General features: G+C 38.8%; 1 protein-coding gene across 1 annotated transcript; it reads left to right on the top strand.

Moving 5' to 3' along the window:
- Positions 1-3,282: 3,282 nt before the first annotated feature.
- LOC120225731 (nebulin) lies at positions 3,283-104,789 on the top strand (the record flags this gene model as incomplete). Its single annotated transcript, XM_039223898.1, has 67 exons — positions 3,283-3,318; positions 6,730-6,771; positions 8,657-8,869; positions 10,659-10,766; positions 11,242-11,346; positions 12,570-12,674; positions 13,349-13,453; positions 18,805-18,909; positions 26,252-26,356; positions 26,991-27,098; positions 29,580-29,696; positions 31,459-31,563; positions 31,658-31,765; positions 31,863-31,967; positions 32,362-32,460; positions 33,499-33,603; positions 34,576-34,683; positions 34,769-34,882; positions 36,062-36,163; positions 36,265-36,372; positions 36,462-36,566; positions 37,567-37,665; positions 38,727-38,831; positions 39,384-39,491; positions 39,577-39,690; positions 42,329-42,526; positions 44,343-44,450; positions 46,532-46,630; positions 47,398-47,502; positions 47,590-47,697; positions 49,817-50,128; positions 50,228-50,434; positions 52,726-52,830; positions 53,503-53,610; positions 55,411-55,722; positions 56,890-57,096; positions 58,889-58,993; positions 60,555-60,662; positions 61,776-62,087; positions 62,652-62,858; positions 63,320-63,424; positions 63,578-63,685; positions 64,328-64,639; positions 65,771-65,977; positions 67,538-67,642; positions 69,144-69,251; positions 70,763-71,074; positions 71,215-71,421; positions 72,103-72,207; positions 73,178-73,285; positions 82,915-83,226; positions 83,407-83,610; positions 87,069-87,173; positions 88,368-88,475; positions 88,759-89,070; positions 89,510-89,713; positions 90,265-90,369; positions 90,456-90,563; positions 92,029-92,340; positions 92,626-92,829; positions 93,286-93,390; positions 96,767-96,874; positions 98,473-98,784; positions 101,268-101,471; positions 101,787-101,891; positions 103,399-103,506; positions 104,697-104,789. Coding segments are annotated over exons 1-67 (9,921 nt in total), but the record flags the coding sequence as incomplete, so codon positions are not given.
- Positions 104,790-104,795: the final 6 nt, after the last annotated feature.

Raw genomic sequence — 104,795 nt, 5'->3', positions numbered from 1 at the left:
AAACTATTTGTAAAAAAAAAAAAAAAAAAAAAAAAAGGATAACAAAACTACATGATTCTGAAATGATGTGTAGATATAATTTGATTAAAATAATTAATAAAACAGAATAGACTGTAAAATCAAAAACTCTGTTGCAATGTCACGTCCTGCATCAAGTTTCTTCTGGTCCACAGTCATCATTCTTCTATACTCTGATATTTAGGAATGCATCGTCTGAAACTCTGCCCTTGGCATCTAACTGTACCATGCCTTTATTGCAGTCCATTATACAAGCTTATAGTCAAACTCCTATTAATTCATAAATTCTTAGACCAACTACTGTCTGATTTCAGAAGCATCACAATATTTCGGTCTAATACAGAGTAAAGTATGAAGACTCCAATAAAATGTTTAAAGTGCTAATAATAATTTAAAAATCGTAACAGTTAACATTCATGGAGCACTTCTGATATGCAAGGCATGATAAGAGCTGCTTACCAGTAAACCAGGGCATCAATTTATTCTTCTTCCACAGAGGAGGCCATAGATAGGGCAGAAAAAAATAGATAGGGCAGAAAAAATAGATAGGGCAGAAAAATAGGGCAGCTCTTTCATGCCTAGGGGACATAGTTCCAGGTTAGCATATTCTAATATTCATTCTAGTCTATGCTTATTTTTTTACTTATATGATTTAGTACCATGTGTTTTTAAAAAATGGGCCTGTATTATTTTTTAATTTAACACCATCCTTTAAAACACAAAATGAATAGTAAGTCAATTGTAGTTTACATCTGCCAGCAGAATGATCTCAGGTTACACGCATGTCCCTTGGTCATAGAACCTGTGAGAACATAGAAAACGAACAAGGTATAATTAGTTAAATGATAAAATGATGTCTCAATTTTATTTCCCACCATAGGAATCACAGAAGAGGGAGGGGAAAGGAACATATGTTTAAAATATGAGAATACTTTCTAACAGCTAAAAAAGAACTATTACAGTATGTTTAATCGCAAATCCACGTCAAGATCCACATCACCCTGAGAGACCCACAGGGTTTTTGCCTTAGTACAGAGGAGTAGAGTGAGTTTAAATCAGTGAAAATTGTCTTCAGATAGAAAATTGTTAGGTAATTTTTACAAACTCAATGTCATACATTCTGACTTACCTAATAAAGCAGCATTATCTTCTAGTAATTTAGTGATTATGATTTTACCTGCTATTGCTGTTGGGAAATTGAACCCTTTTGTGCTTGCATTCACACTTCGCCTCTAGAAGCTACCTGACAAAAGAGAAAATCAGAAACCCAGTTACATATGAGGATGCTCTTCATTCCAAACAGCTGGCCTTAGCTAAGAAGGGAGAAGAAAATGAATGTGGTCTTGGCATCCCCCTCTGGTTTAGTGATAGAAAAAGGATGGGGCCTATTCTCTCTAATACACCCTGTGGTTATCTAGGGTCACATCAAATATTTTCACCTATCATGTCATCACAGTTTTAAACATTGTTTTTGCCAACTTGGTGTTTCATGAATTTTATTTCTTTCTCATTGACTCCTGTAGCTTACCTGTAGCTTCACCTGGTTAGCTGCATCAGGGGATATGTTTACTTCAGTGAAGGCAGGACAAATGACATGAAGTAGGCAGCTACAGAAGGGCCACAGCTCCTCCAAGACATGCTTATTTTAGCCCAATTTTTTTTTCATAAATAGGGTATTAAATGAGGTTGCAGGAAATGAGAGATTAAACCTAAATTTGAACCCCATACGCTGGAAGTTAGGTAAAATTCCATTACATTTGAATAGTTCTAGGCAAGCAATTTGTTACCCTTTATCCTTTAGTGGAATTGATGAACAGGTGTTTTTCAGAAGATCACTCAGTATATTTAGCTTCTGAAATTCGAGCGACTCGGGATCTGATTGGCTGCGGTTGCCACGTGATAATTGGGAGCCCAGGCACCAAGCTCGCTCTTGCCTGGGGTTCTCAGGAGGGGAGAGTTGGGAGAGGCTTTGCTGCTGAGGAAATTGATTTGATAGATTAAAGGTAAGGCCAGTTTATGGCTTTTTCTGAAATATTCTTTCTGGAGATGTTCTGCAATTTCCCTTGAAGTCTTTTCCAAAGTTTGGGGTCATAAATGGGGAAGTTCGTGATGGAAGTGTGACTAGAAAAGCTTGTAACCCTATTGCCCTACCCAGGCCCTATTTAACATCTGCCATGTGGCGTGTGATTAGAGTCAAGTCTTCTACTAACCAACTTCTTGCTTGACTGAGTTGGTTTTCTCGTCTAAACAGACAAATTTTCAAAAAATGTTTTGCCTTTGATTTTTTTTCTAAATATATTAGGATGAAAAAAGATCTATGTTCTGCATTCCTATATTTATCCTGTTCTACTGGGCTTCATTTGCCTCAGAAGGAGTGGCAGTTTCGCTAGCTTAACAAAACCAGCCATGGCAGGGTATTGGTTTACATGGCAAATATGTTTAGGCCAAGGGACAGCTGCTCCAAGTCATCATCCACTTTTATCAAGAGAGTCCCGCTCTCTGGCGTCAAACTAAGAAGGCCTTGGGAGATCCTTTCGTTAGTTCCTGAACTAGAAGCTCAGGCCAGAGACCCACAATCTTACATATACTTCAATCAGTGCTTTAAACATTTCTTATTTTTCAGGTTTGAGGAAGAGCTACAGAAACAAGAGAAAAATTCATAGAAGCCAATGGTGTTCGGGGGGAAAATAACCCCATTGCCTTGAGGTTTCTATTTTTTCTTCTAAAATGATTGATTTATTTTTCTGTGTTCTAATTTCAAGTGTGGGCTGGAATGCTACCATGTATTAGAGCAGTGTGGGGACCGAAAGTATCCCTCTTAGAATTCTGGTGCTCGGGAAAAATTCTAACTTCTGGGAGCTGAGCTCACCTCCCTTTCACTAACGCTTTTGCTTGAAAATGTTTTCCCGCAAGTATTTAGAAATATAAATACGGTTTCTTTGGATCCAAACCCTCTCACTTTCTTACCTCAACTTCCTTTTACAAGTTTTACAAGTAACAAAATTGATCCTGTAGCTGGAAGAACCAATACTTACCACGTTCCTGAGGGAATCAAGAGAAAGTAATTTGAAACCTCAAGTGTTTAGACCTGTATTTAAATATTTTCTCTCGCTTAGCCTGCAAAAATAAATGGATATGTGGGATGGAGAAGTCTTAAATTCTGTTTTTATAATGTTACGATTTCAGTCCCAGGGATAGAATCTAATGTATTTTTATTTGTTGGAATATGCAAAGTTTGTAGGGTGCCACTACTACTCTGGGAAAATGGCCGATGACGAAGAATATGAGGAGGTGGTGGAGGTAAGATGAAAAGACTGACTCTGACAGCCAAGTGTTTTATGTAGAGACCGTCAAAGCCGTGTAGGTGAATTAATCATTTGAAAAATACATTGTCTATTATAACTTCACAAAGGCTCATTATTAAAGCACGAGAAAGGAATATTTTACGTTCAGTTTCACTATAATTATGTAGGATTTAGAATTGAAAAGAAATATCACTGTTTCCCACTTTTGCTTTTCTTTAAACTCCCGAAAAACGTGGTGTGGGGGAAAGGCGGGTTCTAATTTGTCTTCCAAAACTCCTTCTTTCCCACCTGCCAGCTCTCCTGATCAAAGGGACAGAGGAGATGAAGAGAAAGCTCTGAAAACTGAACTCTATTTTGTAGTTTCTGCAGAGCAGTAGGGAAAAGAGAGCTATTTGCTCTTGGCTTCAACCAGCTGATTCTCTATAGAGTGATATGGATTAAATGTTCAGAATCATACAGATCAGATTATGTGAGATTATATGTAAATGTGCACACGTACCTGTAAATGTAAACTTAACATACTCACAAGTGACATTTGGAACCATGCTTTCTGACCAATTCTATCATATTTACCTAAGGGAACAAGGCTAGCTTTTGCCATTAAATTTGGCCAGGGTGGGGGGGCGGGCGGGGAGGCAACGACCGAAGTGGACATCTTGAAAAACTTCTACTGGACATCTGACACATTTTATAAAGCTGTTACTGTTTTATAAAAAATTTTAAAATCATGTTCTAGTTTTTCTTCACCAGCTCTTGCCTTCAGCTTCACATTCTAGAAATTAAATCTAAAAGCTTAGGGGCGATAATCCGTATATATTGGCATTGAATCTGAAAGTGCTTAATAAATTACAATTAATGATGATCTAAACATATGAAAATCTCCAAGTGCCAATGATACTTGGAGATAGTTTTGAAAATCTGTCCTTTTTCACCAGAATGAAATTAAAGAGCTACCCAAAACAAAATTCCAAATTAAAGTGCCAAAATTTATCTTTGGAAGATTATTTTAGTGGCCAGTCTATATTTCGATGAAGAAAAATGTGTTATTTTACAAATAAATTTGCTTTTATTGTTGAAAGATCTGGGGGAGAAAACACAGAAAGAATGACTCTCGTACAGTAGAACATTTCACCTCTCTGGCTTAAATGCCAAAGGCTACATTCTCAGTGTTCAGTATTATCACTGGTGTGTGGATTTTACATATGCCCCTATGGATCAGAATAATGACTATTAAACATTAATCCAGTTATAAATTAAAATACCTTCCCTATGGTGGTAATACCAGTAATACTTTTTAGCCTCCAACTTAAAAAAAAAAAAAATCCCTTGTTTTTTCTTGAAATAATTGTATTCATTGGTCACTGGAAGTTATCCTCAATGCTAGACTTGATTGATTTAACTAGATGTCGTAAAAACGGAGGGGGCTATTTTTAGGCATCTCACCCTTGCCATTTTGTTCCTATTACTGCTTCTGGGTCTGACCAGCAGTTGCTAAATGGATAGACTTCCTGCCAGAGAGTGATCAACCGAGGGTTCTCTGACCTCAGAAAAGATGCCATGAAGAACAGGATGGTGGCAAATTTGAGAAGATGGTCAGGGAAGAGGTCAAAAACAGGAAGTAGCTTTAAAAATGTATCTTCTGGGGACCTTGGACATCTAAATAAAATTGTGCTATCCCTCTCTACTCAAACTTAAACTTGGATAGAAAGGACAAGAAGCAGGGATGTACTATCTAATTAGTGGCACAGCTCTAAAAAAAAAAAGTGAGATTTGGCATATATGTTAATGTCAACCATTTGGGTGATGTTACTTTTTTTATAAGCTTATTTCTGAGATACGTTTACCGATGGTGAGAGCCCCGCAAAGGTAAAGTTGCATAGCTCCCAAAAAGCTGCTCTTGCTTGGATGCTCAGAAAATCCAAAATAGTTGAGAATCATTCATTTTAGTTTAATATTTCTTCTTGAGTCACTGATGTTTTGTGTGGCCACAGACATGGCTCTGTGTGGATCAGCATTAAACAGTATTCCCTAAAATGTCCCAGTGATATTTCCCATGTGATGAAGGCACAAGCATATACAAGAGAAATTCTCCCTCCTGTAGAAGCTTGTGATTTCTGTTGCTCTGCGTAAGGACATACAAATAAAATTAGATTTTAAGTTAGAGAAATAGTACAGGAGCAAAGAAAGCCCAAGAGTGAAGGGCGTTAGGCAAATTTTCTACTAATCTTCCTGCAGATGAAATAGGCATCTGTGTCAATGTGGCCTATTGACACTGGTGAAATAACTTGATAAGAGTTCACGGAACCAAGGGACAAAAGAAGGGAGGCCAACTGAGGGAAATTAAGGAGTCCATGTTTTCCCCTCTCCCCAAGTATATGTTTTTGTGGCAGGGAAAAGAAAAACAAAGCATAAAATGTTAGACGTTTAGTTGACTAAGAAAATGAGCCAAATGTTTCAGTTTTATGCCTTGTGTGCCTGGGCCTGCAGCTTTGCTTCTACCAGCTTTGCTGGGTGAGGCTGGGGGCAGGATTCCACTCCCCTTACACATCTGAAACAAAATGTCAGCCAGTTCCCATCAGCATCTATTTATTGACAGTGATGTCAGAAGTAGAACAAAAGTAGGTTTGATTTCAGATCCAGGCTGCAGGCACCTCGCAACCATCAGCTACAAACTGCCGCCTAACTTTCCCACATCTTGTGCTGAGAGATCTTTGCATTTTTCCCCTCTCCCCTTGGCATTTGTAAATTTTCATCTTTGCATCCTTTCAGGGCCATCGTGATATGCAGTCAACTGCTCTACCCCTGAGCTATACCCCCTGGACCATCGTGCTATGAGGGGATTTACCTCCCACCCCCACTCTGGAAGAAACTCTCATTCCTTAGTAATTGGGATGGTATACGGATAACTGAGATTGTATATGCTTTTGGGTCTGTTATTTCCATGATACAATCCAGTTAAAAATTGTATTCACATCGAGGTTTCTGTTTAGTTTTATTGTTAATCACAAACAGTGAGTTATGGCAACTTGTTGTTGTTTTCTTTCTGCGCAACCCATATGCTCAGGATATTGTTAGTATATTTTCTCTGCAAATTCTGCCCTGGGTACTGTAAGAAAAAGTCTTATTTAACTTGTCTCAAGTAAAATAACTGCCCCTAATAAATAATCAGACACCTTTCTCATCACCCTTCATCTCCTTGCCTCCTCTGGTAGCATTCAGCTTAGTTTCCCCAACGTTTCAGAAAGCTAAATGGGTCCCACAATATGAAAAGGCTCCCTCATGTACCTGCTTCCCACAGGTAGCACATACCAGCGTAGCTAGTAAAATAACCCAGTGGTTCAGCTGAGGCAGAGGAGAGGGGATTTCTGCTTTGTTCTTATGATGATTCTTTGTGGTCTATTTATAGTATTACACAGAAGAGACAGTCTATGAAGAGGTGCCAGGAGAGGTAAGACCCGACCCGTGTCTGCATGAGCTGCATGCTGACTGAAGCAGGCAGAGCCTTCCCCTCTCACAGACTCTCTGGGCACAGAGCTGGCAAAGGGAGAATCTGAAAAGAATCCCTCACCTACGGGTGCCCAGCAGCACATGATACTAGACTGTTTGACAGAATACATCACTGTTCCTGCTATTCAGCACATCCAAAGTGATTGGGAGTCGTTTCCCCATTGTTCATGTGGTATTTTTGGTGTAAGTGGTACTCATTAAAATAATACCTATGGCCGTCACCACTCTGTGACTGCAGCAATCACATAGCCTTGGACATACGATTTGCATGGGAGCCAGCAGTTTTATTGGATAGAGTTGTAACTTGTGGGGCACCATCTCTGCCAACGGAGATGGCACCTCCAAGCCTTTGTCCCCGATGATGCAATGACATGATACTCTGATTTTAGCACATTAGGAACTCTAAGAAAGCCATTCCCATAAATAGTCCAAGGTGAAACTTTTTTCCAAGGTGAAATCCCTCACTCATGCTTTATTTTCTGAATAGAGTGATCTTCCTTGATCATGACAAAAAGGGATGGCTATCCCTGAAGCCTGCTCAAAGAGCCTGTAATTGCATGAAAGGTAACATTTGTAGACACTGTGAACTGGCTCATTTTTCACCATCAACCGTACATCAGTATTAATAGGCAGAAAGCCACCTATTAGAATGATCTGACAACACTAGGCGTTGACATAGATGTACAGTTTCCTTGTTACTTAAGTTTCTCTTCATCATTTGGTACAGATGATATTAGCTGTGAAGGAAATCATGCTATGAGATAAATTGAAGACCTGGCTGCTTACCTTTCCTTCCATAGAGGATTTATAACCTTGGACTAGACCCAAACTTTGGGCCTTAGTTTCTTCCACTATACAGCCTGTTGTAAGAAACAGTAATTTCCCGCCTACTGTATGCCTAGGATTTTTGTAAAGACTATTACCCCTTTATGTTGTCATCATTATCCTTGTCCACCTGAGCATTTATTCGTGTAAATGGCACTCCAGTTCAGATTAATTAACTGACTAAGCCAAAAGAATGGTAACCACTAGTAATATTGATGTGATTCATTCTTTTAGAGGTCATTATTCTTTGTGTTAGACTGCAGGGGAGAATGCCTAAAGACCTGTGAAACAAGCAACCAATTTTTTCTTAGACTCATTTCCAAGTTAATATAAAATCAAGAATTTGAGCTTTATTTGATCCTCTTTATCTTTTGTTTTCTGATTCCAAGTTTGCTTTTACTTTACCTAGAGAATTTAAGATGTTAATTTTTTTAAAATTTTTTAATTTTTTTTTTTTTTATGTATTTCTGAGAGAGAGAGAGCATGAGCAGGGGAGGGTCAGGGAGAGAGGGAGATACAGAATCTGAAGCAGGCTCCAGGCTCTGAGCTAGCCATCAGCACAGAGCCCAATGCAGGGCTCGAACCCACGAATCATGTGATCATGACCTGAACTGAAGGCTCAACTGATGCTTAACTGACTGAGCCACCCATGCGCCACAAGATTTTAAATGGTTAAGAATATTGTATTTCTGACTTTGATCCAACCTTAAGGTGTTTGGGTTCTTTTCTACAAATGGAAATTTAAGGCCCAATAGCAACCTACTAAGGAGTAACTTTTTGCTCCACATCATCTTGAACCATCAGCATCCAGATTTATGTAATACGATGTACCTTCATATGGACTGAGTATATGATTTCCTGATTTGGCCGGTTTTAAATATGTAGGAATAACACTAAGAATGTAAGTCTGACTCAGGGTCAGAATAATGCGTATATGCCAATATCCTGGTATCACGGTTTTTACTTACATAACAGTTTTGAACTGCATGTCACATTTTCAGACAATAACAGAAGTCCATGAAACTACGACAACAAGGACAACCACATCTGACTATGAGCAATCCAAACCAGCGCTGCCACAGCCAGTGTCGGCACAGCCAGTACCAGCCAAGCCCCTGGAGAGGAAGAAGGTTATCCGGAAGAAATTGGATTCTTCGAAGTTCATGACCCCCTACATTGCACACAGTCAGAAAATGCAGGATCTCTTTAGCCCTGTAAGTTTCAAACCATTTCTGCTAACCTGGTTTTACTATTGAGAAATTACTGATCTCTACCAACTCTGTGTTGGATGCTAGCTAGATTTTGCTTCTCAGCCTCGTATGAGACAACAACTTATTCTGCAGAAATAGAAAATTTTCTGACCCTTTAATTTTCCTTTCATGTAATTCGTTTGCACCATTGCAGTATCAGGGAAAGCATCTTTTCTGAAATTATTCCCACAAAATAAGCAGAAGGCCAATTATAAAGCATTTGTTGATATTTAATCACAATTTGTTAGCCAACCTAGAATAATGAAGTCATAAATATATTCAGTTGAAAGCAGTTCAGAGAAGCTAAATAATGTCTAATTAAACTGCCTGAGCAGGATGCCCCTAACGTAGACTAGTTAACAATATGTAAAAAGATCTTTAAGAGTTGTATAGTGAAGAAGAATGTGTAGTTTAGAAAACCAGGATCAGACTAAGAGCTCCTCTGAAATGAAGATTGGAATGTTCGACTGTACCCCAGAATAGTGGATTTTAACTGTGGCCACACATTGGAATCCTCTGGGAACTTTAAAATTACAGATACCCAGGCTGTTCTGGTTTAATTAGTGGTTGGGACATGTGCATGAAGATTTTTAAAAGCTGCTCAGGTGGCTCTCACGTGTAGTCTATGTCCAGAATCACTGCTGTTGAAGGTCCCTAGTCCTTAACTTTCCATGTACAGTTATACTGTAACAAGTTATACTGACTGGAAGCAGACTGAAACCCATCTGAATAGATCTCATTTGTTGATTGTCCATGTGGGCAAAGGTCTCACTCGGTGGCATAGCCTATGGTGGCTTAAAAAAAATGAAAAGCAGCTCAAGGGAACATTGGATTATACAGGACTAGATGCTTATGTCAAAAGCATCCTGTTGGATTGGTCAGTAAATATTTATGTATGGTTTAGTGTTAACTCCTGGGAACTATTTGGTAAATTTCTAGTTTAGATTCTTAAATGATCTAAAACCTAGTTTTCTAAGACTTTGATCTGTAAAAACAAGACTATTTCACCTCCTTTATCCTTGCAGTATTCGGCAAAAATAGACAAGTTTTTGTCAGTTTATTGCCATAAAATCTCCTAAATTCTGACACTAATATCCTAGAACCTCTGCTAGCCTGAAGAAAATGTTGTCAAAGGTTTATAGTATTTTTTAAATGGTTAGTGATAAAGAGTATAATTTAGATTGTTGACTACATTCAAGAGTACCATTGAAGCATTAATAATGATAAATTATGCATTGTTATTAAAGAAAGAACTCCTTGTATATTTAGCAGAAATAATAAAATCGCATTCCTTTTCAAAATACTCCATAATTCAGACTTTCCATTAATTCAGATGGTGTCTCAGCTGTCTAAACCACTGAGATTAAACTCCTGAATTGAATATTTTTGCATTGTATTAGCAATCAAATCTTTTCAGACGATTTCTACATTTGCTAAAATTATTGAGGTTCAGGCTTTTTATGTGTGCATTTAGACAATAAAAACATTGAGAGAATCATTTTAGGGCATTTCCAAGACAATAGTCTGTAATAAAATTTCTACTGTCTCAAGTATCCAACTGTGTTTAGGAAGAGCAATTAACAAATCTATTTTAGTTTTTGCTGAGAATCAGGGTAGGGGACAAAAAGCTGTTATAACTGATAATTGTTAGAATTTGCAGGATTTTTTTTTAATCAGTTGAGGATAAATACATTGCTTGAAATTTATGCTGCTGTCTTGTCAGGTTTTAGGCTAATATCTGATATTTTTTCAGAATAAATACAAGGAGAAATATGAGAAAGCTAAAGGACAGCCATACGCCATCACATCTGATACCCCAGAACTTCGCCGAATCAAGAAAGTACAAGATCAACTCAGTGAGGTGGGCTGCATTGCTAAAATAAAGGAGAGAGACATGTCAAAAACATGCCCATCATTGGGAATTGAGGACTGTAGTTGGTATAGAGAAAGTGAGGAGTCGAATTACTGTGAGCCAGTCCAGAAATCTAGAGGAAGTATTGGCTATAGATTATGGTGCTGTAGATGTGAACCCCAAGAGACGTCTAAAAGCTTGGCTCAGCAAGTTAGCTTAGGAGATATGAGATGGTAATTTCGAATTTACTGTGGCTTTCCATGTAGGGGTACAGGGAGACTGAAATTCAGCCAGGAAAGCAGATTTGCCATAAATGGAGGTACTCTGCAGATTTTTGGAGATTATCGTTTTCTACCTAAAATGCAGAAAGTCTGTTTTGTGGTGCAGATGTTGAGTCATTGGGTTAATGCTTTTTATTAGAAGATATCCTTTAATATAGTGACATGTGCATGCCTGTCATGAACTCTGTACATTATTTCTGCAGGTTAAGTATCGAATTGATGGCGATGTTGCTAAAACTATCTGTCACGTAGACGAAAAAGCAAAGGACATTGAACATGCAAAGAAAGTGTCGCAGCAAGTCAGTAAGGTGAGGTCACGTTATAGATGGCTGGGAGGCTAAGTAGCATGTAGATTACCTCTACCTGGCCTTACGGAGAAAACTGGCCAAGCTTGATCTTGCTCACCAGTCTCCCTTGACTCCAGGGGCTTTATGAGCTCTGGTACCCACACATGTCAGGAAGGCTGCACACGTGACTAAAGTGCCTATAGGACCTATGGTGGATTGGAGAGCATATGCCCTGCAACTCGGCTCAAGACAGCTGCTACATAGAGTGCAGTCTTGGTGTCCCCAAAGTCTCTGATTTATTTTTAAAGAAGTAAAGAAGTTAGGGAGCTTTATTTTTATTTTTAAATTTCTTTTAATGTTTTTTATTTCTGAGGTGGGGGGGAGAGAGAGAGAGAGGGAGGGAGGGAGGGAGGGAGGGAGGGAGACAGCATGAGCAGGGAAGGGTCAGAGAGAGGGAGATACAGAATCTGAAGCAGGCTCCAGGCTCTGAGCTAGCCGTCAGCACAGAGCCCGATGCGGGGCTTGAACCTATGAACCATGAGATCATGACCTGAGCCGAAGTCCTACACTTAACCTACTGAGCCACCCAAGTGCCCTGGGAGCTTTATTTTTATGAGAAATCCTCAAATTTCAAATGTAGGCAACTAATTAAAAACATTTTAAAAATAACACATAAGTCAAAAGAAACACGTTTACTATCTGAACTGAGCCAATGACCAATAAGGTTGTGGCCTTTATATTTTTTATTTTTTTATTTTTTAATGTTTGTTTATTTATGAGAGAAAGAGAGAGAGAGTGTGAACAGAGAAAGGCAGAGAGAGAGAAGGAGACACAGAATCCGAACGAGGCTCCAGGCTCCAAGCTATGAGCCCAGAGCCTGATGTAGGGCTCGAACTTACAAACTGTGAGATCATGATATGAGCCCAAGTCAACTGCTCAACCGACTGAGCCACCCAAGTGCCCCAGGTTGTGGCCTTTAAAAGGAATCTATAGAGAATCATAATCATGATTTAATTTTAAAAAATCAGTCTATTCAAATAAAGGTTACCAATGCAGGAAAAGTATTATGGGATGTTGACATGGTCAATGTTTTCACAGGTGATGCTAGTAAAACACAAAGGCACCAGGGCAGCCTCTTGTGTGAGGACATTTTGATAATGAGAGACTTTACAGCACTGTGTTATCTAAACCCTCATGCCCTTGGAGGAGACATCAACCACACGTCCTCTGCTCTTTCTGTCTAGGTTTTATACAAGCAGAACTGGGAAGACACCAAGGATAAGTACCTGCTTCCCCCTGATGCCCCTGAACTTGTCCAGGCAGTTAAGAACACAGCCATGTTCAGTAAGGTAAGGGCTCCTGCTCTGCTGTGACTTGTGTCTTCCTGTGTCCTTCCAGCGTGTAATTTAGAGGAATACCCAGTACTCTTGATACTCAGGAATGCAGTTCCTCTATCTTTTTGTGAGTATCCTCGAGCCATGCAGGTTGCAGGGATAGATGTTGGCGAGAAGGAAATGAGAAGAAAGCTGTTGAGTAGAGTGGAAGGGAGGGTCTGGCAGGAGCCTGAGCAACCCCAGGGAAGATCACGTGGGGAGAACAAAAATGCACTAGGGAACTGGCTCTGAGAGACCCATAAGTTATAGACCCTGGGCTACACTTTGGGTATTTCTGGCTATCAATCTTACTCAATGGTTTTCTGACTAAAACTATGCTAAGGGCCTCCCAGCTCCTTACACTTGCATTAGTACTTGTTGCGGGAAGCAGGTAAAGTCCCAGAGAAGAGATGAAGCCAAATCAGACACCTCTACCCTTCTGAAAATAAGATTTGTCAGGAGAAGCAAGACAAACATAATAAATATGACTCAGAGTGGGTGGAAAGGGGGAGGTTATCTGTGCATTCCATTTACCTTTGCTCTCACCTTGCCCTTGGCTCTTTTTGCTATTGATGGATGCATTCAAAATTGTGTATTTCTTGTAAGTGTGAGCTCAATTTCTCATAACTTTTCACTCTTTTCTGATTTAGAAACTGTACACTGAAGACTGGGAAGCTGACAAGAGCTTATTTTACCCATACAATGATAGTCCAGAGCTGAGGAGGGTTGCCCAAGCCCAGAAAGCCCTCAGTGATGTAAGTAAAATGCAGTCAACCTCATTGGGAGGGTGGAATTAGAACATCTCAGATTGTCTTCTGACTATCTGTCTTCTGTTCATTGCAATTCTTCTTTCAAAAAGACTACATGTCATCATTGCAGATGAATACATCTAGAATCGTTGTAATTTGTGATGTCTACTTAACTTGGATTTTATAATTAGATATAATTTAGTCCCATCTTGTTTTTTTGTAGGTGAAAACTTGAGTCTAAGACCACATAGGTCATTAGTGGGAAGGCCCAGATTAGAGGCCTGGTCTTATGACCCAAGACCAGTGTTCTTTATACTGTAGCATGTGCCCCTGTCCCCTTGGCTGGAATTGAAGTTTTTCTGTGACGTTACAGGGGCATTTTTAAAACCCTATTGAGATCATCATAGCCACGTTCCCAAATATGTTAAGTGAAAAGTGTTATTGAAGGATTTCAATGCTATGCTAATGATAAAGTCTGAATTGTGGTCTGTGCTCCTTTTTCTTTGTGGACTGACATACTTGTCCAAACATGTTTGTGTAGTTACTTCACAAAAAGCTCTTACCATTGGGTGTACATGGAGGATATTTCAGAGTTAGTAAAAAAAAAAAAAAAAATCAGCAGTCCCCACTGGCCAGAATTTTAGTGTCTTGGAACTTGAAAAGTCCAATAGTTTTTAGTCCTTAGGTTGAAAGCAAGAGCAGCAGCAGAGAGCCCCATTCAATTCTAGCACCTCCCCTTGTTTTGAGGTTCTTTATTTCTTGACCCCTGGATTTAGATGCCATATTGAAAATCCAAAGACTACTGCTCTAGTCTTCAGGAAAGCACTCTTTTATTATATAACAAGTTGTTTTTTATTCAGTTGTCAACTAGACCCTTGGAACCTCTTATAGTCAGTGTGAAAGTAACAAGTCAGTTGACGTCTTGAAAATTACTGTGATTTACTTCCAATGGATCTTAGGATCCTCTCTTGCCCTGTACTGGAATTATGCATATTCATTTGACAGCGTTTCCATCTTTTGAGATCTAATTTTTATTGCCTCTCTTTTAATATCATTTGCAAGTTTCGTGGGCATATTTCTATCCCAATTTGCATATAATTGGTTAAAATATAGCATAGGAATACTTCTATCTTTCCATAGAGTAAGTTAGAAACTAATGAAGCTGTAACAAAAATTTAAGGCCATTTAGTACACAGTACCCATTTTGATGTGCAGGGACCTCTTGCTTTTTTTTTTCCCTCTTCTGTTTATTTCTGAGAGACAGAGACAGACAGACAGACAGGCAGCATGAACACGGGAGGGTCAGAGAGAGAGGGAGATACAGAATCTGAAACAGGCTCCAGGCTCTGAGATAACTGTCGGCACAGAGCCTGACACGGGGTTCGAACCCACAAACTGTGAGATCATGACCTGGGTCAAAGTTGGACGCTTAACCAACTGAGCCACCCAGGTGCCTCCCCCCCTTTTTTTATGCACGTGCTTCTCTTTTAAGTTAGCTTTTTGGTTCTGTATCTCATAAATATATAATACTGTTGCATAACCTTTATCAAGTGATCAGTAGTTATTTGTTGAGAGTCCATTATGCATACATACCTATCAGAATAGAAAAGTATAAGAAGTTTTCATCTTTTCCCTTGAAATGTATAAACAGGCTGATAAGGTCAAAGTGTTATATATTAACATGAAAATTTTAATTTTTTTTATTTTAGAAAGCAAATGCTATAGTCTGATACTTGCTGAAAGACAGGGCATATGCAAACAAATAGCAAGGCCATGTGAAAGTGCTAATCCCAAGAGAGGGGCAATGTTGAATAGAAAAAGCTTTTCTTTTTTTTTTTTTTAATATTTTTATTTATTTCTAGGAGAGAGAGAGAGAGAGAGAGAGAGAGACAGCGTGAGCAGGGGAGGGTCAGAGAGAGAGGGAGTCACAGACTGAAACAGGCTCCAGGCTCTGAGCTGGCAGTCAGCACAGAGCCCGACGCGGGGCTTGAACCCACAAACCGCGAGATCATGACCTAAGTGAAAGTTGGACGCTTAACCGACTAAGCCACCCAGGCGCCCCGAAAAGGCTTTTCAAGTAGAGCGAGCACTTGAACAAAGGGACAGAAGTAAAATGAGTTTAGAGACGACAAAAAAAGTGAATGCTGTGTGTGCCTAGTTAGGGGGCCCTGTTTAAGAAACGGGCGGCAGGACCTTGAAAATCAGGCAAAATAGCTTTGACATGCTATGTATTCAGTAAGAGGTGTCCTATGATTTTGGAGGGGAAAACAGTATATTAAAAGTAGGATATGAAAAAATTTTGTGGACCGTACAAAAGATTGAGGCTATAAAAATTGTGATAATTTTAAGAAGGCTATTTTAAGTAATACAGAAGGATCAAAGAGATGACAGGGACAAAGGAGAGAAGAAAGGAATCTGAAGGTAGTAAGTATTGTGAAAGTGTTCAGGACTTTGGATATTGGAGATGAAAGAAAGGAGCCATAGAGGAGTTAATGTCAAAGACTGGTAGTCTGGGTATATAGGGGTACAGGTGGTAAAGATGCATTTGTGAAAAGAGGAATGGAGTTGAGATAATGAACACTCAGATCAAGGCATTTTATGGATAAATTAGAAATTTCATACTGCTGCATTAGGTATGAGAGCAAGAAAGAGATTACTATTTGAGAGTCATCAGAATAAAAGTGACAGCTGAAGGCATGACCATGTATGAGGGAGGCAGAACAGTGCGTGGCCAAGGGCAGAATTTTGGAGGACACCACACTTAGGACATCTGTGAAGGAGCCAGCAAAACGATGGAACAGAGAAGCTGAAGGACAACCAGGAAATGCCATGTCATGTAAGCCTAGGAAGAGGTTTCCAAGAGGACACTTAATCTCCAAACCCATAAAATGGAGAGATGAAGGGATACCTCCATGCCGCTCTAGTGCTATGGACTTTGAACAGTTAAAGTTGGCCACGTATTTTGAGATCTCTCAATAAAATACATAGTGGAGAATATATAATAATGAAATAAAATCCTCCCATCCTTAGAAAAACTTGGCAGTTAAGGTATGGCTTTTTATTTTTTGCAGATTAACTATGCACTGAGTATCAGATTACCACCATGCCTATTAATACTGTTGTCAGCAGCATAAACTTCTACAATTATTGGGCACAGAGCTCCAAGCAAGCTCTTGTTCACAGATCATACCACTGGATTGGCATGTAGATTTCAGACTGTGGCATTGGGTTCAGAGGCTTTCTCTCCCTCTCCTGTACCTTCTTCTGGTTTCTCGGAACCCTACTTACTATGTTTTTCTTGTTACCTAGGAGAGACCAAATACTTTGCAAACCCCAAGAGAGTACTTAAGCTGATCCAGAATGCAGGATTCTAACTAGACAGAATTCTGAATAAGGTTCCTAAGAAATTAGGACTCTAGATCTGATTTCTCTGAACGTTCTTGACAGAATGTCATAGTTAGTAAGCATTTTTCCTGACAGGATGCTGCATATTCTCTGAGGACTTAGTCAGCCAGGGAAAATACCAATTGCCCTATGCCTAAAATAAAGTCTTCACTTAAAAAAAAAGATTGAACAGTGGAATTAATATAAGTACATTTTAAAGTGAGTCTTTTGTATCCCCGTTGATTTAGTGTTCATAAAAGCTTTTGTTATAGGCAGTAGCTAGATATTATTAAGCCGAGACATAGATTTGGTTAAACCGTGAAGGAGATGACTGAGACCTGGGAACTATCCAACCTTTTTAGGTTGTAAATAAGAATATTGCCACCTAGAAGGAGAAATAATTTGTAGAAGTCTCACAAGTGAGTAGTAGAAGAGTTGGCACAATAAATCTCTTCTTGAGATTTCCCCCAAAGGTTGCAGTGTATAAACACAGGTTCAGAAATCAATCATTGAACCTTCGCTCTAGTCAGACTCTGTGTAAGCCACAAGGGTTCACAAATGAGCAGGTGTGTTTTCTATCATCCCAGAGCTCCTAGTCCAAGGAGGGACAGATGTATAAGCAACCAATCACAGTGTCATCCGATGATTCCTTTAAAGGAAGTAAGGGCCAAGTTGAGTGAGATCCTGAGAAAAGGTCCTTAGGTCAGGGACGGCTGGGTAGGGGAGACTATGACGTGGTGAATGAGCAGCAGTTTGCTGGCACCTGGGGAGAGCATGGAGGTGGGGCATTCCGGGGAAGAGGGAATAGCAGGTATGAGGTCCAGAGGCATAAGAGGTTTTTGTGGGCCTGGGGACCTACAAACAGTTCTGCATTGTTGGAGGCAGGGCTCAAGATTGGTGGAAGAAAAGGCCTGAGTAGTCAGTAGTCAAGGAAAAAAGGAGGGCAAGAGAGAAAGGGCTGCATGATTAATGAACATGATACTTATTTTAAGACAAGAGAGGCCTTTCACAGGCTGAGGGAAAGGAGCTAATAAAGAGGGTGTGGTTGAAGCTGTCAAAGAGAAAGGGTGATGGATGGAGCTAGGGCCAGAGGGCTACGGCGGGGTGGGGGTGGGGTCAGCAGTCTGAGTAAAGGACTCCTGCCCTACAAGAGTTGCTTCTGTGAGCCATGCAGCAGGTGGGAGGGAGGGGTGAGTACTGGGAAAGCTAAGTGTATATAGATAGCCTTCCTTTACTCTATAAAAGAGGAGGCTGAGAGTTGATTGGGGGCCTAAGGACAGTCTTGGGGTTTTACACTAACCACTGCAAGTAGAGACTGCATAATGGGGCTTTCAAGCTTCATTGAAGGCAAAGTGGCAATTGGATAGCATAAATTCAGAGTATTGGGTACAGAGCCCCAAGCAAGCTGTTGTTCACAGCATTTATCACTAGGTAGGCACCCAAACTTCAAGCTAAGGGTTTAGGTTCAAGAGGCTCCCTCTCCCATATCTGTACCTTCTTCCAGGGGCTCTTCTAATCATGCTTATCACATTATCATTATCCATACAATAGAGTTATGTGATTTTTTTTTTCAATAGCACTCATCATCCTGGATATAAGAACAGAGCAAGTGTGTAGTTGAGTTGATCCAGAGCTAAGGGTATGGTAGCTGATGTAAGGACAAGAGTTTGGGAGTCGAAATTGACAGAATAATTTCAATTGCAAATCATGACATGAAGACAAATGGAAGGAAACAGATCTAGGGTTAATAATCTTAAAGAAGTAACACTTAACAAAATAGAAATTCCTGCTAATACTGAGAGCAAGGGTGTGTAGCATCTGCAAGGACAAGTTACTGTTATGTGGTACACTAAAGTTTAAGACTTCAAATACAGGTCAAAATATAATCTCGTTCAAAAATACTAACAAATGGAACATGGGAAATAGAGTCATTTTCTATGGCTCATGAGCGTCCCTGTCTTTTATTTTGTCAGATTGCCTACAAAAAAGGTCTTGCTGAACAGCAATCTCAATTCACATCTCTGCCAGATCCTCCAGACATAGAGTTTGCTAAGAAAGTGACCAATCAAGTGAGCAAGGTAAGTAAATAGGATGAGTCTGCCTTGAAAACTCTGGCTTAATAATCTCAAACATCAGAGAAAGTAAGGGGAACCTAATGACACCAGTACTGAGAGTATTTTTGCAATATGACTCTGAAAAGTCGACAGCAAAAACATTGCATCCATTGACAGCGTGGAACCATAATACATTAATAAATGTTCAGCCAGCTTAATGACTCCATGGTCGGTAAATACGAAAGCTGCGTTTTGAAAACAGAACATGTGTCCTGATGTCATTTAACATTTTGACTTGCAGAAGTGATACCAACAAAGAACTGAGTCTCCACACATTTTCTTGGAGCATCTGATTGTTTTAATTCAGTGTGAAGACCTTGCACAGTTTTATGCTCTCGGTCAGACATGGAGAAAATAAAAATGCATGCGTGATTTCTCAGACATGGCTTAGTTTGACAGCCACAGGCAGTGTACCTCCTAACTTTTAAAGCGCAGGCAAATGGCTTAGTCTGTCTATATTTAGGTTGGTAAGCTAGCTCTGAGGAATGCAGGCCTGACAGAGACTGCAGAGAGACAGATGTTCAACTGGTGACCAGGCCCATGCCAAATTCCTATTTTAAATTGGTTCAAATCAGGCCACTTTCTCCCGGGATACGGCTGATTTTAAATACTTTTTTCTTTGCCCTCTGTGGAGTTGAATCCCAATTTGGTCTTCTGCTTGAATTTTGATGGAACCTAAAGGTTTCCATCTTGTTTAGGTATTTTGTGGGAAAGGACGTCTCTAGTAAAGAAGGAAGAAAAGTTATGGATGATGAAGTCTATTCAGTGATGTTTTTAGTGTCTGATAGGGCAGTCTACTAATTGTATAACTAAAGGCTATTTGGAGCATCTGCTAAGTACAGTAAATTTTCATTAATAGGAATGCCATGACCCTGAAATTTGCCCAGGACTAAGCAGAAATAAACTTTAGAACTGTCCGTAAAGAGCCAGCCTTCTAAAAGTGTTGATATTTAAGTAAGATTGGGAAACAAGGGCAATTGATCTTTTTGAAGAAAAAGAAAAAGCTCCTTTAAAGGGATCATTTATAAATAAAAATCTATTTTTAATTTTTAAAGCATATTTTAAAAGCTATCTTACTATTGTAACATGCTTTTTACCTTGAGTACGCAGTGTGAGTAATTGAATGTGATAAAAAATAAATCACTTTCACACTGCTCTATAATCAATCTGTCCACTAATTTAGACATGCCAGTCAGTCTAGAAGTGCACTCGTCAGGGTAGTAGCCATCATCCACGTGTGACTCTTGAGCATTTGAAATGTGATTGTATGAACTCGGGGTCTTCTATGTGTAAAATATACACTAGATCTTGAACACTTAGTATGACCAAAAGAATGTAAAATAGCTCATTCATTATTCTTACATTGATTACAAGTTGAAATAATATTTTTGGATGTATAGGGTTAAGTAAAAATGTTGTTAAGCTTAATTAATTCCCCACCTGTTCCTTTTTACATCTTAAAAGTTGGCTACTAGAAAATCTAAAATTACAGTGGCGGTTTGCATTGTATGCCTGTTGGGCTGCACCACTCTAGCCAGACACAGTGGCATCATTAGACCCTTGAAAACCTCACCAGCACTGGGTTTGCCCTTGTGGAATAACAATGTGAGCTGAGGATAAAGGTCACTGTATTTGGCTATTTATCCCAGTCTCCCCCAAATACCGAGTTCTTAATGGGTGCTGTGCATCCAAAATAACACTCACTTTAGGAGGAAATGCTTATGATCTGTAGTGGTCCATCTAACAACAAACCATCCAGTAAGAGAGGAGTAGAGCTGCAGGTGGAGGAGAAAGAGGTGATTTAGCTGTGGGAATTAAGTCTTTTCTTTTGAAGTATTCCCCATGGTCATGGGCTTTGACGTATGTTTCAGTATCATCATTTCCTTTCTTTCCAAAACATCAAATCTCCTTCATGTACTCACTCTTATGTATTTAAGTTCAGCATTTCCTTGTCTGTGTCTCCCAATATATCCCTTTGTCTTATAGCCTTTGTTTCATATGTTAATATAATGATCATGTACCTGTAATGATTTATATTTTTTTAAATAGTTTATTGTCAAGTTGGTTTCCATATAACACCCAGTGCTCATCCCCACAAGTGCCCTCCTCCATGCCCATCTCCCCCCTCCCCTCCACATCCATCAGTCCTCAGTTTGTTTCTCAGCATTCAAGAGTCTCTCATGGTTTGCCTCTCCCCCTTTCCCCCACTCTTTCCCCCCTTCTTCTCCCCCATGGTCCTCTGTTAAGTTCCTCCTAATCCTCCTATACGTGCAAACATATGATATTTGTCCTTCTCTGCCTGACTTATTTCGCTCAGCATAACACCCTCAAGGTCCATCCATGTGGCTACACATGGCCAGATTTCNTAGTATTCCATGGTATAGATAAACCACATCTTCTTGATCCATTCGTCCGTTGATGGACACTTAGGCTCTTTCCATGTTTTAGCTATTGTGGAGAGTGCTGCTATGAACATTGGGGTACATGTGCTCCTATGCCTCAGCATTTCTGTATCCCTTGGGTAAATTCCTAGCAGTGCTATTGCTGGGTCATAGGGGAGTTCTATCGCTAGTTTCCTGAGGAACCTCCACACTGTTTTCCAGAGGGGCTGTACCAGTTTACATTCCCACCAACAGTGTAGGAGGGTGCCCGTTGCTCCACATCCTCGCCAGCATCTCGAGTTCTCCGATTTGCTCATTTTAGCCACTCTGACTGGCGTGAGGTGGTATCTCAGTGTGGTTTTGATTTGTAGTTCCCTGATGAGGAGGGATCTGTAATGACTTATATTGCTTATATATTGACTATATTCTGTTTACCAGCTTTCCTTACTGTAGCTGTCAGAATCAGTTCTCTAACCTTGGTCTCCAATACCAACACTCATCCTAGCTCAGCTGCATTTTGGAGCTCTAACACAGATGGACAGTCAGGCAGGGTTGTTCATTAAGCAGGCCCTCCAGGTGAGGACACTAGGCACACTACAGCCAGCTGAAAGTGAGGTGCTGAATGCAACATTGGGAAGTCCCTTTAGTTGCTCTGTGCTTGCTTCTCTGCTTCCAGACTCATGATAGGAGAAATGTGAGATTTCAGGTTAGAATTTCTAATGATACCTAACAGGGATGTAGAATTGAAAGGAAAAGCTCTGTCTCCTCTACTCTGCGCACACTTCTGCCACCAAATGGGTTTTTTACCACACCGACCAAATTCTCTGACACCAGCTTGGTGTCCTATAATTCAGTTCAATTCTGACATTATCTTCTTGGAGTTAGCCTCGGATCTCACAGGTTAAGGGTCCAGACCCACAAGACTACCCCTACTTCAGACACTAGTCATCAGTCTGGACCTCCCATACTTCTGCCTATAATCCTGGGTTGCCATGACTCCTTCCTCAGGTTTAATAATTTACTAATAATTGGCTCACAGAGCTCAGAGAAACACGTTCTTAAATTTATTATAAAGGATACAGATGAACAACCAAGATAAAGAGGAACCTGGGGTGAGGTCCCAAAGGGTCCCACGTACGGGACCTTCTGCCCCTGTGGAGCTACTCTTCCAGCGTGTGGATGTGCTTGCCACACTGAAAGCTCTCTGAATTGTGTCCTTCAGGGATTTTTATGGAGGTTTCATCACATAGGCCTGACTGATTATTAATTCCATCTCTATTGCCTCTTCCCTCCTCAGAAAGTGAAGGGTGGGGTGGAAAGTTCCAAGCTTCTAATCATGGCTTGGTCTTTCTGGTGCCCAGCCCCCATCATAAAGCTATCCAGGAGTTGTGTCACTGAAACAAAAGACGACGCTATCACTCAGGAGATGACAAGGTTTAGGACTTCTGTGTTAGGAACTGGGGGGCAGAGACCAATATATATGTATTTATTACTATTTCACTGGGATTTTTTAAAAAAAATATCTTACAATGAGTATTGCCATACAGCATGAAGATGCCAAGCTCTAATCTTCTAAAACCATGGAAAGTCCTCTATCAAAAAGAATTAAGGAGATATTTCCATTGATGTCACCAGAAGAGATTTGGTTGGGTTAGGAAAGTAGCCCTGGGCCCACTGTGGGCAATGAAAATATCAGTTGGGACCCCCTCCACCCTTCTGAGAGGATAACTTGTCTATGAATGAAGCTGTCCGAAGTCCCAGTATTTACTCACAGAAAAAGTGAAGTGTGATTAACTAAACTGTCTTTATATCCTTCCATTTGATAACCACATCAAAACCACAGATGTAGATATGGAAAGTAGAAAATGAAGTCCTGTGTTTGGATGTTAGGGTGTCCAATTTGTGGCCCAATGAAAGCACTCTTAGTTCATTTCTGGGGAGGAGGGACTATGGTCTGGGGAAGCAGTTTTACTACATCTGTCGACATGCGGTTACTCTTGCCCACAGAAGGTGTTCCATAGCTTGTAATTGACTCCATGTACTCTCCTCTGTTAAGTGAACAAACACAGAATCTTTGAGAGCATTAAATCAATTCTTGCTGCCAGTTTTCCATTGATTGGCTTTACTTGACAGAGTTAGACAGAAGAGTTGGGGTGGGGTTGGGGGGAAAGTTGGGTGTTGGACCCCTGGTATGGCTAACAATCTTTATGTACCACATAAGCAGGCCTTGCTGTGAGACATGTAGAATAAGACCACTTGGTTGATAGAGGAGGCCCCAAGTGGACACATACCTCACTTTCCTTCTCATTCCTCAAGCTACAGGCCTTCAGTCTTTAACTCCTTTCCTACCTATAGATGAAGAGGAAGGCCACAACTTCAACAGTTAACAAGCTCCACCCTCTTTCCTTACTGTGAAAATCTTCCCAGACTTGGGAGTAGAGGTGGATTGTGAGAGATCCACCTCTATGGTGACTGGTTCATAAAGAGGAAGAAGTGAGGACGGACTTTGGGTGAGGGTGTTGGATGGTCTTGTACTCTTATTTTGCATCTTGTTTTAATATCTTCTGAAAAATCAGACATCCATTTCATAATGTAAGAATTTTTACTTAATTTTCCTTAACAAATCGACATATGTGATTCTAGTAATTTCTTCACAGTATCCCAACTTTTGGATCTCATTAAGAGTATTCACTACTTTCTCAATGTTAAATCCTTTTACAAAGTTGTGGGGATGTATCAGGACCACTTGCCCCTATTCCCTAATCATAGAGCTTTCTTCCTTTGCCAGCAAGCAGAGAAAGGGCAGTATTCCACCAAAAACTGTGGATTTTGAGATCTTAAGCTGGGGTGTGTATATGAAATTGTGTTTATGGGCATTTTATAGCTTTCTCAGGTTTCTGAAGAGGTCTATTCTCCAAAAAAGATTAGAAATACTTCTACAGGTAATCAGCAAATCAAAAAAATCCCTTTTGACCAATTGAATTCAGCCAGTTTTGACTGACTAAAGGGTTGACTTCAATTTTTTAAAGCTTCAAAAGAGGAGAGTAGGCAAATAATTTGGCACTTAAATATAAATTTATCTCAATAAAGATTTCCACCGAAGAATATGCGTGTGCACACACACAATTTTCTCGAGTTTCTTACTCTGTTACGCTAGCAATGTTGTTGTCATTATTGTTATAATTATCATATCCTACATTTGTTTAGCACTGAAGAGTTTGCAAAGGACCCTTGAGGGTATGGACTTATCTAAACTTTTCAGTAATCTTCTGTAGAAGGAATTATAATTATTGCCAGTGCTGTGGTTGAGAACACTGAACCCCGAAACTTGGAGAGGCTCAGCCACATCTTTGGTAATGGTGGAGTTCAGTCTTGGGCCCAGAGCTTCTGAACTCCAGCCCAGGAATCTAAAATTTATAGCTGTGAAAAACTTTTGGCTAGCACTTAGCACATTAGCCTCTTGAGAAGAAGGATAAAGACATTTTAGAGAGGGCTGAGCATCCTTTAACTCAAACTCACTGGCTTTGCACATCACTCATTCTTGGTACTGGTTCTGTTAAAGGTATACCAGAAAATCACTTTTTTTTTCTTAAAGAATGAAGTGGAGGTGTAGGCATGCAGGTACTTTGAGACTCACTGGTTGTATCTGTTAACACATTTCTGTGAGCCAAGAAGGGAGATTGCTTTAACCCATCCCTAGCTCATATGCCCAGGTTTGGGATTGACTAGCTTCATTTTATTTTAAACATACATTTTTAAAAATGTTTGCTTATTTTTGAGAGAGAGATTGAGAGATGGAGTGTGAGCAGGTAAGGGGCAGAGAGAAAGGGAGACAAAGAATCTGAAGCGGGCTCCAGGCTCTGAGCTGTCAGCACAGAGCCCAATGTAGAGCTCAAACTCTCAAACCATGAGATCATGACCTGAACCAAAGCCAGACACTTAACCAACTGAGCTACCCAGACACCCCTAATTTTATTTTATTTTATTTTATTTTATTTTATTTTTTTAAATATTTTTATTTATTTCTAGGAGAGAGAGAGACAGCGTGAGCAGGGGAGGGTCAGAGAGAGAGGGAGACACAGAATCTGAAACAGGCTCCAGGCTCTGAGCTGTCAGCACAGAGCCCGACGCGGGGCTCGAACCCACGAACCGCGAGATCATGACCTAAGCGAAAGTCGGATGCTCAACCGACTAAGCCACCCAGGCGTCCCACCCCTAATTTTATTTTAAGATCCCTCTAAGCCAAGGCAATTTGAAGCCACATATCACAGGCTCAATTCATTTTAGTTTTGTTGGACATGCATTTATGAGGTCAGTTTTGTGTGCTGCATTTTGTGTTAGATTCTGAGGATATGAACATTGAGAATGCATAATTCCTCTCTTGAGGATGCTTACAGCCTGGGGTTCAGGTGGGATGGTGTTTGGGAACAAGATGGGGCAAGTTTTGAACTACTTGCCAGTTCTCATAAAATTTCTGTAAGACTAAACTGGAAAGCGTTATTCATTAGTCTGCAATTTTGTGGTGGTATTGCTTCTGGATAATTAGAAGTTTTGGTAGCTCTCATAAATTTATGCCTAAGTTCATTTGGTATGGAAATCTGAGATTGAGTGGTTTTATTATAAGTGAAGGATGCTTCTGAGTCTTATCCCTCAAACATCAGGGAACATCCATAAGTTCCAAATGAACTAAGTCCCCAGACTCAACAAGAAAGTGGTGAATTATTACCTCTCCCCTCACACCCCACTTTTTTGTTGGGTAATTGATACTATCCTGGAAGATTTGAAGGCATCTCTTAAGAACTTAAGAAAAGCCATAGTCAAGATATTTTTTAAATTAAAACAAATTTTAAGCTGCCCATTACCACTTAGTTTCCTGTCTTGTCAATTTCTATATTTTCTATATTTTGTCTTTTTTTTCCTCCTAGCAAAAATACAAAGAAGACTATGAAAATAAAATCAAAGGCAAATGGAGTGAGACACCTTGCTTTGAAATTGCAAACGCCAGAATGAATGCTGATAACATCAGCACAGTAAGTAGGAAAGAATAGCCAGATGTTCTTAGGTGGAAAGGGTGACCCCTTTCTTTTATGACTTCAGACCCCCCAGCTGTGTGAAGTGCTACCAGAGCATTAGAGTCCAAGTAACTCATCTTGGGGGTAAGGTCTCTATAGAGTTTCTATCAGGAAAGAAATTCCCCTATCTTTCTTTACCTTTGAGAAATACTGCTTTGATCAGATTCCATTATTCATGCCTCAATTTTTATATGAACAGTACAGTTGCAAAGTGAGTACAGGTTAAAGGGGCCCTTTTAAATTTGTTCTTCGCCTGGGGAGCCCAAACAGTACATTTATGAAACTGATTAGTTTCTTCCCAGATTTTCTTCACTGAAAAACACTTTTTCTTTTCTCTTAAGTTCTCTGTCCGTGGCCTTTTAGAGCTCCTTCTTCCAGGCTGACTTTCAGCCTATTATAATTGCTCAAAATCTCTGTTAAGTTGCTAAATGTTTTTGTGATGGCACTGCATTCTCTCATTGTAACCTGACCTGGGTAAGCCAAGAGGAGCGAGGCTGTGTGTAATGTCTCCCACCAGCTCCTGTCTTCCCATGTGAAGCCTGTGCGCAGTCTGTACCCACAGCAGTTCTCCAGTATGTTTAATGTCTTACAGAGAAAATACCAGGAAGACTTCGAGAGTATGAAAGACCAGATCTACTTCATGCAGACCGAAACACCAGAGTACAAAGTGAATAAACAAGCTGGGGTGGCAGCTAGCAAGGTACGAGGGGATGCTCTCATTTGTCATGATGGTCTTAGTGTGGGTGAGTTTCCTGTAACTCTTGGTTTTATATAAAATGGGGACAAGGGAGCATTCTTGGGGAACAACAAAAGAAATCTTCTGGGGCTATAATAGGGCTACCAATTTTTGAAAAACTTGCTGTATATGACCATTAGCAATACTCAGTTACCATCTTTAATATTTCATAAAGGACCTTTTGATATCTGCAAGTAGAAAGGCTATATTCTCAGATAGGAGAATTCTCCCAAGAAAAGACAGCTGGCAACCTTATATGAGTATGGACACTCCCAAACTCACCATTACCATTCTTTTTCTTATTTTCCTACTAATTGGTGAAAATCCAGTCACAGGCAAGATACACAAATTCATGGATATGCATATACTCTATAGAGTAGACTTTGGTCAGTAGGGTCCTTGGCATTCTAAAGCACTAGAAAGAGCATAAACTTCAAAGCCAATCAGAATTGATTCAAACCCTGGCCTTGGCTCTCTGCTAGAGCAGTGAAAGCAGGAAGATGATATCACCTAGGAAGCTGTTTCAGGATTCAGGTGCAAAATAGTGATGTTTTGGATCAGGAGCGGGGTAAGGCAAGTGATGAGATGTACTTTGAAAGTAGAGCTGACCTAGTTTGCTGTTGGGTTGGATGTGGGCTATGAGAGGAAAGTTTGGGTCTAACAAACCAGACAGATGGGATTTCCCTTTATCAACATGAAGAGTGTGGAAAGAGTGAATGATTATTTCTGGAGGGGAGACATGAGCTCAGCTTTCAACATGTACGATTGGAGGTGCCTTTTAGATACCCAAGTGGAAATGTTCAGTGGGCTGTTGATTGTATGAGTGTGAGGTTCCTGGGGAGGTATCCAGAAGGATTATATAAATTTGGGAGTCATCAGTAGATGGATAGTATTTAATGTCATAAGACTGGAGGCCATCAAGGGAGCAACTGTAGACCAAAAGCTCTAAGAACTGAACTCTGGAGTATCTCCACGTGAACACATCATCGAGGTGAGGTAAGAATAGAATCAGGAGAAAGGGAAAAGTGAGTGAAGAGTGATCAGTTGTGTCCAATGTTTCTAAAGTGGATTTACCAATGGGTGGTCTCTGGTGAACTTTACAAGAGCAGTTTGCTTGAGTCTGCTTAGAGAGGGCTCATGAGTGGGTGAGAAGAGAGTGATAGAAGAGTGTAAGTATACTCAAGTTTTTAAAAGTATTTTCCTGAAAGGAAAAGAAGAAAATGGGGTAGTAGCTGATGAATATGTGGATGAAGAGGGGATTCTTTTAAGACCGGAGACCAAGATACCATGTTTCTATGCTGATGAAAAAAATCCAGGGTGGAGGGAAAATGTTGTGATGTCTGAGGAGGTAAGAGTGGCTGGGGTTAATGCCCTTGAGTAGGTGAAAGGGGAAGCATTCTGGTGTTTAACAGGAGGGGTAACTTTGCCACAGGTCTTGACAATTCATCCATAAACAGGAGGAGAAGAGGCCACATATCCCAGATGCAGGTGGGAAGATAGGAGGGTGTGTGGAACTCCTTTTCTAGTTGTTTCCATTTCTTAATGAAGCACATAATTCTATCATACAGAAAGGTCATGTCTTTCACTCCTGTCTGTATGGCCTGGCAGTCTTCTACGTGTGCTACAGGGGGTGGCGCACTGTGTTTCAGTTGTGTATCTCCTGCCTTTGGGTACTAAGCTGATTATGTGTGTTTTTTGAGGTTCTCAAATGTTAGTAGATTATCTAGGATTCTTTGACCGTTCCTATATTCTACAGTTCTATTGCTGGAATAAATGGCTGGCACTGGGGATCAAGAAGTAGGATGTGTTTCTTGTTCTTTCTTTGGACATGCTCCTGACAGGGACTTTTGGGCCCTTGTTTAAAGCTTCTGCTAAAGCTGGAATTAAAGGAGCAAAGAGGAAGGGGCAGAAAGAAAAGGGAAGGTTGTCATCCAGCATCCAGCCTCCAGCCCCTTCCTCCTCCTCCTGCATGTACATTAAATACACACATGCTCACATGCAGTCACTGATGAGACATTAAAGGGTAGATTGATGATGCTTGTGGCTTGCTTTCTTTAAAAATACATTGGCAGTTAGGCAGCTGGAAGCGAAGAGCTCAGTGAGGGTTGTTGAGCAGTAAGTGTCTGGGACATGATGCACTGTCATTATTTGTATGGCTATCTCTTTCTGTCTTTGAGGGCAGGGACAGTGTGTTATTCTTCTTTGGATCTGGCTCAGAGCCTATGGACGTTTTTGAATGAATACATGAACGAGAGGGAAGTTATCCTGGGAACTTATGCAGTTTCTGTGCTGCTGTTATGAGTTACTATGAGTATTTTGTTTGTGAAATGTCAAGCTGCCACTTTTCTAGAGAGAAAGCTGATGTGTGGAACTATGTCATAATATCCATAATAGAGACGAGCAAAAATAACTCAGTTACTTTATCACTTTATTTCACTCCTACAGGTAAAATACAAAGAAGACTATGAAAAGAATAAAGGAAAAGCAGATTATAATGTACTTCCTGCTTCAGAGAACCCACTGCTCAAACAGCTGAAGGCGGCAGGAGATGCCCTGAGTGATGTAAGTACATTCTTGTCAAAAAGTGTTTTTTAACCTTAGCTGCCAGGGAGGGGAAATTTCTCTCCTTCTGTAATGACTGAAATGAATATAACGTTGCAAAAACTTTAAGATTCTGGTGTACTGGTTTCCCAGGAACTGTTTAACCGGGAGAAGACATAAATGTCTCTGAGTATGGTGTATGTCCTTTGTAGGGGTCATGCGGATTTTGTTCAATGGCACAGGAATCTTCACTTGCCTATAGGCCCCGATACTTAGATCTGAACAAAGAGTAGGCCATACATGTTATTTTGACACAGACAGAAGGAGGCTTTGAAAGGGGAGGAGAGAGAGAGAGATGAGGTAGTGTGTGAACCCTGCCCTTGCTTCAAGCAGGCTGGGAGAAGACAGATGCCCCGTGTTTCACAGCTTTTTCCCTTCACTTCTACCATTTTCTGTGCAGATCTTGGCCCTAGAAACCATCATTTGCAGGCAACATGACTTAAAAGATGGCTTCCTAGGTCTTCACAGGAATTTCTACTTGTGGAAATAAAAGCCTAACCAATCCAATTACATTTAAGATAGATTGGTTAAGTGAGAACTGGAATTAAGAGACTAACAGCCCAAAACCACTTTGACTAAACAAAGAGACTGAACATGTGATCAGTTGAGTTTTTCTTAGGGTTACACTGTATTAAGCTTTCCCAATATTTGAGGATTAAACATGCTTCTCTTTGCAGCTTAGTTATCTTTTCTTTGTCCCTTAAATTATGTCAGCACTATAGAGATGCATACATGTGATTGAGGAATGGACTGAGGGGAGTGGCAGGTGAGAGGGTGTCAGTGGGTCTGTCCACATAGCTCTGTAGGGAAATTAATGCAAAGCCTGTCTCCTGGTTCCTAAATGAAGGTCATCGTTATCAAGCATATGAAAGCACAGGTCCAAATCTACTTTGTTGATAAAGAGAACAATATAAAAATAGAAAAACTGAATTGTACTATTTACAGTTTCAAACTCAGCATGAGAAAGTGACAATGGCCACTGTATCTGTGGCCTTTAAAATCCAACACTTGTGAGGCGCCTGTGTGGATCAGTCTGTTAAGCGTTTGACTTCAGCTCAGGTCATGATCTCTCAGTTCGTGGGTTCAAGTCCTGCATCGGGCTCTGTGCTGACAGCTCAGAGCCTGGAGCCTGTCTTCGGGTTCTGCGTCTCCCTCTCTCTATGTTCCTCCCCTGCTCACATTCAGTCTCTCTCAAAAATAAACAAACATTTAAAAAAATTAAAAAAACATATGTATATGTTAATATATACAGATAGTAATATATTATGTGTATAATAAGGAGGAAGAGTGTCTTTCTCAATGTATACTAAGCTTTTTCATGAAGATTTGTTAAAAAAAAATCAGTGCTGCTCAGAATATTCCTCTCTGTTGTGGCACCATCAGTGAGGGATACGTCTGTGAGTTGGGGAGAGAAGGAGGTAGCAGTTCCAAAATACACACAAACTCCACAGCTAAGGGCTTGGCCTGAGGCAGCATACTCCTTTCTTGATTTTTTTTTTTTTTTTTTTTTGGTGAATACTAAAAGCCCAAGCTTTACAGTAATTGCTAATAGAAGAAACTTACCATTCATGACACCCCAGTGTTTGATTATCAGTTTTTAAGACCGTTGACAGGCGATATTTTTTTTTCTGCTGCTTTTGTTTAGTGTTGGGAAATGCAAGTGGTATAATCAGTGTAGGAGTGACAGGAATCTATTTTAACTGATTTTTTTTTCCTTTGACAGAAACTATACAAGGAAAACTATGAAAAGACAAAGGCAAAGAGCATAAATTACTGCGAAACCCCCAAATTTCAACTTGATACAGTTCTGCAGAACTTCACTAGTGATGTAAGCAGTCGTGTGGTTACTTCCTGTGTCGAGAAAAGATCCATTATTCCCCCCCCACCCCCGATCAATACATGAAACATGTTTTGTCTTTCAGACCAAGTACAAAGATTCCTACCTAAAGAATGTTTTGGGACATTATGTAGGCAGCTCTGAGGATCCATATTATACACACTGCATGAAAGTCACAGCTGAAAACAGCGATGTAAGTTCTAAGATAATTGTTTAGCTTTCCAACAAACACATTTTGAGGGCATGCATATAATGGTTGCATCCTTATGTCTGATTTCTTTTCCTCATAGAAAAACTACAAAGCAGAATATGAAGAAGACAGAGGCAAATGCTTCTTCCCCCAGACCATAACTCAAGAATATGAAGCAATCAAGAAACTAGATCAGTGTAAAGATGTAAGTCTATAGTATGAACTTGGATCATCCTGACCCCCATAGCATCTAGTGGTCTAGAGATGTTTAAAATGTTAACACTTTTCAAATACATGCAGGCAAGGAAATTGTAAGAAACAATTTAATTTGTTTGGTAACTGTTTTCCCCTGTGGTTACCAATACATTTCAGGAGCTAATTCTAGTTCATTTCCCCAGAGAAGAATTATCAGAAATCTGAAGAATGAGTTTCTTGTATAGTGTGAAAGCAGCTCTCAAAGACACTGCAGTCTAATTAGAAAAGAGTCATGTGTCTTATTAACTACAAGTTTCTTTTGTTTGGGGCAGTGGGTTCTGCTTGCTTCAGCTATAGGCCAACTTGGATTTGACTGCTACAACAATTCCTTTTTTCCTCTGCAGCACACCTACAAAGTCCATCCAGATAAGACAAAATTCACTCAAGTCACTGACTCTCCTGTTCTGGTGCAAGCCCAAGTTAATTCCAAACAACTGAGTGATGTAAGTTCCTCTAAATATGCAGGAAATCCAATTATGAGGGATAACGTATCACAACTCCATATATAAAATCCAGTGATTTGTCACATTTCCAAAAAAAAAAAAAAAAACTATGTCAGTTTTAGCAAATTTAACTTGTGTATATTTGTAATCACCTAAAATATTTCCTTATTTAGTTGCCTTGCATCTTCTTGGGTAGATAACAATTACAGTGAAATGGTTCTATAAAGGAAACTAATGAAGCTTACCACACTAGAAAGACCATGAGTTTTAAGTCAGACAAAACTGGGTTCAAATCCCACCTCTGTCATTTATGACCTGGCATCACAAGAAAATTGTTTAACTTCTGTTTGGCTCCTATTTCCCTTTTATAATCTGTGGTTGTTTTGAAGAGTAAATGAAAGGAGATATGTGCATAGTAAATACCCTGGCCCAGAGCAGATACTCAATACAGGGGATTTCCCTCCCTCCAGTAAGTTTTTGGAAAATGGAGTCTTTGAGATAAGTTTTATCACATGTTTTAAGTATGAACCCCCAAGCTTGTGTTGAATTAAAACAAAACAGTAAAAGTAACCCCAGTAGATTTATGGCCAGAAATAGTCTTCACATAAGAGTATTAAACTATAATGGATGTGAGGGATGTAAATTCTCCAGAAAGTGAGCACTAACAATAAAAAGAAAGAAAGGGCTGTGAGTCTCAGAGTCTATTAATTCTGGGGCGGGGGGGGGGGGGGGTCCTACCGCAGTCCTACTGCAGTAACCATTGTAATATCAGCCTTCATGTGTTGAGCACACAGGTGGTCAATGGAGGCCTACCCTAGCTCTGGACTTCTTTCTTGATCTTAAGAACATTGTCAGTTGTTATTTAACAAAACATACTTTATGTTTTTATTTTATGAAATGTACCACACAAAAGTTTTGTATTTTGGAACAATTCTTCTTCAGAACTAATTGTATTCCTTATTGTCTGCCTGCTGTCTGTCTGTCTCTCTCTCTCCCTTTCCCTCTCTCTCTCTCTCTCTCTCTCTCTCTCTCTCTCAGCTGAACTACAAAGCAAAACATGAAAGCGAAAAGTTCAAGTGCCACATACCTCCAGATACTCCTGCCTTCATCCAACACAAAGTCAATGCCTATAACCTGAGTGATGTAAGTTCCTATGTGCTGTGCTATGGGATATCCTGACACCCAGTGTTTTTATTTCTGGATTGCTTCCCTGAATAAACATTTCAATGTTAAAGATGGGAAGAATATTTAACATTTGTATCCTGTTCCTTTGCCTCTGCCCACATATCTTTGAATTCATCTTATAAATGTGGGTAGCAATGTTTTAAGTAGCTTTGTACAATTAGACAATGTGTTTCAATCAACCCTCAAAATGCCACCACTCATGTATGTTTAGTTGCAAATGATAATGTTAGATCTTTTAGCCATATATTCTTTATACTACACTATAACTGGTTTTTATCCAAGACCTAATTTTTTAGATATAATGTCATTTTATTTATTCTTCAGATGTATAATGTCCCTAATTTTACACAGATGGTGCTTATTCCTACACGTAAGGGAACTTGCACTAAGATATAGGGTATTCAAAAGGCATAAGGCCAGGTGTCCATTACTATTTTTCATTTTCAAAACTTAATTTTATAGGAAAGTCAAATTCTCCTTGGAGGGGAGATCTCAATTTCTTAAACAATTCGATAAGTAAGTACTAAGATTATCCAGCATCAATGAGAATTGTAATGATTCAGGAAATAATCTTTTCAGAGGACTTTCAGATCAAATGAAAGTGTTATCTTTAGATCATAAAAAGTAAATTAACTATAGAATATTTGTGCCACTCTGTGAAATACTCCATGTTAGGAATCAAATATTAGTATAGTAATTAGACATAGATTAATGTGATGAAAGATTCTAATGGAGAGTAGAGAATCTTGATCTTGGAAAATTTGAAGCTTTACTTTGAGGAGAAATACCTAAAATCACGATTTTCTGAACAATGAAAATGATCCACTTATTTCATTCATATTTAGAGTATTGAGATATTCCTTGGTCTTTAAAGTACGATAACATGCATATCATTTTTACCAGTTCCTTTGATAAATTTTTTCTGTGCAGAATATCTATAAGCAAGACTGGGAGAAGAGCAAAGCAAAGAAATTTGACATTAAAGTGGACGCCATTCCCCTGCTGGCAGCCAAAGCCAACAGCCGGATTGCCAGCGATGTGAGTATGGCCTGGGCACCTGGGCAGGGCGCCCTCGGTGACGTTTCCTGATGGGCGGGCTCTGGCATGTGTGATGTCTTTACAGGTGATGTACAAGAAAGACTATGAGAAAAGCAAAGGGAAGATGATTGGAGCCCTCAGCATTAATGATGATCCCAAGATGCTGCACTCTTTGAAAACGGCCAAAAACCAGAGTGATGTGAGTGTCTTTGTGAATCACCTTTATTTTCAGATGTGGTTGAACTTTTTAATATAACTTTGGATGTGATGTTAGCCCAAGTAAATCTCAGATTCAGGATGACAAGTCAAACACGAAAACCCAGTGGCAAAAGATGATCAAGCTCTTCATTCTGTACTTTGAGATACTGGTGAATATTGTAAATGTTTCCTTAATCTCTTTAATGGCCTATTTTCTTAAGGGGAAAAAATACTAGCAATAGCATTTTCTTTACAGTTTTTTGAGAAATGGGCTTAATATCTCAGTATGTATGAATACATATTTATTCCATGTCATGATCCGATCTAAGATACTTTGCAAAAATACGTACAGAAAAAAATAAAGGCAAGAAGTGGGAAAATCAGGCTAAAGACAAAGTAGGAAAACTAGATGAAGCATAACCTAAAGAACAAAGTATTTATTTTACAAATTTTATAAAATATTGATCTCATTTTAAAGACTAAAATACCCAAAATAAAATAGAACTCTTTATAAAAATTGCTTCTCTAATTCATGGAATTAAGGAAATACTCCCTATTCTGTATCATTTATAAATATTCTTGTTTTCATTGAGTATATTTTTGGATTTCTATATGGGAGAATTAAGGAGAATGTGTAGAAATACATGCCACCTACACAAAATGGAAAAACTATCTTTTCATGCATTATACTATAAAGAAAAATATTAGATCTTGATGAGAAAATCCAACTTCCAAAGGTAGTGTAAAATGTGTTTTCATCATGTGCTGAACTGAATACTTTTCCAAAACTGTGCCTAAGTATCTAAGGTCCACCTTCTACTTTTTACCTAATTTTTCACTATTTAAAAAATTCACTTTCCTTCAAACACATTCAAATGGAAAGAATTATATTAAGACAAAATGTTGCTTAGAGAGCAGCATTGGTATATTCTGGTTTATTCTGGCTGAGAAATGGGTTAGGATAAATAACATAAGTATATGTATGGTTATTAGCAGCCTAGATTATACAAGACATGAGCCTCTACCATATTCACTCTGCTTCTTTTGCTTTGTGGAAAATAAATGCTGAAAAAATGCAAAATTGATCTTTTTGGTTAAGTGTAGCAATGATAAGAATGGCTTTTATACCATGATATATATATATTTTTCTCTTTGTTTGATTTTCTTTTTCCTTTGACAGAGATTATACAAAGAAAACTATGAGAAGACAAAAGCAAAGAGCATGAACTACTGTGAGACCCCCAAATATCAACTTGACACTCTGCTGAAGAACTTCAGTGAGGTTCGAAAGGCCATGGTTACCCCTGGGGTTTCAGGGCTTTCCTGCCGTTTGACAAATAGCATATATAATTGACATATTTGTCAATATGTTTTCTCTTTCAGGCTAAGTACAAAGATTCATATGTGCAGAATATTTTGGGACATTATGTAGGCAGCGTCGAGGACCCATATCAGATACACTGCAGGAAAGTTTCAGCACAAAACAGTGACGTAAGTTGAAGACAAATATCCATGCTTCTCAGTGATATTATTTGGGAGCAATAATAATCATGATCTATTTTTGTTCCTTCTTATTATAGAAAAATTACAAAGCAGAATATGAAGAAGATAAAGGGAAATGCTATTTCCCTCAGACAATAACGCAAGAATATGAAGCAATTAAGAAGCTAGACCAGTGCAAAGATGTAAGTCAGTTGTCATGAATTCTTAAAATTGGGTTTGGGATTCTTGTGCCATCTAGTGGTAATTTTAGCAGGAGTCAATGCTAACATCTAGTGATTAGCAGGAGATGTTAAATTTTAAACTTTGAGTGGAATTGGAGAACACAAAAATTACTGTGAAGAAAACTGTTTGTTACAAAAAGAGCTTGGGGTTTTAAAACTATTCATTTCCACTAGTTTATATACACATGGTTTGGGAAGAAAGGGAAAATAGGGAGATATGTGAGACATAAGTGTTCATTCATTTAACAAGTTTACATGAGGAACCAGCTTGTGTCAGACACTGTCCTTGGTCCTGGGAAAGAAGAAAGGACAAGGTGGGCTGCGTGCATTGGGGAGCGTGCATTTTAGATGGAGAGGCAGAAAATAAAGAACACAGAAACTTATGAAAGATAACAGACAATGATATCAGATAAAATATCAGACATTATAGAATGATGCTATAGAGTTAAAATATGATATGGGGGAGAGAGACTGGATGGGCACCATAGACTAGGCGCTCAAGGAAGATCTAAGGCAGGAACGTGCCGCCATGCCAAAATCGAGGTGAAAGCAACTGGAAGGACAGCGTAAGGAAAAAACAGCTTGGTACTTACAGAATTGAAAGCATGAGGTAGCTGAAGTGTACTGGAGAGAGAGACAGTAGGAAGAGGTGAAATGGTAGGAGATGAAGGGAGGGGGTGGATTCTGTAAGGTTTATCCACCAAGGCACAATTTAGATCAAAGCAAGTCCACTGGAGAGCCTTTGGAAGGCTTCAGCAGGAGGAAGGTTAGTCTGGTTGCTGAACTGCAGCAGGGAGATCAGTTTAGAGGCAACTTGAAAAGAGCTAGAGAAATGAGAACATACCAACCAAGTTTTCAGGAAATAAACTCTCTGACTGGAAACTTTTTATATGTTAGTGGGTATATGAACAAGAATATAAAGATACATTATGAAATTTCATTGAAGAACATCTTTTCCTAGCATACGTACAAAGTTCATCCAGATAAGACCAAATTCACGGCTGTCACTGATACTCCTGTACTGCTGCAAGCCCAGCTCAACACGAAACAGCTTAGCGACGTGAGTGCTCTGTGCAAGTGCGAGTGACCTAGAATGCTGTGTTTATGTGAAATAGAAGCATTTTCCTGCTTAATCTTCATGGGCTCATCTATCATCCCAACAGTGTCATTTTTCAAGATTGGTTTAATAAAATGCAGATGAAGCTGCCAGATTGAATTGTAGCCTCAGGAAAGATGGTGTTAGATGAAAATAAAAGTAATGAATATTTCTTCCATAAGTCACCAATTTTTACTGGGGAATTTGCTCATTAAGATGTGTCACACACCAAAAATAATGTAGACTAAGGCTTGATAGCAACTTAAAAAACAACAAGAGCATTTATCTGTGTAGATAAAGGCAAACATTTCCCGTTTTGAGTTTGCTAACAAAGACTTTATAAGAAGGCAAAAAGCACAGAAACAAGAAAGACATCAGGCAGTAATAAGAAAACTAACATAGGGTCTTGAGACAGAATTCAAACAGTCATGTGAGAGGGGGTGAGTGAGGGGACACTTCAGATTGGGTGGTCAAGGAAGATCTAAAGCAGAACGGTCCAGCCATGTGAAGAACAGTGCAAGAACAGCAGTGCTTCCCAAACATTCACTTTCACGTGATCACCCAGTGTCCCTGCAACAGTATTCTGATTCAGTAGGTCGGGAGGGATATGCTGACTCTCTAACAGGCTTCTAGGTGGTGCTGATGCTGCTGTTGGTAGACCACACTTTGAGTAGCAGGTCATAGAATTCAATACATTCTGAGTGTTCGTGTCCTGAAGGCACAGCCTAAAGGTTTAGATCAGACAATGAGTTTCCCATACATACGTTGGGATAGATAGCATTTACAAAATGACAATACAAACTAGATTCCACCACAGTCCTGAAAGAGGGAGTGAGGGTCTAGGCTCTGTAATGGCCTTTGACTGGATGGACTACCTCCTTGAGGCATTTTTCTGAAAAAGGGAAGGAATACTTAGTTTTGTGTGTGTGTGTGTGTGTGTGTGTGTGTGTGTGTACACACTCTTCTACATGCACTCAAGGAAATTCTGATCCTGAACTGTTTGGATATCCTCTACTGTTTTCTAGCTGAATTACAAAGCAAAGCATGAAAGTGAGAAATTCAAGTGCAATGTACCAGCAGATGCTCCACAGTTTATCCAACACAGAGTCAATGCCTATAACTTGAGCGACGTAAGTACCAAAGCCACAGAAATCTATCATTGCGTGTATTTGCAAAGAGGAGATGTATTGGGTGTTTTAGAAGACCAGATTAGGAGTTCTGCAACTAACCAACTATGGAGATTGTTTCCATAGTGTGAGTGGAACTTTTAAGGCCTAAATGGTCAGAAGGCACTTACTTAGCTATCCTTTTTTTATTTTCCACATTCTCTGTTACCATCAGAAACATCCTCTGAATTACCTCCCCCCACCCCGCTAATCTCTAGAGTTTTGTAAGATCTCTCCTGTAAAAGTTGCATTTCACCTTCTCAAAATGTTTGTCATTTTACATTGTCCTTTATACATCAGGGCAGCAGAGTCTTTAGAAAGTTCACAGAATGTTAAAGAGTATAGGAGAGAAGCTGGATGACAGATTAATGAATAATTATACTATCATTTGGCAAATAGGATATTTGTAGGTGAAATAAGTCTATATATATAAATTTTCAATCTATTTCTTTTACTGTATGAATCTGTGTTAGATGTTGTTTTTACAATTCCTCTTGCTGAAATTTTTCTGTGCAGAATATCTATAAGCAAGACTGGGAGAAGAGCAAAGCAAAGAAATTTGACATTAAAGTGGACGCCATTCCCCTGCTGGCAGCCAAAGCCAACAGCCGGATTGCCAGCGATGTGAGTATGGCCTGGGCACCTGGGCAGGGCGCCCTCGGTGACATTTCCTGATGGATGGGCTCTGGCATGTGTGATGTCTTTACAGGTGATGTACAAGAAAGACTATGAGAAAAGCAAAGGGAAGATGATTGGAGCCCTCAGCATTAATGATGATCCCAAGATGCTGCACTCTTTGAAAACGGCCAAAAACCAGAGTGATGTGAGTGTCTTTGTGAATATGTCTTATTTTCAAAATGGCATCTCTGTTAACATGCCCAAGGGTGGTAGCATATAAAAGGATTCCATATCCAGGGGCACCTGGGAGGCTCAATCAGTTTGAGCATCCAGTGTAGGCTCAGATCATGATTCGTGGTTTGTGGGTTCAAGCCCCATATTGGGCTCGGTGCTGACAGCTCGAAGCCTGGAGCCAGCTTCTGATTCAATGTCTCTCTCTCTTTCTCAAAAATAAACAAACATTAAAAAAAAATTTTTTTTTTTAAAAAAGATTCCATATCCATGGGCTCTGCCATGTTCACAACAAGTTGCTGAGGAGAAATTTTGGAAGCAGAATAATTTCCCAGATTCTTGTACCTCTCAGTGTTTAAGGAAAGAAATTACTGATTTATACTTGATGTCCATTACACTTTGAAAAATGTATGCTTTAATATTTAATAGAATATTGATTTTAATTCTCAAAACATTTTGGAAAAATTGCTAAATATTTTCATATTTTCTCCTGATTGAAAAAGAACCTTTAAAATGATGGTTTTAAAACTGTCTATATATTGGAAGAAAATCATGTGTCACAGATAAAAATCTTATTAACTATTGTTCTTTATTAACTTTAGTAATTAATACTGGCATAGGTTCAGGAAAAATAATCCATTGATTATAGGCCCCTCTGAGAATCTGATAAAAGTCTTGGACCATTCATCTGGAAAGATGAACTTTTTCTTCGTGCCTTCTGTCTGAGTTTCAGAGAATTGATGAATTCCCTAAGGCTTCCCTATAGTCCAACTCTTATCTTTTGATTAAAATCCTACTGTAGAGAATAAAACCTCTATTGCAAGTTGCAGTGTATACTGTTTAAAAAACATTCAGAGAATTCCTTAAGAGTGGTTAAGAATGTTCAAAATAGCTTGCAAATATTATTTTTCTTAAATAGAAGGATGCTTGTATCATTTACTTTCATTTCAAACATGTGTTCATATAATGATCTATAAATACCTTTCTTTAAATCATTTTGCATTTTCCATACAGTCACATAGCATTTTAAACCATCATATTCAGTAATAACTTTCTCTAATAACTTCACATTGAATTATGTTAGTATACAGTAGTCACATACATAATACTGTGCTTTTCACTAGATCCTTATCCCTTCTCAGCTCAAAAGGTTATAGCTGTCTGTTGACAGTGCATATATGTTTATCTTTAGTTCTTCATCCTATCCCAGAACCCATTAGAACACTAAGCACAAAGTAACTGTTCAGTAAATACTTGTTAATTGACACTGGCAACCAAAAGAGATAGTCAGTGATGAATCATTCTCACAGAATATCCAGGCTAAATGCTAAGCTGCAGGTACAGAATGTGCATAGCTTTTTAAAGAGAATCTTTTAAAGTTATTTGGACCTTTGACAGCATTTTATACACGCAGATATGTGTGAACTGGTATGAGCATGAACAAAAGAGTCAAAACCATTCAGTCAGAAACACTAATGCTGTTGCCACATTGCTTTACCAGTTTTTCAGTGTCCATGCATACTGTCAGAAAATTTCCATGTTTTATTTTTATAAACCAAAGTCTAGGTTTTATAATTAAGTGCTAAGTTTGTTCAGTGAGAGTAACTGCTCACAAAATATTTAGAAAGAAGATCATATTCCCTAAGAAAGCTAAAAGATCAAGTCATTTGCAAAAGGAATTTCTACAGAAGATTTGTAAGGCATAGATTACATTTACTATCCTAGGTCACTGTCTTTAATGCTTACATGATTATGGAGAGATATAATGGGTTTAGATTTTTCCTAGAGGCACCGGGTCAGAATTTTTCTCTCTGTTAAGGCAATTGGTGAGTGGACACGATGAAGCTGGGACTTTGACCTAATTAGCACCCTGTCTAATATTCCAGAAAACCAGCCAATGGAAGTGCCTTCTGAGGCCCAGTCAAGACATTTGGTTTATGAGAACACTGTAATAAGTGCCAAGGTTACTTTCATGGCTCAGTTTCACAAACTTTTCTCCTTTGAGGTCTTATTACTGCTGCAATCTGAAGCTTCTTTTAAATTGTTACCAATATTAAACTTGGTATGAAAAACCTTTGGGATTCTCAGTGGAGCTTATCATAGTCAGGTTGAAAACTCAATAACCATTTAAATATGATGTTAAGAAAGCCAAGTAGTCAAGTGTAAAGCTCTATTCATGAAGTAGTCATTTTATATAATCAGAAGAATGAAATGATTGTCATAAAATTGTCATCAATTAAAAAATATTTCCTTATTGGAAAACAATTCAAAGATTAGATTGCTTTGGTAAAAATAATGCTTGTTAAAAGTCCTTGAAAAACCCTGTTTTAAATAAAATAATACCTGGCTGGAGCAGAAGTTGTGGGCCACTCCTAATGTCTGACATTGCTCTTTAATCTAAAAAGAGATTTGAGAAAATCTGTCCATGTATGATTTTGTGTGTGTGTTGAGGGGGGAGGGAAGCATTCAGTAATGTGTAACATATAAACATATTATAAGAAAATAGAAATACTCAGTTCTCTAACTCATGTCTGTTGTTTATGGAGATTTCTGTGCTTTTCTGGAACTCCATTGAGGATTTGTGGTAATAAATGGAAATTTCCTATTCATAGCGTGAATATCGTAAAGACTACGAGAAGTCAAAAACCATCTACACTGCACCTCTTGATATGCTCCAAGTCACTCAAGCTAAAAAATCTCAGGAAATTGCCAGTGATGTGGACTATAAGCACATCTTACACAATTACAGCTACCCACCCGATAGCATCAATGTGGATCTCGCCAAGAAGGCTTATGCACTACAGAGTGATGTGAGTAGTCCGATTTTCTCTATTCCCTCTTTCTAAGGTGGAAACTGAAGTAATCTTTAAGTGGAGTCATGTTCTTGACAATTCTCAGAAGTGTCTGTCTGCATTGTCTTCTGTATGTAGCAAGTATGTAGTTGGAAAATGACTCTTGTGGTTCTATAAAAGCATGCCCTTCAGAGTTAGAGAGACGTGGCTCTAGCATGAACCCATCACTATATCCCTTTCTTATAAACCTGGAATAAAATAAATGTTTTGAGAATTTGAATTCATGTGAAATACTTAGCTTAGTGTCAGGCCCTGGTGAATTCTCAGTAAACATTCACTGTTGTTATCATCACCATTATCACAATCATCTCCTTCATTATTATCAATAATTTCTTGTCTACTTTCTGTTTCTATGAGCTGGACTACTCAGTAGGCCTCATACACGTAGAGTCATTTGGTATTTGCCTTTTTGTTACTGGCTTCTTTGACTTAATGTAATGTCCTCAAGGTTCATTCATGTTGCAGCATGTGTCAGAATATCCTTCCTTCTTGAGGTTGAGTAATGATCCATTATATGTATATACCACGTTTTATTTATCCATTCATCCATCAGTGGACATTTGGGTTGCTTCCAACTTTTGGCCATTGTGAATAATGCTTCTATGAATGTTGGTGACAAATACTTATTTGAGACCCTGCTCTAAATTCTTTTGAGTATGTATTCAGATATGGAGTTGCTAGGCCACCTGGTAATTCTATTTTTAATTTTTTGAGGAATCACCCTACTCTTGTACAGCAACTGTACAATTTGCAGTTCTCATCACTAACAATCTCTATGCATTATTATCTAGTTCTTTAATTTTGCTAAGTTTCTTTCTCATAAGCAGAAAACAAATAGTTCTTGATATTTTTAATTCCAATTAAAAGGCCCACACTAAACAACAATTTGAATTTTGTATCTAGAATGTGAGTTTTAGGTACCTCCTATAGCCAGACAATAAGAGTGGCCTTTTATTTTAATAACATCAAGTAACTGTCCCCAAAATAGGAGCAATTCCAAATGATAATGACCTTCCATAAGCAAATTGAGTGTGACCACCTTAAAGTACATGTTACAAACACTCCTAAGCTAACCATTACATATGAAGGGCAATGTATACAAACACATAGTGCAAATTAACTATTATCAAATCTTATCTAATCAGAAAATGAGCAAAATTATCCATCTTCGATGTGGCCTTCAGTCCTAACTTGATTTAGAGTTCTAGGGAACAAACATTTCACATTTGATTATCTAAATATAACAATTTTATTTATTCTTTGAAATACAGCTTTCAAGGTAGCATTTGTCCAGATTGGAACTTGAGTTCACATACTTCCCTTCAGTTGAAAATAGATGTAATGGAATGTATGCCAGCTAGAAGAGCAGTGATAACCTAAGGGCTGTTAAAATCTCTCACCGGGGCGCCTGGGTGGCTCAGGCAGTTAAGGGTCCGATTTCGGCTCAGGTCATGATCTCGCAGTCCGTAGGTTCGAGCCCCATGTCAGGCTCTGTGCTGACAGCTAGCTCAGAGCCTGAAGCTGCTTCCGATTCTGTGTCTCCCTCTCTCTCTGACCCTCCCCTGCTCATGCTCGGTCTCTCAGAAATAAATGTTAAAAACATTAAAAAACATTAAAAATCTCTCACCAAGGAAATATTTAAAATGGCCTTAACATATGGTGGAAGGAAGCTGGTCAGAAATCCTAAAAATACCATTCTGGGTAAAATGTTAATGATTTTATGAGTAAGGATGATGCTGAACAAAGAACAATAACCTCTCCGTTGGTGTTGTAGGTTGAATACAAAGCCGACTACAACAGCTGGATGAAAGGCTGTGGCTGGGTGCCTTTCGGGTCCTTGGAAATGGAAAAGGTGAAGAGAGCTTCAGACATCCTGAATGAGGTAAAGCCGTCCTGTGTGCCACAGACAGAGAGTTGGGAATGTGCTATGTTAAAACCCCCAAAACTGTGGAAGCACCTTCTTTACTGCTTTATTCTCTAGTAATTATTGCTGAGATTAAAAACAAAACCACATGCATGAATTATCCAGGTAGATAAGCATACTCCTTTATGTTACCAAAACACTTCCGTTAACCATTCATGATAAAAAATATTTTTAAATAACTTTATCAGGGTATAATTTGCATACCATAAAATTCACCTATTTTAAGTGTACATCGAGACAAATTTTAATAAGTTCATATAGTTGTCACCATAATTGTAAGCTGTTTCTAGTACACCAGTGTTTCCTTGAAAAATTTCTGCCTCCATCTTCAACATCAGGCAACCATAGATTTGCCTTCTGTTACTATAGGTTTGCTTTTCTTTTTTTTTTTAAATTTTTATATTTTATTTATTTTTGAGAGGAAGAGAGATATAGAGCATGAGTGGGGGAGAGGCAGAGAGAAGAATACATACAGAATCTGAAGGAGGCTCCAGGCTCTGAGCTGTCAGCACAGACCCCATTGCAGGGCTCAAACTCACAGACCCTGAGATCGTGACCTGAGCCGAAGTCGGACCCTAAACCTACTGAGCAACCCAGGAGCCCCTCTATAGTTTTGCTTTTCTAGAAATTTCTTTTGTATCAGATTTTTTCCACTTTGTACTTTTTTGAGGTTCATCTGTGTATCTGCATGTGTCTGCAATTTGTTCTCTATTATTATTGAATAATATTTGTATAGCTATATTGCATTTTGGTTGTCTAACAGTGGAACATTCCCATTGCTGTCAGGCAAATCCATCATCAGGGAGGGTAGCCTACATAATGAAGGGATTGAGGTGCTTGAGTTGTCTTCACACTCAAGTTTCTGTTGTCTTGTGCTTTTGCTTGCTTTTGGTGAACAACATTTTATCAGATTTTTCAAAAAAGTTCTAGGTTGGTAGTTTTCAGAAGTCTAAAGCTGAGTGATGCTGCTTTGTACACAGAAGTGGGATGTATAATATGCACAAAGGAAGACGACTGGGAGACAAGATGGAGAAGAATATAGGAATGTAGCTAGAAGCTGCCAGCTTCTAATTAAAACATCTTCCAATGTCCTCTCTCCTGGAGATCCTCAGCACTTTAGTGATAACCTGTGTACTAAGCACATGGAGGCTGTGGAATAAAAATCCTCCCTCTCATCCAGGATCCCCTAGCTGTTACCCTTATTCCTCTGTCCCTCCTTCCTCAGCCAGAGAGCTTCCTTACTTCTCTACCTCAGGTGGAGTGACAGGAACTTCAGAACCTGTTAGTGACATACAAAGACGCTCTGAATTTCCTTGTGTGCTTTTCTGCAATCCTTTAGAAAACTTTGTGGTGTTTCTGGGTTCTGTTTGTTGTTTGCTTGTTGTTTTTTTTTTTTTAAATGTTTTTTATTTATTTCTAGGAGAGAGAGAGAGACAGCGTGAGCAGGGGAGGGTCAGAGAGAGAGGGAGTCACAGACTGAAACAGGCTCCAGGCTCTGAGCTGGCAGTCAGCACAGAGCCTGACGCGGGGCTCGAACCCACGAACCGCGAGATCATGACCCAAGCGAAAGTCGGACGCTTAACCGACTAAGCCACCCAGGCGCCCCTGTTGTTTGCTTGTTTTTTACAGTTGGCTTAAAAAAAAATAACCTATAGTCAAACTGGCTAACGTACAGTATGTACAGTGTGCTCTTGGTTTTGGGGGTAGATTCCTGTGGTTCATCACTTACATACAACATCTGGGTTCTATTTAGTTAAGAGTGCCTTTTTCATTTTGTAAGCAAGAAATAAAGTCTGGTTCCTGAAAGTTGCATTGGTCTGTGTTGCCCCAGACAATCCAAAATTAAGCCAATTTTTAAAACACTGGCTTTTGTATTGTATTTATCTTTTCCCCCAAGCCAACCATGAACCTAGTATTTTTACATTTTAAAACCAAGAAAAGTCCCCGTCCCTTCAAAGTATATTTCAGAGATTTTTTTTATATATTAGCCTTCAGTGAATGTAACATTATTGGTTTTCTTTTTTAAATTCATCAAACAGAAAAAATACCGCCAACATCCAGACACTCTCAAGTTTACCTCGATTGAAGATGCTCCGATTATAGTACAGTCTAAAATCAACCAGGCTCAGAGAAGTGATGTAAGTGTTAATCCTACCCATATTTAATAAATTTTATTTAGTACATTTGTGTTCCTACTATACTGATTACCTGTAGTTTTTATGCAATCTGAAGAGACTCAGTTATGTGAGCAATTGTAATTCTCCCAGCTTTTCATTAATAAAGCATACCTAATTCATATCTTTAGAATATTATGTATACTGGGCTGACTGTCCTTTCAGCCATTTAACATTGCTGTCCAAGGAGAAGGTAAGAGGGTCTTCTCTTGACGACCAGAAAGACTATAAGCCTATTTCCGGAAAAGACCAGGAAAACGAATATAGGCAATATACCTTATGGAGGAGTTACGTTGTAAGTCAGAGCTAAGACAGAAATCATATAAGCTACCCCTAAGTCCTGTCAGTCACCCACAGATATGATATAGATGGTTTGTGTATCCTACCCAGTTTTCCTCTTCTGTGCTAACGAAAGTGTCTGCAGGTTAACATTTTTATTAGGTCACTTCCCCGGGCTAACTTCCATGAGGTGCCCCTATCGAAATCCAGAGGTTCCTAAGGCATATGTAAGGACCTTTCCCAGGGCCAAACAGGTACCACGTAGGATCCTGTGCATTGTATATGAGACCTTGAAGCCCACAGATCTTTGCAGGTGAATGTGGGAGTGACACAGGGAATGTCTTTCATAAAAAGCACTTCTGTGCAGTGTGATCGCTCTGAAATTATCTTCCTGTATCATTTAAGCCCTCTTCCCTACTTTCTTTGTTTATGCATTTTTTTCCCTCTTTCAGGTTGCCTACAAAGCCAAAGGAGAAGAAATTCTTCACAAATACAGTCTGCCAGCAGACCTGCCCCAGTTCATCCAGGCTAAAGTTAATGCCTACAACATCAGTGAGGTGTGCATATGAAGTCAGCTGCTGATCACATGTGAAGTCTTTTCTAAATGTGGCCTGAATTGCATTCAAATGACTTTTTTCTTTCAGAGTATGTACAAAACAGACTTGAAAGATTTGAGCAAGAAGGGATATGACCTGAGATCGGACGCGATTCCCATCAGAGCTGCCAAGGCTGCCAGGCAGGCGGCAAGTGACGTAAGTCCAGCTGGTGGTCACCTGTGTGTACGCAGGAAGTGTGGGAGAGGTGGACTTGTTACCCTGAAGGCACCACGTCTGCTGTCCCTAACTGGAAGCGAGTTCTGAAAACTATTGAGGGGAAATTCCCTAAATAGATGAGTTCTCCTGGGGGTTTGGATTTTACTGACCAGTTCTCATCAAACACCCTAAGTTAAAGGTGTCATCCATATTGCTACACAAACTCATGTTATTTCTCTTGTGGAAATAAACAAGTCACTCATTCTCTAAATTATAATAGCCTCCTGGTAGTAAGATTTTTATCTCAAAACTTCCTTAATTTATATCAATTCCCTCTTTCCCTTACTTCTTTTTACTTCTTTGCTTCCAGAGATGGATGAATTGGCCCTAAATTTCGTACTAACGATTAGGTTCCATGAAAGTGAGGAATCTTGTTAGTCTTTTTCTTTCCTGTATCTTACTTTGACCCAGCTGTGAACTAGTTACTTTCCTCTTTGAGATTTAAATCAAATTGACTCAAGTCCCTATCAGTTGACCTAGAACTAGTGGCTACCCTCCCATTCTGGTTGCTGCAGATAATCTGAGGTTGATTGTCTTTTCATCACCTCCGGCTCCTGGCTTGCACATGATGGTTTTGCTCTGGCTCACCTGGACTCCCCTCCCATAGATTCACTTCCCTTTCCGGTCTGCATGATCCAGAGATGGAACACAGTCCCCTCCTTTGGTTTCCCAAGCACAACCTCACTGATTGAAATGAAGTTCACTTTGCACCAATGTAAATAACTTACAGCTGAATAATAAATATCTGTATCCTAAAAGCTCTGCCATCCAAAACTTCTTATCCTTCCCCTTTCTCTGTGGGCATTCTCCTCCAGCTACTCCCCAGCCCAACACACACACAAGCCTTCCTTCACATCTCTGCTTTAGTTTCCCATGCTTCTTCCCAGATCTCCCCAAGCAAGTTCACTTCTTCTCACCTGATTATTCAGAGCTGATTTGTATTTACATACAACTGGTTCTGGATCTCTCTTTTGATATCCAAAGACTCATTAAAATTCTTTTTTTTTAAATTTTTAATGTTTTTTAAATTTATTTCTGAGAGAGAGGGAAGGAGGGAGGGAGAGAGGGAGGGGAGGGTCAAAGAGAGAAGGAGATACAGAATCTGAAGCAGGCACCAGGCTCTGAGCTAGCTGTCAGCACAGAACCCTATGTGGGGCTCGAGCCCACGAACCGTGAGATCATGACTTGAGCCGAAGTCGGAGGCTTAACCGACTGAGCCACCAGGTGCCCCCAAAGACTCATTAAAATTCTACTGCTACTCTGCTAGGAATTTACCCAAGGGATATAGAAATGCTGATGCATAGGAGCACACGTACCCCAATGTTCATAGCAGCACTCTCAACAATAGCTAAAACATGGAAAGAGCCTAAGTGTCCATCAGCAGATGAATGGATCAAGAAGATGTGGTTTATCTATACCATGGAATACTACATGGCAATGAGAAACAATGAAATCTGGCCATGTGTAGCAACATGGATGGACCTTGAGGGTGTTATGCTGAGCGAAATAAGTCAGGCAGAGAAGGACAAATATCATATGTTTGCACGTATAGGAGGATTAGGAGGAATTTAACTGAGGAACAAGGGGGAGAAGAAGGGGGGAAATGGTGGGGGAAAGGGAGAGAGGCAAACCATGAGAGACTCTTGAATGCTGACAAAAACGGAGGACTGATGGATGTGGGGGGGGTGGGCATGGAGGGGGGTGCTTGTGGGGATGAGCCCTGGGTGTTATATGGAAACCAACTTGACAATAAACCATTTGTTAAAAAAAAAAAAATTCTACTGCTACTATAATTCTACCTTGTCACTGACATGAATTGTGGTAATACCCCCATCCCAAACTCTCTCAGATGGCAGAAGCAGCTACAGACAATCAAATGGGCTCTATATAACATTTTCATTTTACCAGGCTACATTTCAAACTGTATACAAATGCATATCTAACCGTTTGGTTATTGAAGTAATTTCTGGGGAGCTCCATTGCTTTAAATCATGGTCTCATTGTTCAGTAAAATATTCATAACTACATTTTAAAATATACCTGCTTTTGTTTCTAATAGGTTCAGTACAAAAAAGATTATGAAAAAGCCAAAGGAAAAATGGTTGGCTTCCAAAGTCTCCAAGATGACCCTAAACTGGTTCATTATATGAATGTGGCCAAGATCCAGTCAGACCGGGAGTTTAAAAAAGACTATGAAAAGACAAAGACGAAATACAACACGCCACATGATATGTTCAATGTTGTGGCAGCGAAGAAGGCTCAGGACGTTGCCAGCAATGTCAATTACAAGCATTCGCTCCATCATTACACCTACCTGCCTGACGCCATGGACCTGGAGTTGTCTAAAAACATGATGCACATACAGAGTGATGTAAGTGACACTCCACCAGACAGTCCCCCTCTGAGGTCAGAATCTGTGTGAGAACCCACCACTCGGGGTACTGACTCCTCTTCTTTCCCTGTGCCATAGAATGCCTACAAGGAAGACTATAACACCTGGATGAAAGGCATAGGCTGGATACCTATTGGCAGTCTGGACATAGAAAAAGTTAAGAAGGCGGGTGATGCCTTGAATGAAAAGAAGTACAGACAACATCCAGACACCCTCAAATTTACCAGCATTGTGGACTCCCCAGTTATGGTCCAGGCAAAACAGAACACAAAGCAAATCAGTGATGTAAGTACAATGAAAGAGAGGGGGCAAAGAATGGAGAGAGACTTTAACAAAATAAATAGCAGCTCAGATTTTTTATTCATCTAAGCCAATAATTTTTATTTAATTTAATTTAAAAATAATAATTAAAATTTTTTTTAGTTTGGGCATCAATATTTTTTTTCTTCTATTATTTCCTTTTTAAAACTTCCTCTTGAGCTGCCTTTGAAATACTGTTATTGGATAAATTTGTCATGATGACAAAGTTCTACTGTAGGACTACATATGTGTCTGCGTACACACACACACACACACACACAAAACTTAAGTTTAAGTCCCAGACACTTTGGCAAATTCATCATATTCAATTCTACATTAAGTTACTTATATTTGCTTTTCGTGTATAAAATACTAACACAGGGAAATAATTCACATGGGTGTATGGTTTTGCTTCTCAGAATTCATCACATACAAATATTATAGAGGCTTTCAAAAACTTATATCTTAGAGATTATCATGTTGTTTGTCTGCCTCTCCACGAACGATGTATATGATCTGGCTACAGTGAGATCTAAAGGAAAGTTAGAAGAATTAAAAGGACATCAAAATCATTCATTTATTAATTCATTGAATGAATGTTTTTGAACACGTTCCTTGTGCCAGGCACTGTATTATATGCTGATGGTATAAAGGTGACACAGACGAGAATTAGTCAGATATAGGATATGACAAGGTTATGAGATAGGAGTATAAGATGGCATGGATAAAACCAGAGCATTGTCCTACCCAGAGGTGGATGCTACAGGAGAGATATGTGCCAAATAAATACAAGGGAAGAGATAACTACCGGCCAAGGCTTCCCTAGCAAATAAGGAAAGCGTGCATTCTTGGCAAAAGAGAAAACAGAATGACTGTCAAGAGGTAATGAGTAGAAGGACAATGAAGGGCTTGGGATTATTATCTCATCATTGAGGGTCTTGTGTCCTAATTTATGTTCTGGACATTGTGGGGTAGGTAATGGGAAGTACTGAAAATTTTAATCCTTGGAGTTGCATTATCAGTTCTGTGTTCTAAAAGATCTGACAAGTGCTGAGATTGCATTGGTGAGGGGAGAGTTTGGAGGTAAGGAAATGGCTTAAAAGCTATGGCAGAAATCTAACAGAAGTCTCATTTGGACTTCAACTAAAGCAGTAGCAACAGGAAAGGATATGTGTAGAAGGTAAAACTGATGAGGTTCTGTGAATGCTGTGAAAGCATAGCTATGGTTTCTAAAGGCAGCGCGGAAGTAAAGATACCTCTTGGGTTTTTGGAAGGAATTATTTAGAGTTTGAAGCTTCAAATGGTATCAGCCACTTTAAATTTTTTTAATATAATATTTTATTTCTGAGAGAGAGACAGCGTGAACAGAGGAGGGTCAGAGTGAGAGGGAGACACAGAATCTGAAACAGGCTCCAGGCTCTGAGCTAGCTGTCAGCACAGAGCCCGATGCAGGGCTTGAACCCACTGAACCTGATCTTGACCTGAGCCAAAGTCAGGTGCTTAACCAACTGAGCCACCCAGGCATCCTGGTATCAGCCACTTTAGACTTTATTGATGATAAATGCATATCACTTTATATGTGATATTCCACATAGATGTGCCTAGAGATTTATATGAATAATGACAGGCAAGAGATTGGAAATCTACTTGTGATTTCAGTAGGGTTTTAATTTTAGAAAGTAGGCAATTTCTTTTCTATTACCAAGAGGAGGATACAATACAGGTTCTATACCATGCACTTAGATGTCTTGCAGACATCTGCAAAAGAATAAAATAGGGTAAATATGAAATGGTAAACCTTTTGAGTATGCTGGGTTTGTGATTAAGTGCCTTCATGTTATGAAGACATCACTATATGGTTTTATTGCTGCAATTATAATTGGAAAGTTTTTAGCAGAAGTGAGGGACTCATTCTAACTGCCATTTTCTAAATCCTTAAGAACTGTTAACTCTACTAGCAAACACTGAACGTTTCTGGCTTTGGTGAATCTTGTTTATTCATAAGTTCAAATGTGAAACCCTATTGTTTTCTATTCATCTCAGGCAAAGATTCCTGTTTCCTAGTTTTCTTTCTATTTTAATGCACAAAGTTTTGGGATGTTTCTAAAGATGACAAAATATTTGAGGTTTTTTTTTAAATAGGAAAATACCGTTCATGATTTTTAATAATAGAAATAGTGGTGGACTGTGCTAAGTGTGCAATTAAATTAAGTGTGCAACTAAAGGCTTTTTGTGCTATCTGTAATGCATTTTATTTTTGTGATTGTGTGTTGCAGGTCTTATACAAAGCTAAAGGAGAAGACGTGAAGCATAAATATACTATGAGTCCTGATCTTCCTCAGTTTCTCCAGGCCAAGTGCAATGCTTACAATATAAGTGATGTAAGTAGGGTTCTTGTTGGTGTGTGAAATCCAGACCTGATGGTAAAATAATAGAATTTTAGAGTAGAATGGGGTCTTGATAATTATTTAGGTCAATTTCCCACATGCCCTGTATGAAGCCTATCTCCTGATGATGGCTCTCTGCCTCTTGAGTCACCCTTTTCAAGGGCAGGACAACTGGAAAGGATGCACCCATTTTCCCATCCATAGAGTCCAGCATCTGTTCCTCCTGGTCTTACAAGCAGACAAAGTTATTACCTTGCAGAATAAATTAAATCCTTTTATTACAGTAACACTGAAATTTCTAAAGTTAACCCCTGGGTCTTCCCTTGATCTTTCTTTCATAAGACGAGCCAACTTCCTTTTCTCCATTTGGTCCACACATACCCTGGTTTCCAGAATCTTTATTCTAAATCCACTCCAGTTTCTCAGTGTTCCACTTCAGTAGGTAGCCAGACCAGGTCTGGGTGAATAATTGATGCAGAGTCCTATAATTTCATGCTACACAAAGTGTGACATTTTGCTAATGTGACTTCCTAACACAGAATATACTACTGGATATTCCTTTATCTTTTATAGCTGGAAAAGAACAAAACAATCCCAGTAATTGAGGAATCCCTTTAGTTGCTTAATATGCAGCATGCTGACATCCTTTTTCCTTTTATATCCCAGGTCTGTTATAAACGGGACTGGCATGATTTAATAGCCAAGGGCAACAATGTGCTGGGTGACGCTATTCCCATCGCTGCAGCCAAAGCTTCCAGAAACATTGCTAGTGATGTGAGTAAAAATTATAGGTGAAATGTGGGTGATTGCCTTTTTAAATAGTAATCAAATGTGTGCTTGTCTAAATGATACCACACTGAAAACAATATGTTGAATTAGTGACATGCACATTCTCCACAAAATATTGTTTTGAAAACCTGTCACTTTTTCAACACTCTGTGATTCTTTTCAGTTGACCCCACTTGGTAGAGCTGTCATAAATCTGACAGCCACTTTCTCCCCAATTCTAGCCCAAATTACCTTTACTGACACATTTCCCTGACAGCCCACATTTATTTTCAGGGAGAACACCCTAACTGACACTAACATATTAAATTCAGATGACTGCCTGCATCATAATTGTATTAAGAAGATTGGAAAGATGTTATATAAAATGTAAAGATTTTATAAACCAAATGGTAAAAAGGCCCATCTTTATAGAATATAATTTTGGTTTATGCAAATCGATGCCCATTTCATCTGTAATAGGAAAAGATACACTTAACTTCTTCCCGTCATTGAAAATCAAAAATTTCAAAAAGCAAGCATGCCCTGTAGACTTCATGGTCACTTACTATTTTGGAGGCTACAGTCATGGTTTAGGAAAAGAGAAGAAAGAAACCACCCATGGGTACAGACCACCTGGGAGCTAGCAGTGTAAGAATTCTACAGCTTTCCTTGTAGGGATGCCACTGAAAATGTGTTCCTCAAAGATTTGCACACTGCTATGAAATAAATTTCTAGTTTAAAGACAAAGTGAAAGTCTAAAATATGACATTATCTTTTTTTTATTTTACAGCTTGCACAGAGCTTTATCTAACATGCCTAGAAATGTCTTGATAATCCTATTGCCTGCTAAACTCTGGTTTATAAATCAGTGCCTACGTGACAAGAGCAGGGGATCTGTAGAGTTTAGGTGGATTTGCGTTCTCTTACCTAAAAATTGAGGTTTTGACCTGTTACATACAGTAGACTCAGTCTACACGCCGTCACCAGTTCCAACAGTGATGCACCATGGGCTGCAGAGCCTTTGTGGTTAGGTCTTAACTGATGGGGAAGCTCACAGCCATCCTTGCCTTTACTGCAGTTCTTTAATTCCTCTGCAGCTGCTTCAGCAGTGAGCCTGGAAGGTAGCTGCTGAAAAAATGGGTGGGGAAGGCCCAGCTCCCTGCCCAAGCATCTAAATTGATGCCACCTAGAAAGAAGAGGGCTTTTACTTTAACTTCATTCAGTCGGCCTGAGACAACACAGTGCTGTTTTCCACGCCACACCCCAAGAAATACTGAGTGTGATCTTGCACATGGAATCCTTTAGAGTTTCTTCTGCATCTGTTGCATACATATCACTCGGCCAGTGGGAACAGCAAATGGAAGGTTTTCTCAATTTCTAATATTCTATAGTGTATGATAACATTCTATGATGGTGATAACATATTGGCTTGAGAAAATTCACATCCCCAGGAAACCAAGAGGTATTGGCCATATATTTGGAAGGTGTGTTGTTTATATTAAGCATGAAAATTCAGTTGGCTTTAAGTAAAGTTCTACATGCAAATGCATTTGTAGGATTTATAGCAAAAAAAGAAATGGAGCCTGAATTGGTCATGCTACCCACTTATAAGCCAGCAGTGTTGGAAATAAATGTTTTCACTCTGAACTTTCTGGGGGCGAATGGAGATGGGTGGGTATGGTTTGTACTTCTTGTACAATCTTCCAGAAAGTCATAATGTTCTAAGTGCCTTTGTATGTGAATATACTTGCTACACCTAATGCTATCAATGCCTAGGACTTTGCTAACCAAATTTTGCCTTTGCAGTATAAATACAAGGAAGCTTATGAGAAGTCAAAGGGAAAGCAGGTGGGTTTTAGAAGCCTCCAGGATGATCCCAAGCTGGTCCATTATATGAATGTGGCAAAGTTGCAGTCAGATCGTGAATACAAGAAGAACTATGAGAACACCAAAACCAGCTACCATACCCCTGGGGACATGGTTAGTATTACTGCTGCAAAGATGGCCCAGGATGTTGTCACCAACGTCAACTACAAACAGCCGATACATCATTACACATACCTACCCGATGCCATGAGCCTCGAGCATACCAGGAATGTGAATCAAATTCAGAGTGATGTGAGTATGTATAACATAACAGACCCAGAAATGTTGGTACTTGAGGGATAATCATTTCCCCCCATTTTAGTTGACTTTGCAATACAGTGATATTTGAAAAGTGCATTTTTCGGGGCACCTGGGTGGCTCAGTCAGCTAAGTGTCCAACTCTTGATTTTGGCTCAGTCATGATCTCCCAGTCATGAGATGGAATCCCAAGTCCAGCTCCACGGTGGGCATGGAGACTGCTTGGGATTCTCTCTCTCTCTCTCTCTCTCTCTCTCTCTCTCACTCTCTCACTCTCTCAAAAGGAAAAAAAATACTATATTTTATATATTATTATATACATAATAAACATTACTGAAAGACTAACAAATGCATGGTAGACCAGCTGTTTTTGCTGGCTTTCTGTGTTCCTATTGTAGTCATTGACATCGTCTTCATTATGGATCAAAGGTAGAACTGTGTTCCACTAAGTATATAAACCACCTTGATTCTCAACAAGAGAAAATGGTTTCTGCTTCAGTGGTGATATATATAATGCAAAATAGTATTCTCTATTCTTTCTGAACCCAGGAAAGTTTTTTTCTTTTTTTTAACTAAAAGTCACACTCTCCTGCATGTTAATCTATGTAATAAGTCACCTAAAATGAAGCAGGAAGCCTTTGTGATTGCAGCATGATTCATGGTGAGCTGCATGGGGACGGTATTTAATATTCAGGGCATTTCCTTCTGCAGGAACCAGATTTCTGTAAGAATCCTCCTCTGTAAAGGAAGATATGGTGTTCATTTATAGTTGCTCAATGAAGGTGTCTCTCCCCAGCTGAGATCAGGAATAGCCTAGGTGGACAGTATGGGTGAAATTCAATGTGGTGAGATTTTCAGTGAAATAAAAAAGAAAGCCCAATTTATTGTCAAAAGAGACCATTTTTTTTTAGTATTACCCATGGAAATATGTGGCCTAGATTCCCTCTGTATTGTATAATGCACTTTAACAAGAGACTGCCTTTTCTTATTCCCAAATTCTGGGTAAGAAGCTCAGCGGCAGACATAGTGAGAAGCTTCCCTATAGACCTGAGCATACTGAAAGTGTTGCTATTCATTTCCTTTGGGTAGAATTGCAGATTTCAGAGACATCTCTTGAGTATTCTGTTGGATATCTCCTCATATGAGATTATTCTCTTACAGAATGTATATAAAGATGAGTATAACAACTTCTTCAAAGGCATTGGATGGATCCCTCTTGGTTCTCTAGAGGTTGAGAAGGTCAAGAAAGCAGGTGATGCTTTAAATGAGAGGAAGTATCGACAGCATCCAGATACCATCAAGTTCACAAGTGTGCCTGATTCCATGGGCATGGTTTTGGCTCAGAAGAACACAAAGCAGCTAAGTGATGTAAGTGGTTTCCCTCCAAAAGGGTTTGTCCATGAATAACACCCACTCTACCATCCTACTTAATCCAGCACCTGAAGGTGCATCTGTGTTAGTGAATCAACTGCTTTCAGGATGTAATAAGAAGGCTTTACTTTTGAAACAACTTAGAACTTGAGCATAAAACAGGGAGGGGAGAAGGAGGATTTTCCAGATTTGCTTCATTTCCCAAATGTAGAGAATCTGTGCTATTTATAAACAGACCCCTATCATTATACACATGAAATGAAATAAAATGATTACTGTTACCATCTGTGATTCCATGTGAATTGTAAACCGAGCTACTTACTTGTTGCAACAAGCTACTTACTTATTGTTCTGAGTTGCAACCGTTCTACCTGGCTACACGGGGAGAAGACACAATGTCCTAAGCCTCTTGCATAAGAGCTCTGTGTTCTGTAAAGCAATCCCGAGAGAGGCCTCTGGGGAGGAGGTAAGCAGTTTACTTTCAGAGTCAGCTGAGTCTCCTTTCTGAGCCCAGGTCTATCTGGACCCTTCTTCTTAGAGCCTAATCAAAATGCTCAGTGCTTCATCTCATTTGATAATTTCAAGTTCTGTTAAAATGCCTCCACCAGAAAGAGAACAGTAAGTAATAAGCAAAGATGTGTATTCTTAGCCCCACATATTAGAAGGTGGGGAATGCTTTGCTTGGCTCAGATTTGAGGATTATCCGTGGATTTTCTCAGGCCGGTCCCTGCTCTCACATTACTGCAGATATTTTGAAATTAATTCTATTTTAGTGGTAATAAATGTATAGATTCTTCTGATTTCTTTTGTACTGACTGAGGTGTCCCTTCTCACCGTGTTTTTCCAGTGAGATGGGAGCGCTGCACACTCACTAATTGTCTTCCCCATTCGAATAAATGCCATCAACATCTACCCAGTTATTCAAGCCAGAAACCTGGATGTCATTACTGATGCCTCCCTGTGTGATCCCTCCATCAATACATCTGCTGAGCTAGCCTCCTAAATCCCTCCCAGCGTCCTGTAGAACACTTGTCTTTCAGCTGCCCGCAGTCCTAATTTGGGCTTCCATATCCCTCATGGACACCTGTGTGGTGTCTGGACTTCCTGCCTGGGGTCATGCATGACAACCAGAACTATCTTAAAATATAAATCACATCCCTCTTATACTTCAGCCCTTTTAGTAACTTCTCCTTGAACATCTAAACTTGTTATCTTGGCTGAAAAGACCCTCAGCTCTGTGGCCCTGCTCCCTGTCTTGTTGAAATCTGCCAGGCCCCCTGTGATGCAGGCTGCCTTCAGGCCCTCACACTAGCTGTGCCCTGTGCCCTTCGCAGACTTGAGAGCTCTGCTTTGGCCTGGACCCCTCCCTCCCCTTTCTTCAAGTCTGGGCATAAATGTCACTTCCTTAGACAGCCTTTGCTGACCACCCTTATTTCTTTCCTAAAGTGATTCTATTTACAATGCATCACAAACTCTAGCTCCTACAGTTTACATTTTTATTCTGTCTCCTCTACTGCACTATAACCTTCAGAAAAACATGTCTGCCTTTTTCAACAATTTACATCCAGAAACCTATCTGCCTACCTAGCTCATTCGTGCTGTCCAGTAAATATTGGTGGAATAAGCAAATGGGTATGTGTACTAACACCTTGCCATATGATAGTACAGGTATTTGACTTAGATACGGTAAAACACCAATAATAACCATCCTTTTTAAATGAGTGTGTGCTTGATGAAACTTAAATTTTGTCAGCTAATGACGTTTGCATGCTGCCTCCTTTGTTTTCAGTTGAACTACAAAATAGAGGGAGAAAAGCGGAAGCATAAGTACACTATGGACCCTGAATTGCCTCAGTTTATTCAAGCCAAGGTCAATGCCTTCAACATGAGTGATGTGAGTATTTGGCCAGTTGCCAGTCTAATATCGCTAACATGGGCTTCCTCTTTACAGTTCTGTATAATTATAGCAGTAAGAATTTTAAGGGGAGCAAACTAAGTATGGACCTTTTGAGTCTCTCTTGCAAAGTCATTGAAAAGACATGATGGCTGGTTAACCCAGAGGCCCCTCACCCCCTACTTTGTCCTTGGAATGTACATTCTGCCCACCATTCCCACCATGGAAGACATTTTCAAGGATGCAGCCTTAATAGAGCAATATGTTATTGAGACCATCTGACTGGCATGTGTGACTAACCCCAGTTAAGGCCTCTGTATACATTTTAAAGATTGTGGTGGGCAGCTGAGGAAATCTGATGGTCTCATGGATGCCCATGACAAGCCTTATATATAAGTTGCCTTGCTTATTAATCCTGTCACCTACCAATCTCCAGTGGTCTCTCTCTTTGTTCAGGCTTGCCTTGCACTCCATGTATGGGGCCAATTTTTGAATCAACAGCTTATAGATTGAACCCTTATCATAGAATATGAGACTAGAAGCCACCATAAAATTTGATTTAATACAAGCTTTTCTAAACTGTGGGCTATGACTCATTAGTGGGTTATAAAATCAATCTAGTAAGGTATATTCCATTTTTTAAAAAGTGAATCAAAATGAGATACACAAGATTAGAAAGTACAGTAATGAATAGCCTGTAATAAAGACAAGTATTTGTATAATTTTTGTTTCAATCATTAAAACTTGTATAAAAGTTTATTTTAATTTTCTTTAGAAACTTTTTTTTGCATGTAACTAGCCTCTTGGGTAGTCTAGATTCATAGTTGGTAATGTGTAAATTCACTATTAAGAGTTGTTTCCTTTTGCTTTAAAAAAAAAGTTTTAAATTCTAATTTAGAAACATAATCAAACCTGGATAAAATCGTTCATTTCTTATCTGTGTGATGTATGGGCGCGAGTGCAAGTACGGAGCTCCTTACTTCTCCGCCATCTTGCCCTCTCTCAAAATCGTTCATTTCTTAAAAGATGACTTAAGTCATTCTTCCTAACATTCTAGGCTCTCTTTTATCTCCAAATAAAGTTTTTTTGGTACTAATTTCTATGGTTTTGGCTTATTTAAAAATTTCCCTGCTTTTGTAAGTAATATTTAAACATTACTGGGGCACCTGGGTGGCTCAGTTGGTTGAGCATCCGACTTCGGCTCAGGTCATGATCTCACAGTTTGTGGGTTTGGGCCCTGCGCTAACCACTAGCTCAGAGCCTGGAGCCTGATTCAGATTCTGTATCTCCCTCTGTCTCTGACCCTCCTCTGCTCATACTGTCTCTATCTCTCAGAAATAAATAAAACATTAAAAAGACGTAAGCATTACTTAAGTCTGGGTGGTACTACATCTGAATTTTTTATTTTAGTGTTCATATCTTTCTATAAGTTTAAATTGCTTCATTTCAAAAAAATAAAAAAATTAAAGTATTATATGCTTATTATAGGAAAGTTTGAAAATAGAGAAATATATTCAAGAATAATAATAAAATAATAAGATGCTCTTTCCTTTTTTTCAAGTCTCATTATAAAGCAGACTGGAAGAAAACTCTTGCTAAGGGCTATGATTTGAGACCAGATGCCATTCCAATTGTTGCTGCAAAAAGTTCAAGGAATATTGCTAGTGATGTAAGTCTAATCTGAAGGTAGAAAACTCTTCTCTATATTTTAAAAATCTTTACATGGTATATGAGGCCATATAAGCTATATTAGGAAATAAAATAGTATTAAAATATTTCCTAACATCCCAAGTGCCAATGATTTTTTTATATCATGTCACTTTAAAATCTTTAGAAATTCAATACAAAGAAGAAAATTTTTTAAACTGTGAAATGTTTGTTACTCTCATTGGTATTATTGTTACGAACTTGGAAACTGCTTTTTATTTGAATTTTTTTCAAGAAAAAACCTTGGCATACTAAAATGTCACTAAATCAAAGTCTCCCAAGTATTTTAAAACAATACAATTTTTAACAATATAATTTTGACAAGGAAAGAATCTGATAAAACATAGGGGTGTCTGGGTGGCTTAGTCGGTAAAGGGTCCACCTTTGGCTCAGGTCATGATCTCATGGTCTGTGGATTCGAACCCCGCATCAGGCTCTGTGCTGACAGGTCAGAGCCTGGAGCCTGTTACAGATTCTGTGTCTTCCTCTCTCTCTGCCCCTCCCCTTTCCTCATTCTGTCTCTCTCTCAAAAATAAATACACATTAAAACTTTTTTTAATCTGATAAACCAGGAAGAATTATAGATCAAATGAGAGGATTTTCATTACTTACCTACTTAATTAATTACTTTTTACAAATTAAGTTATATTTTCTATATGAATTGATATACCTTTGTAGAGTAATAATTCATTTGGAACTGAATTTACTCAGGATTACCCAAGTACTTTATAAAGTAATGCAGGTTTCTTTGGAAACGATTATAAAAAAATATATACCAAATCCTTACAAAACTTTTCAGGAACCTCCGAGAATACTCAAAGAATCTAATTATGAATGATCTTGATGTAAACCACAAATTACCCCATTCTTAATTATCCCCAAAGGAAATCTCAAGACCTTCCATTAGAAATACTTTCCTAGTTATTTATTTAAAAATACTAAAAAACTTAGATATTACCTGGATTCAAAACAAATTTGACTGTTGCTTACTTTGTTATATAAATTCAATGTAATGCTTTAGTATTTCCTATAATTGACCCCATCAAACTTCTCTCTGCCTTTCTTTTTAATATAGTTCAAGTATAAGGAGGCTTATGAGAAAGCCAAAGGCAGGCAAATTGGATTTCTCAGTCTTCAGGATGATCCTAAACTGGTTCATTACATGAATGTAGCCAAAATGCAGTCAGATCGTGAGTACAAAAAGGGCTATGAAGCCAGCAAGACCAGGTATCACACACCCTTGGACATGTTCAGTGTGACCGCAGCCAAGAAATCTCAGGAGGCTGTTACCAACACGAACTACAAACAGCCCTTCCACAGCTACACTCTGCTGCCTGATGCCTTGAATGTGGAGCATTCCAGGAATGCAATGCAGATCCAAAGCGATGTATGTAACAGTTAACACGTGAGCATAGAATTAGTTATCCATTTCTAGCTGGTGGGAGGGACAAACAAGAAATTGGCAATTCCATTTACTTCATCTTAAACCTAGTTGGACTCATTATAATTAGGGATCCTTTCTAGAATTTGGAGTTTTAGAATTTCACTCATGTGAACTATATATAGCTTTAACATTTTTGTTTTAGTTACTGTGTGTGTGTGTGTGTGTGTGTGTGTGTGTGTGTCAGACACAATATATGATGTATTCTGTGAAAAGCTAAGAGGTTCAAATGGGTGCAATATACTATCTTTTCCAGTGTAAAATTCTTTTACCTTTTCCTCCAAGAAAGTTAAGTTTAAAAAGGAATTACTGTTCAGATTTTCCCATTCAAAACTACCATGATTTCAATCACTTTGTAATTTGTTTTTTTCCAAAAGATGATAGGGAATAAAAGGCAGGTTATTCTCTTTTCCCTCTTTTTTTTTTCTTTTTGATAATGAGTAAATCATCTAGCCAAGATTTCTCAAGCCCTGACTATTTCTGATGAAAATTTCCTTTTTCATTGTAAAGAATCTATACAAATCCGACTTCACCAACTGGATGAAAGGGATCGGCTGGGTCCCCATAGAGTCACTGGAGGTGGAGAAGGCCAAGAAAGCAGGAGATATACTTAGTGAGAAGAAGTATCGCCAGCATCCTGAGAAGCTGAAGTTTACCTATGCCATGGACACAATGGAACAAGCACTTAACAAAAGTAACAAACTGAATATGGATAAGGTAAGAGCCCAACTGCTGGGTCATTCTGAGAATCCTCATAGCACTCAAGTCATGGAGCCTGGCGGTACCTCTATAATCTTCGTCAGCATTTTTATTCTTTGTGATGGTCTTGGTGGTGCTGGAGGAGGAATTCTGTAATGTTCATCACGTCTAGAGAGCTCTCACATATACGGATCCTCGGACTATCTGTGTGCACTACACAGAGGGTGTGACAGAACTGAAGAACTCCATGTAGTGTGAGGTTGGGCAAACATGGCATGTGTTGTTTAGGGAAGGAGGCTCCCTTGTTTGATAGTTTTTTTTTTCCCTCATTGTGTGTTCAGTCTCATCACCCCATCTTCTTGCTGTTTTATCCATTTCCCAGTATCAGATTTAATCTCTTCTGTCATGGAGAAGTGAGTCTCTTTCTCCATGTTACAAATTCGTATTGCTCTACAATCATGTGCTTGGTCTCATTGCAGAGGCTCTACACTGAAAAGTGGAACAAAGACAAGACCACCATTCATGTCATGCCAGACACTCCAGACATCTTACTTTCCAGAATGAACCAAATCACCATGAGTGATGTAAGTAGAATAACAACCACAGAGTGGGTGAGAAGGATGGAGGGAACTAATATTTGTGGAATGCCTCTCTTTTACATGCCAACCGCTTCAAATCAGGATTCCCATTCTATCCCAAATAACAAGCTGCTGGTGTTACTCTGTTTCATCATTTAGAAACTGTACAAAGCTGGCTGGGAAGAAGAGAAGAAGAAAGGATATGACCTGAGGCCTGATGCCATTCCAATAAAGGCTGCAAAAGCCTGTAGAGACATTGCCAGCGATGTAAGTACTTCCACTGGACTTTCATTAGACTCAGTAAATGAGGCACAAATAAGCCAAGTTCGTGTGCATATTCAATAGTTGCAGTCAACCCTACCTAGTGTTGGTGGGATCATAATCCAAGAAACACACAAGACACTTTTCTTTACCCAGTCCAAGGACCCTCTAATCATTTGTTCATTATTTGATATAAAAAGTAACTGGGTCATGTTAAGACAAGTTGCTCTTAGAGTATTCAGGTCATTTACAGGCAATTCTGGGCGAATGTAGGGATGCAGACTACACATTTTACCCAAGAGACCCATGATCTTGCTCTTTCCTGAATTAAAGATGCACCAGGAGAAATTGTGCCTGTAGCCTTTTCTGATTAGACACCTGAGTGAGAAAACCTCTCTAAAGCACCCTAAAACAACTTATTTATACATCTCCTTGATTAACTCTGAGATCATTTTCTTTCTGTGGAATCAAGTTTGGCAAGAAATTTGAAGTAAAAAGAATTTGTTCCCAGCCCCTGTGAGCTTCTCTCTAATTGTATAGTAGCTCTAAAACCATACACCTATGACAAAACTCATGACATCTAATGAATTACATTTTGTTTTCTTTCTTTCACTAACTTCATCTCTATGCTTTCTTTCCCATCCACAGTACAAATACAAGCAAGCCTATGAACAAACCAAAGGGAAACACATTGGCTTCCGGAGCCTAGAGGACGACCCCAAGCTGGTGCACTTCATGCAGGTGGCCAAGATGCAGTCTGACCGGGAGTATAAGAAGGCATATGAGAAATCTAAGACGTCCTTCCACACCCCAGTGGACATGTTAAGTGTGGTGGCAGCCAAGAAGTCTCAGGAAGTGGCCACCAATGCCAACTACAGAAATGTGATCCATAACTACAACATGCTTCCGGACGCCATGGGCTTTGAATTGGCCAAAAATATGATGCAGCTTCAAAGTGATGTACGTGACAGCCACATCATTTGTAGAACATTGACTCTGGATAATAAGTGAATCATTAATGACCCTAAATCATTATGAGAATCCTGAAAGAAATTCATGTGTAATTTCCCACCAAATTTTTTTTTTTACCTTAGATTGAATTTATTTCTTTTAACAAAAGAGGGTAAATTCTAGAAACTAAAGTCTTATTTTCTACCATTCTTGCTGTGAGGATTGTTGAATGCTCAATCCAGCAATTGCAAATGAAATTTTGTTGCAGAAAACATGCTGAAGGAAGCATGTCTAGCAAAGAGAATCAGAAGCATAAATGGCTCCTGATACAAGAGTAAGAGGAAAGACAGAAAGTAGGATGACTTGATAGCTCTCCTTACTTCTAATCAACTTTCATTCCACTACTTCCAACTTTGCAGTTGCTTGTATTACTTGCTGATGAAACATTGAGGAGGTGAGGCCTGAGGCAACTACTGGAATGCATGTGAGGAACAGAATTCAGCGTTAAGCCATTTATTTTGTGGCTGTGAGGAGGGAATTTAAATTACAAACCAAAGGCAGGCCACGCCTCGCATATATTTCTCTTTGAGAATCTAAGAGCTGAACTATTAATTGCTGGGGGTGGGGTATATATTTTTCTCATATAAAACCAACCATGGTAGAGTTGCAGAGGCAAATATCAGAATTGAGTGGGGAAAAACAAAAAATTTGCACAGAGTACCCGTAAGGTTTCTGGTATACCTAAGAGAGTTGTAACATTGGTGGTGAGCAAAGCTTATAGTGAAAGAGAGAACCAGGGTCCCAGTGACCCTCTGTCAACCAAGGGAACTTGGGAATTTTTGTAAGAAAGTTGAGCCAGCATAGTTACTTTTCTTGAGAGAATAGTCATGTGATAGTTAATCTAATTGGTATTTCTTAGCATTTTTTTCTTTAATGAGGGCATTGAGGAAAATCACAAGGATATTACTGCTTGTTTTTAATTTCTCATGTAAGAAAATATGAAAAAGATCCCATTTAGGGACAGAAAAGAGTTGAAATTTGATACACTATTAGTTGGACACTTACGGAATATTGAACACTCAGTCATGGTTCTTGGCAGTTTGGGCTTCTTCTCATCCATGAACCTTTGCTCTTTTGCAGAATCAGTACAAAGCTGACTATGTTGACTTCATGAAGGGCATTGGATGGCTCCCTCTGGGCTCCCTGGAGGCTGAGAAAAACAAGAAAGCCATGGAGATTATCAGTGAAAAGAAGTACCGCCAGCACCCAGACACTTTGAAGTATTCCACTTTGATGGACTCAATGAACATGGTTTTGGCCCAGAATAATGCAAAAATTATGAATGAAGTAAGTCTTTCAGTAATGTGATATTTCCTAAGCACCGGGAAAAAGCCAGGCATTCTTACATTTGACCTATGGGTTTTGCTAATGGTTTCAGGGCATCACAATGTTTATTCAACTTTGCAAAAGGGACTTGTGGTTGGGGCCCCTGGGAGGCTCAGGTGGATAAGCGTCACACTTCAGCTCAGGTCATGATCTGAGGTTTGTGAGTTTGAGCCCTGAGTCAGGCGCTGTGCTGACAGCTCAGAGCCTGGAGCCTGTTTCAGATTCTTTGTCTCCCTTTCTGTCTGCCCCTCCCCTGCTTGTGTTCTCTCTCAAAAATAAGTAAACATTAAAAAAAATTTTTTTAAGGAAGGGAACTTATAGTTTAAAAAAAGATAGAAATGAGTCCTAAATCATGGTCCCCCCCAAATGTTTAGTGAACCACTCTTCCCCACAGACATAACAAAATAAATATGAATTGTTTCTTTCCATGCACATTTTGTAACAAAGTCTTGTTTGTCTAAGATGAGGTTGAGTAGAAGTTCATGACGCTGAACCGGTAGATTGTTGCCTGATAACAGCTGGGTATTGCAGCCCACCCTGTTTCCTAGCTGCTTCAGTGGAATTGAAGACTCAGATTATGTGGCTGTAGCGGCATTCAGAGCCGTGACCTTCTGTGAGCAAATCATGAGAGCAGTTGTTCTCTATCTGCCGTTCCTTGGATCATTAATTATTCTACCCTTTAGAAAAAGCTTACTGTATGTTTTAAAGTTTATTAGCCATAATAAATACCAGGACCAACAAGCACATCAACCTTGTACTTCTCTTTTTAAGTTACAAATAATAAAATAATTGCAACAGCATTGGAATGCATCATGATTTCAAATGCCGTTGATTGGCAAAAGAAAGGGAAAAATATTTGGACTTTAACATTAAACAATTGCAGAAAATTATGGTCCTACTTGCACTAGAGAGAACTGTATTATGCTGTCTCTGAGTCAATCCCTTGGAGTCTTCTGAGAAAGAAAACTGATTTGTCAAGATGACCAGTGTCTTTGATAGGGACTTACCTAAAACACAAGGCACAAATCTCCGTGCCCTTTTTTAAGATTTAGTATTTAAGCTATCACAAGCTCACATAAATCTTTCATTTCATTTTCAGTAGTAATGATTTAAATCACTTCAGAATAATGATGCCAAGATGAGAATCCTCATCCTCTTCTTAAAAAGCTGCAGAAATTATGGCCCAGACCTGCTGTGTGTCTTTAGGGAAGGTGCATTGCTTTTCTGGGCCATAATTTCCTCAACTCTGCAACAAAAGGATTCAACTGAGGACCACTAAGATACCTCTCTGTACAGCATTTGCTATTTCTATGATTCTCACCTTGGCATCATTTTACTTTCCATCTTATATAATCTCCACTGTCTTGTTTGAATGAGTATATTTTCCATTAAAAAAATAAGAGCTAGTTTATAAAAAATACATGAAATATTGATATGTGTATATATACATATGTTAAGTGAGCACATTTAAAGATGTTTAAATACTAACTTCCTTTTTTTTAAATTTTTTTAACTTTCCAGCATCTCTACAAACAAGCATGGGAGGCTGATAAGACCAAAGTCCACATTATGCCCGATATCCCCCAGATTATTTTGGCAAAGGCAAATGCAATTAATATGAGTGATGTAAGTATAATTCCCCCTGGTTTATTTGAGCTAGTATAAACAAATTAACTAAGTAATGTCTCAACTCTGAGAAGAAATGTTTTGAAAATAAGAGTTGGAATCCACAAATGAGAATCTTTCTTTCTAATCTTGCCTTGCTAAGAGTTGGAGCAGGCCTATCAATGGGACTTGGCCCAGCAGTTAGGAATCGGAAGGGCAGTTGGATTTTGTTTGAGGCCGGGTACTCCTTCTCAAACTAAGAGGCCTGGCAGGAAGAGAAGGGCTTGCCCCCATCCCCACCCCCAGAAGAGAAAAAGGAAGTGAAAATCCTGGGGCCTGGTTCCTGGAGTCTCTCTCTCTACCAGGCCTTTGAGATGGTCCTAAAGGAGGGGGCGGGGGTCTCGAGAAATGTTAAACGGAAAGAGAAGATGAACATTTTGAAGGATTTGGAGCAAGCTTTATAACAAGGAATGTTCAACACTTAGTGTTAGAAAATGTGTAGGTGTTTTATTTCCCTTTCTTTCTCAACCTAACCATAGTTGCTAGGAAATCCCCAATCCTACCAGTGTTTTCTTCTCTTTGAATTCCATAAGGATTTGGGGTTGATGACTCCTTTTTGGGTTGTAAAATCCACACAATTACATAAATAAAAGTGTTAATTGCAAAACAGTGAAGTTTTCTTCTGATGTAAGAGTATGGTGGTTTCATAGTCTTTCCTTGACTCTTAATTGATAAAAACATACAATTAGAATCTGCTGGGCTTTTGCATTTTTAAAAAGCATATTTACAACCCAAGAGATCATTAGCTTCCTTTTTCTAGTGGTTTCTTGAAGATATGTTTGGGTTTGTAGTAGACTTTTTTCAAACACAATTTTGTTATTTGTTAAGAACATTTAGCCATTGAACCACCAATGAAGCATTCTGCTCAAAAATAAAAATGATGCCAAAGTGCTAGTGTTTACCCTTTTAAAATAATCCCAGGCTTAAACTAATTTGACAATAAACTATTTGTAAAAAAAAAAAAAAAAAAAAAAAATGGAAAGAGCCTAAGTGTCCATCAACGGACGAATGGACCAAGAAGATGTGGTTTATCTATACCATGGAGTACTACATGGCAATAAGAAAAAATGAAATGTGGCCTTGTGTAGCAACATGGATGGACCTTGAGGGTGTTATGCTGAGTGAAATAAGTCAGGCAGAGAAGGACAGATATCATATGTTTGCACGTATAGGAGGATTAGGAGGAACTTAACAGAGGACCAAGGGGGAGAAGAAGGGGCAAATGGTGGGGGAAAGGGAGAGAGGCAAACCATGAGAGACTCTTGAATGATGACAAAAACTGAGAACTGATGGATATAGGGGGGAGGAGGGAGGGGCATGGAGGAGGGCACTCGTGGGGATGAGCACTGGGTGTTATGTGGAAACTAATTTGACAATAAACTATTTGTAAAAAAATAAATAAATAAAATAAGCCTAGGCTTTTCTATTTAGAAGAAAATTATTCCCTTGCCTCTCTTTACAGAAACTCTACAAACTTTCTTTGGAAGAATCTAAAAAGAAAGGCTATGATCTCAGAACTGATGCAATTCCTATCAAAGCTGCCAAAGCCTCAAGAGATATTGCAAGTGATGTAAGTCTGCAGGAAAGCACTCACCTGGCTGGGTTGTTGTTGTTTTCTTCTAATTTACCAAAATAATAAGGGCTGAGTTTTAGAAACACTCCATGGATAAAATATGGGGGGAACAAAGCATGCCTGCTAACAATGGCCTTTTATACAATGAGTGTTTCTTAGGTTTGCTGTTTTGTTGTCTCTGGTGTTTCCGAAAAAACAAAAACAAACAAACAAAAAAAACCAAACCAGAACCCTAACCACATTATGACCTCACATCTTTGTGCTCCCTGGCTTATGAGATTTAGGTGAATTTTCTTTGAACTCCATCCCCTAGGCTGTAGCCTGTAGAAATCCAAAGACCTTCACCAAGATTTCCTGCTGAAAGACTTGGGTTGTTTTTGCTTACTGCCTCTTAGGAACTGTCCTCCTAACAGGATGTCTCATTAAGTGGTATACTAGGTGCTGATATTTTGCACCCATGACAGCTGATTATTAAATAATCAGGAATTTTGCAAGCCAGTTGTTAAATTCTTGGTAGCTTGACATCAGCCATGGTAGGAGTATTTACACCACAGAAATTGACAAACACTGCAGATGAAGCCTTTTTCCCCCCAGACAGCTGGTGTGCCAACACACCATCGCCACATCACCTGTGTGAAACTCAGTTCTTTCATTAGGTTGTTTCCACAAGAAATATACTCACAGTGAGTGCTGAGTGATTTGGGGGTAATGAGAAGAGCACATTTCAGAGCAGTCTTCCCTTAGCCACCCCCACAATGACACTTTCTCTCTCATTTTCCATATGTGTTCTTCATCTTTCCTACCCGTCCATCCTGATGCCACTATTACATTGTCCTAAAATCTCCAAATTCTTTTCCCTCTATTATGCTGGAGTAATTTGGCTCCCTGAGCTCCTAACCCCTAACTTGTACACTCAAACTCACAAGAGATAGGCAGGATAAAAGCTTTCCGTGTATCAGGATCCTCCTCTGTAGAGAGGTTGAGTGATAAATAGTAAAACTTCTTCCCTATTGTGCCAGTCTTAAGGGAAAAGGAGCTCTATAAAACTACTCTGAAATGATATCTCATAACTAAGCTAATTGTCAACAGTAAAAAACTGGCTGGATGATTTCATTAAACTGCTTAGAACATTTTGCTTTTGTCACTCATTTGCTATACTCTTACCACCTACTGAAGATATCCTTAACACTAACAACAGAGTGTGTGTGGAAGTCAGTGTGATATATCATCACAAGGTCTGGGTTCTAAAACCTAGTGACCTTAGCAAGTCAGTCACTTTTCTGGGTCTCAACTTACTCATCTATAACACGGGGACAATAATAATAACTTTGTAATCTACCTCACAGTATATAGTTCTTGAATATCAAGTTACACAAATAAATGGGGAAAATGTGTTTTATAAACTAGAATTCTATGCAAGTCTCACTTTTTATGAAATGCAGAATATCGACAATATTATGCTTCTAGTCAAAAGAATTGCTGAAACAAATATCCTAATTTTTTCACAGTATAAATACAAATACAATTATGAAAAGGAAAGGGGGAAAATGGTTGGTTTCCGTAGTCTTGAGGATGATCCCAAATTAGTCCATTCCATGGAAGTGGCTAAGATGCAGTCTGATCGGGAGTACAAGAAAAACTATGAGAAGACAAAGACCAGTTATCATACTCCTGCTGACATGCTCAGCGTCACGGCTGCCAAGGATGCCCAAGCCAACATCACCAACACCAACTACAAGCACTTGATTCACAAGTACGTCCTTCTTCCAGACGCCATGAGCATTGAGTTGACCAGGAACATGAATCGCATACAGAGTGATGTAAGTCTCTCTTCCTTCTGGGTGATGGATGGATTCCTAGCATAGGAATGGAGATCACAGTCCTCTATACTTTTGTGTCTAAACTGATAAAGGTAAAGTAATTGATAAGGTAAAGTAGAATTTGTCTCTTCTCTTTCTAGAATGAATACAAGCAGGACTACAATGTGTGGTACAAAGGACTTGGTTGGAGTCCAGCTGGTTCCCTAGAAGTGGAGAATGCCAAGAAAGCGACTGAATATGCCAGTGATCAGAAATACCGCCAGCATCCTAGCAACTTCCAGTTCAAGAAGCTGAATGACTCTATGGACATGGTTCTTGCCAAGCAGAATGCACATACCATGAACAAGGTAGACAACCACCCCTCTATTCAGCTCCTTCCATGCAGCTGTCCTTGTATACAGCTCCCAGCAAGGCAGGGCTAGCAACTTCTGGCCCTTGTTGGAGAAATTTAGCTGGAGTCCACCACTTCTGGGCAGTGACAAACAATTCTAGAGCATGTCCCTACATAACTTTCTTCTGCCTACTTCTTACTTTTATTCCCCCCACCCTTTTTATTTTTGAGGAGGGGATGGGGGTGATTGAGCAAATGAGCACAAGTGGAGAGGGCAGAGAGAGAGTGAGAGTGTCTTAAGCAGGCTCCACATCCAGTACAAGGCCTGATGTAGGGCTCAGTCTGACAACTGAAATCAGGACCTGAGCTGAAATCAAGAGGTGGACACTTAACTGACTGTGCCACCCAGGTGCCCCATTTCCCATGACCTTCTAATTGAGTTACAAATCATTTGTTTGATTAAATTATTATGAAGAATTTTCAATCCATTCTAGAAGATAGAAAATACCTACACTATTATTTTTGAAAAATCTGAGTTTGGTTTTGGTGTCTTTACTGAATCATAAGCTACTTTAGTTACTAAATTTAATCTAATTCAAATTGAGTGCATTCAAATGCTGTTAAGTTGTTTTCTTTCCTGTTGATCCTAAAAAGCTATTCAAATTTCAAATGTCTTTTTTTCCCCCTAACTTCCTAGCACTTATATACCATTGACTGGAACAAAGATAAAACCAAGATTCATGTGATGCCAGATACACCAGATATTTTACAAGCCAAGCAGAATCAAGCTATGTATAGCCAGGTAAAGTTAAATAAAATTTGGCTTAAAACTAATTAAACTTATTAAATGATGTAATGGTAAATAACTGATGTAAATGCAATGGAAATGAATGACTCAAACTGACTAGCTAGAGATGCTACAAAATATGGTGGTTAAAAGGAAGGGCTTTAGCTGTGCCTCTTAGGCTCCGTGGAGGTAGGCTCTGTGCCTCTTTGATTTATCTCAATACTCATTGTCCTTGGCACAGAGTAGGAAACAATAAATAATTGTTGAAAGAAAAACAATTGGATCAGACCTAGTTTGGGTTTGGCTTTTATGAATTACATAACATTGGGTCTAAGCCGTAGTTTCCTCATCCCTAAAATTGGGGCCATAATAATGCTTATGACATTAAATTGCTGTGAGGACCAAATGAGAAATTTCCATGGGAAGCTTTCCACACAGTCCTTGTGTTGAATACATACAAAGATCTGGATAACTTACAACTGTTTTTATTATTGTCTAGTTTTAACCCACTTGTATCCATTCAATAAATTTCAGCATAAAGATTAATTCATTTATTTCACCTCATAAAAAGCATTTCAGCATTTATTACTTTTATCACTTAGATAATCAAAATTTTGTTACCTGAATTTTTTTAGTTACCAATTATTTTCATATCTGTGGTTCAGATAGCCTAGACTGTACTTAACAGCAGGAGGAAAGTACCTGATATACTTAATATTCCCTTATTATGTCTGAATAGAAAAGCAACTCTAAAGTTGTACTGTGTATCTCACAACTGAGCCTATTCTCAGAGCCAGAAAATAGAAGGAAAATCTTATAACAGTAACTCAGTGTTCCATAAAAACAGCTTAATTTGTTTTTATCCATATTTTTAGAGATAAGGTAGATGATAAAATCTGATGTCTCCTCTCTAGGTAAACTGTTGTCCAGTAATCCATTGGGGTTTTAACATATACTGAATAATGCTAAATTATTTAATTTCCAGAAACTCTATAAACTTGGATGGGAAGAAGCTTTGAAGAAAGGATATGATCTCCCAGTTGATGCAATTTCTGTGCAGATGGCCAAAGCTTCAAGGGACATTGTTAGCGATGTAAGTACTTGTTTGGTTTTTATGTTATCTGAATCCAGTATCTTAATGCTGGTAACTAGTTTTACAGATAGGCCTTATCTTTCAAAATGTAATACCATTCCTTCATCTTCTCCTACCTTCTTTGTTTACCAACAATTCACTTTTCTTTCTTACCAATCCAGTATCAAAGAAAGGGCTTCTTGAATAGAGGTTGAGGCAGAGGACCTGTAAGATCTATTATCTTCAGATGCTATGTTTCTAGACATTACAAAGAAACCAGAGATTTCAGTTTCCCCCTGCTTACCTGAAAACAATTTCCTGTTTTCTATTTGTCTATTTTAGACAAATCCAAAGTGCCAGTTAATAAATCAAACTCAGCAACCTGATGTTGATAAATTTTCATATGCACATATTTAAAAACTTAGCTGACAGTTATTTTATTTAACCCATTCTTCCATGTACATAATTATAATAAATTAGCTTGGGGCATAGAAAATTCAGGAAGGTTCAAGAATTTAGGTTTAAGGTCAAGAGGGCTTAACTTCCTATTGGATATTTGTTCTCCAAGGCAACTTTTGGTTAAGATTGAAAAGGGTAGTTAATTTGGTAAGTAAACTAGGTGTAACTCCTATTGACTAATTAAATTTTTGCAAATATTTGTCCTAGATATTCTGCATATAGATAAACATGTCATTTTGTTAGTTCCAAGAATTAACTTCAAAAACTTCAGAGTACTTTGGAATTTCAGAGGGAAGCACTACCTCTTAAAATCTTTAAGACAAAACAAGGATTTGGGTTGGAGAAAGAATGTCTAAAGACAGTACCATGAATTCTAAGAATACAAGGGCAGATTCTGTTAATTTTTTTAAGTTTTTATATAAATTCTAGTTAGTTACCATATATGGTACACCTAGTTTCAGATATAGAATTTAGTGATTTATCACTTACATGTAACACCCAGGGATTCTCTTTAAGTCAGTTAATTTGTGGCATTCCAGAAATGTTAGAAATTAATTAGATGATTTATTATCACTCACTTATGGGCTTGCAGGTCAATTCCTTATTAAAATGAATCAATATACTGAGGAATTTACAGCAATAATGATGTTTGAATGTTCCCCCAAGAACATTTAATGTTCTTGTTTAGAAACTGAAGAAATAGCATAAGTGACTTCCTCACTACACATTTGATAGGACCTAATTTCTTAGGTAATCTTTTGAAATCTTACCCTAAAATTAACTTGAAGTGAACTTTCTCACCATTGTAGAGATTATGTCTCCTCTCAGTTTCAAATGGGTTTTTTTTTTACACATTTTTTTTTTTTTTACAAATAGTTTATTGTCAAGTTGGTTTCCATATAACACCCAGTGCTCATCCCCACAAGTGCCTCCTCCATGCCCATCTCCCCCCTCCCCCCGCAAACCCATCAGTCCCCAGTTTGTTCTCAGCATTCAAGAGACTCTCATGGTTTGCCTCTCTCCCTTTCCCCCACCATTTCCCCCTTCTTCTCCCCCATGGTCCTCCGTTAGAAGTTGCTCCTCATCCTCCTATACATGCAAACATATGATATTTGTCCTTCTCTGCCTGACTTATTTTGCGCAGCATAACACCCTCAAGGTCCATCCATGTTGCTACACGTGGCCAGATTTCATTCTTTCTCATTGCCATGGAGTATTCCATGGTATAGATAAACCACATCTTGATCCATTCATCCGTTGATGGACACTTATCCATGTTTTGGCTGTTGTTGAGAGTGCTGCTATGAACATTGGGGTGCATGTGCTCCTATGCCTCAGCACTCCTATATCCCTTGGGTAAATTCCTAGCAGTGCTATTGCTGGGTCATAGGGGAGTGCTATTGTTAATTTTTTGAGGAACCTCCACACTATTTTCCAGAGGGGCTGTACCAGTTTACATTCCCACCATCAGTGGAGGAGGGTGCCCATTTCTCCACATCCTCGCCAGCATCTAGAGTTCTCTGATTTGCTCATTTTAGCCACTCTGACTGGCGTGAGGTGGTATCTCAGTGTGGTTTTGATTTGTATTTCCCTGATGAGGAGGGATGCTGAGCATCGTTTCATGTGTTTGTTGGCCATCTGGATGTCCTCTTTGGAGAATGTCTGTTCATGTCTTCTGCCCATTTCTTCACTGGATTATTTGTTTTTTGGGTGTGGACTTTGATGAGTTCTTTGGTCTATGTGTCTATTTTTGTGCCAATACCATACTGTCTTGATGATGACAGCTTTGTAGTAGAGGCTAAAGTCTGGGATGGTGATACCTCCCGTTTTGGTTTTATTTTTCAGTATTACTTTGGCTATTCGGGGTCTTTTGTGGTTCCATACAAATTTTTGGATAGTTTGTTCTAGTTTTGAGAAGTATGCTGGTGCAATTTTGATTGGAATTGCATTGAATGTGTAGAGTGCTTTGGGTAGTAATGACATTTTAACTATATTTATTCTTCCATTCCATGAGCATGGGATGTTTTTCCATTTCTTTGTGTCTTCTTCAATTTCCTTCATAAGTTTTCTTTAGTTTTCATCATACAGATCTCTTGTATCCTTGGTTAGGTTTATTCTGAGGTATTTTATGATTTTTTGTGCAATTGTGAATGGGATCAGTTTCTTGATTTCTCTTTCTATTGCTTCATTATTGGTGTATAAAAATGCAACCGATTTCTGTACGTTGATTTTGTACCCTGAAACTTTGCTGAATTCTTGGATCAGTTCTAGTAGGCTTCTGGTGGAGTCTGTCGGGTTTTCTATGTAGAGTATCATGTCATCTGCAAAAAGTGAAAGTTAGACTTCCTCTTTGCCAGTTCTGATGCCTTTGATTTCCTTTTGTTGTCTGATGGCTGATGCTAGGACTTCCAGCACTATGTTAAACAACAGTGGTGAGAGTGGATATCCCTGTCATGTTCCTGATCTCAGGGGGAAAGCTCTCAGTTTTTCCCCGTTGAGGATGATGTTAGCTGAGGGCTACTCATAGATGGCCTTTATGATGTTTAAGTAAGTTCCTTCTATCCCAACTTTCTCGAGGGTCTTTATTAAGAAGGGATGCTATATTTTGCCAAATGCTTTTTCTGCATCTTTCGAAAGGTTCATATGGTTTTTATCTTTTCTTTTGTTGATGTGATGTATCACATTGACTGATTTCCAAATATTGAACCAGCCCTGTAACCCAGGAATGATTTTGTTGGATAATTCTTTTTATGTGCTGTTGGATTCAATTTGCAAGTATCTTGTTGAGGGGTTTTGCATCCGTATTCATCAAGGATATTGGCCGGTAGTTCTCTCTTTTTGCTGGATCTCTGTCCGGCTTGGGAATCAGAGTGATGCTGGCTTCATAAAATGAGTCTGGAAGTTTTCCTTCTATTTCTATTTTTTGGAATAGCTTGATTAGAATTGGTATTAATTCTGTTTTAAATTTCTGGTAGAATTCCCCATGGAAGCCATCTGGTCCAGGGTTCTTATTTGTTGGGAGATTTTTGATAACTGATTCGATTTCCTCACTAGTTATGGGTCTGTTCAGATTTTCTATCTCTTCCCGTGTGAATTTTGGTAGTGAGTGTGTGTTTAGGAATTTGTCCATTTCTTCTAAGTTGTCCAACTTGTTGGCATAGTATTCCCTGATTTTTGCTTGTATTTCTGAGCGGTTGGTTGTAATAAGTCCACTTTAATTCATGATTATGTCTATTTGGGTGCTCTCCCTTTTTTTTTTTGAGAAGCCTGGCTAGAGGTTTGTCAAGTTTGTTTATTTTTTCATAAAACCAACTCTTGGTTTCATTGATCTCTTCAATTGTTTTTTTTTGTCTCTATGTTGTTTATTTCACCTCTGATTTTTCCTATTTCTCTTCTTTTACTGGGTTTGTGGTGCTCTTGTTGCTTTGCCTCTAGTTCCTTTAGGTGCACTGTTAGATTTTGTACTTGCACTTTTTCTAATTTCTTAAAATAGGCCTGGAGTGCAATGTTCCTAAGTTCCTCTTAGGACTGCCTTTGCTGTATCCCATAGAGATTGGATTGTTGTAATCTCATTTTCATTTGTTTCCATATATTTTTAAATTTCTTCTCTAATTGCCTGATTGGCCCATTCATTCTTTAGTAGGGTGTTCTTTAACCTCCATGGTTTTGGAGGTTTTCCAGACTTCTTCCTGTGATTAATTTCAAGTTTCAAAGCATTATGATCTGCACGTGTGCATGGTATGATCTCAATTCTTTTATATTTATTGAGGGCTGCTTTATGTTCCAGTATGTGATCTGTCTTGGAGAATGTGCCATGTGCACTTGAGAGGAAAGTAAATTCCATGGCCTCAGGATGTAGAGTTCTAAATATATCTGTCAGATCCATCTGGTCCAGTGTATCATTCAAGTCCATTGTTTCTTTAGTGATTTTCTGTCTGGTTGATGATCCATTGCTGTAAGCGGAGTATTAAAGTCCCCTGCTATTAGCGCATTTTTATCTATAAGATTGTTTCTGTTTGTGATTAATTGTTTTAAATATTTAGGTTCCCCCATATTCGGTGCGTAGACATGTATGATTGTTAGTCCTTCCTGATGGATGGACCCTGTAATTATTATGTAGTGCCCTTCTTCGTCTCTTGTTATTGTCTTTAATTTAAAGTTCAGTTTGTCTGATATAAGTATAGCTACTCCTGCTTTCTTTTGACTTCCAGTAGCATGATATATATTTCTCCATCCCTACTTTTAATCTGAAGGTATTTTCCAGTCTAAAATGCATTTCTTGTAGACAGCAAATAGATGGATTTTGTTTTTTTATCCATTCTGCTACCCTATGTCTTTTGATTGGAGCATTCAGCCCATTTACATTCAGTGTTATTATTGAAATATGTGGGTTTAGAGTCATTGTGTCCTCTGTGGGATTCATGCTTGTGGTGGTGTCTCTGATATCTTGCGTTCCTTGCAACACTTCCCTCAGAGAGTCCCCCTTGGGATTTCTTGTAAGGCTGGTTTAGTGGTGACAAGTTCTTTCAATTTTTGTTTATTTGGAAAGACTTTTATCTCTCCTTCTATTCTGAATGACAGGCTTGCTGGATAGAGGATTCTTGGCTGCCCATTTCTTCTGTTCATCATATTGAAGATCTCCTGCCATTCCTTTCTGGCCTGCCACATTTCAGTAGATAGGTCTGTCACCACTCTGATAGGTTTCCCTTTGTATGTTAGGGTCCTTTTCTCCCTAGCTGCTTTCAAAATTCTCTCTTTGTCCTTATATTTTGCCATTTTTACTATAATACACTATGCAGAAGATCGATTCAAATTATGTCTGAGGGGAGTTCTCTGTGCCTCTTGAATTTCAACATCTACTTCCCTCCCCAGGTTGGGGAAGTCCTCTGCTATAATTTGTTCCAGGACTCCTTCAGCACCTTTCCCTCTCTCTTCCTCTTCTGGGATTCCTGTGATACGGATACTGTTGTGTTTGACTGTATCGCTGAGCTCTCGAACTCTTCTTTCATGTTCCTGAATCAGTTTGTCTCTTTTTTTTCCCCTCAGTTTCTTCTTTTTCTATAATGGTGTCTTCTAAATCAGTTATTCTCCTTTCTGCCTCTTCAATCCATGCATTGGACGCCTCCAGTTTATTATGTATCTCATTTATCGCATTTTTAAATTCATCATACCTATTTTTAAGCTCCATGTTGTTTGTAGCCACAGTTTTTTTGATGTCCTCCATGCTTTTTTCAAGCCCAGCGATTAATTTTATGATTATTGTTCTAAAATCGTGTTCACTTATGCTGCTTATATTTATTTTGAGCAGTTCTTTAGCTGTCAATTCTTCCTGGAATTTCTTTGGAGGAGAGCTCTTTCATTTCATCATTTTGGTTAGCTTTCTATCTCTTGTTAGTTTTAAAAGCTTGTTATGCACTCTGCACCTGTGAGCACTGCTGTACCAAAGAAGGCTCTTTGACTGTCCAGAGCCTGTCCATTCAGAAAGTATTTTTTGAATGGTATCTCTTGGTCTCTCTTGTTGAGACCTTGGTTATTTTATTTTCCTACTCGTAGTGGTATTTGGTACTCTCCACTGTGTGTACTTTGGCTTGTTTCTTGAGGTAGCCCTGGAGAAGAAAACAGACAAACACACAGCAAGCAAAGGCACACAAACACACAGACTAATCCAAGAAACACACAAACTGAAAGGGAAAACGAAAAAGTAAAGAGAAAAGAGGGAGGAGGGAAGGTGAATAATAGAAAATAAAAATACATAAAAAAGTCAAAAAGAAGAAAAGGAAAAAAAAAGAAACCCAATAGACAAAGAACAATTTAAGGCATATAACCAGATTTCCCAGCTACAGTTAAATAGCTGGGTGTATGCAGTGCTGGTTGAAGAGCATAGAGAAAGAGAGAGATGACAGGGCGGGGATGAGACAAAACTGGAAATGAAATGAACAGGCAGAAGGAATAAGAAGCTTTTTTCAAAGAGCGAAAGGGTGGAATATAGTTGAAGAGGTGAGAGAAAGATGATGGTGTTATCCAGAGAAACTATATAGTCTGATTACTCCTGAGAGAAAGAGTTGAAAAGGTAGGTAGGTGTAGAATTAACATCTAGAGAATGGATTAAATGTGACTGTTTAAGAAAGCCAGTGACCAGAATTAATCAGGTCGGTGCTCCGATAAAAAAAGAAAAAAAAAAGAAAAGAGAAGGAAGGGAGGAGGGCAGCTCTCTAGCAGTATGGGCGTGGTTTGATCCAATGTGTCAGGCGGGAGTTCTGCCTTGGCGGTCGTGGGGAGAAGAGTGGTGGCGCCCCAGTCCCTTCTTGAACCAAGTGCTGCAACTCACTTTTTTGGGTGTGTAAGTTCCCCATGCCGGGGGCGCAGCCAAGGTGGGTCGCACTCTATATCCCAGGCCAGACCTCGTTTCCGGATCCCAGTCTGTGCGCCCCACTGAAATTACCGGAGACACAAACTCGCAGGCGAGCCCCTCAGGGCAGTCCCAGGCCTTTTGCCTACCCCCGGGGATTGAGCTAGAAGCCGCTGCTCCCGTCTCCTCCAGGTTGGGTTAGCCAGTGAGGAGCAGTTTTATCCGGGGGTCACGTGGGATGAGTGTGTCCCGCCCAGGGTCAGCTGGAGAGCAGGCGGCCGGGTCCCTCTGTGTCCCGAGCGGAGGTTTTTCTGTTCCCCAGTTACAGGGACCGTGCCTTGAGCAGTTTCGGCCTCTCTCTTTCCCCTCTCACTCCCTGCAGAGGGGGATCGCCCCTGTCCCTCTGCGTCTCTGGTCCCGCCCCGATTTTATCTTCCCCAGTTCGCACTCACGCTAGAAGGTTTTCTCAGGGGACTCTGCCTCCTTTTCCTCCCAAACTCCTGGATTTGGTAAGGGTTCCTATCTCAAATGGTTTTTATATTCTATAAAATTTAAGGAAATTAGAGCTATTTTGGAGTACTTAATAAATTAGAACCATAGACTGTGGTTAGCAGATAACACGAAGGCTATTCACCTCAGTTTCCTACTCCGTGTCCTGCCTTCTCTCCATCTCCAAAAGGTGGTTGTCTGGTCTATGGACACGTTCACTTATAAGAATTTTTGTGCACTTCAGGACAGGTCATTTCCTTGTTAGATCACCTCTAATTCTCATTATATAGTTCCCTATTTTGAACTTGAATATGTTGTCACTCAGCTCTAGGTCTGTGTTCCGTAACATCACTAAGTAACTTATTTCCCCTTTACCTGATATCTCTTCATATTACGAGTTTCTGATTCTCTTTTGGTTTTAGTGTTATAAGTCCTACGCTATTCTGAATATTCAATATTCGTTAAAAGTCCTTCACTCTGCTTGTGATTTGTTCCATTTTTTTTTCAGTATCCTTCTCAAGGTAGTACTCCAAAATGTAGTGTTGTTTTCCTGTTAGGAGAGGTCAGGTCAGAATAAATGAGCTTCTTTTGTTTCTTTTGATTTTTTTTAAATTAAAAAAAAAGTTTTTAAGATTTTAAAGGTTTATCTATACAATGGAAATACTATATGGCAATGAGAAAGAATGAAATCTGGCCATTTGTGGTAACATGGATGGAACTTGAGGGTGTTATGCTGAGGGAAATAAGTCGGGCAGATAAAGACAGATACCGTATGTTTTCACTTATAAATGGATCAGGAGAAACTTAACAGAGGACCATGGGGGAGAAGGGGAAAATTAGTGGGGGAGAGGGAGGGAGACAAACCATGAGAGACTCTTGAATGCTGAGAACAAACTGAGGACTGATGGGTGTGGGGGGGGTGGGGGGAGATGGGCATGGAGGAGGGCACTTGTTGGGATGAGCACTGGGTATTATATGGAAACCAACTTGACAATAAACTATGAAAGAAAAAAAGATTTTTTAAATGTTTATTTTTGAGAGAGAGAGAGAAGAAGGAGGAGGAGGAGGAGGAGAGAGAGAGGGAGACAAAGAATCCAAAGCAGGCTCCAGACTCTCAGCTATCAGCACAGAGCCTGACATGGGGCTTGAACTCACAAAATGCGAGATCATGACCTGAGCTGAAGTTGGGCACTTAACTGACTGAACCACCCAGGCACTCCAGAAAAAATTTTTAAAAAATATTTATTTATCTTTGAGAGACAGACAGAGTGCAAGCAGGGGAGAGGCAGAGAGAAAGGGAGATACAGAATCTGAAGCAGGCTCCAGGCTCTGAGCTGTCTGCACAGAGCCCAACATGGGGCTTGAACTCATGAACTGTGAGGTCATGACCTGAGCTGAAGTCAGACACTTAACTGACTAAGCCACCCAAACACCCGCAGAGTAAATGATTTCTGATTTGCTTTTATCTGTGCCCCTACAGAATCCATGACACTACTGTTATAAGAAATTTTATAAGATTGCCCATATTGAGCTTATAGTCTACTTAAACTTCTGAGTATTTGTAATATACATAACCATGAAGCTCGGTAGAACCCAAGAGAGTAGAACCTAACTCCATGAAATGTAGGGTGTGCTAGGACTCTAGTGTCAAGTAAATGCTGTTATTATCATTATTATTGTCACTTGCTATTGTCATCCAGCATTAATGCAGGTTTTTCCCAATTCATCAAACTACTAGATTTCACTTTTCCTGAATTTATGTAGTTCATTTTGACTCATCCTAGCAATATGTTGAGACCTTGTGGAGTTTTCTTTCTAATCTATTTAGCTATTTTTAGCTACATGTGCATGAAGATATGGATCCTGAACAAGACAAGTTTATAGGACATAACCATATGGCAAACCACCAAAAATCCTACTGCTTAATAAATTAATCTATACTATTAGGCTTGTTAATTAAGTCCTGAACCTTCCTTGTTTTGTGAATTAAGCCCACACCTTTCCATCATTCCCATAAAGCTATCACAAGAGCTTTACCTTTGTTTATCATAAATATTACCCTGAGGTCAGCATACACAATGTCTAGCATACCATGGCATGTGTTTCTTGCCTCTAGTTAGAATTAATTTTTCATCATAACCTCTTGATAATAAACTACATTGCATTTCTTTCAAAGCCTCTAGGTCAGTTTTTACATTTCTTACTAAGTTAACATTGACATCCCTTTTCTCACTTCAGTTGTGTAAAATAAACATGCAAACAAAGCAAATTGAGCTGCTAATTAAGCTAAAGTTGTTGAGCTTCACTTGACCTTTTTTTATGTTAATAAGAGAATTGTTTCCTTTGATTTCAGTTTAAATACAAGCAAGGCTACCGCAAACAACTTGGCCACCATATTGGATTCCGGAGTCTGGAAGATGATCCAAAGCTTGTATTGTCCATGAATGTAGCCAAAATGCAGAGTGACAGGGAATACAAGAAGGACTTTGAGAAGTGGAAGACCAAGTTCAGCAGCCCAGTGGACATGTTAGGAGTCGTGCTGGCCAAGAAATGCCAGGCCTTAGTCAGTGATGTGGACTATAAGAACTACCTGCATCAGTGGACGTGCCTGCCTGACCAGAATGATGTTATTCAAGCTAAAAAAGTTTATCAACTACAGAGTGAGGTCTGTTTGTTTTTAATTCAGTAGCTTATATGTTGCTGTTTGAGTAGCTATTAAGTCACAGAGAGTAAAAAGAATTAGTGTTGAATATCTAAAATACATCTGTTTGCAATACATAGAATCACTTGAATCAAGGGTCCAGATGAGGATGGGATTTTGATGGAGTGCCTTGTATTTTCACAGAATCTGTATAAGTCTGACCTTGAGTGGCTGAGAGGCATAGGATGGAGTCCCCTGGGTTCTTTGGAGGCAGAAAAGAACAAACGGGCTTCAGATATCATCAGTGAGAAGAAATACCGTCAGCCTCCAGACAGGAACAAGTTTACCAGCATTCCTGATGCCATGGACATAGTTTTGGCAAAGACAAATGCCAAAAATAGGAGTGACGTGAGTAACTCTTTAGAAATAGGAAAATTATAGTACCTGATACCTGGTAGGTGCTCAAAGCATTTGCTTAATTAATTAGTAGAATAGCATAGCATATCATACCGCTTGGCACAACATAACATAATATTTAATACCTGGTTACTTCATGTGAATGATCAACTACCTGCACTGGATCATGTAAAAGGAGTTATTGTCATTTTTTGTCACCTAAATCTTTCTTCTTTATTTACTTATTTATTTCTCTATTTATCCATCCATCCATCCATCCCATCCATCCATCCATTATGAAAATGCGAAAACTATTGAACATACTTTTTCCTTTGAAACTTGAAAGCATTAACGATCTAGATTTGTGGTGGTGTTGGAATAGAGTGTTTGAGAGGGCAGTATTTTGAGTACTTTGCACAGATGAAGTGGAACTGTTAAAAAGAGTATATTTTCTGCCAAGTGATTATAATGTATCTTGTTAAGCCGAATCAAGACAAGTAGAGAACCATATACATACATATATACATATACACATACATATTATGTGTGTGTATCCCATCTTCAAATTATTTCCTTCTCCCACACTGATAGCAGTGTCTAACCTGTAACTCTCAAAATTTATTGAATAAAATAAATGAAAGATAGTAGTGTAGAGTAATTCTATGCAAAGAAGGGAAAGATTAGTCATCATTGTTCAGTGAAAAGCATAACTCTGAAAATTACAGATACTTGAATTATGTGCACAGAGATTCTGGAACTGACAAGAAAGTTTAAATTTATATATAATAATTGTTTGAGTCTTAGAAGGATCTGAATACTTATAATAGCTATTTATTTTACACATATCACATATATTAGTGTTTATATAAAGCTCATAACTAGCTTATAGTTAACATTTGGTAAATTGTAGCTACTCTTTTCCCAATCAACCCCTCAGACTTTTCACAATGTTTACATCCAAAATCTATAATAAATGCTGACCTGTTAGCTTTATTATAAATATTCAAATTTTCATCTCTTCTCTTTTTTTTTTTTTTGTCTTTTTAACTTTTTTAATGTTTTATTTATTTCTGAGAGAGAGAGAGCATGAGCAGGGGAGGGTCAGAGAGAGAGGGAGACAGAATCTGAAACAGGCTTCAGGCTCTGAGCTAGCTGTCAGCACAGAGCCTGACGCGGGGCTTGAACCCACAAACCGCGAGATCATAACCTGAGCCGAAGTCAGACACTCAACCGTCTGAGCCACCCAGGCCCACTCTTTTTTTTTTTTTTTTTGTGCTTATTTTTATGATTAGCTTGAATCCAACAAGCTAATAAAGCAACAAATATATGCAAAACATCACCCCCTTTGGGTTCCAAGTTTCTTTTCTCTCTATGAGACAGGGCTATTTATAAAGCACTGAACTAATAAGGTGGCCAAGAGAAAAACCCTCAGTCATGAAGTTTATCAGAATTAATGTCTCACAACAGACCTCTTCAACAGTGCGCCCTGGGTATAGGAAGGCAAAGACACTGATTCCGTCAGGCATCAGAAGAGGGTCACTTGGATCCTTGAGCCTGCTATCCGTCCTTTTGAATAGATCAATACTTCTCTCTCAGTATAAACAAACATTAGCATTTTCTCTGTTTTTCAGGGAGCAGGGGAGGGGTTGTGGTGAAAGCAACACTTGCCATTGAGGAAATGGTCCCACTTAGTGGTTCTCAGCTAGGTACAGTTTTGTCCTACAGGGAACATTCAGCAACATGTAGAGACCTTTTCCATTGTCACAACTTGAGGGTGGCATGCTACTGGCAGCTAGTGGATAGAAGTCAGGGATGGTGCTAAACATACCAGAAACATACAGGACCGCACCCCTACAACCAAGAATTCTCCAGTATACGGCACTAGTAATGCTGAGGTTGAGAATCTCTGTTCTTAATCAGAAGGGCTAGTGCACAACCAGGGTAAGTGCCTGTGCAAATTCACAAGCCTTGCTTTGTTTTGGTCTGAAGATCTTAATCAGCTCCTCTGGACTATGTGGATTGTAGTAAGCATGTTCAGGAAGGAGAAGAGTACCAACCCTACACCCCACACTGCATGCCTCAAGGGGAAATTGACAAGTCCAAGAAACCAATGAGAGTTCTAAAATTGTGCATATTGAAAATATTCAAGCATACAGAAAAGTTGTTAAAAAAAAGTATAAATAATTTATATGTATACACAATAAAAATATATTTATGTATGTCTATGTATCTTCACCCCATTTATCACATTTGCTTCCCCCCACTTTCCCTCCCTATTTTTCTTTCATATATATGTAAGTTGCTTTATGATACCTCTCTATCCCTAAATATTTCAGTGTGTATTTCCTGAAAATGAGAACATTTGTCTTACATAACAGTGCAGTGACCAAAATCAAGAAATTAGTGTTGAAACAATACTAGTCTATAGAACTTAATCAATTTTACCATGAATGTTCTTTACACAAAATAAAAACTATTTTCTTACCCAGGATTCAATCCAAGATCATGCAATAAATTTGCTTGTCGTATCTGTAGTCTCCTGTAATCTGGACTGACTCCTCACTATTGCTTTGCCTTCTAAGTCCCTGACATTGGAGAAGAGCATGGCCAGTCATTTTGTTGAATCTCCCTCAATTCGGGTCTGTCTTTTGTACCCTCATGATTACATTCATGTTTTGTACTTTTAGCAGAACAGCACGTGTGGCATCCTCCACGATATGTCATATCAGATGATGCATAAGACCAGTTTGTTCCATTACTGATCATTTTTATTTTGGTCACCTGGTTAAAATGGTGTATGAAGTTTCTCCACTGTCAAATTACTGTTTTATCTTTTGGAATTGATAAGTATCTTGTGGGGGGATTCTCTGACAGTGTAAGCATCCTGTCATCAAACATTTTACTCCCTTGTGTTAGTAAATCAGTGAGATTTTTGTTTGGGTTCCCTGTCTTCTGTTGAAAAAAGACAGAGGATGGCTCTGGGATATTTAGGAGATTTTGGATAAATTCCATACAAAATTCTCTTGGGATCCTAATCCCCCCAAATACTTATAAGGTATAACTATAAATAATAAAACCTAGGGAATGCAACCCCCTAATTTCTAGATATGCCTTGAATAGATCTTCTTTTGAGAAGGGAAGAGCTATTTCCCAATTAAACACCGAAAGAGACTTTTACAATCAGATGAAGAACTTCTGCTTTATTTGATGATCTTGGCAAAGACTCTGGTTACTTAGGTTGATTTCTAATAGGCAGGGTTATTTGTAACTTTGAAAAGGTAATCCATACTTTATGTTTTGAAAGGCAGTTATGCCCCAATCAAATAAAAAAAAAATACTGTTACCTATATTTTGCTTATTCTGTCAGTTAAAATGCTTAATTCAGATGAATTTAGTAATCCTGTTTGAAGTTAATGATGTTGTTGACTAATCTAACGAAACCACTGGAAATCTCTTATTTCACATTTTAGAGACTTTATAGAGAAGCTTGGGACAAGGACAAGACTCAGATCCACATCATGCCTGATACACCTGACATTATTCAGGCTAAAGCAAACTTAATCAATACAAGTGATGTAAGTTTTCCAAATTCAGCATGTGCTTTCAGAAAGCTCATTGTAACTATTTCTAAGGCAGTGAATTATTTGGAAGTAATCTGAATGTCTGAATCATTTTAATTAATAAACTACATGTGACTTAAATTTCTTATTTAGTAGCTTTTAGCTTAAATATCTAATTAGCACTCTGTGTCTCAGGCAGAGTTAAGGGTGTGTGCTGTCTGTTCCTTGTAGTCCTTTATTGCACATATCATCATAATGTAATGGTTTATATTGCTCTCCCCTATGTGGACGGGTGCTTCTCAGAGTCAGAGACAATTTGTGTTGGTATTGGGCCTGCAGTGTTTAGCTAGTATGTTGCCCAACATACATGAAATTTCAAATGAACAATCATAAAAAAACCATTAAGGAGAATTCCATTTTTATTTTTATTATCGTCATAGCATGATCTCCTGAAATCTGTGGATGTAAAAATTAAATATTTTAAAGACAAAACTCTAATAGAAAGACTTAAACATTAAATAATGTATTAGAATAATGCCACATGACTAAAATATAAACACGTTCCAGGATCAATAGGCATTTTAAACCACCTGATTTCTGGATAGAATGCATTAAATTTTCACTTGTTTAATTATGTAACAAATCTGAAGAAGCAAATTGTTTCATTTAAACTTTTTAAATTCAACATTTAAAGTTTCTTCCCCAAAATCTTAGATTTAAAAAATTATGAAGGATTTTGTTTCTTACCTACAGATGTGGATCCTGCTATGGACAGCCCTATATTGTGAAATAGACTCTATTTTATAATGCCTGAGCCACATGAAGAGACAGCCCATTAGGCTTAATTTTTCCCCACTAAAGTCATTGCTCTCTTCTAACAAAAACCTCTAGTGAAACACTCAAAGGTAATTGGAAAATGGCACCTAAAGGATATTTTATTTCCTTTCTCTATCAATTTGCTTCTGCTTCATACTCAGAAGTATTTGGGAAGAGCTGATATTTAATTCTGTTGATCTGGGTAATTAAATAGCTTTAAGGTTTAAAATAGGATCTGTAGCAATCAATGGGCACAATTTCCAATTACATTTGAGTGTTCTAGAGCAGATAGTATTGTCAGGGAGTCTTTAAATATTTAGTATGTTGCATTCATTCTGCTACAGTTGTTTCTGGAAAATAGTTTTTCCCAAAGTGATCTTCATCTCTTAACAGAAACTCTACCGAATGGGTTATGAGGAATTGAAGAAAAAAGGTTACGATCTCCCCCTTGATGCCATACCAATCAAAGCAGCAAAAGCATCCCGAGAAATTGCCAGTGAAGTAAGACTTTATCCCCTGTTTATACTGATTTGATTGCAATTTATCACTTTAAAGCATTCTCGATTTAATTTTAAATTGAAAAGAATCTTCCAAGGAATAACAAATTAAAACAGAGTGAAATGATCCTAGAGATGTGGGGTGGGATAAGGACAAACTCAAAGTATTTGTAGCTGGAATTTGTATGAAGTTTATTAAGTATGATATTTGTAGCTGGAGTTAATGTGCTTTGTAATTGCAGCATAAGTTAATCTTGAAAGGAATAAGATATATTTTTTTCCTTTAGTACAAGTACAAGGAAGGCTTTCGCAAGCAACTTGGCCACCATATTGGAGCCCGGGACATCAAAGATGACCCTAAGATGATGTGGTCCATGCACGTGGCCAAGATCCAGAGTGACAGGGAGTACAAGAAGGACTTTGAGAAGTGGAAGACCAAGTTCAGCAGCCCAGTAGACATGCTGGGGTTGGTGCTGGCCAAGAAGTGCCAGACCCTGGTCAGTGATGTGGACTATAAGAACTATCTACATCAGTGGACATGCCTGCCTGACCAGAATGATGTCACCCATGCTCGGCAGGCCTATGACCTCCAGAGTGATGTGAGTCCAAGATTTTCCTTTGGCCAACTAAACACCATAACCACTTTCCTAAGAATCAAATTTTCCCTAAAGTAAGGGGAGTTGAGTCTACACAACTGAGTTCTATATCCCTAGATTAATGCCCACACCCTATCTAAGGTCCCAAATATCTGGAGGCACCAATACCCACAGAGAAAGAGCAGGCAAAGCCCCCTTTGCTTTGGTTAAAGACTCTGATATGTTGATCTAGAAGAGTTGGATCACTCTCTTTGTTCTGCCATTTTAAATGTTTTCCAAAATATGCTTCTAATTTGAATATTCCATTGATTCATAAGACATACTAAAATTGTAAATTTCCCAAGCATTCAAGCATGAGAATATGTAGTAAAATATAATACATAATTTTATTTCTTTAGGGGCATATACTTATGCTTTGGTGGTTTGTCATTTACAATTTCAGAATTTGTACAAGTCTGACCTTCAGTGGCTAAGAGGCATTGGCTGGCTACCCAGTGGCTCTCTTGAGGATGAGAAGAACAAGAGAGCTTCCCAGATTTTGAGTGATCATGTTTACCGTCAGCACCCAGATAAATTCAAGTTTTCAAGCCTTATGGACTCCATCCCAATGGTTTTGGCAAAAAACAATGCTATTACCATGAACCATGTAAGTCTTCACTTGAATGGGGTGTTTGTGTGTGTGTGTGTGTGTGTGTGTGTGTGTGTGTGTGTAAACACGGTAATCTGTTTTTATAAAAGAAAAATCATATTTAGTTATATTGCTTCACACTAAAGTGGTTTTTACATGCCGTATGCTTCTTACTGATATAAGACATCTAGACCTAAAGATGTCACAAATACAGGGGTGCCCAGGTGGCTCATTTGGTTAAGCATCCCACTCTTGATTTCAGTTCAGGCCGTATAATGATCTCAACATTTGTGGGTTCGAGTCCTGTGTCAGGCTCTATGATGACGGTGCAGAGCCTGCTTGGAATTCTCCCTTTCCTTCTCTCTCTGCCCCTTCCCCACTCATTCTCTCTCTCCCTCCCTCCTTCCCTATCTCTCCCTCTTTCTCAATAAATAAACGATTAAAAAAAAAGATGTCACTAATACCAGCTCACAGAGTAGACTGTCTTTACTCTCATTAAGAACCAGATTATTTTTATGTATCTGTTCATTACTAGCCTATACTAGTCACATCTTTTTTGTTTGTTGTAGCGCCTCTATACAGAAGCTTGGGATAAAGACAAAACCACTGTCCACATTATGCCAGATACTCCTGAAGTTTTACTAGCTAAACAAAACAAAATAAATTACAGTGAGGTAAGCAATATATTCCTTGTGCATGATGCATTTTGCTTATACTGCACTTTACAAGTCAAACTTATGATGATCTGTGTCTTTCTCAGAAACTGTATAAACTTGGCCTAGAAGAAGCCAAAAAGAAAGGCTATGATATGCGGTTGGATGCCATTCCCATTAGGGCAGCCAAGGCCTCCAGAGACATTGCAAGTGAAGTAAGTGCATCTAAAAAGTTCTTTGCCTTGGCTTTGGCTCAGATGTCTTTCTCTTTCCTGAATATATAGTAGAGCAAGTAAGCTATGAGGTTAAAGTTCTTGCTAACAGTCTTTTTTTTTTTTTTTTTTTTGTATGTTATAGCTTTATTTCAGCAGAGTTTAAGCCAGACTTTTAGCGATACAAACAAAATAACATATTAAAAAGTGATGTGAAATATATTTTAGAAAAGATCTTTGATAATTGGGCAGTTGTCAGAAGATCTTGAGTGTCATTTGATGAATCAGGCCCTTTAGCAGTTGATATTGGCTCTTGGGATATTGGGGTTGGGGCATTACATTTCCCTTTTACTTAGTTCTATCTTCTTAGACCAGGGAACAAGTTTCAGATCCATGTCTTCAGAATAACACAGGTTAGTATTGGCTCAGCTGGGTGAGCCACAAGTTGAGGCAAGAATGGAAATGTCATTCGTTTAAGAAGCCTTTGCTGATGTCGGTTAAATGATGTTCCAGACACTGTATTAGGCCCTTGTCCATGACGGTGAACAAGATGTTTGGTTGCAAAGAGAATGTGCTCAACACTCGTTGGCAGTGTGTACCATCCTATGGGATGGGTCTAACAGTCTTTTTTCTAAGTAAAATAATGGTAATGAAATTCTCAACACAAAGCTATCTTTGAGTCCATAGCAACATGCATTTCAAAATACTGTCCATTTCCTGCTGAACAAAAACATTAGATACTTGACTATAGTTCAGACACCCTTTGGGCTATTCCACATGATATATTCATATATACAATTGAATTCATTGTAGGATTCCTTCAGAAAAAAATCCATGCCTTATGAACCAGTGAACCTATAAGGGGTGAGTGAATGGGACACATTATTCATTATCCATCCACACATACCATATGTTTACTTCTGTGTCCAGTGATTGGTTGCCAACATTTATTTTAAGTGACAGCTTTGCTCACATTTCTAGAAATGTTTATCTTTCTATTTCATTAGTCCATGAGCTTAAAAATATATTTTCCATTTCCAAAATATGGGAAGTAACCATCATAATTTAAAAATGTTTAATAATCAGAGAAGGGTTAAAAGTATTAACAGATAGCAACATAAGGTAATATCTGCTGCCATTAAAATTCATGTTTGTAGAGAATATTTTATGACACAAGAATGCTTATTCAATAAAAAAAAAAGCAGGTATATACAATAGGACTCCTAATTTTATTCTGCCATACACACACACTCTAAAAATCCGTTTTAAAATGATTGTCACTGAATGGTAGAATAATGTCTTTATTTTCATTTTTGTATCCATTTTCATTTTCTAAAGGGTTTACAAAGTGCATATATATATATGTTCAGGAGGAAATCATTACATTTTTAATGAATAGGAAAATTGGGGCCTAGTAACTGCTTTTTGCTAACAGCCAAAATAGTTGACTGTGTTTTTTTTCTTCTAGTTCAAGTACAAAGAAGGCTATCGTCAGCAGCTTGGCCATCACATTGGTGCCCGAGCAATACATGATGATCCTAAAATGATGTGGTCCATGCACGTGGCCAAGATCCAGAGTGACAGGGAGTACAAGAAGGACTTTGAGAAGTGGAAGACCAAGTTCAGCAGCCCAGTGGACATGTTGGGGGTTGTTCTGGCCAAGAAGTGCCAGACCTTAGTCAGTGACATAGACTATAAGAACTACCTGCATGAATGGACATGCCTGCCTGACCAGAACGACGTCATCCATGCTCGGCAAGCCTATGATCTCCAGAGCGATGTGAGTACCTAAGAATCATAATGATGTGCAAAAGTGAATTAACAGTCCTTGGAGAAGGTAGCGATAGGTGGAACCAAGCTTACCAGCTCCTGTAAGGCAGGAATAGCATTTCTTCTTTCCTTGTGTGGACTAATTATTTAAACTTCCAGACCAAAAAAGAGTGTTGTCAGACATGCTGTCTCTCTATTAAGCTGAATTTTCAAGAATGATCTTTATTTCATATCCTTTGATAAAAATATTTTCCCAATGCAAAAATAAAATTTTATTGGCTATTTGTGTCAACAGAATATGTACAAGTCGGATCTCCAATGGTTGAGAGGCATCGGCTGGGTTCCTATTGGCTCTTTGGATGTGGAAAAATGCAAAAGGGCATCTGAAATTTTGAGTGATAAAATCTATCGCCAACCTCCAGACAGATTCAAATTTACCAGTGTGACTGATTCTTTGGAACAAGTGTTAGCCAAGAATAATGCCATTAACATGAACAAGGTAAGGCTTCAAAATTCAGAGAACCAAAGTAGGAGGACCCCTAAAAGCAAAGTCAAAGAAAAAGAAATGTAATCAGGAAAAGAAAGAAAGCATTGAGCAACAAAAGACTATCTATCTAATCTATCTACCCATCCATCCATATCTATTTATCTGATATATGTAGCATTTATATTTATTTACTTCAGTAATTATGGTTTTGCTAAAAAACATTTTTATGGAAGATTTTCTTTGCATAAAAGTTATCCTCAATTTCCTTTTGCTAACATACATTTAAGAAGATCATAAGTCACTCAAATATCTGTTCTATGAACTGATTACTTGAAGATGTGTCTACCATACATGCGTATAAAATGCATAACCTCTTGTTATTTTTGTTTATAAAATTCTTGTGGCCCTAAATTCTTATTAACTATACACTGAATTTTTTTCCGATGCCTTAAATATTTTCTTTGATAGCGTTTATACACGGAAGCATGGGACAAAGACAAGACCCAGATCCACATCATGCCAGACACACCAGAAATTATGTTGGCAAGAATGAACAAAATCAACTACAGTGAGGTAGGAGCAGATACTAATTCTATGGAGTTTGCATGTGGTTTCTTATTTCAGTTAATCTGTCCCAGATGAGGTAATACTAAATAACAGTTGTATAAAGAATCTTTTTTCTTGCTCAGTGTGAATAGCAACTCCTGCATTTCTCAGTTCTCATCCTAAACATCAAACTTCAAGTAATATGAATTATCACTTACAAAGTGACAATAATAAGAACTAATGATTTAAGCAGTAACCATAAGAATTATCAAAGCTTTTTCTTTTATTAATTTTTTTAATTGGGAAATTAGCAATAGATTGTACATTTATCACCTCCTTATGCTGTATCACTGTGCTAAGTCTATTTTCCATATATGATTTATTTTTTCCAAATTGTGGTTTAAAGTCAATTTTTAAGATTTTTAATGTATAAAATTAAGTCAGGGTTAAAATTACAGTATTATCAAATAACACTGAGAGAAGGAGACAGAAACAGAGGATCTGCCAGGGTATATATCAGCGAGCCCATTTCCTTTTCACCCTCTGTGAGCATGGGGCCATGTGCCTTCATGTCAGAACCACAGATGTTTTAGCCTGAGAGGTCAGCCTCTCTTCTAGTACAAGAGTCCCCACCTAACAGGTTGTCATCCTGCCTTTGCTTAAGTGTTGTTAGTGACAACGAATTTATCTCTTAAATCAGCCCATGTGTTGTGGAAAAATTCCATTAGAATATGCTTATGGGGGCACCTGGGTGGCTCAGTCGGTTAAGCCTCCGACTTTGGCTCAGGTTATGATCTCATGGTTCGTGGGCTCCAGCCCTTCGTCGGGCTCTCTGCTGACAGCTAGCTCAGAGCTTGGAGCCTGTTTCGGATTCTGTGTCTCCCTCTCTCTCTGACCCTCCCCTGTTCACACTGTCTCTCTCTCTCAGAAATAATTAAAAAATATTAAAAAAAAATATGCTTGTGATGTATTGAGTCAAACTTCTCAAACTGCAGACGTCTATAGTCTCCTGAGACTATGCAAAAGCAGTCTCTGCCAACTCCATGGAGATGAGCATGGCTACTGTGGTGCCTCCCCTGCCACCTCACCCCAAGTTCACTTTCTAATCCAACATCCCCAGTTCCTGGGCATTCTTCACATGACACTCCTGCTAGAATGTGACCCTCCAAACCAAACAAAATTCTGCAAGTACAGAATATAGTTGACATCTTATTTCCTCTTATGGACATTTGACCTCCATTTCTGCATTGGGAGCTATACCACTGCTGGGGCACATGGAGCTTGGGATCAGCTGAAACCCTAAGACATTTTGCTTGGGCTTAAGCTAGGTTTCCTCTAGCCTGAATTTACACATTAGGCAACTTAAATTCGGTTTAAAATCAGTTTAAAGATTGACATTTATCTCTGTGCAATTTCTTCTTCTTAGATTAAGCCTATTGGTTTAAGCCTGTGGAGATTTTTATGAACCTACATAATCTTTCTGTCAGCTGATGTACGAGTTATTTCTCCCAGCTTTGTGCTACCAGCAAAGAAAATAACGTTTATTTGAAAACATAAGTCAACCATATATTACTCTTCTGCATGATATAACATAAGAGAATTTAGCTAGATGAGCCACCCTCTTAAGTCATTTTATTATGGAAAGTATAAACTAATTTTAGCACTTACATAACTAACTTTCAACTGTCACCAGAAACAAAAAAACATCAAGTCCTACTTGCAAAGCAAAAAAGAGTGAATTTTTTAGCAAAAGCTATGACATAAGTGCTGTATTGTTACAGGAAAGCATGTATTGCATGTGTTGGAATTTAAGGAGACAAAGAGCCTCTGTAAGTAGCCACTCAGCATTTCTGGAATTCTGGACTCTGTCTTTGCTACAGAAGCTCAGAGATGCTGTACTGTTGCTGTTGGTTGGAAGAGACCCAGGGAGAATGCCCTGAACTGAATGCCTAACCTACCCCGGCTGCTTTCTTGGTCTTTTCTCTCTCAGATTAGTTCAATTCTTTTGTAATTTTTTTCCATTTAGGATAGGAAGATAAAATGCAGATTTATTTGACTTGATTTGATTATGTCACTCTTCCTCAAAGATTATTGATGGTTTCCTATTTCCTGTGGAATCAAGCACAAACTTGTTTTAGCACCAAGCCTTCAGTCCAACTCCAGATTCTTTTGTCTTCTCTTGCACTTATCCCTGGCACTGCTCCCCCCTTTCTTTGATACTCCTGCACCATCACTCCCTTGTGCTTTGATTTATGCAACTCCCTCTGCCCTTGACTCCCATCTCAGTCTCCTGAAACCATACTCATTACTCATCACTCAAGGTCTAATGCAAAGATCAATCCGTCTGCAGGAACTTTCCTGATTCTTTTTTTTTTTTTTTGAAGTTTATTTATTATTGAGACAGAAACAGAGCATGAATAGGGGAGGGGCAGAGAGAGAGGGAGACACAGAATCTGAAACAGGCTCCAGGCTCCGAGCTGTCAGCACAGAGCTTGACACGGTGCTCGAATCCACAAACTCTGAGATCATGACCTGAGCCGAAGTCGGATGCTTAGCAGACTGAGCCACCCAGGTGCCCCACTTTCCTGATTCTTAATTCAGGATTAATTACTCCTTCCTGGAGCTCTTTCCTAACAGTATGGTTAAATCACCTTTATTGGTAGCCTAGTCTGTAGGTTATCAGTCTTTTCGTCAGTTCTCCCTGAAACCCTGATGATGGGAGAGGCCTCATACTCTTCTTTGAGTCCCACACAGTCACAGCACAAAATTGGGGCAGAATAGGTGTAGAGTGAATTAATTTCCATGATCAATAGTTAATCAAGTCTTTCCCTCTATATCCATATTTTGCCACCTTAGACCCATGAGTTTCAGCTTAATTTTTTAGTTCTCTTCAAAACTGATTCATTAGGGGTACCTGGGTGGCTCAGTCAGTTAAGCATCCTACTCTTGGTTTCAGCTTAGGTCATGATCTCATGGTTTTGTGACTTCGAGCCCCACATTGGGCTCCATGCTGACAGTGCAGAGCTTGCTTGGGATTCTTTTCTCCCCCTCTCTCTACCCCTCCCTGACTCATGCTATCTCTGCCTCTCTCAAAATAAATAAATAAACTTAAAAAAAACTGATTCATGGGTATAACTAAAAATTTTGAAACACTGGGTAATATTTATATTTAGTTAATTCAAAATAAGTCTTAAAGTACAAAACAAAGCTGCAATGTTCTATATATGTATCCTTTTTAAGTCTACAGCAAATAACGCAAAGGCTTAGAAGTCTCAGAATAAGATTAGTATAGGTGCCTACCTAGGAAGAACTTAGTGAATTATTTTAGTCACCTGTCAGTTTTTGGATAAGAATGTCAAAATCTAACTGATGTATAATTATATATTCTTTTGCCCCAATTTAGAGTCTGTATAAACTTGCCCATGAAGAAGCAAAGAAGAAAGGCTATGACCTGCGAAGCGATGCCATCCCAATCGTGGCAGCCAAGGCCTCCAGGGACATTGCCAGTGATGTGAGTTTCAGTATTGCCCCAAGTTTATAATCAGTCTGAACTGACACTTATACTGAACTAAATCTTCAAAAAGAACTTCTTGCCCTTGGAAACATGACCTATTGTATTTATGTGGGATTTTTCAAAAAACCTAGTTTTGAAGGAAGTGAAAAATTGGATGTTCATAAAAGGGGTTATAACTTTTAGGACACAGTATATTCAATGGACACTGACCCACCAAAAATGGAGAAAGATCCACTCATGGAAATTACTAGAGTACAGCTGCAGGCTTGGAGATCTAAAAATTAACACCATGCTTATGGAAAGTATAACTCATAAACTTAAGTACTCCCAGTGAGAATCAGGTCCTGGCTCTGTATAACATTTTAATATACAATATTCACAAAATTGATTTGACACTTGATTTTGTAATTCACCCTTTTAAGATTAAAAACGAAGGCAGTTGATTGATACCAGAGGTGGCTACTAACCTAAGGTTGTACCCTTAATAACAGCTCCTGGCTGTCTAACACATACCTCCCAGAATAAAATCATCATCCTTTCATGGTGCCTCAGAAGATTCTTGTCGAACAGACCACTGCTCTAAATATCAAGGCCCACTATTTTGGAATATGGTAATACGGTGCCCTTAATGTTGTGTTAGTGACTCACTTTAGTTTATGTATGTTGGACCTTCCCCACAAATGGATTTATGTCAATAATAATAGCAGGAATAACTAGGAAGTGTTGAGAACTCTGTGCTAAGAGCTCGACATGCATTATCTTATGTACACTTCATAACTGTCCTAGGGTATAAGTATTGTCATTATCCCTGTTTTGTGGGTTGCTGAAGCAACTTGTCTAAAATCAAACTCCTTGTAGGTGGTGGAGTTGAAACTCCAGACAACCTCATTACTTCCCATTCTACCATATTGCCTCCTGCTGACCCATCTATACTATCTTTGAGACTAGAGGCATGTGTTTTGAATAACTGGCTTAGATCCCAAGACATCATTGGACATGGAATGGTAAAAATATTCTTGGCCCATCTGGGGCTAGAACCCATGAGTTTTCTAGAGCATGTTCTAACCATTTGGACTGCTACATCAGCTTTACTAGTATAATAATACTAGTATTATATTAATACACTAATGGTATACTCTTACTTTATTATCTTATAGTAACTAGTATACTAGTACTAAACTTGGTCCTTGACCTAGAGTCCTTCATCCTTCTAGTAACCAGATACTCATTTTATGACTTATTACACACACCATGTTATCAGGTGCGACTCGTTCCTGACATGCTTTTAGTGCCTAAAATTCATTTGTCCTAGTTTCCTTATTCAAATGGCCTCTAACCCTGTGAGCACAACCTGCCTCCAAAATTATTCCTTATTATTAGGCCAGAGGTGATTTTGAGGATGCATTACAATTACACAGATTCCATCTACGTTCTTAGCTCTGTAAGATTCAAGGGTAAAGGTCAAGATACCAGCTTGATTAACGTTTATTAGAAAAAGCCAACTTACAGTTTTGATGTAAGCAAGGTGATTTTGTACACACTTTTGACCTTGAAGGACTTATGATAAAAACCTGATTTGTGTGTTTTCATCTCAGTACATATACAAAGATGGTTACCGCAAGCAACTTGGCCACCACATTGGAGCCCGGGACATCAAGGATGACCCCAAGATGATGTGGTCCATGCATGTGGCCAAGATCCAGAGTGACAGGGAGTACAAGAAGGACTTTGAGAAGTGGAAGACCAAGTTCAGCAGCCCAGTGGACATGTTGGGGGTTGTTCTGGCCAAGAAGTGCCAGACCTTAGTCAGTGACATAGACTATAAGAACTACCTGCATGAGTGGATATGCCTGCCTGACCAGAACGACGTCATCCATGCTCGGCAGGCCTATGACCTCCAGAGCGATGTGAGTACAGCATCTATAAAAGTGCTGTGTTCAGCTATATAAAAGTTATCCTTTATATGCAGCCCATTGGCTTATTTAAGCTAGGATTTATTGATCATTGAATGAGATTTGAATCAGTGTATAGTTTTATTGCTTTATTATAAGTACGTTTAATAGCATTTATAAGGAAGGGAAGTTTAAGAACAGGATTTGGTCTTTTAAAAACACAACCAAAATTAAGCAATATTTCAAAGTCCACCAGATGGAGACATTCTCTTTTATTCTTTTAAGGGGGTAGAAACAACACATTTTTATTAAAAAAAAAATTACTATGAAATTTGTTTTTCGCATTTTGCAAACCAGATGAGGTTATAGTTAGTAGAATTCTAATGCCTGTTACAGTGCTAATTTTATTCTTATGAAACAAAGTTGCTATGTTTGTAAGCTATTGGATCAGTTAACTGGCATTTTCTTCTCTTAGCACGGCTCTCTGTAGATGGTCACGTGATAATGAGAGACACCCCCCCACCCCCATTACCTAGGGCTGTTGCTTTTAATATCAAATCTGGGTGTGAGAAGCACATTTCCTACAGTACATAGTTTCTAAATGTTTGAAGGGATTATTTAAGCATTAGAGGATTTTGGAAAATAAAGTTAAGTTTTAATTTATATTTAATTATTTTAGTTATTAATTAATAATTGGCCATTACTAGAAACTGTACAGCCCACCTGTGAAAATGCTCACATTTGTTCTATAGTTTTTGATATACAGAACCCTGGGTTTTGCAATTGTGTCTGAAAAGAAAGGCTTTCCCTGCACATGAAAGAGTTAAAATGGTTAATGCCACCTGAGGAGGTGACAACATTGATAGACTGCTTACATCTGTCTATTTGTTGAGTGCCTTTTCAAGATCAACTTCCCCCACACTGTGATGAGGCCTTAATGGCTATTTGAATGTTAACAGTCATTGGAAAGTTAAAAAGCACTCCAGAGGTATAAAGTGTTACTGTTTTCATTCTTGCTGTTTTTATTTAGGGGGCAATCAGTAATCCACATAGGGCAATTCCAATAGGCTTTTTGTGTCGACTGCAAAATATCAGTCTATATTTTCTACTTAGTTGCTGTTATGAGTAAAATCCTTCACATGAGCTGGGCAAATGTCCAATTCCTTTGTTGTGAAGTTGTGAAGTAGTTAATACTTAATGTGTTAACAAAACTCCTTAGCCGAAAAATGATTTAAAATAAATTGAGAGGGGTGCCTGGGTGGCTCAAATTGGTTAAGAGACCAGCTCTTGATTAAAGCTCAGGTCATGATCTTATGATTCAGGAGTTCAAGCCTAGGGTCGGCCTCTATGCTGAGAGCCTGCTTGGGATTCTCTGTCTCTCTCTGCCCCTCCCCCCCCCACTCTCTCTCTCTCTCTCTCTCTCTCTCTCTCTCTCTGAAAAATAAATAAACAAACTTAAAAAGAACACAGATTTTTATTTAAAAAAATAAATCGAGAGAGAAAGGTATGGAAAGACTATTCTGGAAAGAAGTCCATCTTCTTTTAAAAAAATTTTTTAATGTTTATTTTTTAGAGAAAAAGAGAAAAAAAAATGAGTAGGGGAGAGGTAGAAAGAGGGGGAGACAGAGGATCCAAAGCTTGCTCCATACTGACAGCACAGAGCCTGATGCAGGGCTCAAACCCACAAACCACGATATCATGACCTGGGCCAAAGTTGGATGTTTAACCAACTAAGTCACCCAGGCGCCCCCAAGAAGTCCATCTTCTTGTCCTGAGAACTTGGTGGAAAGAGACTGGGGCCTTAGACCAATGAAATGATCATCAATTGCCCTGAGCCTTGGATAGTGTTAAAGCCATGAAGTTCTGCCTCAATATTTCAGGGGCTCTACATCATTGCTATATATATACACTTTTTGTTTATTTCTAAAGAGCTCTACAGATATTTTGAAACCAGAAAAAATACATAGAAGGCAATAAAATCCAACATAATCCAATCACTGAAAAAAGTTCACTCCTACTCATATTAATTATCCACATACATTGTTTTATGCTTTTCTTTCTTGTAATGTTATATTAATTACCTATCTGCAAGTAAACAATATTCTTTAAAATAAGGCTGTTAGTAGCTTCAGAGGATTTCATTTGACTAGGCCTAACCTTTATTTACTGTTGTTGGACATACCTGTGGATTCTCCCACTCTGGGCTGGCATTGTTTTCCTGTACACATGGGCATTGTAGTAACATTCACTGAACTGACTGATAGTAATTTGGATCAGTCCTCTCCTTACCACCAGAAATATATGGTCAGTTTTTGTTATGGCTAGGAGATGTTTCTGGGTCATTTTTGAACATAGTTCCCCTTTTGGTCTAACACCATGAGCTTGTTTTCTATGAAAATACAACTTCTAATATCATACGTTATTACTGATTGCACTGGCATTTTTACCATAAATCTTTTAGTCTTGCTGAAGAGTTTCTGCCGTTTTCATCTTTACAGAACATCTACAAATCAGATCTCCAGTGGCTGAGAGGTATTGGCTGGGTCCCCATTGGGTCTGTGGATGTGGTCATGTGCAAGAGAGCTGCGGAGATACTGAGTGACAACATCTACCGCCAGCCTCCAGACAAGCTGAAATTCACCAGTGTGCCTGATTCCCTGGAGCAGGTGCTGGCCAAGAACAATGCCATCAATATGAACAAGGTGAGCCCCAGCTACCTCAGGCTTCTCCAAGATTCCAAAAGATGCTATAATCCTCGAACAATTAGTGCAGTTAAAATTATCCAGTGAAGTGTGTAGGGTCATATTTACCTCCTAAATTATATACTTGAAATCCTCTAAATAATTTCTACTATTCCCAATTATAGCTTTGATCAGTAGTGTTAAGACTCAAACCTCCAATTTGAATACCTTATATCCAAGTTTGGTTTGCTTTTCCTAATTACATTAATAATAATCATGCTTAACTTTTTGTAATTCCCATTTCAAATAGTACTCTATCAACATCTTCTTTGACAGCGTTTATACACAGAGGCCTGGGACAAAGACAAGACTCAAGTTCATATAATGCCTGATACCCCAGAGATCATGTTGGCAAGGCAGAACAAACTCAACTACAGCGAGGTAAGGGCCAAATCCTGTGGTGCAGCACCACGTGTGTATCGTTGTTACTCTTTGTTTTCCCCATACATACTTCTTTGGAGATTCTCAGGCCTCAGCGATCATGGTGCCTGTGGCTCTGTGACATGAACACTCAGCCCATCTAGGCTTTTATTTCTGGGTTGAATATTATATGCTATAGGATTCTGTGGGCAAACTGAAGTTGCATTACCTGTTTAGTTTATGGCCACTGCTGGTGTGGGTCAATGGGACTGAGTAGCATTTTTGGCATTTCCAAGGCGGTAGGATAGCCTGATAAAATAGTGACCTAATATTTCTACTGAAATACTATTTGTCATTTACCTAAAATACAAGTCCAGCTGGCATGCTAGCTTTGTAGTTGCTAAATCTGGCAATCTTGCCAACGGGACTTCTAATGATATGTAACTTTTCCATACCTGGATCCTCAATACAATTGAGAGGTAAAACAAAGGAATATGAATAGAAGTTGAAATCTCAGATTTTTTTACAACTAAAATTAAGTTCAAGGATATATTTGAATGAGAACAAAATGAGCCTAACTGAACCTCAGAATTAGGTTCCCATTCAGGCAGAGGCCACACTAGAACAGGGCAATTAGCTAAACTCCACTCAAGGGTAAGATCTTGCTTAGAGCCCAGAAAAACAGAGGCACTGGGCTTAGTCCCAGAGGGGGCAGATCAGAGCTGAGTGGGAAGTACCTAGTCATTCCATTCCTACTATTTAAATAAATCAGTAAGTCAGTGATTCACAGCAGTGAGTAAAAGGGCAGAAAAAGGAGAAAGGTCAGAGAAGAAAATTGAGCTCATTCTATAGAAAGAAAGCTTCAGGTGTGGGGAAAAAAAAGTATTCTCTGTTAACAGCACTGGACTTTTTAAAGGTAAAATGCAGTTTATTTTAGGCACATGGTTTACTAATATGATATAGCCAAAATTTAGAATCTTAAAGTTGTGATTATAGTCCAGTTAGCTGTTTTAAATGGTACATCAGTCTTTTCCTCCTTTGTTTTTTAAACATTATAAAGTATTACATGATTGTGGAAAATGTTTTCAGCAATAAAGGAATGAATGAAGGTATGTGAGTTTATATATTTTATATATAAATTAACAATATTAAACATTGTTCTGTAATTTTTTCAGTTAAAAATAGGTATAGATTGATACTCTGTAAATTGACCTATACTACTATATTATATTAATCTATGTTAATAGGCATAATATAACAAACTACATGATATATATTAACCTACAAAGTATATGATGGATTAAAATATTAATCTATGTTAATACCCATAGATTAATGTTGATCTCATTGATTCCTAAAGCTAAGTATTTGGGGGGGTTATAAGATATAATTTATTTGCTTCCAACATTGCTGGAAACTTAGTTGTTTCCAGACCCTGTCCTTTTAAAAATTACTTGGTATGTCACTTAATAATCTCCAAATTGTTACTGTCAAATCTTTTACTTTAACTCTGACTTTCTTTCTATAGACTCTGTATAAACTCGCCAATGAAGAAGCAAAGAAGAAAGGCTATGACCTGCGAAGCGATGCCATCCCAATCGTGGCAGCCAAGGCATCCAGGGACATTGCCAGTGATGTGAGTAGCCACACTCCATGCATGTACACTGCTGTATAGGGTTGGGAGCAAATGATCATCAGTACAGCAGGGAGATTCACCTATGCACCAGTTAAAGCACACATATTGTGCTTTAAATGAAAAAAAAATGTTCTTCACTGAAAAAAGCTCTTTTATGTTTTTAATTCCAAAAAGTTTAAAATCAGGCCCCATAGGTGGATGGGGTATCCTAAACTTTAGTATAAAATTGAATTTGAATCTATGGTTGTTCATACTATAATTATAGATATTTCTTATAGAAATAAGAAAATGTCAGAAGAGTTAAAAAAAAAAAATTTGGTTACATATGTTGGCTCAACATCAAAAAAAGACCTGGTTCAGCCAGGTCTAGGAAAATGTACCTTTCCTTAATCTTGCTCTGGATTTTTGTCAACTCAGTCTTTGGAAAACTACCTTAAGTGCTTCCTTTGAGCTCTTTTTAAATGAAAACAGAAAAACAAAGACAACCAAAGACAGTAAAATGGTAATTCTGATTTCTTGCTGTCTCTGAAAGAAGTGAGTCCTTCAGTGACGAATTCAGATTTCCCTACATATACGTTAGGATTTGTGGGGTGTTATTTCCTAAAGTGAAGATATCCATTCAGCCCTTACCACCATCACCACCACTAAAATGTGTTCTTGTAGTTATATAATGTTTTCTCACTCTAAGAATCCCAAGAAACCCCAGCCAAATTTGATCTCCAACGGAGCAGGGTATGCAGAATAGAAAATGCAAGCCAGTCCATTTTAAGGAGTCAGGTGATGCAGTGAGAGTCAACAGAGCTAGATTTGGGAGGTGTGACAGGTGGGCAAGGGCAAGGTAACAAGATACCTGTGGCCTGGAAAGTAACCTTCTCAAATCAAATGTAAATTTTCTGGGTTAGTGATTTCAGTGGCCCAAGATAAAGAAAAGGTAGCTTATGGTTCCAATTTATTTTCGGGAAGTGTTGCTGCCTTTTTTTTTTCCAGGGACTTAATGTCTGCAAACCTTAGAACTATGTAGTTGGCCTGTCTTCCCAGTAGAGTATTGCTGTGAAGTCAAATCAGAGTTTAGGATAAGAAGATAAGTGGATATTCAGATGGTTCCAAATTTAAAATAATGATGTTTTAAATCACTAAGATTTTAGCCCTTTCTAACATGTTTATCTTTTAAATGACTACTTTTATCTCAGTACATATACAAAGATGGTTACCGCAAGCAACTTGGCCACCACATTGGAGCCCGGGACATCAAGGATGACCCCAAGATGATGTGGTCCATGCATGTGGCC

Source organism: Hyaena hyaena, unplaced genomic scaffold (assembly GCF_003009895.1).
Source record: "Hyaena hyaena isolate Hyena2069 unplaced genomic scaffold, ASM300989v1 scaffold_1494, whole genome shotgun sequence".
Classification (NCBI taxonomy): domain Eukaryota; kingdom Metazoa; phylum Chordata; class Mammalia; order Carnivora; family Hyaenidae; genus Hyaena; species Hyaena hyaena.
The sequence above is the reverse complement of the archived record's forward strand: the minus strand, read 5'-3'. Positions and strand labels throughout refer to the sequence as shown.